The 121,270-nt window shown below is 38.1% G+C and overlaps 1 protein-coding gene across 2 annotated transcripts; it reads left to right on the forward strand.

Annotated features, from left to right (window-relative positions):
* Positions 1 to 240: 240 nt before the first annotated feature.
* Positions 241 to 100,194, forward strand: SMC5 (structural maintenance of chromosomes 5). 2 transcript variants are annotated; one of them, XM_055578288.1, is made up of 25 exons: positions 241 to 2,204; positions 8,014 to 8,155; positions 20,366 to 20,418; positions 49,269 to 49,431; positions 51,014 to 51,148; positions 52,615 to 52,755; positions 56,035 to 56,196; positions 57,005 to 57,076; positions 67,156 to 67,411; positions 69,138 to 69,292; positions 72,269 to 72,382; positions 78,873 to 78,967; positions 79,566 to 79,698; positions 82,178 to 82,351; positions 83,623 to 83,792; positions 86,001 to 86,124; positions 86,398 to 86,520; positions 92,796 to 92,921; positions 94,830 to 94,874; positions 95,323 to 95,418; positions 95,827 to 95,931; positions 96,122 to 96,241; positions 97,413 to 97,592; positions 97,672 to 97,767; positions 98,795 to 100,194. In XM_055578288.1, exons 1-25 carry the CDS (start codon positions 2,014 to 2,016, stop codon positions 98,936 to 98,938), a joined length of 3,315 nt encoding a protein of 1,104 aa, XP_055434263.1. In that variant the 5' UTR covers positions 241 to 2,013; the 3' UTR covers positions 98,939 to 100,194. The 2 variants fall into 2 exon arrangements, with proteins under 2 accessions (XP_055434263.1, XP_055434264.1); XM_055578289.1 differs by lacking the exon at positions 94,830 to 94,874 and having other exon boundaries at positions 243 to 2,204.
* The last annotated feature ends 21,076 nt before the right edge of the window (positions 100,195 to 121,270 follow it).

Genomic DNA, 121,270 nt, shown 5'->3' on the forward strand with positions numbered 1-121,270 from the left:
TATGCATAATATATGGTGTCTTTTCCCAATAGCTCAGTGGTTAGATTCCACCTGCAATGCAGGAGACACAGGAGATATGCGTTAGATTCTTGGGTTGGGAATATCTCCTGGAGGAGGAAATGGGAACCCACTCCAGTACTCTTGCCTGAAAAATCCCAGGGACAGAGGAGCCGGAAGCACAAGCGGCTCCCCACAGTCCATGGGGTCACAAACAGTTGGACATGACTGAGCCTAAACACACACACATTTCCCAACTCAACTTTATAAGCACAGTTTGAGTAGTTCACTGAAGATCTAATGATAGTATAAAATGATTAGATTGGTTTCCTGCTCTCAACCCTCATTACCACTGCATGTATTATTTTACCATTAGGTTTCTCTAAATGTAATGATTTCTTCAAAGAATCTGACTCTTCTAAGGCTCTTGAAGAAGGTTACCAAGTCACTTCTCAAAAAGTTTGTACTAGCAATGTAGCAAATAAGGGTATAGTACCCTCCTAGGCCCTATTTTTAAAAAGATTATTTCCTGCCTTTTGAACAGTTTTAAAGGTATTATTTAATTTGCTGAAAAACTAAAATTTTCTAACAACCAAGACATGTTCACATTAAAAAATTTTTTTTTATTCTTTCTTCAGTTACAAGTTTTAAAGAGTGCAGATTTCAGTTGTGTGAGAAGAAGCAGGGGCTTGGGAAAGGAGCATTTATCCTGGAGTGGGGAATCAGGGTTTTCTGCAATAGCTTTCTAAATGGCCTCCCAACTTCCATGCTTGACTCTGAGGAATCAGCAACCAGAGTGCCTCATTTAAAAACTTTAATCAGATCTTGTCTCTCTCCTGCTTAAAACCATCCAATGGCTTCCCATTGCTTTTAAAATAAAATGCATGATGGGCAAGGCCCCCCTAAGCAAACTAGCTCACTTCAGTACAGCTTAGCCCGCCTTCCCTTTGTTCCTCATTCTGCTGGTTTCCACCTCAGAGCTTCTGCCCTTGCCTGGAATGCTCTTTTCTCATTTCCTCCGCTAGCTCCTTCTTCTCCAGGATTTAGCTCAAGTATCACTTTCTCTGACAGGCCTTCCCTGCTTCTCTCTTACATTCATTCTGTTTTTTCCTTCATGACACCTATCACCACCTGAAATTATCTTGATCCTATGTAGGTTATCTTGTTCTTTTCTTGTCTTCCACACCAAAACATAAGCTCTGAGACCTGCTTGCCTGGCTCCCTCACTGCCTCAGCCTAGCCTATTGTAGATCAGACATGATTATAGTGAGTGAAGACCTGCAGGGGCCTCAGTGAAGCTCATCTTTAATAAGGGAGTTAACTAGATGAACGTGACTAGGTTTAAGTGGAAGCATCCTCTCAACGATGCCAGCGTGCTCGCTGGGCATTTCTAGAAAGCTCGAAGGAGGAATTCTTACTAGGGAATTAGGGAGCGGGGGTGGTGGTGGGGGTAGTGAAGAAAACCTGTGCCGTGCAATCTTTCCACCTGTTGGAGAGCGCAACAGAACCGAGCGCTATGTTTTAAGGGAAGAGCTGGCATAGAGTCATTTGAAAGCTTGCATTGTTGGGGGTTTTGTTTTTGTTTTGACACGGGGACCTGATTAAAAGCAGTCAGAAGATGACGAGGTCCCGCGCTCCCTCCTCTCCTCGTGCACGTTTCCTTGAGCGCTGAAAAGGCTTTCAAAACATTAAATTCAGCTGACATTTTTTTTTTCTGAGTTAAAAAAAATATCGGCAAAATGCAGAAACATACAGAGCAGTCCTGTGGCCGCTTCCCGCGGGGTGGTCCCGTGTGCCACCCCGTCCCATTCCCGCCAGCTCGTGTCTCCCAGGACCCGGGAGGGGTGGAGGGGAGGGGCATGCCCTGTGACGCTACCAGGCAGGGACTGCGCAGGCGCCGGGGCGGGCTCTCGCGCAGTCGCGCGCCGCGCTGTTCGCGCGGGAGTGGGACGCCGGGGCGCTGGGGCTGTAGGAAGGTGGGAACGGAAGCCACAGCCGAGAAGAGAGACCGCCAGGATGGCGACACCGAGCAGGAAAACATCCACTCAAAGCCCCCTGGCCTCCAAGAGAGCTATCCTGAGTGATCCCTCGTCGGAAGTCCTGTGCAAGAAAAAGAGTTCGGTCCCACCGGCGGCGCCACGGCCACTGCCGTCGTCCGGGCCTTTCGTGGAAGGCTCTATCGTCCGCATCGCGATGGAGAACTTCCTGTGAGTGACCGGAGGCCGTGCCGCGGCGTGGGAGGCCGGCACACGAGGGCCGCAAGCTGCGTGCGTGCCGGGGGCGGGTCTGTAGAGGTGTGCCTGGCTTTTGAGGCTTTTGGTAAATTCGTCCGGGGATTGCGGTGAGGATATTTACTTGTGGGCCGTGGAGATTGACGTGTTTGTTGATGTAGGTGTGTGCCTTGTGTATTGCAGTTTTTTAATTCTTAATGCCCAAGTTTGAAGGCGTCAAATGGCGGGCGGTGGACGTAGTAGGAATTACATCTCCCGCGCTGGGAGTCACGGCCTGTAGACATAATCTGTAATTCACAAAACTATGGTCCTGGGAAGTCAAAAAGTAACGGTTAAATCAGCGACAGTGACTCTGTGCTGTGGCACATTTCGTGAAGAGATAGCAGTTGCCAGGTGGACAAAGATGGTGATGGTTGTGATGGATGGAGACGTTTCCTGAAATGTACCAGAAAATTAAGCCCAGATCTCAGTTGTTGCGCTACCCAGCAGAGCCTTGCTTGACTCCTTCAAATCTGACTTTCTTCCTGGTTGCTTGCTCACCCTTCAGACAACTAATCATAGTATTCACTTTAGAATTTAGTAAAGATGTTGAAACACAACTACCGTGTATCCGTCTAGCACCTTGCAGTTCATTTGTCTATTATATTTTAAGCTTTCACAGTCGCCTAAGGAAAACAATTACAGTAACAATAAGGACTTTTTTTTAAAGCATCTATCCTGTGCCAGGTATAGAAATAGGTACTTTATTTACACAGTACCCTCATTCATTCCTCATAACTCTTGGTAGCATCGCCACTGATAAGCTCAGAGAGGTTGATTTGCCTAGGTTTACTCAGCTGATAAGTAGCTGAATTGTTGTTTTAATTAAAATCAGGAAAGATAAATATAATCAAATGAAGTATCTACCATAATTATATATATATATGTGTGTGTATCAGGATGCCCTGGGGGCACAAAGGATGAAATGATTAATTTCCTCCTCAGTTGTGAGAAGGGCCTTGTACTGGAGGATATGAAAGTCTTAAGGGAAGAGCATGGCACTGCCTGAAACAGTTTGCTGTATTTAGTAAGTTTCCAGTATCCTAGTATGATTAGGACATAGGATGTGAGTGAATGTATGGATAGAGTGATACTGATGATATATAGCATTATTGAGGGTATGTGTTTCCTGTGCTGAGAAATTGCAGCTTTATCCTGTAGGCAGCCAGGATGCATTTTCAGTAGGGCATCATACGTGGTTTGGGCTTCTTAGGTGATGCTAGTGGTAAATAACCTGCTTGCCAATGCAGGAGGCTTAGGAGACAGGGGATGGATCTCCTGGAGGGCGGCATGGCAACTCACTCCAGTATTCTTGCCTGGAGAATCCCATGGACAGAGTAGCCTGGCGGGCTACATCCATAGGGTCACAAAGAGTTGGAAACGACTGAAATAGCGCACACGCATGCACCCTCATGTGGTTTATATTACTTTGGAAGCAGTGTGAAGGATGATTTAGAAAGGGTGCAAGATTGGAGGCAAGAAGGCTTTTACAATATGAAGGCAGAGATGATCGGGATTTGAGTCTCGCAGTGGGAAGTAGAAGCAGAAAGAATAGATTTGACAGGATTTTGTCTGCAGATTAATTGCGAGGCATCAGGGTAAAGGAGAAATGGAGCATTTTTCTCAAGTCTCTATCTTGGCTAATTGGTATAGAGCTGTGTCAAAGGAGGAGTAATTCTGGGAGGATAATAATAAATGCCTTTTGTATCTTGTATATTGAAGTTTCCTGTGGGGCATCTAAAAGGTCTTCTAAGGGCAGTATTTATAAGGGTTCAGAGCTTATAGGAAAATGTTAACAGATGAGAGACTTAAGAATCATGCATATAGGTGATTGTTTAAACTGCCTCGAAGGGTATAGAAATAGAAGCCCAAGTACAGAGTTCCAGAGGAATGCCAACATTTAAGGGCAAGCAGAAGAACTCACAGATTGAGAAGGAACTGTTCAGGGAAGTAAGGGGAGAACCGTGGGAGAGTATTATCAGAGAACCCAAGGAAAAAGAGTGCTTCACAAACATCATATGATACAGTGAAGTCAGATAACAGTACAGAAAAGAACCTGCTGCATTTAGCAGTCAGGAAATCTTTGGCGCTTTGAGGTAGGGGAAGTGGAAAACTTTGCAGTCATAGAAGAATGAATGAGTGTGAGGAAGTAAAGCTTGGATGTGAAAAGGAGAAAGAAAAGGTAGCTGGAAAGTGCAGAACTAAGTAAGATTTTGTTTATTTTTATGAGAGGACTTTGAGTTTTAGGAATGCAGTAGGAAGAGTAGGCCTAGAGAACTGAAAGGGCTTGGAAGAGAGTAGTCAAGGGAAAGATTCCTGAGAGTTCACCAAGTCCACTGGGATTGAGAGTGGAGGGAAGAGATTTCTAGGCAGAAGTAATAGCATATGCAAAGGCTTTGAGAAGGAAGGAAGCATAAGATAGTCAAGAAACTGAAAGAAATTCCTTATAGGTAAACTTTAGAGGTCTAATTAGAGAATAGGGGAAGGAGATAGAAAGTAGAAAAAGATGATCTAGACCTAAATTATGAAGGGTCCTATTTATTTCTTTTTTTAAAAGCAAGGTATGTCAGATTTTCTTGTTTACCAACATTATTTGGTGATAAATGGAGTGATGAGTGGGTGGGTAGTGTGAACAGAGGTGGAGGAGATGAAGAGAATCAAAGATGATGCCTAGGTTTCTGCTGTGGGCAGAGGAATGAATAATGATATCCTTCACTAAGAGACTACAAGAGTGGTTTTAGATTTTTTTTTAAGGCTTATGAAAAAGTAATTCCGGTTTCGGACTGTGAATTTTAAATTATTATAGCTAGGCTCAAACACATCTTTATTGATCAAAATAGCAACCATTGCAATCAACACATTTTTGCCAACAAGAAATAAGTTTGTTTATTCTTGTAGCATAAAAATCCATCCTTCAGGATTTGACGAACTCTTTGAAAGCATTTTCTGTCTCATGCTGGTTGTGAAAGTGATTTGCATGCAAACCGTTGTTGAGATGCTTGAAAAAGTGGTAATTGGTTGGTGATAGGTTATATGGCCGTTGAGGCAAAACTTCGTAGCCCAATTCTTTCAACTTTTGAAGAGTTGGTTTTGTGATGTATGGTCAGGCATTATTATGGAGATGAATTGGGCGCATTCTGTTGGCCAGTGCTGGCTGCAGGCATTGCAGTTTCTGTGCATCTCATCGATTTGCTGAGCGTGCTTCTCAGATGTAATGGTTTCTTTTCACCAGGATTCAGAAAGCTGTAGTATATCAGATGGGCAGCAGGCCACCAAAAGAGTGACCATGACCTTTTTTTGGTGCAAGTTTGGCTTTGGAAAGTGCTTTGGAGTTTCTTCGTGGTCCAACCACTGAGGAGGTTATCACCGGTTGTCATATAAAATCCACTTTTCGTCCCATGGTTTGTTGTTGCATACAATAAGAGAAGATGACACTTCAAAACAACGATTTTTTTTTTCTTGGTCGATTCATGAGGTACCCACTTATCGAGCTTTTCCACCTTTCCAATTTGCTTCAAATGCCGAATGACCATAGAAGGACTGACATTGAGTTCTTGGGCAACTTCTGGTGTAGTTGTAGGAGGTTCAGCATTGATGATCCTCTCTGTTGGTTGTTGTCACCGTCCAGTTGCCGGCAGCTGTGCTGCTCATCTTCAAGGCTCTCGTCTCCTTTGCAAAACTCCTTGAGCCAGTGCAGTTTCATTAGCAGTTCCTGGGCCAAATGCGTGGTGGATGTTGTGAGTTATCTCTGCTGCCTTACAACCCATTTTGAACTCGAATAAGAAAACTGCTCGAATTTGCATTTTGTCTAACATCATTTCCCTAGCCTAAAATAAATATAAAATACACAGCGAGTAATAAGTCATTAGCAAAAAAAAAAGCCAAAAATGTACATTAAAATGATGTATAACATAACCACATATATTTGAAAATCTATTCCAATATCAAACAGCGAAGTTCAACAATGCAAAACCACAGTTACTTTCGCACCAGTGCAATAGTTTTGAATATGTTAAGTTTGAAGTGACCGTTGTGGGACATCCAAATAGAGTTCCTGAGGTGGGAATTGCATCTGTAGGTCATCTGAACCGACTTTCAGTATATAGATGTTACCTGAGACCATGGAGAATATATGAGGTACTAGATAAAGGATGTAAACTCAGAAGAGGATGGCCTCTGAAATTAGCTTTTTCAGGGGGAGGTCAGACAAAAGGGAACTCACAAAAGGGAATTTCCAATAAACATATTGTAGAGTCAGAATGGTTTTTTTTTTCTTTTTTAAATGCGGAGGCTTTATTTAGTTTTTGGCAGCTTTTCGTGTTTATAGTATTTGTGTAACAATATAGGTCAGAAGTTTTCATGCTTTTTTCTGCTCTATTTGTTTGCTTAAATACCAGTTGCATCACTATTTTAGACAGTTTACAGCAGGAAATTCAAATATTAAAAGAATGGAGCTGCATGTGTTGATTAAGAAGCTCCAAGTCAGATAATTTTCCAGATGTCTGAAATTCCCAAACTCCCAGGGGCGGGGGAGCCTGGTGGGCTGCTGTCCGTGGGGTCGCACAGAGTCGGACACGACTGAAGCGACTTAGTAGTAGTAGTTTTATTTTAACTGTTGTAAAGGGTTGTTTCAAGACTCTGCTGTTACTAGAATAAAGCTTCTGAAAAGACAGATGGATGCTCTGCAGAGAAGTGGGGTTGGAAACCTGCCAGAAAATACTTTTCTTTACCACCTGTATTTATTTTATTACAACTTGGAATTTCAGAATGATTAATTTCTTGGAGTATTAAAGTTGAAGTGTGCTTGGTAAAATTATTTGAATACCTAGGAAGTTAGTAATAGGCTAAGCTTTTACTCTTGGGGAATTAGTTGGTAGCCAACTGAAACTGTGGGCACGGGACATTACTTATGGGGTCCAGTTCCAGATATTCAAGGACATAGTACAAAGATACTGAGTCAGTTTCCTTCACATCTTGCCATAGCTGTCCCTGAAGACTAATATGGATTAGATGCTCCTGTTGCAGGTAGAGAGCAGGACAGCATGCTGCTTTCTAGTATGAGGGAAATTTACAGACGTGCATGGTGATGATGCACTCTTGTTTCCTCCCATAGGAATAAAATTTAATTTGTACTAGAAATAGATCCTTTTGTGAATGTCTGGCAGTATATTAAAGGAAATTCATGTTATTTTAAAAAGTTAAATTAAACTATTGAGTTGATACATCTTCAGTTTTCTAATTATAATAAAAGTAATTCGGTTGACTATGATAAGTTTCTAGTAAGCATTTTAATTCAAGAGAAATATAAATGTAAAATACACAAATTTAGAATGAGCTGTCACTTCACTTACATGTAATTTGTTTAAAAATCATTTGTACAGTAGCTTTGATGGACTTTCTCATGTATTAGAATTACTAAAGAATAAATTATATCAAACTTCGCTCTATTTAGCAGACTTAATATTTGAGAAAAATTATGTGAAGTTTTATTTTCCCATGAATGTTCTAATTTTAGATATACTTTGTCACTTTTTCATTTCTCTCACTGACAGATTTTTTTTTCCCTCTAAGTTATTAACAACCTATAAAGTAATGTTACATTAATATTTATAAGGTTAATTGGTTTTTAAAGAATTTGAGGAAACCTATAGTTAGTGATAAGGGTAAAGCAAGAAAAAGTGCTTTAGTAGGAAAATATTCTTCACTTCTTATCTCTACTTAATAATCTCACCTCTTTATAATTTAGGACATATGATGTCTGTGAAGTATCTCCTGGGCCCCACTTGAATATGATTATCGGAGCTAATGGAACAGGGAAGTCCAGCATCGTGTGTGCCATTTGCCTTGGATTAGCAGGCAAACCTGCTTTCATGGGACGGGCAGATAAGGTAAGTTAACATAGGTACTTTTAACAAAATTCAAAACCATGAATCGCTGTTGGTAACAAATCAATTTCTACATCTTAATTCTTGGGTATGGCAAATGTGTTGTGCTTGAATATAAATAATGAAATTGGCAGGTAGAGACACTGAGGGAAGATCTCCATTTCCAGAAGTAGTTTGCTATATACCTAGAGAATTCTCCAAGTGTGTAACACCTTCAGCCTTAGAAATAGTGTAAGATACAGCTGTTTAAATGTATTGATGGACTTGTGAAAAGGAGACGTTTCCAAAGGGCACAAATAAAGTAATTTGGATCCGAAGATTTCTGCAAGCTCTGAAGTTGTTTTCCCAGGGTTATTTGCTTACCTTGTGCCCTGAAACCTGGCTTTGAATTCGTTGCATAGGATTGGGGGTCCTGAGGGTGTAGAAGAGTTAGAAGATAAAACTATGAGTACTGTGTGTAGCAGGAAAAACAAAAAATCACGAAGTGGGGCTACTTATCTCATTGTTATCTCTGAATACAGTAGTAGAAGGAAAAAGAAAAAAAATCTTTCAAACAAGCCTCAACACATACATTGTAATTTTAGTTTAAAGTGTCTTCACTTAGTAATATCTCTGGCAGAAGCAAATGAAATCCTCTGAAGGAAAATGTCTTCAATACAGTCCTCAAAAGAAATTTAAAGTTCCAAGAAATTCATGAATCCATACCCCAAAAAATAACAAAGCATAGGAGGAAATGAACCACTAAAAATGAGAGCTAATAAAAACAACAGGCTATACAATCTGACCTATAGAGCTTGTATATATAGAATGTAAACTAGGAAGATTTAGTTTATTTAAGAACTGAAAGAAGGTTGCAAAGAAGTAACAAAAAGATAAGGTAAATTTGAAAAAAGAATCATTGAGAATATAAATAAAAATACATGGGAGAGAAACTTGATGGACAGGTAAAACAAAGCAGACATAATTGAGAATATGTGAACCAAATACTTGACAGTTTTTCTAAACATGAAATACAGAGCTAAAGCGAAAAAATAAAAAGTAATGAAATCAAGATTGAGACCTGATAGTTGAAGGAAAATAATGGACTAAGGAAGAGGCAATATTCAAAGAAAGAATGACTAAGAATTTTCCAGAAATGTTGAAAAACTTGAATCCTCAGATCCATTGCACCTAAATATATTCCAGATGGCGTAAAAGAAAGAAATACACAAATAGACACATTGTAGTAAATTTTAGAATACCAAACATGGTAGTCATATGGTCACAGAATGTGACGGGGTTGAGAGAACAGTCTGAGATCCTCATAAAGGAACTTTGAAAGTGTTTAATTAGGAAGAAGGAAAATTATCTCAGACTTTAATTATCTCAGAAGAAAGTCTGAAAGGTAAAAAGATGTGAGCAATGAAATGGTAAACACATAGTAAGTGTTAGTTGCTCAATTGTGTCCAACTCTTTGCAATCCCATGGACTGTAGCCCACCAGGCTCCTATGTCCATGGAATTCTGCAGTCAAGAATACTGGAGTAGGTTGCCATTCCCTTCTTCGGGGGAACTTCCCAACCCTGGGATCGAACCCAGGCCTCCCACATTGCAGGCAGATTCTTCACCATCTCACCAGTGAAGCCTACTAAATACTAAACATGTAGTAAAGTTATGTGTAAACTGTATAAAATAATACTGATGTCTCGTGTCAATTTTTTAAATCAAAGAAGATACAACTAAATGTTGTCAAAGCTGTGATCAAAGTATTCTCTGTATTGTTGGGAGAAAGTTAAGATAATTGGTTAGCTTAAGAGTTTATTAAGTTAAATATGCATGTTAAAGTTTGTAGAGTAAACCAGTTTAAAAAAAAGAAGTCAAAATATGTAACTTCCAAACAGGAAAGATTAAAGTAGGAGGAGCGAAGTAGAGGAAAAATAACCACTGCCCAAACAATCCAGAAGGAGTCTTGAGAAAGGAGAAAGAGAAAAGAAACAGAAATGTGAAAAAGGACATCATTAGACAACATAAAAAGAGTGGAAATCCATGCACAATACATTTCACTGTAATTATGACTGCCACCAGGTCATTACAAGAATACAGCAGAGGTTTATATATTCATAATGTAAGAATATTATGAGACTCATTCCACTAAAGCGTAAATATTTTAAAAGTTGTATATATTTCCGTCTGAGCCATCGGGGAAGCCCCGTATATATTTCTACAGCTATTTAAATTATCAAAACTAACTCTAAGTAGAGAAGATAAATTAGCTGGTAAGTTTTTTCTCATAGAGAACACCAGACAAAAACAAAATGTGGATTAGTCCTAACAGCAAAAGTTGCTGTTTACACAGGGAAATGTGACTTTAGGTACCCAAATCAAGCAAGGATAGCATGAGAAAATAAAAAGCCCCTTTCACTCATGAATCTGGAGGCAAAAGTCACACACAAAAAAGGAACTTTAGCATGTTGAATTTAATAATATATAATGCATTGTGACCAAATCGAAGTTATTCAAGAAATGAGAGGTTGATTATTAGGAAAAAATTAACATGATACACCATATTTTAAAGAAGTAGAACTCAATAATTTCTCAACAGCTAAAAAGCATTCAGTTAAATTTCACAGTAATTTATGATTAAAAACTCTTAGTAAACTAGGAATAGAATGGACGTTTCTTAATTTCAGGAGATATCTATGAAAATGTACATGTCAAGGTTACCTACTATCATTACTATTGAACATTGTATTGGAAGTTCTAGATAGAAGAGAAAAGATATGTGTTGAAAAGAAAGAAAACTCTGAATCATAGATTGTAGGAATGTCTGCTTAAAAACCATAAAGAAATTCTGGCTAAGCCTCCCAATGGATTAATATGCAAATTTAATAGGGCTAAATCACCTATCAACAGAAAATTGGATTAAAGATTTACTGAGCATGGCCCCAACCCTTCAGAACAAGACCCAGTTTCTCCCTCAGTCAGTCTCTCCGGTCAGGAAGCTTCCATAAGCCTCTTATCCTTCTCCATTATGGGGCAAACAGACAGAAAACCACAATCACAAAAAACTAACCAATCTGCTCACATGGACCACAGCCTTGTCTAACTCAATGAAACTATGAGCCATGCCGTGTATGGCCACCAAAGACAGATGGGTCATAGTGGAGAGTTCTGACAAAACGTGGTCCACTGAAGAAGGGAATGGCAAACCACTTCAGTATTCTTTCCTTGAGAACCCCATGAATAGTATGAAAAGGAAAAAAGATAGGACACTGAAAGATGAACTCCCCAGGTCGGTAGGTGCTATGGGAGATCAGTGGAGAAATAACTCCAGAAAGAATGAAGAGATGGAGCCAAAGCAACAACACTCAGTTGTGGATGTGACTGGTAAGGGAAGTAAAATCCGATGCTGTAAAGAGCAATATTGCATAGGAACCTGGAATGTTAGGTCCATGAATCAAGGCAAATTGGAAGTGACCAAACAGGAGAAGGCAAGAGTGAACATTGACGTTTTAGGAATCAGTGAACTAAAATGGACTGGAATGGGTGAATTTAACTCAGATGACCATTATATCTAGTACTGTGGGCAAGAATCCCATAGAAGACATGGAGTAGCCATCATAGTCAACAAAAGAGTCTGAAATGCATTACTTGGATCTCAGAAACGACAAATAATCTCTGTTTCTTTCCAAGGCAAACCATTCAGTATCACAGTAATCCAAGTCTGTGCCCCGACCAGTAATGCTGAAGAAGCTGAAGTTGAATGGTTCTATGAAGACCTCCAAAACCTTCTAGAACTAACACCCAAAAAAGAATCCTTTACATTTTAGGGGACTGGAAAGCAAAAGTAGGAAGTCAAGAAATAGCTGGAGTAACAGGCAAATTTGGCCTTGGAGTATAGAACATAGCAAGGCAAAGGCTAACAGTTTTGCCAAGAGAACGCACTGGTCATAGCAAATGCTCTCTTCCAACAACACAAGAGAAGACTCTACACATGGACGTCACCAGATGGTCAGTACCGAAATCAGACCGCTTGTATTCTTTGGAACCAAAGATGGAGAAGCTCCATACAGTCAGCAAAAACAAGACCAGGAGCTGACTGTGGCTCAGATCATGAAAATAAATATTGCCAAGTTCATACTTAAATTGAAGTAGGGAAAACCACTAGGCCACTCAGGTTATGACCTAAATCAAATCCCTTATGACTATACAGTGGCAGTGAGAAATAGATTTAAGGGACTAGATCTGATAGACAGAGTGCCTGAAGAACTATGGACTGAGGTTTGTGACATTGTACAGGAGGCAGTGATCAAGACCATCCCAAAGAAAAAGAAATGCAAAAAGGCAAAATGGTTGTTTTGAGGAGGCCTTACAAAGAGCTGAGAAGAGAACTGAAAGGCAAAGGAGAAAAGGAAAGATAATTCCATTTGAATGCAGAGTTCCAAAGAACAGCAAGGAGAGATTAGAAAGCCTTCCTCAATGATCAGTGCAAAGAAATAGAGGAAAACAATAGAATGGGAAAGACTAGAGATCTCTTAAAGAAAATTAGAGATACCAAGGGAACATTTTATGCAAAGATGGGCACAATAAAGGACAGAAATGGTATTGACCTAACAGAAGCAGAAGATATTAGTAAGAGGTGGCAAGAATGCACAGAACAACTGTACAAAACAGATCTTCATGAACCAGATAATCATCATGGTGTGCTCACTCACCTAGAGCCAGACATCTTGGAATGTGAAGTCAGTGGGCCTTAGGGGAAGCATCACTATGACAAAGCTAGTGGAGGTAGTGGAGCTTCAGTTGAGCTATTTCAAATCCTAGAAGATGATGCTATGAAAGTGCTGCACTCATTATGTCAGCAAATTTGGAAAATTCAGCAGTGGCCACAGGACTACAAAAGGTCGGTTTTCATTCCAGTCCCAAAGAAAGGCAATGCCAAAGAATGTTAAAACTACCTCACAATTGCACTCATCTCACATGCTAGCAAAGTAATGCTCAAAATTCTCCAAGCCAGGCTTCAATAGTCCATGAATTGTGAACTTCCATATGTACAAACTGGATTTAGAAAAGGCAGAGGAACCAGAGATCAAATTGACAACATCTGCTGGATCATCGGAAAAGCAAGAGAGTTTCAGAAAAACATCTGTTTCTGCTTTATTGACTATGCCAAAGCCTTTGACTGTGTGGATCACAACAAACTATGGAAAATTCTTCAAGAGATGGGAACACCAGACCACCTTACCTGCCTTCTGAGAAAACTGTGTGCAGGTCGAGAAGCAACAGTGAGAACTGGACACAGAACAACAGACTGGTGCCAAATCAGAAAAGAAGCATATCAAGACTGTATATTGTCACCCTGCTTATTTAACTTACATGCAGAGTTCATCATGTGACATGCTGGGCTGGATGAAGCACAAACTGGAATCAAGGTTGCTGGGAGAAATATCAGTAACCTCATATATGCAGATGATACCACCCTTACAGCAGAAAGTGAAGAAGAACTAAAGAGCCTCCTGATGAAAGTGAAAGAGGAAAGTGAAAAACTTGACTTAAAACTCAAGTTCAGGAAACTAACATCAAGACATCTGGTCCAGTCACATCATGGCAGATAGATGGGGAAACAGTGGAAACAGTGAGAGACTTTATTTTGGGGGGCTCCAAAATCACTGCAGATGGTGAGTCAGTTCAGTTCAGTCACTCAGTTGTGTCTGACTCTTTGCTACCCCATGAACTGCAGCAAGCCAGGCCTCCCTGTCCATCACCAACTGCCGGAGTTTACCCAAACTTATGTCCACTGAGTTGGTGATGCCAACCAACCATCTCATCCTTGTCGTCCCCTTCTCCTCCTGCCCTCGGTCTTTCCCAGCATCAGGGTCTTTTCAAATGAGTTAGCTCTTCACATCAGGTGGCCAAAGTGTTGGAGCTTCAGCTTCAACGTCAGTCCTTCCAATGAACACCCAGGACTGATCTCTTTTAGCATGGACTGCTTGGATCTCTTTGTGATCCTAGAGGCTCTGAAGAGTCTTCTCCAACACCACAGTTCAAAAGCATCAATTCTTTGGCACTCAGCTTTCCTTACAGTCCAACTCTCACATCCATACATGACTACTCGAAAAACCATAGCCTTGACTAGATGGACCTTTGTTGGCAAAGTAATGTCTGTGCTTTTGAATATGCTGTCTAGATTGGTCATAACTTTCCTTCCAAGGAATAAGCGTCTTTTAATTTCATGGCTGCAATCACCTGCAGTGATTTTGGAGCCCCCAAAAAATAAAGTCAGCCACTGTTTCCCCATCTATTTGCCATGAAGTGCTGGGACCGGATGTCATGATCTTAGTTTTCTGAGTGTTGAGTTTTACGCCAGCTTTTTCACTCTCCTCTTTCACTTTCATCAAGAGGCTCTTTAGTTCTTCACTTCCTGCCATAAGGGTGGTGTCATCTGCATATCTGAGGTTATTGATATTTCTCCCAGCAATCTTGATTCCGGCTTGTGCTTCCTCCAGCCCAGCATTTCTCATGATATACTCTGCCCGTAAGTTAAATAATCAGGGTGACAATATACAGCCTTGACGTACTCCTTTTCCTATTTGGAACCAGTCTGTTGTTCCATGTCCAGTTCTAACTGTTGCTTCCTGACCTGCATACAGGTTTCCCAAGAGGCAGGTCAGGTGGTCTGGTATCCCCATCTCCTTCAGAATTTTCCACAGTTTATTGTGCTCCACACAGTCAAAGACTTTGGCATAGTCAATAAAGCAGAAATAGATGTTTTTCTGAAACTCTCTTGCTTTTTCAATCATCCAGCGGATGTTGGCAATTTGGTCTCTGGTTCCTCTGCCTTTTCTAAAACCAGCTTGAATATCTAGAAGTTCACGGTTCACGTATTGTTGAAGCCTGGCTTGGAGAATTTTGAGCATTACTAGCGTGTGAAATGAGTGCAACTGTGCAGTAATTTGAGCATTCTTTGGCATTGCCTTTCTTTGGGATTGGAATGAAAAGTAGCCTTTTCAGTTTTCAAGTTTCAGTTCCAGTCCTGTGGCTGAGTTTTCCAAATTTGCTGGCATATTGAGTGCAGCACTTTCACAGCATCATCTTTCAGGATTTGAAATAGCTCAATTGGAATTCCATCACCTCTGCTAGCTTTGTTCGTAGTGATGCTTCCTAAGGCCCACTTGACTTTATATTCCTGCAGCCATGCAATCGAAAGACACTTGCTCTTTGAAAGAAAAGCTATGACCAACCTAGTCAGCATATTAAAAAGCAGAGATATTACTTTGCTGACAAAGGTTGATCTAGTCATAGTCAAAACTATGGTTTTTCCAGTAGGCAAGTATGTATATGAGAGTTGGAATATAAAGAAAGCTAGGCGCCCCAAAATTGATGCCTTTGAATTGTGGTGTTGGAGAAGAGTCTTGAGAGTCCCTTGGACTTCAAGAAGATCCAACCAGTCCATCCTAAGGGACATCAGTCCTGAATATTCATTGGAAGGACTAATGTTGTAGCTGAAACTTCAGTACTTTGGCCACCTGATGTGAAGAACTGACTCATTTGAAAAGACCCTGATGGTGGGAAAGATTGAAGGCTGGAGGAAAAGGGGATGACAGAGGGTGAGATGGTTGGATGGCATTGCCGACTCAATGTGCATGAGTGTGAGTAAACTTCAGGAGTTGGTGATGGACAGGGAAGCCTGGTGTGCTCTAGTGCATGGTGTCACAGAGTCAGACATGACTGAGCGACTAAACTGAGATGTAAGATAGTGTAACACTGACATTGCATCTGTGAATGCATTGATCTTGCATATCCTAACCTTCAGATATCTCAGAAATGTATGTTTAAGCCACCCACTCTGTGGGACTTTTGTTACAAAATCCTAGACTAAGGCAAGAACCTTTTTCATTCTTAATAATGATTCCAAAACCTTTTCTGTGAGTTATATCTATTGATTAGAATTAATAATAAACTTAGAAATAATTAGCAGTTTAGAAATAAGAACTGAGAACCCCCTAAAAAAGTTGTATAACAGAAATGAGTTGCATTTTCTGTGTTCACTAACAGTGAACAGTAAATGCAATTAAAATGGATATTATAGCAACAAAGGTATAAGTTACATAACTGCAAATAAAAGGTATGTATGCAGAGATTATAGTTTTTATTTTAAAATGTTAACGTTTGATACATGTCATGTCAAGTGTCATTCCAGTCAGAATCCTGCTACCTGCTACAGAATCCTGCTATAAAAATTACAAGCTGTTTCTAAAATTTAGATGAAAATACAGAGGGCCAAAAATAGCTAAGCTCCTTCTAAAGAAATAGGATAAAGTGGAAAAACTTGTCTACTGGATATCAAGATGATACAAAATTTGGTAAATTAAGACATTGTGGTGTTGATGTAGGGTAGACTAGTGTGATGTGACAGAATAAAGAGCTAAGATACAAAGCTTAGTAAAAACTTGATTTATGACAGAACTGACATTGTAGGTGAGTGAGGAAGAGACGGATAAATGGTACTGAGACAACTGGGTATTGGTATAGGAAAAGATGAAATTGAGTCCTTTCCTCATACTTTAACAAAAATTAGTTCCAGGTGGATTAAATATCTAAATGTGATTGACCAGGAAGTTTTTAGAAGAGATCAGTAGTAGAAGAGAATATTTTTGTGACTTCGAGTTAAGAAAATGTCTTAAAGTATAGACCTAAAGGGAAAAGTTGATAATTTCAACTATAATAAAACTAAGGAACTTCTGTTCATCTAAAAGACACCTTGTAGAGAAAAGACTAGTCACAAATTGGGAGCATGTATATATAGCACATATAACAAGATTGATAAACAGGCTATATAATAAGCAAAATAATGACAACTCATAAGACATGTGAGCAAAAGATCTGCTTAAATGTCTCACAGTCAAGAGGCAACCCAGACAACCAGTACATTCCTACAGACATGAAAAGATGCTCAACCTCATTAGTTATTAGAGAAACGCACATTAGCCCTAGCAAGGTGTATCTATCAGACCCACCAGAATTCCATTGGTGCCATGTGCTTATAAGGATATAAAACAGTGGAAACTCTGATGCATTCTTGGTGGGAATATGAATTTGTACAACCCCCTTGGTAAGTGCTATGGTATTACATAGTAAATCTGTAAATGCTTATATCCAGTGCCTCAAAAATTCTGCTTTCTAGGTACCCTAGTCAGCTTTTGTGCATTTATACTAGGTGAAATCATGGAAATACTTATAGAAGTATTGTTTGCAGTGAATTCTGGAATAGTCAAATACAATTGAATATTATATGACAATAAAAACAAACTTTGGCTCACTGGTTAAATATCAAAAACATAATTTTAAGGAAAAATGCCATCTTGGAAAAATACACGTAATGTGAGTTTGTTTCTAGAACAGTCAAAAACATTTGGAGTCTCATACAGTAAAAAACAAAAGTAAAGGAATTATCAGTTTGCTTGCTTGCTTGCTTGCTAAGTCGCTTCAATCGTGTCCGACTCTGTGTAACCCCATAGACGGCATCCCACCAGGCTCCCCTGTCCCTCCAGGCAAGAACACTGGGGTGGGTTGCCGTTTAATTAAATCAGTTTAGAGATTACATTTGTTGTTTCATTTTTTAAACTTTTTATTTTATATTGGAGTATAGCCGATTAACAATGTTGTGATAGTTTCAGCTGGACAGCAAAGATACTCAGCCATGCATATACATGTATCCATTCTCCCCCAAACTCCCCTCCCATCCAGGCTGCCAAATAACATTGAGTAGAGTTCCCTGTGCTATATGGTAGGACCTTATTGGTTATCTATTTAAAATATATAACAGTGTGTACATGTTGATCCCAAACTCCTAACTATTCCTTTACCTCTTTCTTCCCCATTAGTTGAGAGAAAAAGGATGCAATTAGCATGAATTAAGGAATGTCAGATACACCGTTAGTGACCAGTTCCTTAAACTGGTAGATATATGGTGGTTTTATTATTTCTAAACAGTTCATGAAGTTTGTATATACTGTTGGTATATATTTCACATGAAAACATGTTTTAAAAAGAAAGTCTAAAAGTTGAGTTACTTGACTGTAAAATATTTTAAAAACTTGAAATGATTCTTTTATTTTTCTAAAACTACTGTAAATATTATAATATAATCAAAGTGATATTATAGGTTTTTAAGCAAGGCTTAACATTTAATATGCCGGCTTACATGGTGTCTCCATGATAAAGAATCTACCTGCCAACGCAGGGGATGCAGGTTCAATCCCTGGGTCAGAAAAATCTTCTGTAGAAGAAAATGACAACCCAATCCAGTATGCTTGCCTGGAGAATCTCATGAACAGAAGGAGCCGGGCTGGCTACAGTCCATAGTGTTGCAAAAGAGTCAGATACAACTTAGCGAATAAACAACAGCAAAATTTAATGTAGGTTACAAGATTGATTTGTATACCCCTTAACATTATAAATAACCTATTCAAAACAAAATTTTTAATGCCATAAGAGAGGCATTTATTAGATAGAAAAGATACTGATTTATTAATGATTAATTTTGTAACCTGAGCCAGTTAGTTGTCTGGAATTCAGTTTTTATTGCAGAGAACAGGGGTTGGAGTAGATAATTTCCAAGGACATACTCAGATTTTTATTAATATTATCTTGTGTTTGTTTTTTTGGCCACACTGCACAGCTTGTGGGATTTTAGTTCCCCAAGCAGGAATCTAACGCAGGCCTTTGGCAGTGAAAGTGCCAATTCTAACCACTGAACTGCCAGGGAATTCCCTATATGTAGTTTTTTAAATTGTCAGAAACTGTTCATTAAATCATTATCTCTCTGTAATGGTCTGTATTGTATTCCAAGGGCTGCCTTAGTCAGAATGGATTGGGCTGTAACAATTTTCACCAACCTTCTTATTTATTTTTGTCATGAAGATACATCTGTCCTCACCCTTGAGTGGTAGGCTTTTTAAAGGAAGCTGTGAAGTGCAGTTTTCTTAGATGACAGCTTGCAGACGTTTGTGTATCCACAGATGTGTTCAGGGGATGTCCAAATTCTTAGCAAAAAAAATTTTAATGTTGTATTTTTATTTAAATGCAATATAAAAATTTAGTATAAGCATTTCTGCACCACTGGTACAAATACTTTATAATAAGAACTGCCTTCTAATTTTATTTCTTCCATTTGGTACCAAGTATTTTAATTACTGCAACCTAATGAGCAGATGCCCCACTCCTAAAAAAATGCCATTGTTTTCCTTATTTATGAAAAAACTGAAACAGAGACGTTAAGTAACCCAGTCAAGGTGAAACAGCTTGTATATGGCAGAGCTGAGATTTGAATTAGACATGGTCTATGTTGAAGCCTGTACTCTTGATCATTAAACTGTACTTTCTTGTTACAGCAATAGACTTTCTTTTTCATCTTTATGGTTCTCAGTTTCATCATCTGTAAAATGGATATAATACATATCTCATAAATTTGCTCACGAGTATTAAATGAGAAAATTGTATATCAAGTGCTTAGAGCATAAACATAGTAATGCTTAATAAATGTTAACTGTTGTGGTTATAATTGTCATCATCATTGTCATTACCACTATTAAAAAAACAATTATTTGCAAGGTGTATTTCCCACCTTTTTTGAGTATTACTTAATTATAGCCTGATTCAAGATCCAATCTAATTTTTTTAGGTCCAGGGTCTTTTTTCATACTTTACACTCACATACATATAGAAAGCAGCTTAAATACATCTATTTTATGATATAAATTGTGCTCACTTAAATCGTGTTTACTATATTTATTGGACTATTTAAAAAGTGCTTGGTGATAGGTGTATACTAATTAATAGCAGGATGGGTGCTATTAGAGTGATTATTAATAATATTTAATCTGTGCAGCTCCATAGAAGTACTCAGTCTGGAGCTCGATAACTTGGGCTCAGATTTTTGCTCTGCACTACTTACTGTTAATAGCTTTGTCATGAACTTTGTAAGTGGCTCTTAAACGCATAGAAAGATCAATAACTCTTAGAATATTTAAATACTGGTAGCTTATAATATTATCTGTGAGTGGAAACAGTGGAGGAGCCTAAATCTGGAAAGGGTACAATTAGAAAGTGAAGTAAGTGAATGTACAGAATAGTTATTGAAAGAATTCTTGATCTGACAAATAATAATGACTTCTGCTGTGTCTCACCTGGGAATGTCACCACACAGCTCACTTTGTCTTTTTTTATATCTTAGGTTGGCTTTTTTGTGAAGAGAGGATGTTCCAAAGGCATGGTTGAAATTGAATTGTAAGTGTTAAAAGTACTGAAACCACTTTTTTCTGCATAATTTCTTAGTTTATGTTCATGCATTCCTGATGACTTTAGTCAAGAGTAATAATACAGTGTTTATTGTTGCTGTTCAGTCGCTAAGTCATGTCTGACTGTTTGCAACCCCATGGACTGCAGCACTCCAGGCTTCCCTGTCCTTCACTATCTCCTGGAGTTTGCTCAGATTCATGTCTAATTAGTTGATGATGCTATCTAACCATCTCATCCTCTGACACTGCCTTCTCCTTTTGCCTTCAGTTTTTCCTAGCTCAGGGTATTTTTCAATGAGTTGGCTGTTCACATCAGATGCCAAAGTATGGGAGCTTCAGCATCAGTTCTTCCAATGAACATTCAGGGTTGATTTCCTTTAAGATTGACTAGTTTGATCTCCTTGCTGTCCAAGGGAATGTCAAGAGTCATCTCTAGCACCACAGTTCTATGGCGTCGGTTCTTCAGTGCTCAGCCTTCTTTATTTTCCAACTCTCACATTCATACATGACTACTGGAAAAACCGTAGCTTTGACTATATGGACTTTTGTTGGCAAAGTGATATCTTTGCTTCTTAATACGCCATCTAGGTTTGTCATAGCTTTCCTTCTAAGGAGCAAGTGTCTTTTAATTTTGTGGCTGCAGTTACTGTCTGCAGTAATTTTGAAGCCCAAGAAAATAAAGTCTGCTTCCACTTTTCCCCTCTCTATTTGTCATGAAGGGATGCGACTGGATGCCATGATGTTAAGTTTTTTGAATGTTGAGTTTTAAGCCAACTTTTTCACTTTTTCATCCTCATCAAGAGGCTCTTTAGTTTCTCTTCACTTTCTGCCATTAGAGAGATATCATCTGCATGTCTAAGATTGTTGATATTTCTCCTGTCATTCTTGATTCAAGCTTGTGATTCATCCAGCCCAGCATTTTTCATAATGTACTCTGTATCAGTTCAGTTCAGTTGCTCAGTCGTGTCTGACTCTTTGCGACCCCATGAATTGAAGCACGCCAGGCCTCCGTGTCCATCACCAACTCCTGGAATTCACTCAAACTCATGTCCATCGAGTCAGTGATGCTATCCAGCCATCTCATCCTCTGTCGTCCCCTTCTCCTCCTGCCCCCAATCTCTCCCAACATCAGAGTCTTTTCCAATGAGTCAGCTCTTCGCCTGAGGTGGCCAGAGTACTGGAGTTTCAGCTTTAGCATCAGTCCTTCCAAAGAAATCCCAGGGCTGATCTCCTTTAGAATGGATTGGTTGGATCTTCTTGCAGTCCAAGGGACTCTCAAGAGTCTTCTCCAACACCACAGTTCAAAAGCATCAATTCTTCGGCGCCCAGCTTTCTTCACAGTCCAACTCTCACATCCATACATGACCACAGGGAAAACCATAGCCTTGACTAGATGGATCTTTGTTGGCAAAGTAATGTCTCTGCTTTTGAATATGCTATCTAGGTTGGTCATAACTTTCCTTCCAAGGAGTAAGCGTCTTTTAATTTCATGGCTGCAGTCACCATCTGCAGTGATTTTGGAGCCCCCAAAAATAGTCTGCCACTGTTTCCCCATCTATTTCCCATGAAGTGATGGGACCAGATGCCATGATCTTCGTTTTCTGAATGTTGAGCTTTAAGCCAACTTTTTTACTCTCCTCTTTCACGGTCATCAAGAGGCTTTTGAGTTCCTCTTCACTTTCTGCCATAAGGGTGGTGTCATCTGCATATCTGAGGTTATTGATATTTCTCCCAGCAATCTTGATTCCACCTTGTGCTTCTTCCAGCCCAGCGTTTCTCATGATGTACTCTGCATATAAGTTAAATAAGCAGGGTGATAATATACAGCCTTGACGTACTCCTTTTCCTATTTGGAACCAGTCTGTTGTTCCATGTCCAGTTCTAACTGTTGCTTCCTGACCTGCATATAGGCTTCTCAGGAGGCAGGTCAGGTGCTCTGGTATTCCCATCCCTTTCAGAATTTTCCACAGTTTATTGTGCTCCACACAGTCAAAGGCTTTGACATAATCAGTAAAGCAGAAATCGATGTTTTTCTGGAACTCTCCTGCTTTTTTGATGATCCAGCGGATGTTGGCAATTTGATCTCTGACAGTATACAGCCTTGTGGTACTCATTTTACAAGTTTTAACCAGTCCATGAAAGGTTCTTACTGTTTCTAAAGGTTCTAAAGGTTGCTTCTTGACCAGGATACAGGTTTCTTAGGAGGCAGGTAAGGTGGTCTGGTATTCCCATCTCTTTAAGATATTTCCAGTTTGTTGTGATCCACACATTCAAAGGCTTTACCATAGTCAATGAAGCAGAAGTAGATGTTTTTCTGGAATTGCTTTGGTTTCTCTATGATCCAGTGAATGTTGGCGATTTGATCTCTGTTTCTTCTGCCTTCTCTAAACCCATCTGGAAGTTCTTAGTTAATATACTGTTGAAGCCAAGCTTGAAGAATTTTCAGTATAACCTTACTAGCATGCAAAATGTGCATAATTATACAATAGTTTGTAGATTCTTTGACACTGCCCTTCTCTGGAATTGGAATGAAAACTGACCTTTTCCAGTCCTCTGACCACTGCTGAGTTTTCCAATTTTGCTGATGTACTGAGTGCAGCACTTCTACAGCATCATCTTTTAGAATTTTGAATAGCTCAGCTGGAATTCCATCACCTTCACTAACTTTGTTTGTAGTAAAGCTTCCTGAGGCCCACTTGACTTCACTCTAGGATGTCAAGCTCTAGGTCAGTGATCACACCATCTTGGTTATCTGGATCATTAAGACCTTTTTTGTATAGTTCTTCCGTGTATTCTTTCCACCTCTTTTTAATCTTTTCTGCTTCTGTTAGGTCCTTTGTCATGCTCATTCTTGTGTGAAATGTTCCCCTGATATCTCCAGTTTTCTTGAGAAGTTTTCCTGTACTTCTTTGCACTGTTCATTTAAGAAGGTCTTCTTATCTCTTCTATTTTCTGGAACTCTGCATTCAGTTGGGTATGTCTTTCCATTTCGCTTTTTTGCTTTTTTTCTTTTCTCAGCTATGTGTAAAGCCTCCTTACACAATCATTTTTCCTTCTTGCATTTCTTTTCCTTTGGGGTGGTTTTGGTCACTGCCTCCTGTAGAAGGTTATGAACCTATGTCCATAGTTCTTCATAACTCTGGCTACCAGATCTAATCTCTTGAATCTATTCATCACCTCTCCCACTTTCTTCAAGTTAAGCCTGAGTTTTGCAATGAGGAGCTGATTATCTGAGCCACAGCTCCAGGTCTTGGTTTTGCTGACTGTATAGAGTTTCACCATCTTTGACTGCAAAGAATATAATCAGTCGTATTTCAGTATTGACCATTTGGTAATGTGTGTGTGCGTGGGGTCATCTCTTGTGTTGTTGTAAGAGGGTGTTTGCTATGTCCAGTGTGTTCTCTTGAGAAAAGTCTGTTAGCCTTTGCCCTGCTTCATGTTGTACTCCAAGGCCAAACTTGCCTGTTATTCTAGGTATCTCTTGACTTCCTACTCTTGCATTCCAGTACCTATGATGAAAAGGGCATCTTTTTTTGGTTAGTTCTAGAAAGTCTTAGAGGTCTTAATAGAATTGTTCAACTTCAGCTTCTTCAGCATCAGTGCTATAATTCTATATTATGACATTAATATTAGAAATAATATTTAAGGAATACTTTATCCAGAAAAGTAAGTTTTCTTTTTTCTTTAATGCATCTTTTAAAACCTGAATTGTAAGAACTTTTTTTCTGGAAAAATTCATTAGAAATTAGAAATTTATGGGAGATAATGAAATAATGAAATTTATGGGAGTATTATTTCATACCACCATATGGTATATCCATACCACTATTAAATATTCATTATTCATTAAGAAGTTGCAGTATTTTTACAAACTTAAGCACTTTTTTTATCTTTCAGAAATATTTATTTATTTGGCTGCATCTCAGTTGCACCCACAGGATCATTGTTAAGGCATGCAGGCTTCTTTCTAGTTGTAGCATGCAGACTCAGTAACTGTGATACACAGTCTCTCTATTTGTGGCTCCAGCTCCCTAGTTGTGCACTGGCTTAGTTGCTCTGCAACATGTGGGTTCTTAGTCCCCTGACCAGGGATCAAACCTGCATCCCCTGCATTAGAAGGCAGATTTTTAACCACTGGACCAGCAGGGAAGTTTTGTTTTGTTTTGTTTTGTTTTTTTTCTGATTTTTGAAAGCAAAATACTTGATTGTTAGGAAAAAAGAAAAAACTTAATCTAGGGTTGTAAAAAGATGAAAATGAAGGCCCTCTTGACAATTCCACTTCTAGAAACAACCTTTGTTAGTAGTTTGGTCAATTTCATGTATGGCAAAAACTTGGCATTTATATCACCATTTTCTGTTCCCTCCCTTATGACAGAAATCAATAATTCATTATAGTATTCTTTTCCCTTAACCTAGATATTCTAAGTCTACCGCTCTTGGCAGCAATTTCTGATGGATGAGAGTTCCTCTCCAAGATGAAAGCAGTATATCCTTCATGTATATACTTAGTTTGTTTATACATAAAAAACATATGCACAGTATGTGCATTCTTTAGATGATTTTTAGATCATTTTTTGAAATGTTTATAGAAAGTTATTGAATTTTCATAGCTGAAATAGCTCTTAAAAAATACCTAACAGCCCTGTCATTTTATGGGATGTAAAGAAATGTTCTTTTTATTCAAAAATTGTTGGAAATTTTTAAAATTTATGTAGAGATGAGAAAGAGGCCCACATGGAAGGAAACAGTTAAGAGATTATGTTCAACTTACTAAAATATAATGGTATTTTACTGAAGGATATAAAACTAAGGCCTGAATAAATGGGGAAGCTTATTATGTTCTAAAAATATAAAATTACAATCATCATCAGCATGTCAGTCATTTCCACACTAATGCATAAATCTGATAAAACTCCAGTGAGAGTCTCAACAGTTTATAAGTTGATTATAAAGTTCATCTGGAAGAATAAATGTGCCAGAAACCCAAGAAGTTTTGAAAAAGCACAATCATGAATAAGACATTTGTATAACAGATGTTAAAGTGAACAGTAAAGCTTTTTTTTAATTTTTATTTTACATAGGAGTATAGTTGATTTACGATGTGTCAGTTCCATCACTATACAGCTAAGTGATTCAGTTATACATATATCTATTCATTTTCAAATTCTTTTCCTATATAGGTTATTGCAGAATATTGAGTAGTTTCCTGTGCAAATAGGAGATCTCTGTTGATTATCTATTTTATATATAGTAGTGTGTATATGTTAATCCTAAACTCCTAATTTATCCCTTTCCCCCACATGCCCTCACCTGGTGACCACAAATCTGCTTTGGAAATCTGAGTCTGTTTCTGTTTTGCAAATAAGTTCATTTGTATCACTTTTTTCTTTTTTTTTTTTTTAAGATTCCACCCATATGTGTTACCATATGATATTTATTTTTCTCTGAGTTACTTCACTTAGTATGATCATTTCTAGGTCCATTCATGTTGCTGCATATGGCATTATTTAATTCTTTTTAATGGCTGAATAATATTCCATTGTGTATATGTACCACACCTTCTTTATCCATTTCTCTGTTGGACATTTAGGTTGCTTCCATTTCTTGGCTCTTTTAAATAGTGTAAATCATATGGTAATTCTGTGTTTAGTTTCTTAGGGAATCTCCATACTGTTCTTTGTAGTGGCTGTACCAGTTTGCATTCCCACCAACAGTATAGGAGTGTTTCGTTTTCTCCACACCTCTCCAGCATTTATTGTTTGTAGAGTTTTTTGATGATGGCCATTCTGAGTAGTGTGAAATGATACCTCATTATACTTTTGATTTGCATTTCTCTAATAATTAGTGATGTTGAGCATCTTTTCAAATGTGTTTGTTGAGATCATCTATATGCCTTCTTTAGAGAAATGTCTAAGTCTTCTGCCTGTTTGATTGGGTTGTTTGTTTTTTATATTGAGCTTAATGAACGTTTGTATATTTTGGAAGTTAATCCCTTGTCAGCTGCTTCATTTGCAAATAGTTTCTCCCATTCTGAGGATTGTCTTTTCGTCTTGTTTATAGTTTCCTTTGCTGTGCAAAAGCTTTCAAGTTAAGTAGGTCCCATTTGTTTATTTTTGCTTTTATTTTCATTACTGTAGATCAGTTCCAAAAGATAATGCTGTGGTTTATGTCAAAGGGTGTTCTGCCTATGTTTTTCTGGAAAAAGCTCTGATGCTGGGAGGGGTTGGGGGCAGGAGGAGAAGGGGACGACGAGGATGAGATGGCTGGATGGCATCATTGACTCGATGGACGTGAGTCTGAGTGAACTCCGGGAGTTGGTGATGGACAGGGAGGCCTGGCGTGCTGCGATTCATGGGGTCGCAAAGAGTTGGACATGACTGAGCAACTGAACTGAACTGAAGAGTTTTATTTTATAGTATTCAGCCTTACATTTGGGTCTTTAATCCATTTTGAGTCTATTTTTGTGAGTGGTGTTAGAGAATGTTCAGATTTCATTTTTTACATGTAGCTGTCAAGTTAATAAAGCTGTTAATAGTATGGTATTAGTACAGAAAAATTAGAGGAACAGAAGGAAGAAAATAGTAGCAGTTCTAAACACATGTAAGAGTTTAATTTATGAGAGGTGGTATGTAAGGTGGCTATGTAAAGGTATATAAAGGTGGCTATATAAGCATGGGGTATAAATTACTGCAGGCTTCCCAGGTGGCTCAGCTGGTAAAGAATTCGTCTGCAGTGCGGGAGACCTGGGTTCGACCCCTGGGTTGGGAAGATCCCCTGGAGAAGGGAATGGCTCCCCACTCCAGTATCCTGGCCTAGAGAATTCCATAGACTGTATACTCCATGGGGTCACAAAGAGTCAGACACAGCTGAGTGACTTTCACTCTCCCAGGTTTTAGTTAAGTTCAGTTGCTCAATCATGTCTGACTCTTGCAACCCCATGGAATGCAGTACACCAGGCTTCTCTGTCCATCAGCAACTCCTGGAGCTTGCTCAACTCACATTAGTCGAGTTGGTGATGCCATCCAACTATCTCATCCTCTGTTGTCCCCTTTTCTTCCTGCCTTCAGTCTTCCCCAGCATCAGGGTCTTTTCCAGTGAGTCACTTCTTCACATCAGGTGGCCAAAGGATTGGAGTTTCAGCTTCAGCATCGCCCTTCCAATGAATATTCAGGACTGATTCCCTTTAGGATGGACTGGTTGGATCTCCTTGCAGTCCAAGGGGCTCTCAGGAGTCTTCTCCAGCACCACAATTCAAAGGCATCAGTTCTTTGGCACTCAGCCTTTTTTGTTGTCCAGCTCTCACATCCATACATGGCTACTGGAAAAACCAGAGCTTTGACTAGATGGACCTTTGTTGTCAAAGTAATGTCTCTGCTTTTTAATATGCTGTCTAGGTGGTCATAGCTTTTCTTCCAAGGAGTAATCATCTTTTAATTTCATGGCTCCAGTTACCATCTGCAGTGATTTTGGAGCCCAATAAAATAAAGTTTGTCACTGTTTCCATTGTTTCCTCATCTATTTGTCATGAAGTGATGGGACCAGATGCCATGATCTTAGTTTTTTGAATGCTGAGTTTTAAGACAGCTTTTTCACTCTTCTTTTTCACTTTCATCAAGAGGCTCTTTAGTTCTTCACTTTCTGCCATAAGTGTCATCCACGTATTTGAGGTTATTGATCCTTCTACTGGAAATCTTAATTCCAGCTTGTGCTTCATCCAGCCTGGCATTTCACATGCTAAACTCTGCATGTAATTTAAGCAGTGTGACAATATACAGCTGTGACATACTCCTTTCCCAATTTTGAACCAAGTCTGTTGTTTCATGTCTGGTTTTAACTGTTGCTTCTTGACTTGCATACAGATTTCTCAGGAGGCAGGTAAGGTGGTCTAATATTCCCACCTAGTCAAGAATTTTCCACAATTTGTTGTGTTCTACACAGTCAAAGACTTTGGTATAATCAATAAAGCAGAAGTAGAAGTTCTAGAATTCTCTTACTTTTTTGATGATCCAGTAGATGTTGGCAATTTAATCTCTGGTTCCTCTGCCTTTTCTAAATCCAGCTTGAACATTTGCAAGTTCATGGTTCATATATTGTTGAAGCCTGGCTTGGAGAATTTTGAGCATTACTTTGCTAGCATGTGAGATGAGTGCAATTGTGTGGTAGTTTGAACATTCTTCGGCATTGCCTTTCTTTGGGATTGGAATGCAAACTGACCTTTTCCAGTCCTGTGGCCACTGCTGAGTTTTGCAAATTTGCTGGCATATTGAGTGCAGTACTTTTAACAGAACCATCTTTTAGGATTTGAAATAGCTTAACTGGAATTCTATCGCCTCCACTAGCTTTGTTCGTAGTGATGCTTTCTAAGGCCCGCTTGACTTCACATTCCAGGATGTGTGGCTCTAGGTTTGTGATCACACCATCATGTTTTTCTGGGTCATGAAGAATATTTTTGTACAGTTCTTCTGTGTTTTCTTGCCACCTCTTCTTAATATCTTCTGCTTCTGTTAGGTCCATACCATTTCTGTCCTTTATTGAGCCCATCTTTACATGAAATGTTCCCTTGGTATCTCCAGTTTTCTTGAAGAGATCTCTAGTCTTTCCTGTTCTGTTTTTTCCTCTATTTCTTTGCATTGCTCACTGAGGAAGGCTTTCTTATCTCTCCATGCTGTTCTTTGGAACTCTGTATTCAAATGGAATTATCTTTCCTTTTCTCCTTTGCCTTTAGCATCTCTTCTTTTCTCAGCCTCCTCAGACAACCATTTTGCCTTTTTGCATTTCTTTTTCTTTGGGATGGTCTTGATCACTTTCTCCTGTACAATGTCATGAACCTCCATCCATAGTTCTTCGGGCCCTCTATCAGATCTAATCTTGAATTTACTTGTCGCTTCCACTGTATAATTGTAAGGGATTTCATTTAGGTCATAACCTGAATGGTCTAGTGGTTTTCCCTACTTTCTTCAATTTAGGTCTGAATTTGGCATTAAGGAGTTCATGATCTGAGCCACGTCAGCTCCCGGTCTTATTTTTGCTGACTGTACAGTGCTTCTCCATCTTTGGCTGCAAAGAATATAAGCAGTCTGATTTTGGTATTGACCATCTGGTGATGTCCGTGTGTAGAGTCTTCTCTTGTGTTGTTGGAAGAGGGCATTTGCTGTGACCAGTGTGTTCTCTTTGCAAAACGGTTGCCTTTGCCGTGCTACATTTTGGACTCCAAAGGCTGAATTTGCCTGTTATTCCAGGTATCTCTTAACTTCCTACTTTTGCATTCCAGTCCCCTAAAATGGAATCTTTTTTGGGTGTTAGTTCTAGAAGGTCTTGTAGGTCTTCATAGAACCATTCAACTTCAGCTTCTTCAGCATTACTGGTTGGGGCATAGACTTGGATTACTGTGATATTAAATGGTTTGCCTTGGAAATGAACAGAGCTCATTCTGTCGTTTTTGAGATCACATCCAAGTACTGCATTTTGGACTCTTGTTGACTATGATGGCTACTCCATGTATTCTAAGGGATTCTTATCCACAGTACTAGATATAATGGTCATCTCAGTTAAATTCACCCATTCCAGTCCACTTTAGTTCACTGATTCCTAAAATGTTGATGTTCACTCTTGCCATCTCCTGTTTGACCACTTCTAATTTACCTTGATATCTGGACCTGACATTTCAGGTTCCTTTCCCAAGTGGCAGAGTAGTAAAGAATCCACCTGCCAGGGCAGGAGATGAAAGAGATGCGGGTTCAATTCCTCAGTTAGGAAGATCCCCTGAGGAAGGAAATGGCAACCCACTCCAGTATTCTTTCCTGGAAAATTCCATAGACAGGAGCCTGGCAGGCTGCAGTCCGTGGGTTCGCAAAGAGTCTGTTGGACATGGCTTACCACATAAATTACTCAAACTGAGTTGAAATAATTGGCTATTAGTTGTTTAAAACAGATAAATTTAGAACTTTATCAGGTAATCCTGTACATAAGTAAAATCTTGATTTTAAAAGTCTTTAGACTGAAAAAATATGTGGGTTTAAAAAGAATAGAAAAACGGTGTAGAATATTTTTTAAATCTCAGGAAAGGGAAAGACCTTACTCAGTAAAACAGGATAGCCAATAACCATATAAAGGAAGATAGAAGAAACTCGAAGGAAGAAAAGGCTGTTTTGATGCCCGGAACTGCTTGGCCTCTGCCCAACCATGTGGAAAGGTAGGCTAAGGATAGCTGGTCTTCACTTAAGATATGCTGGGACCTGGGACCGTTTCTCAGAATACTTGAACATGGACAAATATCCCCTGAAGCAACAGAATACAGAGAAACTAGAAGATAGGACTGAAAATAATTGCCCACATGGAAGTTGGTACAATTATGAACAGTGGGATACAGAAAAAGCCATAAATCAACAGAAGTACCAGTAGCAAAAGCAGGGCACTGTGTGTGATTCTTGCATACAGCACCACCAAGGTGGTGGGCAGGGTGGCGGGCAGCTTGTCTAAGCTATACCTCCTGCCCAACCCACATACCTGGACCCAAAGCTCCTCTTTTGGAGTGAGCATGGGTACCAGACTCATGTTTTCACTCCCTCATGCTGCAGCGTGAGCCCTGTAAAACCTTGCCTGGAAGAGAAAAAAAGATAGGAAATTTAGGCTCCATAAAAATTCAGCCCAAAATAATGGCGCCATAGTTAAAAATGAGTGACAGATGGGAGGAAACATTTTCAGCACAGATAATATGTACATGTCTTAAAATGACTGAGATTTTAATATCTCATTAAATCAGTAAAAATTATATACAACTTAATAAGGAAATAAGCAAAGAAGTTTAATACAAAGTAATATAAATGACAAGTATATATAAAAAAAAGACTACATCTCACTAGTTACAAAGGAAATCAAGATGAAGATTGTTTTCCTCTCAGCTTAGAAAAATATAAAATAAAGTTCAATCATATGAAGTTACAGAAAAGAGAATTCTGTCATGCACTATTGTGGGAGTATAGGCACTATATCCTATTCTGCAGTATCTGTTAAAGTTTAAATACAAGTATTCTTTGGTCCAGTCACTGTTCTAGAGAATGATTGCTCACTGGCATAATGTAGCTTTTTCCTAATTTTAATGATGAAAATTATAAATAACTCAGATGTCCATTGCCTGAAAAATGGCTAAACAAATTATGATATATCCATACTGTAACACATGATTGAGCCATACAAAGGACTGAAGTACTGATAGATCAGGTAACATAGGTAAACCTTGCAAAGATTATGGCTGGTGAAGAAACTAGACACAAAAGATTGCATATTGCATGATTCCATTTCTATGAAATGTCCAGGATAAGTAAATTGATGGGACAGAAAAGAGATTAGTGGTAGCTGGGGTTTGAGTGGAGGAAAGAATGAGGAGTGACTGGTTAAACAGGTATGGGCTCTTCTTTTGAGTGATAAAAATATTCTGAAATTAGATGATGGTGATGGTTGCATAACTTTGTGAATGTACTTAACCCCTGTTGATACACACCCTTAACTGACACCTAAAAATGGCTAAAATCATAAATTTTATCATCTTTAAAAAAAAAAATTAATTGTACACATTAAAATAGTGGATTCTATGATTTGTGAATTATATCTCCATTTAAAAAACACAAGCATACCTTGTTTCATTGTGCTTTGCAGATGTGTTTATACAAATTAAAGTTTTGAGGCAACCCTGCATTGTCAAATGATGGTTAGCATTTTTTAGAAATATAATATTTTTACTAAGGTAGGTTATTTTTTTAGATGTAATGCTTTTGCACACTTAGTAGACTACAGTATAGTATAAACATAACTTTGATTTGTAAGGGGAAACCAAAAAATTGATGCAGTACACTTTATTGCAATGTTTCCTTTATTGCAGTGTTTTGGAACCAAACCTGCAATGTATCTGAGATATGACTGTAATTGCAAAGATACTTCTAGGTTAGCACTGATCATGATGGTTTCCTAGATACTGAAACTGAAAAGTATACTAAACCAAGTATATTTATAAAACACAGAGGGAGTATTAACATTTAAGTTTCAGAAGTCTATTAAGGATGGCTGTAGGTCTTAAGCACTCCTGACTTTTTACTCTGAGTCATCAAAGCCCTGTTGTCTTCTTATTATCTGAAGAGGTTAACTGTTCTGGTGTTCAGTAGCTACTTGCTCTAATAATCTAACCAGTGACTGTTAACCAGAGTTCTGTTACCAGGTCTAGCACAGGGAAGATTTCCTTTCTACATACTCAACATGATTATGTTGTGCTCTTTTGTTCAGTTAGGGTCCTTGTGGCTTTGAGAATACCAAGCCCAAAATGGCTGATATAAGTCGTCAAAACTGTCATTGCTGTTGAATGGAGGCAATAACTGGTCATATATTCATTGAAGGGAATGGTGGGTAGAATAAATGGTCTCTGAAATGCATTTATGCAGTCATTTTTCAAATATGTTTTAGTACATTGAGGGATAGATACAGCATTCTTTTTTGGGAGGAACAGCATTCTGCCATCATGGAATATATTGTTGTTGTTGTTCAGTCGCTCAGTCATGTCCAACTCTTTGTGATCCTGTGTACTGCAGCACACCAGGCTTCCCTGTCCTTCACCACCTCCTGGAGCTTGCTCAGACTTATGTCCATTGAGTCAGTGATGCCATCCAAACATCTCGTCCTCTGTCATCCCCTTCTCCTCCTGACTTCAGTTTTTCCCAGCATCAGGGTCTTTCGTAATGAGTTGGCTCTTCACATCTGGTGCCCAAAGTATTGGAGCTTCAGCTTCAGGATCAGTCCTTCCAGTGAATATTCAGGACTGATTTCCTTTAGGATGGACTGGTTGGATCTCCTTGCTGTCCAAGGGACTCTCAAGAGTGTTCTCCAACACCACAGACCATAGCATCAATTCTTTAGCAGTCAGCCTTCTTTATGGTCCAACTCTCATATCCATATCCATGACTACCAGAAAAACCATAGCTTTGACTCTGTGTATCTTTGTTGGCAAAGTGATGTCTCTGCTTTTTAATACTGTCTAGGTTGGTCATAGCTTTTCTTCCAAGGAGCAACCATCTTTTAATTTCATGGCTGCAGTCACCACTTGCAGTGATTGTTTTTAGCCCAAGAAAATAAAGTCTGTCACTATTTCCATTGTTTCCCTATCTGTTTCCCATGAAGTAACGGACCAGATGCCGTGATCTTAGTTTTTTGAATGTTGAGTTTTAAGACAGCTTTTTCACTGTCCTCTTTCACTTTCATCAAGGGCTCTTTAGTTTCTCCTTACTTTCTACCGTAAGGGTGGTGTCATCTGCATATCTGAGGTTATTGATATTTCTCCCGGCCTTCTTAATTCCAGCTTGTGCTTCATCCAGCCCAGCATTTTGCTTGATATACTCTGTATGTAAGTTAAATAAGCAAGGTAACAATATATAGCCTTCAGATCAGATCAGATCAAATCAGTCGCTCAGTCGTGTCCGACTCTTTGCAACCCCATGAATCGCAGCACGCCAGGCCTCCCTGTCCATCACCAACTCCTGGAGTTCACTGAGACTCACGTCCATTGAGTCAGCGATGCCATCCAGCCATCTCATCCTCTGTCGTCCCATTCTCCTCCTGCCCCCAATCCCTCCCAGCATCAGAGTCTTTTCCAATGAGTCAACTCTTCGCATGAGGTGGCCAAAGTACTGGAGTTTCAGCTTTAGCATCATTCCTTCCAAAGAAATCCCAGGGCCGATCTCCTTCAGAATGGATCTCCTTGTAGTCCAAGGGACTCTCAAGAGTCTTCTCCAACACCACAGTTCAAAAGCATCAATTCTTTGGCGCTCAGCCTTCTTCACAGTCCAACTCTCATATCCATACATGACTACAGGAAAAACCATAGCCTTGACTAGATGGACCTTTGTTGGCAAAGTAATGTCTCTGCTTTTGAATATGCTATCTAGGTTGGTCATAACTTTCCTTCCAAGGAGTAAGCATCTTTTAATTTCATGGCTGCAGTCACCATCTACGGTGATTTTGGAGCCCAGGAAACTAAAGCCTAACACTGTTTCCACTGTTTCCCCATCTATTTCCCATGAAGTGGTGGGACCGGATGCCATGATCTTCGTTTTCTGAATGTTGAGCTTTAAGCCAACTTTTTCACTCTCCACTTTCACTTTCATCAAGAGGCTTTTGAGTTCCTCTTCACTTTCTGCCATAAGGGTGGTGTCATCTGCATATCTGAGGTGATTGATATTTCTCCCGGCAGTCTTGATTCCAGCTTGTGTTTCTTCCACTCCAGCGTTTCTCATGATGTACTCTGCATATAAGTTAAATAAACAGGGTGACAATATACAGCCTTGATGTACTCCTTTTCCTATTTGGAACCAGTCTGTTGTTCCATGTCCAGTTCTAACCGTTGCTTCCTGATCTGCATACAAATTTCTCAAGAGGCAGATCAGGTGGTCTGGTATTCCCATCTCTTTCAGAATTTTCCACAGTTTATTGTGCTCCACACAGTCAAAGGCTTTGGCATAGTCAATAAAGCAGAAATAGATGCTTTTCTGGAACTCTCTTGCTTTTTCCATGATCCAGCGGATGTTGGCAATTTGGTCTCTGGTTCTTCTGCCTTTTCTAAAACCAGCTTGAACATCAGGAAGTTCACGGTTCACATATTGCTGAAGCCTGGCTTGGAGAATTTTGAGCATTACTTTACTAGCGTGTGAGATGAGTGCAATTGTGCGGTAGTTTGAGCATTCTTTGGAATTGCCTTTCTTTGGGATTGGAATGAAAACTGACCTTTTCCAGTCCCGTGGCCACTGCTGAGTTTTCCAAATTTGCTGGCATATTGAGTGCAGCACTTTGATAGCATCATCTTTCAGGATTTGGAATAGTTCAACTGGAATTCCATGACCTCCACTAGCTTTGTTCGTAGTGATGCTTTCTAAGGCCCACTGGACTTCACATTCCAGGATGTCTGGCTCTAGGTCAGTGATCACACCATTGTGATTATCTGGGCCGTGAAGATCTTTTTTGTACAGTTCTTCCGTGTATTCTTGCCATCTCTTCTTAATATCTTCTGCTTCTGTTAGGTCCATACCATTTCTGTCCTTTATTGAGCTCATCTTTGCATGAAATGTTCCTTTGGTATCTCGGATTTTCTTGAAGAGATCCCTAGTCTTTCCCATTCTGTTGTTTTCCTCTATTTCTTTGCATTGATCGCTGAAGAAGGCTTTCTTATCTCTTCTTGCTATTCTTTGGAACTCTGCATTCAGATGTTTATATCTTTCCTTTTCTCCTTTGCGTTTCGCTTCTCTTCTTTTCACAGCTATTTGTAAGGCCTCCCCAGACAGCCATTTTGCTTTTTTGCATTTCTTTTCCATGGGAATGGTCTTGGTCCCTGTCTCCTGTACAGTGTCATGAACCTCATTCCATAGTTCATCAGGCACTCTATCTATCAGATCTAGGCCCTTAAATCTATTTCTCACTTCCACTGTATAATCATAAAGGATTTGATTTAGGTCATACCTGAATGGTCTAGTGGTTTTCCCTACTTTCTGCAATTTAAGTCTGAATTTGGCAATAAGGAGTTCATGGTCTGAGCCACAGACAGCTCCTGGTCTTGTTTTTGCTGACTGTATAGAGCTTCTCCATCTTTGGCTGCAAAGAATATAATCAATCTGATTTTGGTGTTGACCATCTGGTGATGTCCATGTGTAGAGTCTTCTCTTGTGTTGTTGGAAGAGGGTGTTTGTTATGACCAGTGCATTTTCTTGGCAAAACTCTATTAGTCTTTGCCCTTCTTCATTCCGTATTCCAAGGCCAAATTTGCCTGTTACTCCAGGTGTTTCTTGACTTCCTGCTTTTGCATTCCAGTCCCCTATAATGAAAAGGACATCTTTTTTGGGTGTTAGTTCTAAAAGGTCTTGTAGGTCTTCATAGAACCGTTCAACTTCAGCTTCTTCAGCGTTACTGGTTGGGGCATAGACTTGGATTACTGTGATATTGAATGGTTTGCCTTGGAAACGAACAGAGATCATTCTGTCATTTTTGAGATTGCATCCAAGTACTGCATTTCAGACTCTTTTGTTGACCATGATGGCCACTCCATTTCTTCTGAGGGATTCCTGCCCGCAGTAGTAGATATAATGGTCATCTGAGTTAAATTCACCCATTCCAGTCCATTTCAGTTTGCTGATTCCTAGAATGTCGACATTCACTCTTGCCATCTCTTATTTGACCACTTCCAATTTGCCTTGATTCATGGACCTGACATTCCAGGTTCCTATACAATATTGCTCTTTACAGCATCGGACCTTGCTTCTATCACCAGTCACATCCACAGTTGGGTATTCTTTTTGCTTTGGCTCCATCCCTTCATTTCTGGAGTTATTTCTCCACTGATCTCCAGTAGCATATTGGGCACCTACTGACCTGGGGAGTTTCTCTTTCAGTATCCTATCATTTTGCCTTTTCATACTGTTCATGGTGTTCTCAAGGCGAGAATACTGAAGTGGTTTGCCATTCCCTTCTCCAGTGGACCACATTCTGTCAAATCTCTCCACCATGACCCGCCCGTCTTGGGTTGCCTCACTGGCATGGCTTAGTTTCATTGAGTTAGACAAGGCTGTAGATTGACTAGTTTTCTGTGAGTATGGTTTCAGTGTGTTTGCCCTCTGATGCCCTCTTGCAACACCTACCATCTTACTTGGGTTTCTCTTACCTTGGGCGTGGGGTATCTCTTCATGCCTGCTCCAGCAAAGCGCAGCCATTGCTCCTTACCTTGGACGAGGGGTATCTCCTCACCGCCGCCCTTCCTGACCTTCAATGTGGGATACCTCCTCTAGGCCCTCCTGCGCCCGCGCAGCCACGGCTCCCTGGACGTGGGGTTGGACCTCCCGGCCACCGCCCTGGCCTCGGTTGTGCGGTTGCTCCTCCCCGCCGCCGCTCTTGGCCTCGGGCTTAGGGGCGTGGGGTAGCTCCTCCCGCCCGTCGCCCCTGGCCTCGGGCTTGGGGTGTGGGGTATCGCCTCTCGTCGCGCCCCTGGCCTCGGGCGTGGGTTGCTCCTCCCGGCCGCCATCCCCTGTTCTCGGGCGTGGGGGCGTGGGGTAGCTCCTCTTGTCACCATCCCTGACCTCGGACGCTGGGTATCTCCTCTCGGCCGCCCCCGCTGACCTCGGACGCAGGGTAGCTCCTCTCCGCCATTCCTGCGCTGTCGCAGTCTGGTACTCTCGGCCGCTGCCCCTGACCTCGGACGTGGGGTAACTCCTCTTGGCCGCCACCCTTCGGGCATGGGGTCCTCCCGGATTCTGTCCCTGACCTCGGACGTGGGGTGGCTCCTCTCGGCCGCTCTATGGCGCACCCGTCACAGCTGCCTGCGCATATATAGCCTTAACCTACTCCTCCCAGTTTTGAACAACCAGTCCGTTGTTCCATATCCGGTTCTGACTGTTGCTTCGTGACCTGCATACAGATTTCTCAGGAGGCAGGTAAGGTGGTCTGGTATTCCCATCTCTTTAAGAATTTTCCACAGTTTGTTGTGATCCATACAGTCAAAGGCTGTAGTGTAGTCAGTGAAGCAGAAGTAGATGTTTTTCTGGAATTCCCTTCTTTTTTGTATGATCCAGCAGATATTGGCAATTTGATCTCTGGTTCTTCTGCCTTTTCTAAATCCAGGTTTTACATCTGAAAGTTCTTGGTTCACATACTGTTGAAGCCTAGCTTGAAGGATTTTGAGCATTACCTTACTAGCATATGAAATAAGTGCAGCTGTATGGTAGTTTGAACATTCTTTGGAATTGCCCTTCATTGAGATTGGAATGAAAACTGACCTTTTCCAGTCCTGGGGCCACTGCTGAGTTTTCCAAATTTGCTGGCATATCGAGTGCAGCACTTTAACAGCATCATCTTTTAGAATTTGAAATAGCTCAGCTGGAATTCCATCACTTTACTAGCCTTTTCTTAGTAATGCTTCCAAAGTCCCACTTGACTTCACACTCTAGTATGTCTGGCTCTATCTACATGAATGATCACACTGTCATGGTTATCTGTGTCATTGAGACCTTTAGTTTTTCTGTGTTTTCTTGTCACTTCTTCTTAATATCTTCTGCTTCTGTTAGATCTATACCATTTCTGTCCTTTATTGTACTCATCTTTCCATGAAATGTTCCCTTGGTGTATGTATAATTTTCTTGAAGAGATCTCTGGTCTTTCCCCTTCTGTTGTTATCTTCTGTTTCTTTGCATTGATCACTGAGGAAGGCTTTCTTATCTCTCTGTGCTATTCTTTGGAACTCTGCATTCAGATGGGTGTATCTTTCCTTTTCTCCTTTACTTTTTGCTTCTCTTCTTTTTTCAGCTATTTGTAAGGCCTCCTCAGACAACCATTTTACCTTTTTCTTTTTCTTGGGGATGGTTTTGGTCACTGCCTCCTGTATAATATTACGAATATATGTCTATAGTTCTTAAGGCACTGTCTGTCAGATCTAGTCCCTTGAATCCATTCGTCACCTCCACTGTATAAACATAAGGGATTTGATGTAGGTGTACCTGAATGCGGAGAAGGCAATGGCACCCCACTGCAGTAGTCTTGCCTGGAAAATCCCATGGACAAAGGAGCCTGGTAGGCTGCAGTCCATGGGGTTGCAAAGAGTCAGACACGACTGAGCGACTTCACTTTCACTTTTTACTTTCATTCATTGGAAAAGGAAATGGCAACCCACTCCAAGTGTTCTTGCGTGGGGAATCCCAGGGACGGGGGAGCCTGGTGGGCTGCCGTCTATGGGGTCACACAGAGTCGGACACGACTGAGGCGACTTAGCAGCTTAGCAGCAGTACCTGAATGTCCTAGTCGTTTTCCCTACTTTCTTCAATTTAAGTCTCAATTTTGCAATAAGGAGCTCATGATCTGAGCCACAGTCAAGCTTCCCAGTCTTGTTTTTGCTGACTGTATAGAACTTCTCCATCTTTGGTTGCAAAGTCTGATTTCAGTATTGACCATCCAGTGATGTCCACGTGTAGCATCATCTCTTGTGTTGTTGGAAGGAGGTGTTTGCTATGACCAGTGCATTCTCTTGGCAAAACTCTGTAAGCCTTTGCCCTGCTTCATTTTGTAGTCTTAATGCCAGTCTTGCCTGTTACTCCAGGTATCTCTCTCTTTTTTAAAAAAATTAATTAATTTATTTTAATTGGAGGCTAATTACTTTACAACATTGTGGTGGTTTTTGCCATACATTTACTCCAGTTATCTCTTGACTTCCTACTTTTGCATTCCACACCCCTGTGATGAAAAGGACCTTTGTTTTCTTTTGGTGTTACTACTAGAAGGTCTTGTATGTCTTTGTAGAACCATTCAGCTTTTTTGGCATTAGTGGTTTGGACATTGACTTAGTTACTCTGATGTTGAATGGTTTGCCTTGTAAATGAACAGAGATCATTGTGTCGTTTTTGGGATGGCACCCAAGTACTGCATTTCAGGTAGAGGAATCTGTAAATGCTAAGACCCCGAAGTGGTACGTAGTGTCACTGGATTTTGTTAAATAGGAGGAGTAAAAGATAAGTTCTGAAAATATAAGGGAGCCAGCTCATTAGGCTTTGTAGACTAATGTAAGGAATTGTTTTGAATAAGCTGTGAAGCCATCAGAATATGAGCAGAGAGGTGACATAATTTAATAGCTTAAATTTTAATCAGATCATTTAGGTTGCTCTGTGAAAAATAGACTATAAGAAAACAGGCAAAAGCAAGGAAATCAGTGAAGCTTTAATGTAATAATTCTAAGAGAAAGTAAAATAGTCTAAAATTTGCTCACAAATTGAATACAGAATATGAAAGAGAGAGGGGCATCGAAGAAGAAGTATACCAATATATGTATCTGGCATCCTTAAGAGTGGAGTTTCTCTTAACTGAGGTAACGAAACCTGCATCTGGAGGTTTTAGGGTAAGATCAGAAGGTCATTTTGAAGTAAACCATATTTCGTCGAATTAAGATGCCACCATTGTAAAATGCAACTTCCAGTTAAACTATGAAACAGTTTGAAATATGCAACCTAGTTTCAGAAATGTTAAGATGGAAAAGAACAGCAACAAAAACAGATGCTTTTAAGGGTCAGTAAAATACAGAGAAAGTTTGAGATGCTTATATAGACATTCAGGTAAAAATGTTGCCAAGGCCTGTGATGAGCTAAATCTCATTCAGTTTTGTGTCTTCATTTTATGTAAATTGAAATGTTGAATGGACAGTTAGGGTTTTTTTTTTTTCCCCCTTATTAGAGGAGAAGTCTGGGCCAAAGGTAATACACATAGGGAGTTGTTGGTAGGGTGGTTGAAATCTCCAAGGGAGAAGATGCAGATGGAGGAAAGAAGTCTGTAAGAACTAGATTCTGTTGTACTGCTGCATTTAGAGGCTGAACATGGGGAAAGGAACCTGGGAAGAATGCTAGTGAGAGGAGAATGCGGTACCTGGAAAGCAGTCGAGGAGTCATCCAGTGCTGTTGACCTGTCCAGTGCTTCTGACAGGTGGAGCAAAATAAAGACAAAGAACTTTCCTCAGATTTAGTTCATTGTAGGCCTTGGCAGGGTTTGGGGGAAGTGGTGTTTTATTCCTATTGTATGTTCAGGAAGGGCCTGTTGGGAAGTGAGAACTGAATGAGAACCGTAATAACTGGGAGTAGAGTACTCCAGGCAGATGGAATAGTTTGTGCGAGGATCTCTGGCAAAATTAAATTTGTTGTTGCTGAGGAACAGAAAAATGGTAGTGTGGCTGGAGTGAAATGAGATACTTGTAGGATTTTGAAAGATATGATTTACTTGTTTAGAGGTATTCCTTGTTTCTGATTTCATGTTCTTTTAATTATAACTAGCAAGTGAATTTTATCAGCATGTATTGAATTGATCATATTATTTTAATTGGTAAATTCAGTTAATTTCCTAATGTTCAGTCTATTTTGCATTCTTAGAATAAGTTCAACATAGTCATAGTTTGCATTGATAGACTTGCTTCTCTAACATCTGTATTTTGCTTGTGAAATATTAGTTGATTGGATATTTGATTAAAGTTACTGATAAAATCATCTGGGCCTATTGATTTAATTAATGGTAATGAATTATTTAGTTTTTCTATTCTTGAGTCATCATGGTAATTTATAGTTTTCTAAAAAATATTTTCATCTTAGCTTTTAATTTTATTTGGCTAAATAATGTTATGTAACTTTATTATGTTTGTATTATGACTTCTCATATGTAAAATATATTATTTAAGTATCTCCTGTAGTTGTATTCCCCTCTTTCATTCGTTTTTTTTCATGATTTGGAAAAAAATTGATTTGTCAGTTATATTCATCTTTTTTTAATGAGTTTAACTTTTTGCATTGTTGTTTCTGTCTTACGTCATGGTTTTATATTTCATTCATGTTTACTCTTCCCTTTACTAATTGTTCTTTAAACTTTTGGTTTCTTTTGTTCTTCTCATTTCCTGAAATGGATATTGTACTCATTTTCAGTCTTGTTTTTTCCCTAATGTAAATAGTGAAGGGTAAAAATCTGCCTATCAGTACTGCTTTAGTTCCATCTCCCAAATTTTGGTATAGTATTTTTCTACTTTTCAGTTGTGAATGTTTTCTTTTTGTTTTTGAGCTCAAATTAAAAGCTGTTTCAAATTCTAATGTGATCTTCCTATTATATTTCAGTATTGATCATCACCTTGATAGTAGTGTGGTAAAAAATAGATAAGGTGATCTTTATGTTCCCAATCCTTTGAAATTTGTTGAGGCTTACATACTGAGCCCTTGTAATTGTTACCTGTTTGGTTGAAAGAATGAGTATTCTGCTGTTGTGTGTGCACTGTTTATTTGTCCATTAGTGCAAGATTACTAGTTATTTTTACTATTACTGAGAAAAGCATATTACACTATCCCTTTCTTTATGTAGATTTATTAATTACCTTTGTTCTGTCCATCTTTCCTTTATATATTTATAGGACAATATTGAACTCTATTGTTATATACTGAATTCTACATCTTTTGAGGCTTTCTGCCTTAAAATCTGTTTGTCATTAATGAATATAGTTAGCAGCTTTCTCTTTAAATATTTTCTTGTTTTTTTTTTTTAATTTATTTCATTTTTTTAATATCTTTTGTATCCCATTTAAGCAAGGATAGCTGAGTAGAGTTTTGCATTTTGTTTGTTGGCTAGGACTTCTAATACTGTCAGAGATAAGAGTGGGCATCCTTGTCCTTGTCTTGTTTCAGATGTTAACAAGAAGACTTTCATTTTTTTGCCTTTGAGTGTTATATTGGGGGTGGGTTTGTCATAAATGGCTTTTATTATGTTGAGATATGTTCCCTCTGGGCTTCCCAGGTGATTCAGATGATAAAGAATTTGCCTGCGGTGCAGTAGACCTGGGTCCACCCTGAGGTTGGGAAGGCCCCCTGGAGAAGGCAATGGCAACCCACTCCAGTATTCTTGCTTGGAGAATTCCATGGACAGAGGAGCCTAGTGAACAACAGTCCATGGAGTTGCAGAGTTGGACATGACTGAGCAACTAACACACATGTTCCCTTTGTACCACTTTGGTAAGAGTTTTATCATGAATCGATATTGAATTTTGTCAAATGCTTTTTCTGCATCTATTGAGATGGTAATATGGTTTTTGTGTGGTGTTAATGTGGCATATCACATTAATTGGTTTGCATATGTTGACTCCTTCTTGTGACCCTAGGATGAATCCAGCTTGGTCATGGTGTATGACTTTTTATTTTATGTGTTGTTATATTTGGTTTATTAATACCTTGTTGAGAATTTTTACATCTATATTCATCAAAGATAGAGGCTTGTAATTTTCTTTTCTGGGTGGTGCCTTTGGCTTTGGTATCACAGTGATGGTGGCTCCATAGAATGTATTTGGGGGTGTTCCTTCCTCTTCATTCTTATGGAAGAGTTTGAGAAGGATGGGTTTAAGTTTTTCTTTGTATGTTTGGTAGAATTAACCGGTGAAGCCATCAGGTCCTGCACTTGTGTTTGTAGGGAGTGTTTTTCTTCTATTTATTTACAGATTCTATTTCACTTATAATGATTGTCTGTTCAAATTATCAGTTTCTTGATTGAATTTTGGTGGACTGTATGTTTCTAAAAACTTATCCATTTTTTTTGGGTTGTTGAATTTACTAGCATATAAATGTTCATAGTATTCTCTTACAGTGTTTTGTATTTCTGTGGTATCAGTTGAGACTTCTTTTTTGTTTCTTACTTTATTTACTTGGGTTCTCTATCCTTTCTTGGTGAGTGTGGCCAACGGCTTGTCAGTTTTGTTTAGTCTTTCTATTTCCTTTTTGATTTCCTCATTCCCTCATAGCTCAGTTGGTAAAGAATCTGGCAGCAATGCAGTAGACCCTGGTTCAATTCTTGGGTCAGGAAGATCTGCTGGAGAAGGGATAGGCTACACACTCCAGTATTCTTGGGCTTCCCTTGTGGCTCAGCCGGTAAAGAATCCACCTGCAATATGGAAGACCTGGGTTCGATCCCTGGGTTAGGCAAATTCCCTGGAGAGGGGAAAGGCTACACACTCCAGTATTCTGGGCTGGAGAATTCTATGGACCATATAGTCTGTGGGTTCTATGGACCGTATAGTCTGTGGGGTTGCAAAGAGTCTGATGTGACTTTCACTTTGATCCATTGGTTTTTTTAGTAACATGTTGTTTAGTCTCCATGTAATTGTTTTTTTCTCATTTCTTTTCCTGTGGTTAATTTCTTGTTTCATGCCTTTGTGGTTAGAGAAGATCCTTGAAATAATTTCTATACTCTTAAATTTGTTGGGGTTACTTTTGTGCCCTAGTATTTGGTTAGTCCTAACCAGTCCATCCTAAAGGAAATCAGTCCTGGGTGTTCATTGAAAGGACTGATGTTGAAGCTGAAACTCCAATATTTTGGCCATCTGATGTGAAGAGCTAACTCATTTGAAAAGACCCTGATGTTGGGAAAGATTGAAGGCAGGAGGAGAAGGGGACGACAGAAGATGAGATAGTTAGATGGCATCACTGACTCAATGAACATGCTGCTGCTGCTGCTGTCACTTCAGTCGTGTCTTACACTGTGCGACCCCATAGACGGCAGCCCACCAGGCTCCCCCGTCCTTGGGATTCTCCAGGCAAGAACACTGGAGTGGGTTGCCATTTCCTTCTCCAATGCATGAAAGTGAAAAGTGAAAGGGAAGTCGCTCAGTCGTGTCTGACTCTTAGCAACCCCATGGACTACAGCCTACCAGGCTCCTCCATCCATGGGATTTTCCAGGCAAGAGTGCTGGAGTGGGGTGCCATTGCCTTCTCTGTAAATGGACATAAGTTTGGGTAAACTCTGGGAGTTGGTGATGGACAGGAAGGCCTGGCGTGCTGCGGTTCATGGGGTTGCAAAGAGTTGGACACAACTGAGCGACTGAACTGAACTGAAAGAATGTTTCATGTGCAGTTGAAAAGAATGTGTATCCTGGGTTTTTTTGCATACAGTGTCCTGAAAATATCACTTGAATCTGTTTTATTGCATCATATGAGATCTCTGTTGCCTTATTGGTTTTCTTTCTAGAGGATGTGTCCCCTGATGTGAATGAGGTATTAAAGTCTCTTCCTGTTGTGTCCCTATCAGTTTCTGCCTTTGTGTCGTGTTAGTATGTGTCTTATATATTTGGGTGCTCCTATATTGGGTGTATATATGTTAACGAGTGTAAAATCCTCTTCTTGTATTGGTCCTTTTATCATCATATGGTGTCCTTTTCCATCTTTTTTTATGGCCTTTGTTAAAGTCTATTTTGTTTGATATGAGTATTGTGACTCCTGCCTTCTTGTCATTTCTGTTTGCATGAAATGCCTTTTTCCATCCCCTCACTTTCAGTCTGTGTCCTTTGTCCTAATGTGGGAGGCTTTATTTTTCTTTTATCCTATCTTTTACTCTGTCTTTTGATTGGAGTATTCAGTTCACTGTCATTTAAGGTAATTATTGATACATAAGTATTTACTGCCATTTTAAACCTTGTTTTCCAGTTGACTATATTTCTTCTTTTTTCCTCTGGTTTGATGAAAATCTTATGCTTACATTTTCTTTTTGGTTTTTGTAAATTTTTGTATGTTTTTTAATTTGTAGTTGCTCTCTTTTTTAAGTATGTTAACCCTTTCCTGTATCTGCATGCTTTAATAGTCACATAAGTAAACATTCTTAGAAAAAAAAGTATTACATTCTCTTAGTCTTCTTCCACACATTTTATGATTTTATATTTTTTATATCTTCATGTTTATCCTTTTGCTGTTCATTATGTTTATTGTTGCTTTCACAAATAAGTTTTTTTTTTTTTTAAATCTGTATGTACACTGGCTTAAGTGGTTTCCTTTTCAATTGTGATTTCCTCCTACCTATATCTGTTTGCTTCTTTTCTATATAGAGAAGACCTTTAAATATTTCTTTTAGGATAGGTTTAGTATCGCTGTATTTTAGTTTGTGCTTGTCTGATAAATTTTTTCTCTCCACTCCTATTCTAATTGGTTACCTTACTGGGTAGAGTATTCTAGGTTGCAGTTTTCCTTTTGAGACTTTGAATATGTTTTGCCACTTCCTTCTGGTCTGTAACATTTCTGTATAGAAATCAGCTGATAGTCTTATGGGAGTTCCCTTGTCATTAACTCTTTGTTTTTCTCTTGCTGCCTTAAGAATACTGTCTTTAACTTTTGCCATTTTAAAAATAATATATCTTGGTGTAGGTCTGTTTGGGTTCCTCTTGTTTAGAACCCTGTGTGTTTCCTGTATCTGGATATCTGTTTCCGCCTTTAAGTTTAGGAAGTTTTTAGCCATAGTTTCTTCAAATACGTTTTCAATCCTCTTTTCTCTTGCTTCTCCTTTTGGAATCCCTGTTATGTGTAGATTGGCATTCTTTATATTGTTCCATAGGTCGCATATTGCTTGCTTGCTTTTTTTTTTAGCTGTTGACTGTTTCGACAAGATTATTTCCATTTTCCTTTCTTCTAGATCACTTATTCTCTCTTCAGCATCATTCATTCTGTTATGCATTGCCTTTAGTTCAGCCTTTGTCTCAGCAAATGAATTTTCTAATTTTTCTTGACTCTTCCTTACAGTTTTTAGTTCCTTTTTACAATAGTTTGCATTTCTGTTGGTGCAGTTCAGTTCAGTTCAGTCAGTCAGTCATGTCCAACTCTTTGTGACCCCATGGACTGCAGCACGACAGGCTTCTCTGTCTATCACCAACTCCCGAGTTTACTCAGACTCATGTCCATTGAGTCGATGATGCCATTCAACCATCTCATCCTCTGTCGTCCCCTTCTCTTCTTGTCTTCAATCTTCCCCAGCATCAGGGTCTTTTCTAGTGAGTCAGTTCTTCACATCAGGTGGCCAAAGTATTGAAGTTTCAGCTTCAGCATCAGTCCCTCCAATGAATATTCAGGACTGATTTCCTTTAGGATGGATTGGTTGGATCTCCTTGCATTCCAAGGGATGCTCAAGAATCTTTCCAACACCAGAGTTCAAAAGCATCAATTCTTTGGCACTCAGGTTTCTTTGTAGTCCAGCTTTCACATCCAATACTGGAAAAACTATAGCTTTGACTAGGTGGACCTTTGTTGGCAAAGTAATATCTGCTTTTTAATATGCTGTTTAGGTTGGGCATAGCTTTCCTTCTAAGCAGCAAGCATCTTTTAATTTCATGGCTGCAGTCACCACTTGCAGTGATTTTGGAGCCCCCCAAAATAAAGTTTGTCACTGTTTGCATGTTTCCCCGTCTATTCCATGAAGTGGCGGGACCGGATGCCATGATTTTAGTTTTTTGAATGTTGTGTTTTAAGCCAGCTTTTTTACTCTCCTCTCTTGGAGGGCTATTAATATGTGGGAGCGTCCTGGCATAGCTTGTATGGCTTTAATATTTTTTTGGTGTGAGGGCTGCTTTTGGTTTGGATGCTTGTCATATCTTTGCTCAGTGTATACTGGATATTGGTAGGCAGTGTGCAGGTGCTGCCCATAGATGCTCCCAGGAAGTGGGGGCCACGACCAGCCACCTGTCACAGGAGCCTCAGCAACAGCAGCCCATGCCCATCTCTGGAGTCGAAGATGACAGTGGTAGCTCGTGCCCATCCCTGCGCCCCGTGTAGGCGGTGCTCTGCTGCCTAATAGCGTGAACTCAGAGAAGGAAGTTTTTTGATGGTCTTGCCGCTCGTCTCATGTGCCACCAACAGTGGTGCCTTGCGTCTCTACCAGTCCCAGGCTTCTTCCCATACTCGCTCTGTTGTGGTGCACCACACCCTACCCACCTCAGGCTGCCTCTACACAGCCAACCCTGGTCCTCGCCTGGGGTCTAACCTCCAAAGCCCAAGCCTCACTCCACCTGCCCCAGCAGATGAGTGTCTCAGGCTGGGGTCTGCTAGGTGGCACCTACTGTCTGAAGGTGTCTTTCCACTTTGCCCTCGCAAAGCAGTTGCTGCACTTTCCTTTGAGGCTCCAAAGCTACCCCTTTGTCCCAGTTGATCTCACCACCAGTGAGGGAACTTTGCAATGTGCAGAAACCTTTCCTCTTTCACAGCTTGCTCCCAGGGACTCAGGTTCCATCCCAGTCTCTCTCTCTCTCTTTTTCCTTTCTTCTTTTGTCCTACTTAGTTACATGAAGATTTTCTTGCCCTTTAGAAAGTCTGAAGTCTTCTTCCAATGTTCAGTAGATGTTCTCTGTAAATAATTCTGCATGTAGATGTGTTTTTGATGTATTTGTCTGAGAAGGTGTTTCCCATGTCCTACTCCTCTGCCTTCTTGATCCGATCCTTGGGATGGTTTCCGTAAGACTCTACCTTGGAGAACTCTGGGCTTTGTCCTCAACACCCCTCTCTCAAGGGATCATAAAAATAAATACACCAGATTACCTGGTTGGCCAAATGCCCTCAGAATGAAAGGCAGTTTCTTTTTTCCACTGCTGGTTTCCCATCTGCACTGGTATTTTGTCCAGAATTCCTTACTTTCATGCTAACCTATAAATACATTTATAAAGATACTTTACCAGTTTTTTTTAGTAGTTGTTCAGTAAGAGAATCAGAAAATACTTTGTTAGTTAAGCTCTTGGAAATCAAAGTTTAGAATACCTTGTTTAACATCCTAAAATCTTACGGTTTGGAGTGTTCTGATTACAGTATAATCTAGATATATACCATATTTACATTGTCATTTTGCCATTGGATATCAATAAGTTATCTTTATGCCTCATGCTGCTGACTGCCAGTGAAGAAGATGGATGAATAGGTAGGAGGTGTGGCACAGTAGTGCTTCTAAAAGCAAAAAATAAATACCCATCTTTCAGATGAATTTTCTTTTGTTCAGTGTTCTTTTATAGTCATGCGATACAGTTTCTTTTGAATTCAGAGTGGTGGAGTATAAGATGAGGAAGCCGTGGGCCACCTGTATGCATTTCCACTTGATATCTGGAAATACATACACAGTAGTTGGTTTTCATTTGTACATTTTCCAAGTAGAGAGAGTTTCAAGGTTGGGCTCTTTATGCTGTCATATATCAACCCAGTTTGAATTTCAGTGAGCACATGTGATTAGAGAATAGCATAATGATTAAAGGATGAATAACTCCAGATATGTGAATCCTCAGGCAGTGTTTGGGAGTTAATATCAGTGTGTTTTAATTTTATTTTAACGGTTTAAATTTCAGATGTTGAAAGAAGTAACTTATTTGTGGTCAGTTATGTATTACCACTAATAAAATGCCAGGCTTTCCTTCTTTGGAGGGGCTATAATGTTAAAAGAAATAAAAATTATAATAATAATCCTATGTGGAAACCTTTGGTGCAAGAGAAAATAATGTATGTATTTTGAGTATAAAGATTTTTAATTTTTAAATAGGTTCAGGACTTCTGGAAATCTTGTAATCACTCGCGAGATTGATGTGGCAAAAAATCAGTCCTCTTGGTTCATCAACAAAAAATCTACAAGCCCAAAAGCAGTAGAAGAGCAAGTTGCAGCCTTAAATATTCAAGTGGGCAATCTTTGCCAGTTTCTACCTCAGGTATGAGAGAATTAAATGTAAAAGTGGGAAAATTTTCTATATAATGTTTCCTCTTTATGTCATATAAGAATGTAAATACTTTTTGAGAGCTATTGTTACTATTTAAAAGGAGCATAGTGGTCTTAATAGTTAACAGTTCTTTGTATTGTAAAAGGTAGTATCTCATCTCTTATAGTAAAATCTTACTACATTTTAGTAATTTGGAAATACTCAGTTAATAAATCTATCAATAAATCTATTATAATAGATTTATTATAATATTATAATAGATTGTAATAAATTATATTTATATTTCTATAATAAATATTGATCAATATAATATTTATTATATTATAAATATTATTAAAATTATAAATATAGGAGGGGAGAAGGGGCTCAGAAAAAAAAATAAAAAAAAATAAAATTATAAATATAATATAAATATTTTATTATAATTATTATTTATAATATATTATAATCTATTGTAAAGGAAATAAAGGTATTATCTCCTTTGTTTATTTCCTTATAAATAATAAAGGTATTATTTATTTATAAGTACAGAAAGTAGCTTAAGTAGTTCTGTGCTTCAATTTATAGGCTCTTAAAACTGTGTTAATAAACAACTTCTTAATCAGTGTATTTGTATTTGTATAAAATGCTTTATATACCAAGACTCTTAAATCTATGTGTATGCCTTCTAGAACCGTTTTATATTTTAAGTTTGTTCAAAAAAAAATAAAAACATCCTGATATTCCATGTTAAATATTAAAGTCAAATATCTTTTAGACTGGTCTTTGGATATTATTCTAGTGGCTGAATTAGTTCTTTTCTTCAGAAACAATGATGATTTGATTACTGTGTCCAAGTTAAGTAAAAGTTAAAATTTGAAAGCATTTATCAGCTGGTTTTCAGAGAAGGCAATGGCACCCCACTCCAGTACTCTTGCCTGGAAAATCCCATGGATGGAGAAGTCTGGTGGGCTGCAGTCCATGGGGTCGCTAAGAGTCGGACACGACTGAGCGACTTCCCTTTCACTTTTCACTTTCATGCATTGGAGAAGGAAATGGCAACCCACTCCAGTGTTCTTGCCTGGAGAATTCTAGGGATGGCGGAGCCTGATGGGCTGCCGTCTCTTGGGTCGCACAGAGTCGGACACGACTGAAGCGACTTAGCAGCAGCAGCAGCAGCAGCTGATTTAAAGCTGTCTTCAGAAGTATTAATAGTTGTTTGAAATTGCCATCCTTCTTTTCTTTTTTAAGCTTCTAATAATTTCATTCCAATTGACATGTGGTAATGATCATTGCAATCCAGGGCAGTATTTTTTATTTCCAAACTGTGTTAAATGTATAGAAAAGTTTCAACCTGGAAATATTCTCATTGAAATTTTTTTAAAGTTCTCAAAAAGGTGGTAGTTTATACCCTAAGTTTATTATTTTAAAGAATAATATCAAAGGACAGGGTTTATTTTAAGATTCAAATCGCAAAGGTTTTTTTTTTTTCCTTTTTAATGAGTTTCTTCTTGACAAGTATCATTGAGTGAAAAATGTTTTGAAGATATTTGTAAATGATAATATTAGTTGATATTTAAGTTTTGTGCTCTAGGATAAAGTTGGAGAGTTTGCTAAACTCAGTAAAATTGAACTCCTTGAAGCTACCGAGAAGTCAGTTGGTCCTCCAGAAATGCACAAATACCACTGTGAACTGAAAAACTTCAGGGAGAAAGAAAAACAACTAGAGGTAATTTATAGTCAACTCATTTTATTGTCTTTCATTGGCCAGTGAATAATAGTTCGTTGAGTAAATTCATATATTTGTGATTTTTTTTTTCAGCAAGGATTTTCAGTAATTATGTTACTAAAAAGTAAGAATGGGTTTGATATAAAGTTTTGACTATCATGTCATCAAATATATGTTATTAATTGAATTTCTAAAGTACTTTTTTCTCTCAGGAAGTTTCAGTGTTATTCTTGTATTCATTCAGTATTTTCTAAACACCTGTGATATTTCAGATGCTGTATAGGGTTTTGGGTAATACAGCATATATATAGCATTTAGTTAGTGTCTTTGTTAAGCCATTCTTATATTTTATTCAGTTGTGTGAGGATAGACTTTGTAAAAGAGCTGTACATTTAGTTGAAGTGTTTGATTTTTATCTTCACCTTTAATAAATAAATTTAAATGTCCTTTTATAGTATATCACATTAAAAGATGTTTATTTAATGAATCATTTTTCATAATTCAGCAGCTACAATTCAGTAAATTTTTGTAATGAGAAATCTAGTAAACTAATGCTTTCTTTTAAACTGTGACTGGTACTTCCCAGGTGGCTCAGTAGTAAGGAACCTGCCTGCAGTGCAGGAGGTGCAGGTTTGATCCCTGGGTTGGAAAGATTCGCTGGAGGAGGGCATGACAACCCACCCCAGTATTCTTGCCCGAAAAATCCTGTGGACAGAGGAGACTGGTGGGCTGCAGTCCATGGGATTGCACAGAGTTGTACACAACTGAAGTGACTAAGCACACACAAACTGTAACTATCTGTACTTGATAATGTGATTTGTTCTGATTTAATGCTATTGTTATTGTTGTACTTAATTCAGAGTGAATGACAAAAGAAGTTGTAATTATTTTAATCCTACTTTAGATACCCCTGTCACTTCTTTTATTTTTCCCCACATCAAATCGTCTAATACTCCCCTCTGCAAGACTGTAACTACCTACCAACTTCTGAAAGAAAACAAGCACATATTCTTCTAGGTTCTGAGTACAATTTACTTGTTTGTTAATTCACAAGATAAAGGCTAGATTTTAGCTTTCCTTTATCTCATTTCTAAATCCTTCAGTCATGGGTATTCATAACATACTACTAATAATATCACTTTGCTGTATGTCATGTTACAGCTTTTGAGCTTTCACCTGTAGTTAAGTTGAGTACCTTCTACCAGTGAAGTGAATAGGGCAGATATCTCTCTTCTCTTCAGGCAAGAAGAGTCCAAGCTTAGAGATGTGGCAGGGCTTCCTCATGGTCCCATAATTGATAAATAGTAGAGCCTAGACCAGAACTCAGGTGTGCACTTTAGTTTTACACAGTTCTTAAGAACTCCTATTGTGAAATTTTGCTAGCACTATACATTTTTCATTATAAAAAGATTTGACCTTTTGTCTTTCTTTGATTAAGCTAATTGTTAAATGAATATTTATTTTAGACCTCATGCAAACAGAAAACCGAATATCTAGAGAAAATGATTCAGAGGAATGAAAGATATAAACAAGATGTGGACAGGTTCTATGAACGTAAGCGACATTTAGATTTGATTGAGATGCTTGAAGCAAAAAGGCCGTGGGTGGTAAGTCTGAGTTACTAAAGTAAAATAGTGATTCTTTAAGTATCAGGAAAATTATAAAGGAGACACTAAATACTCAAATTAGGTGCTATTCATTTTTGCTTTGTATATTGTGCATAGTAATATTGATCTGTCTCTGTGTTCTTTTGTAACTGTGTGCTATGTTATTGTTATTGCATAACAGGTAACAGTGGATTTAGTCTGTGTCCTTAATTCTTCCAGAATTGAGTCAACAGATAGTTTTGTTTTATAAAATACTAATGAGCTAAAAATATTTACATATGTAAGAATGAAATGTCCTCGGGTTACTGAAAATTTACTTGGAGTGTGCTACTAATATCAACTTCAGCTACAGACAGAGCTGAAGGATATTAACTGTAATCTTCTACTCATTATGGTTCATAAGTTTACTGAGTTTACTGTTTTAATCACTGTGATGTATATGATTTGGAACCAGAGTTTGGGCCAAAAATTCATTTCCCTCAGTACATTATTTTTCAGTGGGTGGAACAAAATAAGGAAGTTTAATAATATTTTTAATGCCAGGATGGAAATAATTATTAGATTGGAAAAATGTGTGGCTGTATTTGTGACTTTATTCAGCCTGTCCCACCCGTTTCACCGTATCCTTTTCCGTAATTCCATTTTTCTTAAACTTTTTCTTTTTTTTTTCAGCTCAATTTCATAATTTTTTCCTATGTTTTTTATTATTCTGACACCTGCTTTATTTTTGTATTTTGAAGTCTTTTGATTTCTCTATTTAAAGACTGAGTTTAATGATTTTTCAATATTTCCTTCTTTGATTTCCTATGATGTTTATTGTTGTTCAGTCGCTTAGTTATATTCGACTCTTTGTGATCCCATGGACTGCAGCATGCCAGGCTTCCCTGTCTATCACTGTCTCCCAGAGTTTGCTCAAACTCATCTCCATTGAATCGGTAATGCCATTCAATCATCTCATCCTCTGTTGTCCCCTTCTGGTGTCTTTGATCTTTCATAGCATCCAGGTCTTTTCCGGTGAGTTGACTCTGCCTCAGGTGGACAAAGTATTGACGCTTCAGCATTAAGTCCAACTCTTACATCCAGATGCCTAGTGGAAAAATCATAGCTATGACTTTATGAACCTTTGTTAGCAAAGTGGTGTGTCTGCTTTTTAATACTCTTTCCAGGTTTGTTACAGCTTTTCTTCAAAGGAGCAAGCATCTTTTAATTTCATGGCTTCTGTCCCTGTTTCCATTTTTTCCCCATCTATTTGCCGTGAAGACCAGATGCCATGATCTTAGTTTTCTGAACAGTGAGTTTAAAGACAGCTTTATCACTTTCCTCTTTGACCTTCATCAAGGGGCTTTTTTTAGTTCCTCTTCTCTTTGTGCCGTAAGGGTGGTGTCACCTACATATCTGAGGTTATTGATGTTTCTCCTGGCAGTCTTGATTCCAGCTTGTGCTTCATCCAGCCTGACATTTCACATGATGTACTCTGCATATAAGTTAAATAAGCAGGGTGACAATATACAGCTTTGATGTACTCCCAATTTGGAACTAGTCCGTTGTCCATGTCCGTTTCTAACTGTTGCTTTTTGACCTGCATCCTGATTTCTCAGGATACAAGTATGGTGGTCTGGTATTCCCTTCTCTCTCAGAATTTTCCAGTTTGTTGTGATGCATACAGTCAAAGACTTTAGCATGGTCAATGAAGCAGAAATAGATGTCTTTCTGAAATTCCTTGCTTTTTCTGTGATCCAGCAGATGTTGATGATTTGATGTTGGTTCTTTTGCCTTTTCTAACTCCAGCTTGTACATCTGGAAGTTCTCAGTTCACATGTTGTTGAAGCCTAGCTTGAAGGATTTTGATCATTACCTTGCTAGCATGTGAAATGAGTGCAATCGTATGGTAGTTTGAACATTCTTTGGCTTGTCCTTCTTAGGGATTGGAATGAAAACTGAGCTTTTCCAGTCCTGTGGCCACTGCTGAGTTTTCCAAATTTGCTGACATATTGAATATAGCTCTTTAACAGCATCATCTTTTAGGATTTAAATAGCTCAGTGAAATTGCATCACCTCCACTAACTTTGTTCCTAGTAATGCTTCCTAAGGCCCATTTGACTTCACCTTCCAAGATTTCTGACCCTAGGTGAGTGATCACACTGTCTTGGTTGTCTGGGTCATTAAGACCTTTTTTGTATAGTTTTTTTGTATTCTTGCTACCTCTTCTTAGAGCTTCCCTGGTGGCTCAGAGGTTAAAGCATCTGTCTGGAATGCAGGAGAGCCAGGTTCGTTCCCTGGGTCGGGAACATCTCCTGGAGAAGGAAATGGCAACCCACTCCAGTACTCTTGCCTGGAGAATCCCATGGAGGGAGGAGCATGGTAGGCTACAGTCCATGGGGTCACAAAGAGTCGGACACGACTGAGCAACTTCACTTCACTTCACTTCACTTCACTTCACTTACCTCTTCTTAATATTTCTACTTCTGTTAGGTCCATACTTTTTCTGCCCTTTTATCGTGCCATCTTTGCATGAAATGTTCACTTGGTATTTCTAATATTCTTGGTGAAATCTCTAGTTTTTCCCATTTTGTTGTTTTCCTCTATTTCTTTGCATTGTTCACTTAAGAAAGCTTGCTTACCTCTTGTTGCTGTTCTTTGGAACTCCGCATTCAGATGGGTATATCTTTCCTTTTTTCCTTTGCCTCCTACTGCTCTTGTTTTCTCAGTTATTTGTAATGTTTATTTGTATTCTTTTTTTTTTTAAGCTTCATCCCACTCATTCTTACTATATGCTTTCTTAGCACTTTACTTATTTTTTTTTTTTAAGCAAATATTTATTTATTCCTTTGATGTGACAAGCATCATTTCCACCTGGATGATTCATTTTGTTTTTCTGTTGAACCATTTTCTTTTTTTGTTTTTAAAAATTTTTCATGAATGAGTTTCTTTTGGTTCTTTACATGTTTTTGAATCCCTTCATTATTGAGAGATTAGAGGAGATCCTCCCTTTAGTAGGGAGACTCCCTTCTGAGTCTTCTGTCTCAGAAACAGAAAGGAATGGAAGACAGAATCTGGCCTAATGATAAAAGTGTGTAGTATCACTGAGTTCATCATTATTTGATATTTACTATTTCTGAAGTTGTTTCAGAGGGCAAATTTTTTTTATTAATAGACCTCCTAAAGGGATTCAGAATTGTCTTTTTCGTAGATTTGATTTCTGTCTGTAGCTTGATTTTAGTATATGTGTTACTTTAAATGAAGAGTATATTAACTTTTCTTTCTTGAACTCATTGTAAGGAATATGAAAATGTTCGTCAGGAATATGAAGAAGTAAAACTAGCTCGGGACCAAGCCAAGGAAGAGGTCAGAAAACTTAAAGAAAGTCAGATTCCTATAACAGAACGCGTTGAAGAAATGGAAAGGCAGCGTCACAGTTTGGAGGCTCGAATCAGAGAGAAGGTTATATTTCTGGCTCAATTTTTTATTTCTTGTCATTTATTTTAGCAAATACAAAAAATATTTTGTAGGTTTTTAAATTTGTTTTGTGGATTTACTTGTAACTTTAGTTCTTTTAAGTTCTTTTATTAGGAATTGTACTACCACAGATCTTTCAAGATCCTAATCATCACTTGCTACTTTATAGAAACTTGCTACTCTATAGAAATTCCAAGATGTAAAAAGAGAAAAAATGAAATGTAATTGTTCTAATTACAGGAGGATTCAGAGCAATATTCCCAGAAACATTGATCTCCTTTTATGAATTTCTTAGACATGTTATATAATTACATCCCCTTTTGTAGGAATGTAATGTAAAAAACCTCATGTTTTTTAGAATAAATAATATAATGGCATATGGAATATTCTCTATACCTTGAAAACATAACTAAAAAATTTTGCAATCACAGCTTTTAACCTTTAGGGAAGATTTTGGAGTCACATAATAGTTTTGAGACTGTTTTAGACTATGGACCCTGCTGTAATGTATGATTGCTTTTAGGATAAAATAACATGAGGAAATGTGAAGAAATGTAGAAACATATGTATTCATACAGCTGCAACTACTTTTAATATCTGTAGGAATAACCTTTCATAAATTTTCAAGTAATTGTTTGTGTTTTGGGTGATAGTGAATTTACTTTGAAAGAAATCATAGAGGAGCATTGTGGGTAAACTTACAGAGCAATTTTATGTTTGGACGAGCAGGGTCACATAATTGCCTTCCTTTTTTTTTTTAACTAACTTCCCTTCTTCTGATTCAATCTTGCAGGCATTAGCTATTAAGGAGACATCTCAAAAATGCAAACATAAGCAAGATGTTATAGAAAGAAAAGATAAACAAGTAAGATCTTGCATTGAATTTGAAATTTTTATGTTAATTTACCCTAACTTTTGTGTTTAGGTGTGGGTTATGAGAGAGTTTCTTGTTTTTGAATTTCCTGAGATCCTCCTTGTTCTCTCTTTCTTGTCTTAATCTGTGAGGAGAACTAAAATGTGGAAGTTGCACAGAGGATAATTGGGGGGAATGGCTCAAAAGTACTCATAGATATGCATTTAATAGGGTGATAGTAAAATGGGATTTAGTTGTCTTCATAGCAGCAATTAAATTGCAAAGGATTGATTCTGTTGTTTCTTTATATTAAAGAGTTGGATATTTCAGAGCTGATTATAAATTCATTGTGCATGGATGGAGCTTGATAGCAAAATTATTTTAGGATAATTGTGCAAGAAAGTGGGCTTTTTAGATGCTGTAGCTCTGGTGGCTCAGAGAGATCCCCAGATATTTTTTGGGTTCTGTTCTCCAGAACCATTCAGAAAGTAAAGCTTGAATTACCTTTCTTAGAGAGAGATGCACATCTTGAAGCATTTCTGGTGTTTAAAGCTTTATGTTAAATCTGTCCGTTTTCACCCTAACCCTTTTCCTATATCTTTATCTTCAAATTCCAATCCTCTCTCATTTAACTTCTCCAGAGGATAAACCTTACGTTTTCTTGACAGAAGCTTGCTTGATAGCAGTAGTGCTCAAGGTGTGTGCATAGCGGGGTGTGGATGCGTTGTAGTAGAAAGGTAGGGTGGTGTGCATGTGCAGTTGCTCAGTTGTGTCCGACTCTTTGCAACGCCATGGACTGTAGTCTGCCGGGCTCCTCTGTCCATGGAATTTTCCAGGCAAGAAGACTGGATGGGTTGCTATTTCCTTCTCCAGGGGATCTTCCTGACCCAGGGATTGAACCCATGTCTCCTCTGTCTCCTGTACTGGGAAGCAGATTCTTTACCACTGTGCCACCTGGGAAGCCAGGTGGGGTAGGTAGGAATCATTCTCTTCTATGTGATGTCTCCGTTTTTTTTTTTTTACATTTTGGAAGGCTCAGCAATCATTTCCTTTCTCTAAATCTCTCTAAGGCATGCACAGGGCAATCACTATTGTATCCAAATACCTGGTGGAAAAATAGTGGCTCAACAAAATTAAATGACTTAGAGAACTCAGAAGTGGCTCCGAGTGCTGCACTTTATTTTCCACAGTATAAAATAAGAATTTCCACAAAAATATTACTTAATATATGAGGTCTTTATACTTGACATTTCCTAGTTGTAAGACTCTTCTAGGATTTTTTTTTTTTTTAGGAAGAGTCAGTTGTTTTTTTCTCTTTCATTCACTCCTTATACTGTGGTCCCTATAATAGGGTGCTAAATTAATTGTTCTTCTACTACTTTTACTCTTCTGAATATTTATTGAATTCTTCAGTTGTTCCTTTATTCCTTTTGTCCTTGTGGGACCAAGCCCTTTTAGCTCCATTTGTATTATTGATTTAGAGTTTAGAAGGGAAAAGGCGTAAAGATTCATCTTTAAAACCCCAAACAGGAGCTGCTAGGTTGATAGGTTATCTAACATTTAGCTGGATTTTAAAAAGGCAGAGGAACCAGAGATCAAATTGTCAATATTCTTTGGATCATAGCAAAGCAAGAGAATTCCTGAAAAAGATCTACTTCTGCTTCATTGACTGTGCCTAAGGCCTTTGACTGTGTGGATCACAACAAACTGGAAAATTCTGAAAGAGATGGGAATACCAGGCCACCTTACTGCCTCCTGAGAAATCTGTATGCAGGTCAAGAAGCAACACTTAGAACTGGACAAGAACAATGGACTGGTTCCAAATTGAGAAAGGAGTAGGTCAAGGCTGTATATTGTCACCCTGCTTATTTAACTTATATGCAGAGTACATCATGAAAAACGCCTGACTGGATGAAGCACAGGAGTCAAGATTGCTGGGAGAAATATCAGTAACCTCAGATAATGCAGGTTACACCACCCTTATGGCAGAAAGTGAAGAAATAAAAAGCCTCTTGATGAAAGTGAAAGAGGAGAGTGAAAAAGCTGGCTTAAAACTCAACATTCAAAAAGCTAAGATCATGGCATCCAGTCTTATCACTTCATGGCAAATAGATGGGGAAACAATGGAAACAGTGAGACTTTATTATTTGGGGCTCCAAAATCACTGCAGATATTGACTGCAGCCTTGAGATTAAAAGGCACTTGCTCCTTGGAAGAAAAGCTATGACCAACCTAGACAACATATTAAAAAGCAGAGACATTACTTTGCCAATAAAGGTCCGTCTAGTCAAAGCTATGGTTTTTCCAGTAGTCATGTATGGATGCGAGATTTGGACCATAAACAAGGCTGATTGTCAAAGAATTGATGCTTTCTAACTGTGGTGTTGGAGAAGACTCTTGAGCATACCTGGGACATCAAGGAAATCAAACCAGTCAGTCCCAAAGGAAATCAGTCCTGAATGTTCATCAGAAGAACTGATGCTGAAACTCCAATACCTTGGCTACCTGATGGGAAGAGCCAACTCATTGGAAAAGAGATGGGAAAGATTGAAGGCAAAAGCAGAAGGGTTCAGCAGAGGACGAGATGGTTGGATGTCATCACTGACTAATGGACAGGAGTTTGAGCAAGCTCAGGGAGATGGTGAAGGACAGGGAATCCTGGTGTGCTGCAGTCTATGGTGTCTATGGTGTCGCAGATAGTTGGACCCGACTGAGCAACTGAACAGCTTGCATTCTGACATAAATCTCACTTAGTATTTTAATACATTGGTGGATTCAAATAGAAAATCTTGTCTTTACCATTTTTGTACCGTCTAAGATTGACCTAAAATCTTATTTTGTTCCATCCTTAACTGGTTTATTTCAGTGTTAAGCCAACATTTAAGTAGTTCTCCTAGAACCAGTGTTTTCTTTTTTTTTTCCTGTGTCATAATTACCAGTTTATCACTTCTGTAAGTTCTTGAATTTTTAGGTTTTCTTAATTTTTTAATACATTATAGCATATAAATTTTTTCTGATTATCATTTGGTTACATCTTAACATGTGTGGTATGTGCTTGTATTGTTTTGGTTCAAGATTTTATAATTCTCATTCACATGTTTTCATTTAAGTTTATATAGAAGTTCTTACTATTTCAGTTTACTTGGATATGGAATTTTTAATCTTTATAAAAAAAGTTTAGTCCCAGTTATATTGATTTACAGTTAATAGATGTGACCTTTATGACTTTATATTAAAATTTTTGGAAACCTCTTTTGGACTTTTACCGTAATTATATTATACAAAATGTTCTACTCTTTTTTTTTTTCCTGGCCTGATTTATCCACTTTAAAGTGCCAATTCCTTTTTCTTTGAATGTAGACTTTTCTGTTTTTCTTGTAATTGTATTTTTGCTTTCTAGATATTAAGGCTTTATTGTTTGTTCATTTTATCTGCTATAACTAACATATACTGGGTTTTGCTTTGTAATTTTTTAAATTTGGTATGAGACACTTTCTCATACAGTAAAGGAGTTTAACCAGTTCACATTTACCACTGCTTTCTACTTACCCTTAAAAAGTTTAAATAACATTTTTCTTAGTAGAAAAAGTTAATTAGTATTTTTATTCTTCTATTTGAGAAAGATCAGAATCTTGGCAAACTTTTATTTCCTCTTCCTCCACTCCATGCCAGTGTCATTAGAAATTTTACTTGTCTGTTATTTAAGGTATTATTTCCTATTGTCTGTATTTTAGATATTTTAATATATTAATATATTTGATATGTTAATACTTATTAATACTAATATTTACTGTATATTAATGTTTTAATATATTTTATTGGCTTATTTGGTCATGTTACTGCTTACATCACATTTTTTGTGATTCCTTCGTTTGAAGAGATAGAAATTTAGGTTGTTTTTTTCATACTGTCTCTCTTCTGTAGGTGTTTTAGAGAGCTTCTTTGGCTGATAAACTTTCTGAGTCCTTGTATGTTAGGAAATATCTTTTTTGCAGTCACTATGGAATATTAAAATGTCTGGATGTTGAATTCTAAATTACAAATTATTTTTCCTTAGGACTTTGGCAGTCTGTCTCAGTGTCTTCCTGGGTCTAATATACTTGACCTGCCACGTCTGTGGATTCTGTATTTGTGGATTCAACCAAAGATGGAGCAAAAATATTTGGAAGAAAATATTCCAGAAAATTCCAAAAAGCAAAACTTGAATTTGTTGTATACCAGAAACTATTCATAGCGTTTAGTTTGTACTACAGATGATATATATATTTTTTAACATTTAATTTTATCCATGTTTGCTTTGGGATAGGGAATAGATCATTTAGTAAAAGCATAAAGTAAAACCAAGGTGTGTCTTGCGTACAACATGTAAATTACAATAATGATGTACTTTTGCACCCCATAATAATGATGTGTGTAGGTTATATGCAAATACTATGTCATTTTATATAAGGGACTTAAGTATCTATGGATATTGGTAGCTGTGGCAGGTGGGGAGGGATGGTGAGGTGCTGGAACAAATCCCCCAAGGATGCCAGGAGACAAATGTATTGTTCCTGAGAAGTAGCAGATATGAGAGGTAGACAGACCATATTAGGTAAACCCTTGAAGAAAAAGCAAATTGAACTTGATTGTAAATGAACTATACAATCTTTCTTACAGTGAGAAACTATAAGAAAGCTTTGGTTTGAAAGTTTTTAAGCCATAGAGAAGCAGTATATCATACATGTTAAAATACTTTGGACTGCCTTATGGAAGACGAGCTATAGTCCATTTTTGCCCCACACGTGGGAGTTTAAAACCATTTAGGAGGCCACTGCAGTAATCTAGGCAAGAGATAATAGTGGTTTCATCTAAGGTGGTAGCAGTTGATAATTTAGAAAATTGAACCAACAGTATTTGCTCAGGAAGTAGATACAAGAATACATTGTGAAAGAAGCAAGGATCAGATCTAACCTTTTGACCTTACAGTTGATAGTGGTGCCTTTTACTGAAATGAAATTTGCTAGGAGAGGGAAATGGAGAAGGAAATGGCAACCCACTCCAGTATTCTTGCCTGGAGAGTTCCATGGACAGAGGAGCCTGGCAGGCTACATAGTCCATGGGGTTGCAAAGAGTCAGACTTGACTTAGTGACTAAACCACCATCAGGAGAGGAAAAATAAAGAATTCTATTTGACTGTATAGAAGAGTTCCATCTTTTTACTTTATACCTGTTTCTATCCTCAAATCTAAAATGTGTTTCTTAAAAACCATATTTAGTTGGTCATGACAGTTTTTTAATCCATTCTGCCTATATCTGCCTTTTAATTGGAGTGTTTAAACCATTTGCATTTGATGTAATTACTGTTAAGTCATTTTGTGATTTGTTTTCATATGTCTTAGGACTTTGTTGCTCCTCTCTTTCTCCAATATTGCCTTCTTTTGTATTGTTTTTTAATGTATCATTTTAATCCCCACCTCTTTTTTTTTTTCTGTATTTTTGAACTATTTTCTTAGTGGCTGCCTTTAGAAATAGAAATAACATCTTAATTTATAATAGTCTAGTTCATATAAATATGTACTGGAGTAGTATAGAAAACTTTGCTCCTGTGTAGCTCTAGTCCCTTCTCCTTCCTTTGTGCTGTTATTGTCATACCAGTTACATTTTTAAGCATTATAAGCCTGTCAAAATAGTTTTGTAATTATTTCTTTATGAAGTTTCATTTTTGTGGCAGTTGTTGATTCTTTGACACCAGCTCTGTTCTATACAATTCAATTCAGTTCTGATACTATTTAGAATTTAAGTAGATTCTACAAATTCATGGCCTAGTCCCACAAGACAGCCCTGGCTTCATGCCAGTCTCAAGTCCCCAGACCTCAGTTTTCCTACTCTTCTCTCTGACTTGGGTACAAATTCAGAGGTTCCCACAAATACCCCTGCCTTCAGGTTCAGTATGTGCTAGAACGACTCACAGAACTCAGGAAAACATTATACTTGACAATTATGGGTTTACTATAAAGGATACAACTCAGGAACAGCCAAATGAAAGAGGTGCATAGGACAAGGTAGAGTGGTGCAAAGTTCCTATTCCCCTTCTGGGTGCATCACCTTCCCAGCATATGGACACGCTCACTAACCCAGAAGCTCAATAGCCATGTTGTTCAAGAGATTTTATTGAAGTTTCATTAACTGGGTATGATTGATTAAATTATTGGCTATTGGTGATTGAAGTCAATCTCCAGCCTCTTTCACCTCCTGGAGGGCATGAAGTTGGACTGAAAATTGTAATCCAACTTTTAATCATGTGGTTGTTTCTTTGGGCAATCAGTCTCTATCCTGAAGCTGTATAGAGTCCCTGACAACTTATCTTTTCACTGTATGGATCATAATAAACTGGAAAGTTCTTAAAGAGATGGGAGTAATGGACCACCTTACCTGCCTCCTGAGAAACCTGTATGCAGGTCAAGAAGCAATAATTAGAACTGTACATGGAACAACGGACTTGTTTCAGAAGGGAAAGGAGTATGTCAAGGCTGTATTTTGTCACCCTGCTTATTTAACTTACATGCAGAATACATCATGTGAAACTCTAGGGTTGATGAAACAGAAGCTGGAATCAAGATTGCCACAAGAAATATCGATAACCTGAGATACGCAGATGATACCACCCTTATGGCAGAAAGTGAAAGAGGAACTAAAGAGCCTTTTGATGAAGGTGAAAGAGGAGAGTGAAAATGCTGGGTTGAAAATCAATATTCAAAAAACTAAGATCATGTCATCTAGTCCCACCACTTCATGGCAAATAGAAGGGGAAACAATGGAAACAGTGACTTTATTTTTTGTCCAAAATCACTGTGGATGGTAACTGCAGCTGTGAAATTAAAAGATGCTTGCTCCTTGGAGGAAAAGCTGTGACATACCTAGACAGCGTAAAAAAGAGCAGAGACATTACTTTGCTGTCAAAGGTCTGTATAGTTAAAGCTGTGGTTTTTCCAGTAGTCATGTACAGATGTGAGAGTTGGACCATAAAGAAGGCTGATCACCTAAAAGTTGATGCTTTCTAACTGTGGTGTTGGAGAAGACTCTTGAGAGTTCCTTGGACAACAAGGACATCAAACCAGTCAATCCTAAAGGAAATCAATCCTGAGTATTCATTGCAATGACTGATGCTGAAGCTGAAGTTCCAATACTTTGGCCACCTGATGTAAAGAACTGACTCATTGGAAAAGACCCTGATGCTGGGAAAGATTGAAGGCAGGAGGAGAAGGGGACGATAGAGGATGAGATGATTGGTTGGCATCACGGACTCAGTGGACATGAGTTTGAGCAAACTCTGGGATATGGTGAAGGACAAGGAAGCCTGGAGTTCTATCCATGGGGTCACAAAGAGTTAGACATAATTTAGCGTCTGAAGAACAATTGATAAAAGTGACTTGTGGTTGCCAAGAATTTTTTTACTGTTCTTTCACCATGAATAAGTTGAGAAACATTGCTTGGAGTAGCCTTGGAGGGTTAGATTTAGGTAGCTATAAGAACTCTTCTTATATTATATATGATAAAGCAGAGTGATTACACTTGGAGGTAGGATGATGGTTTTAAAAGGAGGAAGTACTCTGATCAGAGTAGTCTGCTTTTAACACTGCTGTTAATGAGATCTGAGACAGAGTCTCATATTAACTGAGTGAGTAGATGGCCTTTAGCAATATTGGATTGAGGAAGGAGGAGAAGATGAGAATTCATCTCAGAATGAGAGCATTTGTCCAAAATCACTGTGGATTGTAAGCGCAGCTGTGAAATTAAAAGATGCTTGCTCCTTGGAGAAAAAGCTGTGACAGACCTAGACAGCGTACAAAAGAGCACAGTCATTACTTTGCTGTCAAATGTAAATGTAAATAATACATTCATTAGACAAACGTAGTAGTTTTTGGGGGGAGTTTGAGTGCCTGTTTAAGTTATGTGGCCATAAATTTGAAGTAAGACCTGTTTTCAAAAATTTCTCCAATTAGTTCAGTTGTTTAGATCCAGATAAATTGAAGGTATATATTTAGGTTTAATAAGGACTGACCTTTTCCCTTGCTAATGTAAATTAGGAATGGTGTGGGGTCAGGACATCTTTGCATGGGAGTGATTCTCATGCTGAGTTGTGGAACCTCAGCGGGTGAAGGAAAGAAATGAGGAGGGGGGTGGTTGATGGTGAAAAGATAGTTGGCTCTGTGGTTTGCAGGACTCTGTAGTCAAACAACAGTTGTAATACCATGGAAGTAAAATGGAAGGGAAGGAAGGGGGTGATCAAAGAGTAGGATTGTGGAAATACAGTTTTCGGAGGTGGTATGGTTTTTTTGGTGAATGGATATCATTAAATATAACCATAAGAGAGGTTGGCCGAGGTGGTGTTGAGGAAAAGATGGTTGAAGTTGAAGAAGTCAAGGAACACAGAGGCCAAAGACTTAAACTGGTTTTCTGTATGTATGTTGAAATACCATGATGGCCGGCATAATGACGGAAAGAAAAGGTAGTCGTAGTCGGGTGCTAAAGTCATGACTGAATGAAGGGTGTGAGGAAAGATTTTGAGGGAGGCAGTTAACATCGCAAAGATAATGGGTGGTAACGTCTGATCGCATGGTCTTCAAAGCATCTGAAGTGGGGCTCAGTTGACGGAGAAAGTAGTACAGTGGAGATTAATGAGGACACCCTCCCCACCTGAGTCCTGAAGTGTCCTAAAGGATTATAGCAGGAAAAGGTCACCATTTGAAAGGGCTCCAGGGAGAAGTGTCTTCCAGCAATCACCAAATTTTACTTAGAACAAGAAGAAAGGGCATTCAGAGAAATTAAATATTCAGAGCAGTATGTGGATAGTATCCTAGCGAACGTGGATTATCTAAGAGGCTTGGACTTACTGTGCCTGACTGAACTTGGGTGTACAGAATTAGTTATTTATGGTAGTTTGTTGGATGAAGGTGTTGAATGAGTTAAAAACAACTCAAAACTTAGCTAGAAGGACAGGGTACCATCAGGTTGCTTTGCAGTTTTTCAGGTCAGTGTCAAGAGACTTCTTGGTGTAAAATTTTTTCAGCAGCTCAGTGATTTTTGGTAGCTTGGTGGTCTCTTTTGCTGGAATTGCAAAAGTTATATTTGTTAAATTTCTTGTCCCTTTTTGATTGACTTGGAATTCCTTATATGTTTGGTGTATTCTTAATTCCATCCTTGTCTCCCATGACCTGCCAGTTTAGTCTCCTAAAACATGGGTTTCCTAGCTGAACACTATGGCTTCTTGTCTGCTTGCTTCTTTCAGGATCGTTGAACATTGTTAATTTTCAGTCACATACACACACACATACATACATCTTATTTTTTCAAATATTTTTTCTTCACTTCTGTGTGTTGTAGGAGAGGGAATTTTGGCATATATTCAGTTCATTGTCTGATACTGTCAAAGCTAAACTTTTAAAAAGGAAAATTAATACCAACCCAAATTTCCAAAGATCCCCTGGAGAAGTTCACAGCAACCCACTCCAGTATTCTTGCCTGGAGAATCCCATGGACAGAGGAGCCTGGCAAGCTGCAATCCATAAGGTTGCAAAGAGTAGGACACAACTGAAGCAGCTTAGCACACATGTACCCTGAACATAAGCATATAGATTGAGGATTGAAATCTTAAAATATTAATTTGAATTGCTAGTAGAAAGTAACTGAAAGAAAATGGTTTATTTTGGTTTAAAATTAGTAGGATATAATCTTCATCATTTCTATTATTACTGCTTTATTGAATGTCTGTTGTACCATATAACTATTTTCAGCTTTATGATGTATGTGAAATCTTCTTGTAATTATTTAGAGATCTGCTGATTGGCTTTATAAATATTTTGCTTATTCAGCAAATATATAATGAATGCTACTATATACTAAGCACTGCTCTGGATACTTGGTATGTATTACTGAACAAGTAAAGAGACAAGCAGTCTGGTAGGAGTAGCAGTCTAATTCTACCTTTTAGTGAGGAAAAAACCCATATTCTTAGAGTATTTGCATTTTTAAAACTATTATCACTATAAAAACCGTATAAACCAGGAGGAAAAACAATCTCTAATACTAATCTGCTTTTGTTTTATTAGATTGAGGAGCTTCAGCAGGCTTTAACAGTAAAACAAAATGAAGAGCATGACCGACAGAGGAGAATAAGTAACACCCGCAAAATGATAGAAGATTTACAAAATGAACTGAAGACCACAGAAAACTGTGAGAATCTTCAACCCCAAATTGATGCCATTACAAATGATCTGAGACGAGTTCAAGATGAAAAGGCATTATGCGAAAGCGAGATAATTGATAAGCGAAAAGAGAGGGAAACTCTAGAGAAGGAGAAGAGGAGTAAGTTTTATTAAACTTAGAGTGAAGACATGTTTATAAAATGGGAGATATGTCTCTGTTGATAGACTTTTCTTCTTTCCCTGATTATGCTTAAATGTTCAGCTCTGCTTGTTGAGGAAGCTCTTTTAATACCTGTATCTGTTGTGTAATGATTTGCCACTAGCAGACCATTGTCTTAGGTCAGATTATGGCAGTTGATTTGATTCCCTAAAAGTACTTTGTTTTCTGTACTGTCACTCAGTTTTCTGTTACTTCTCAGGTCAAATTTAAGCTCTTTATTCTAGCTTTCTTCCTTGATGCCTCTCCAGTTTCATAATTATTTTTTTTTCCTGTAGATCATATGGCTAGATCATTATTCAGAGGAGATCTTACAGTCTGTCTTCTCAGTATATATGACTAAGATCAGTTAAAAAACATTTTAAAATGTATTTAGCAAAATGCTAGGTGTATGGTTTTAAGAGAAGACAAAACTAGATAAGACAACTTCCTGATTCACTGTCAAGAGTAAGCACTCTTTAACTATTTCAGCAATTTTTTTTCTAGTGGTTTTTCATGTATCTTCATCATATTTTTGTTTCTCCATATCTTGGTTAATCAACTTTAGATATCATCTTTTAATAGTTTGTTTCTTTAGATGTGAATTTCAACTCATGACACCTCCCTTACCTATTGTTGTAATTCCTCAAGTGAGATTATTATTTTAATATTAGTAATCATATATTAATGTGACTTACTATAAATATTCTTACTCTTTTTTTGTCATTTAGCATTTGTTGATAATGCTTGAATGCATATTTATAAACTAAAAATATTGGTACTCCTAGCCTTCCTTTTTGCTTTCCTCCTTTTTTATAATCTAAATCTGTAATGTGTACTCTGGTTTTTATAGTTTAAAGGCTGAAATATATTTTATTGAGAACCATAATAAATGTTATATGTTCTGTTTATGGGTTAATTCAAACAGCTAGAAATACTAAGTATTATTTATGTTATTACAACAGTAAAACTTGTTCACAACAGAGCCAAGTAGTATATTATGACCTTATTTCCATTCATTGATAATTTTTTTTAAAGATTTTAATTTAGCATTTTTTAGAAATGCCATTTAGTTTGGCATTTCCTTAATTGGGAAAAAAAGTATCTTCAAGTTCTGAAACCTTCCATCCTCCCCCTCCCATCTAAACTGATTGTTCTCAAGGTCTGTTACATGAATGATACCTAGCACTTGTCTCACACTTTTACTGTGTTGGATAAATAGCTATTGCTGAATTCTGTGTCTTCATTTTTTTTTAATTCCTTATTTTCTAAGAGTATATCTTCAGGTAACCTCCTAGGAAGAGATACTTGAGAATTGAGTCTTTGCATCCCTGAAAAATCTTTACTTTGTTATCTCCCTTTTTTGTTGTATATAAAAATCTGGCTTGAAAACAATTTTTCTCAGAATTTTGAACACCTATTGTGATTGTTTTTTTGATAGGAAGTCTAGTGTTTTCTCATTTTGTACATGGCTTGTTTATTTTTGATAGCTTAAAGATCATCTTGTATCCCAGATGTTTGGAAATTTGGGAATGATTTGTCCACGGTGGGTCTTTTTCACTGTGCTGGATACTTGCTGAGTGGTATTTATAGCTTTTAGATCTAAGATACTCTTTTGTATTATTAATAGGTTATTTTACTAATTAAAGTTTTCAGGGATAATGCTTTGGTTATTTTCCCCCAATTTTAGGTGTAGATGATCATATTGTACGTTTTGACAATCTTATGAATCAAAAAGAAGATAAACTGAGACAGAGATATCGTGATACCTATGATGCTGTTTTATGGCTAAGAAATAACAGAGACAAATTTAAGCAAAGAGTCTGTGAGCCCATAATGCTCACGGTAAGAAATTTGTTTATCTGTTCGTTTTATTATTATAATCATTGTAGATTTTGTTGTTTTAAGAATTCTTAGTCTTATTAACACCGTAGTTTTCTATTAGTAGACTTGTGGCATCTGGTATGCTGCTGAATCTGCACCCTTTTTAAAGGGTCTTTGATAATAAACCTATGAACTGTTTCTTGATAGAAGTATGAAACTGGCAGCTTATTGACCAAGAATCATGTATAAACTTGGTTATCTGGTTCCTTTGGCAATTGCTATTTTTCGGTTATAATAGGCAATGTAGTAAATTCTGCCAAAGAGGTAGAAAACTTCTGTACATGTATGCTACTGACAAGGGGATACCTGACAGGACAAACAAGAAAATCATCTGCTACAAAAATGAAGCATTCTGAGAATTCTGCGAGTCAAAACCAGCAATTTATTGACCTCAAAAACATATGATAGGTCTTATTGGTGACCATGGGTCATCAAGAATAGGGCAAGCTGTATTTGGTAAATTATTTAATCAAATGTGGATGTGGATTTAATAGGAAGATCTCCATCTAAAATATTTAAAATAGTGAGTTGGGCTATGAGAAGGAATGAAAAAATAAAAAAAAACACCATTCTTTGCTAATGATATGTTAGACATTAAAACTTACCCCAAAACGATAAAAGGATCATTTTTACTAGATGACTCTTTCTTAACTTTGGGAAAGAATTCATTGCAGATCCTTGCAAGATCCATGACAAGTTCTATTTTCTGTAACTCCTGTTTATAATACGCTTTATTCAAAATCATTTCATATAGTTCTTTGTCTTTTATTAGAGCGTGCATTGTATTAGCAAAATTAGTAGGCATAGTACTGTGTTCTCTTTTTGCTCAAATATGTATTATTAGAATATTTTTGCCAGATCAGGAAGGGAATACCTCTTTTGGATGCAGACATTATTGTTTTTATTAATCTGGTAAGGATTGAAAGAAAACACAAGAAAAAAATATGTGACTCTTAGTATAATAAATTATAATGCAAGTGTTATTTTCAACAGATTTTTTATTAAAATGCCAACCTCAAAATACTGTCATCTTCTTGTCACTTGATTTCCTGATAGTAGTCAGTCACCAAGTCAGATTATTAGCTGGCATGTATTTACTTTTTAAATTACATTTGAGTCTGAGATAAAGGGAGATACTCTGTTATTTTATCCTTTCCTGGAACAACCTTGTACCTTTCCTACCACCTGCTTCTAGCGGTATCCTGCCCACACTTAACTCTACCTCCAAAGGCCTTAAAGTGTTGCCACAGGTTTCTATTTACTAATATAAGGGGGCATTTATTATACATTCATGAATTTTAAAACAGATTACAGGATAGATATTAGAAAGGTTTCATTTTTTAAAACTAGCGAAACAGGAGTCTGCCATTAACTACCAGAACATCTTGGAGTGCTACACCTCCAATGGGTACCTGTCTGTGTCTTAGTACTTTGTGAAGACGTTGCTTTGAAGAACTTTGCCAAATATTTTCTTCACCAATCTTATAAGGAATAAGAGCTCACTAAAAAGCTGATCAAGGTGTGAAACCAACAGGGTGGCCAAATCTTCCTTCAGGATATCAGCAATGGAGTGTGTATACACTTGGAAAAAATTGTCAATTACTACAGGAAATGCAGGAACTGACCAGTGACAAAAATGACCCCTACTTATGTGGCTTCTTTGAGATTCATTACCTAAACAAGCAGGTGAAATTCATCCAAGAGTTGGATGTCCATATAACCAACTTACAGAATGTGTGGGCCCCAGAGTCTAATATGGCAGAAAATCTCTGATAAGTGTGTCCTGGGGGAGAATGAGAGCTAAGTCCTAGGTTAGCATATCTATTAAAAAAAAATTTCCTTTGGTGATATTGGGGTTACTTTATCCACTTTGTTTTTTTTCATTTGTTCCATTCCTTCCAACAAAGTAGTTTGATACCAAAAAATTTGTGGAACAATAGACATCTAATGTCTATAGCATTTATGTCTGTGTAACAATATTTTATATGGCTGTGATTTTTTTTTCTGTTTGCTTGTGTATCAGTTTTCCCATGTTTCTATACTGATTGATATTCTGTCATTTCAAGTAATACTGACCGACAATTTATGTGACAAACACGGTACTAATTTTTTAATATTATTTCTTTTAACCCACTTTTAGTCCCATGAAATATAAACTGTTTTACTCTACCCATTTTACAGATGAAGTAACTAAAGCCTTCAGAGATTTAGGTGGTACTTGATCAAGATCAGGATAGGAATGGAAGTGACATCTGTTGGATCCTAGAGCCCTGGCTCTTGAGCTATTGATATCTTAGTATTTTCCATAGCACTGAGCCTCACATGCAGAAATGTCTATTAGTCAGTATTTTTAAAATAAGTGATTAAGTTTATGCTCTTGTAGTATAAACGTAAGGTTTCTCTTGAAAGCACTAATAAGTGAGTGAGTGAAGTTGCTCAGTCATATCCGACTCTTTGTGACCCCATGGACTATAGCCTACCAGGCTCCTCTGTCCATGAGATTTTCCAGGCAAGAATACTGGAGTGGGTTGCCATTTCCTTCTCCAGAAGATCTTCCCAACCCAGGGATTGAATCCAGGTCTCCTACATTGTAGGCAGAGTCACAATTAAACCATTGCAAGTTTTTTTCATTAGTCTCAAAATTTTATTTAGGCCTTTGTGTTTATACTAATTAGTTTTTGCCATGGATAGTATGAATTTCTCTTAAAGACAATATGCATTAGGTGCTGTTAAAGTCTTAGCTTTTGCTTTACTATGTATGGACAGTAAATTAAATAGCTGTTTTAAGATGTTGACTCTTCAATACCAAACTTCTTTAATCTTTTTTCTCAAGGATTGACTTTTAACCTAATTAAATAAATCTAAGTTAGATACAGTTACATTCTAGTAATCAGTTTGGGTTTCATGAAAATCAGCTTTTCTTTTTGTTTTGTTTAGATAAATATGAAAGATAATAAAAATGCCAAATACATTGAAAATCATATTCCATCAAATGACCTGAGAGCTTTTGTGTTTGAAAATCAAGAAGATATGGAGGTTTTCCTCAAAGAGGCAAGTACTAACCAGCATAATATTTTAACTCACTTCACACTTATTTTCCAGTGCTTGAGTTTTTAACTTCAATCTGGAGCAAAAAATGATAATGACCTATTTTACCAGCAATAACTCTTATGTAAAATCATTCAAATTCACTAATTTCTTTTTTGTGCCATTACTGAGGATTGAATTTGTTTTACAAAAGGACAAACAGCCCATAATTCCATCTGTAACATATTTTGAAATTATGATTTGGAATTAATATGAAGTAATTCTGTCACATTAAGAAAAAGAAGCATCTTAATGATAAGCCTTTGGTCTTGGACATCCTTTTTGGAAATGTATTGGAATGAACTCAGTTTTTCTTTGGAGAGGGAAATAATATAGTATTGCTTCTTATTATAAATAAAACATTTGCACTTGCCTGATGGTTCAGTGGGTAAGACTGCACTTCCAGTGCGGGGAGTACAGGTTCAGTCCCTGGTTGGCGAATTGAGGTCCCATGGGCTGCATGGTGCACCCAAATAAATAAAACTTTAAAAAGAGTGAGAATCCTATGTCTGACTAGAAAAACACCACTGACCAAGAATCTAAGCCACTAGAAACCAGCGTGGCTTTGTTAAGAGCGTAGACTCAACAGACAGGCTGCCAAACTTTGAATTCTGGCTTTGCTGCTGTTTTCAAAAACTCAGTGCTTTGTATCTTAATTTCTTCACTGTAAAATGGAGATAATATCTACTTCAAAATATGGTCATGATGATTAAATAAATTATTAAATGAAAAAGTTAAGAGCAGTGTTAGGTACTGTAGTTTTCACTGTATAATATTAATATATATTGTGAGCTATGTATGTACTATCTTGTCAGTAAGATTTCTTTTTCGTTTTGCAATATGCCTTCTATTTTTTAAAAAACCATGGAAAGATGAACTTTTTCTAGTAAGTCTAAGTAAGGACAGCACCCTGAATCAGCTTAAGTGGTCCTCTGTTTCTCTGGTACTCAAGTTACTGGAAAAAATCTTTACTTTCTTTGACTTTCACTATATTGACCTCCTTCTGGTTTGGGAGTTGGCAAGGAATATGAATATATGATGACCAGATAAAAAGGCTGAATCTACAGAAGTATGAAATGGACTCCAAAAAGTTAAGCATTTGTGTAGTTAGAGCTATTTAAGTCTAAACAGTTGGGTTCTTGACCTGATGTCACTGAAAAAGTAGTTTACTTGGATTACAAGTCTGTGAGACATGGCACAGTGTGAAGGGCCTGGAGTCAGGTGTAATTAGATGATTTCTGTTTTGTAAATGACCAGCTTAGCCTACACTGAGTAACTGGATTTGCCTCAAAAACTCATGCTTCCTCTGTGCTAAGAATTTGAATCATATAATAAGACATTTGTGTCCACCTCTTTTGTGACCCCATGACTGTAGCCACCAGGCTCCTCTGTTCATGGGATTTCCCAGGCAAGAATACTGGAGTGGGTTGCCATTCCCTTCTCTAGGAGATCTTCCCAACCAAGGGATCAAACCTGTATCTCCTGCATTGGCAGGTGCATTCTTTTACCACTGAACCACCAGGGAAGCCCCAATAATATGACATAGGTTCCAGCAAATTTGACCTTTTATTTTTCTTGTATTATGAGAACTATCCATTGTATCTCATTATTAGGACTAGAACTGCTTGCATGTGTGATTTTTTGTGTGTGTATATTTTAAATTATGAAGTTTATTGTATGTAATCTCCTCCTGTAATTATGTCTTCCAAAATACCATTTCCCATCCTTTGGTAACTTACAAACCAGTTGCTCAACTGTGTTGTTGTTCAGTCACTCAATTGTGTCAGACTCTTTGTGAACCCATGAACTGCAGCACACCAGGCTTCCCTGTCCTTCACTGTTTGCCAGAGTTTGCTTAAACCCATTTCCATTGAGTCAGTGATGCCATCCAGCCATCTCATCCTCTGTGGTCCCTTTCTCCTACAGCATTCAATCTTTCCCAGCATCAGGGTTTTTCCTGTGAGTCAGCTCTTCCTATCAGGTGGCCAGAGTATTGGAGTTTCAGCTTCAGCATCAGTCCCTCCAGTGAATGTTCAGGACTGATTTCCTTTAGGATTGTGTGGTTTGATCTTGCAGTCTAAGGGACTCTCAAGAGTCTTCTCCAACACCACAGTTCAAAGGCATCAGTTCTTTGGCACTCAGCCCTTTTTTATTGTCCAGCTCTCACATCCGTACATGGCTACTGGAAAAACCAGAGCTTTGACTATATGGACCTTTGTCATCAAAGTAATGTCTTTGCTTTTCATTACACTGTCTAGCTTTGTCATAGCTTTTCTACCAGGGAGCAAGCGTCTTTTAATTTCATGGCTGCAGTCACCATTTTCAGTGATTTTGGAGCCCAAGAAAATAAAATCTGTCTCTGTTTTTGTTGTTTCCCATCTATTTGCCATGAAATGATGGTATTAGATGCCATGATCTTAGTTTTTTGAATGTTGAATTTTAAGCCAGCTTTTTCATTCTCCTCTTTCACCTTCATCAAGAGGCTCTTTAATTCCTCTTCGCTTTCTGCCATTAAGGTGGTGTCATCTTCATATCTTTATTGATATTTCTCCCAGCAATCTTGATTTCAGGTTATGCCTTATGCAGCCTGACATTTTGCATCAGGTACTCTGCATAGGGGTTAGATAAGTGGGGTGACAGCATTACAGCCTTGATGTACTCCTTTCCCAATTTTGAACCATTCTGTTGTTCCATATCTGGTTCTCACTATTGCTTGACCTGCATACAGGTTTCACAGGAGTCAGGCAAGGCAGTCTGGTATTCCCATCTCTTGAAAAATTTTCCACAGTTTGTTGTGATCCACACAGTCAGAGGCTTCAGCATAGTTGGTGAAGCAGTAGATATTTTTCTGGAACTCTCTTGCTTTTTCTATGATCCAGTGGATGTTGGCAGTTTGATCTCTGGTTTCTTTGCTTTTTCTAAATCCAGCTTGTTGTACATCTGGAAGTTCTTGGTTCATATACTGTTGAAGCCTACCTTGAAGGATTTTGAGCATTACCTTGCAAGCATGTGAAATGAGTGCAATTGTGCAGTAGTTTGAACATTATTTGGACTTGCCTTTTTTGGGGATTGGAATGAAAACTGACCTTTTCGAGTCCTGTGGCCACTGCTGAGTTTTCCAGATTTGCTGCCATATTGAGTGCAGCACTTTAACAGCGTCATCCTTTTGGCTTTGAAATAGCTTAGCTGGAATTCCATCACCTCCACTAGCTTTGTTCGTAATGATGCTTCCTAAAGCACATTTGACTTCGCACTCCAGGATGGCTAGCTCTAGGTGAGTGATCACACCATCGTGGTTATCTGGGTCATGAAGATCTTTTTTGTACAGTTCTTCTTTGTACTCTTGTCTGTGTGTCTGACTCTGCAACCTCATGGACTGTACAGTCCATGGAATTCTCCAGGGCAGAATACTGGAGTGGGTAGCCGTTCCCTTCTCCAAGGGATCTTCCCAGGTCATCCACATTGCAAGTAGATTATTTACCAGCTGAACCACACGGGAAGCCCATGTTCTTGCCACCTCTTCTTAATATCTTCTGCTTCTGTTAGGTCTATACTGTTTCTGTCCTTTATTGTGCCCATCTTTGCATGAAATGTTCCCTTGCTATCTCCAGTTTTCTTGAAGAGATCTCTAATCTTTCCCATTCTATTGTTTTCCTCTGTTTCTTTGCATTGTTCACTTAAAAGGCTTTCTTATCTCTCCTTACTGTTCTTTGGAACTCTGCATTCAGATGGGTTTATCTTTGCCTTTCTCCTTTGCCTTTCACTTCTCTTCTTTACTCAGCTATTTGTAAGGCCTCCTCAGACAACCATTTGTCTTCTTGCATTTCTTTTTCTTTGGGATGGTTTTGGTCACCACCTCTATACAGTGTGACGAACCTCCGTCTATAGTTCTTCAGGCAGGAGACTGCCTGCCTGAAGATCTAATCCCTTCCATCTGTTTGTCACTTCTACTGTATAATCATAAGGAATTTGATTTAGGAAGTACTTGAGTGGCCTAGTGGTTTCCCTATGTTTTTCAGTTTAAGTCTGAATTTTGCAATAAGGAGTTCATGATGTGAGCCACAGTTAGCTCCTTGTTTTGTTTTTGCTGACTGTATAGAGCTTCTCCATCTTCGGCTACAAAGAATATAAACAGTCTGATTTCTATATTGACCATCTGGTGATGTCCATGTGTAGAGTCTTCTCTTGTGTTGTTGGAAGAAGGCGTTTGCTATGACCAGTGTGTTCTCTTGGTAAAACTGTTAGCTTTTGCCCTGCTTCATTTTGTATTCCAGGACCAAACTTGCCTGTTACTCTAGTTATCTCTCGACTTCCTACTTTTGCATTCTAGTCCCCTATGATGAAAAGGACATCTTTTTTTTTTTTTTTTTTTTTGGTGTTCTAGAAGGTCTTGTAGATCTTCAGCTTAGGCTTCTTCGGCATTAGTGGTTGGGGCATAGACTTGGATTACTGTGGTATTGAATGGTTTGCCTTGCAGACAAACAGATCATTTTGTCATTTTTGAGATTGCACCCAAGTACTGCATTTCAGTCTCTTTTTTTGACTGTGAGGGCCACTCCGTTCTTTCTAAGGGATTCTTGCTCACAGTAGTAGATATAATGTTCATCTGAATTAAATTTGCTCATTCCTGTCCATTTTAGTTCAGATTTCTAAAATGTCGATGTTCATTCTTGCCATCTTCTGTTTGACCACTTCCAATTTACCTTGATTCATGGAGCTAACATTCCAGGTTTCTATGTAATACTGTTCTTTAGAGCAGCGGACTTTACTTTCACCACCAGACACATCCACAACTGGGCATAGTTTCCACTTTGGCTCAGCTTCTTCATTCCTTCTGAAGCTATTTCTCTCCTCTTCTCCAAACTGGAGAACAACTATTCCAAAGAAGTTCTGAGTCACTGCTGCAAAAGTTCTAGGCCCCACAACAGACTTCCCAACCTGGGGATCCAGCAAAGGGATTGAGAACCCCCAGGGAATTTGACTTTGAAGGACAGTGAGATTTGATTACAGACTTCCATAGAACTGGGAAACAGAGACACTTGGAGGACACAAGCAAAATCTTGTGCACACCAGGACCCAGGAAAAAGGAGTGGTGATGCCACAAGAGGCTGAGGCAGACTTAACCTATGTGTGTTTGGGAGCCTGGCAGAGGCGTAGGTCAATGGTGGCCTACCGCTGGGTTGGGGGCTCTGACTGCAACATTCCTGGGAGGCAGGGCATGCTGGCATAAGTCCTTTTGAAGGAGGTTGTCATTACTGCCATTATTCCTACCATAGTTTGCCCTCAGGCCACAATACAGGGAGGGAACACAGCCCCACCAGTCATGACTTATATAGTGTCAGTTGCTCAGTTGTGTCTGACTCTTTGCAACTGCATGGTCTGTCCACGGAATTCTCCAGGCAAGGATACCGGAGTGGGTTGCCATTCCCTTCTCCAGGGGATCTTCCTGACCCAGAGATCGAACCTGGGTCTCCTGAATTGTGGGCAGATTCTTTACCATATGAACTACCAGTGAAGTCCAAATAAATGAAGAAGAAAAAGCACTTCCTCATATAGTAGAATACCAACTAATAAATACAGAAAGAACAATTAGAATCATTAATGGTTCTTAAACCTATTAGGTAGTTCCATGAACAACAGAGTATTTTTAAAGTCTCTCCACATACATAATTACAAACAGAAAAGTAGTTGACAGATCTTTTTGTTCTTTTTCAATCATTTACCTCTTTATTGTGCTTCACTACATTGTCTAGCTCTTCTAGGACAATGCTGAAAAAAAAGTGGTAAGATTTGATATCTCTACTTGTTCCCAAGCGTAGGGGGAAGCACTTAATAATCCACAATTAAGTACTGTGTCTGCCATATGCTTATCATAGATGCCCTTTATCACATTGAGGAAGTTTCCTTCTGTTCCTAGTTAGCTGAAAATTCTGAGATAATCTTATGGCTTTTGTACTGTATTCTGACAATACAGTAAGTTAGACTGATGTAGCATTCAAAGTCAACCAATTTCCTGGGATAAACTTGACTGGGTCGGGTATAGTGTTTATATATTGCTAGATTCTGTTTACTAATATTTTGTTAAGGATTTTTGTATATGTGTTCAGGAGGGATATTGTAGTGTTTTTGTCAGGATTATACTGGAATCATAAAATGACTTGGGAAGTATCCCGTCCTTCTGTGTTCTGAAAAGGAGTCTTGGTGTTACTGCTTCTTTATCTGTTTGATAGACTTTATCAGTGAAAATAATAAAAGAAATGTACTTTCTGTGAAAACACATAGCTCTTAATATCACCACACTAAAAAGGTTTTTTTTGAGTACCATTAAATATCCAGTGAGTGTTCAATTTTTTGATCATCCCATGAATGCCAGTAAGAATAATATCATAACTTTAAAAATCTTCATTGAAAGTATATGGTAATTAAAGTAGTATTTTATTTTCCTTATATTAAGGTTCGTGACAATAAAAAATTAAGAGTAAATGCTGTTATTGCCCCTAAGAATTCATACGCAGACAAAGCGCCTTCAAGATCTTTGAATGACCTGAAGTAAGTCTTAAAATAGTATTAGAACTAAGCTGTTTTTTTGAATATTGAATCATCATTTATCTCTTATTAAATATATTTAAATTATCTCTTTGTCACACAAATATATTTGTTATAGGCTGTATTATTCCCTTTTAGGATCTCTTCTTAAGTCTAAAAAGGCAAAATCTAGGCCCAGGAACAGATTGTGGCATTCTTAGTATATGATGGTGATTTTTCAAATCATTGGAATAATATTGGACTATTTAGTGAGCTCTTAAAATAGTTGGTTAGTTATTGGGGAAATAGAAGGATAAATCACTTCATAATGTAAAAGTAATTTCCAGAAGGATCAAATGGAAATACTACAGTTATAAAACCTACTACAAGTAAATAAACTCTTAACTCTGTATAAAAGCAATGGTAGAAACCACAAAAGAAGAGATTAATAGTTTGTAATTATAAATATTAAACTTATCAGGAAATAAAATCACTTAAGTGACTAACTTCCTGTACCATCATTCATTTATATTTTATTTATTGTTTATTCACTTGTCAACTATGAGATTTTTTTTTAATGCTGTTTTAAGAAGGAAATCCTAAAAGTTGCTTTTCCTTTCAGACAGTATGGATTTTTCTCTTACTTGCGAGAGTTGTTTGATGCCCCTGACCCTGTCATGAGTTACCTTTGCTGCCAGTATCACATTCATGAAGTTCCTGTAGGAACTGAAAGAACCAGAGAAAAAATTGAACGGGTAAGAAAATACTGCATCAGTCAGTACCAAAAATGTAGTTTCGTTAAAACTTCTTAAAGGCAAGGAAACTTGTGAGAAATTTAAAGAAACGTGTCATTGTTTTTAACTAAACAGGAATTACCTGGATATTTTACATTTCTAATATTACATAGGACAATGAATGTTGACTAATACTTTATGACAGTAAGGATGTGGAGTTACCTAAATAAATACTTAATACCTATAGGGTAACTAAATTAAAGCCTGAAAAGAGACACCTGACTCTCTTATTGAATTCTGCTTTGCTTGACAGACATTTGTTCAAACATTAATGGTTTATTCATTTAATTCTTGTATTCTAGATTATTTTTCAGACAGATTATACTTGAGGATGGTAGGCTAGGATATAGAACTGTTCTGGTAAGCCCTCCCCTTAAAGTTCCATTTAAGATTATCTCATAAGTGAATGACCACTCTTAAGAGGATCTCCTTCTATTATCTGACTGAGCCACCTAAACTCTTAGCTTCCTGTGTTCTGCCGATGCTGCTTCGAGTTTTCTTCTCCTTACCAATAGTCTCCAAGACTCCAAACCACCTTCAGTGCTTTAATCATAGGCAGAAACAGTGAAGAAGTCTTTCTAGAACAGGTTTTTCCATAATACTAAGTTACCATGTTAATACTGCTTGTATGCATTTACAGACCTAACTGCTATTTATAATACTGAATTTATTAGAGAATGTGTTTTAAGTTTTTAACAGCCAGTCTACAAGTATCCCTAGAATATTCATTTGTAGTCTGGCGCTTTTGTATACCTCATTAACAAAAGATAGAAATGGGGCCCTATTACTAACCCATTTTGCGAAGACAAGCAAATTATTAAGTTGCATATCATATTATGGTGATCATTTGGGGAAACCAAAAAAATAGAACTCTCCATGTGTGTGTACCCCTCTTTAATACGCATTGATGGGGTTTAAAAAAAGACAATATACACAGACCTTCCAATTTCTGTCATAACTTCAGGGGTAGGTAGGGTGCTACCTCTTAAGGTTAGGATAGTAGGCATTCTTTACTATTGCAGAAAGACTAGAAAATTTGCTAAGGGCTTTCATAGCTTTACTCTGGTGCAAAAAGGGATAGTACTGCACTTGGAAAATCCTTTCACTTTTTGAACAGTTCTTCAAGTTGAAATATTTTTACATGCTTTACTTTTTAACATTCTGTTTAGGTCACCTAGAGAGCTTTAACTCTACTGTCTCTACTAGAAAAAAGAACATGGTACATAGAAAAGCAAAGTCAGACACCTAGTAAAGCCCTTAACATTGTCTTGGCCATCTTTCAGAAAATACAAACCTGCACTGAGGAAATTTACTATCTAAACATTTCATGTCTACCTCCTAACAACAATGGTCATATTTTCTCCCTTAGAAAAAAATAACATTCTTTAGTGTAAGTTTTGCTTTATTATCAAATTCTGACATTTTAGACTCTGTAAATGATTATTTTCATGACACGTGGTGGGTAGGCTAGCGTCATGTGGGCTCTCCTTTCATTTCAAATTACTGAACATTTGTGGATGCCAGTTTATACCCTGTTAAGCTAAGTATGCTTAAATATGTCATATCTCGTCACTTAGACTGTAAACTTCTGCAGAGAAACAAGCCACAAGAATACTGGTAGTAAACCTTTAGAGACTGAAAAAAACTACATTAAAGCCTATTCTTTATAAATATACAGAATGTTACGATGTTTAGAATGTGCGTAGTTTATGAAACTCCTTAATAAATTCTTGAGAGAAAAACTCTCCCCCAAAATGCAAAAAGAAGTCTTTGAAATCCTTGAAAAGTATGTGCATTAACTATTCCCCAAATATATAGGAATTAAATATAAGAGTATGTATCTTTGAACAATATAACTAAGGGGAAGGGAGAGTAAATGTATTAGTTGAGATAAGCGACTTCATTCTGCTGGGCAACTGACTCCCCAAAAGTACACCTACTTGGGAGAGATTGTATAGTGAAGTAGAAGTGTAGCCAACTTTGGTAGTTGTTTCAGTTTTCTCCCAGTTCTCTTCCTTAGTGTTATTTTCAGATAATAACCTGAAATTTATCACTCACCTTTTTAGAGATGTTGGATTACATTTCTTTTAAACAATGAAAATAAATCTAATATATTTTGATCTAAAATTCACTTGATCTGTACTTTTAATTCTTTAGTCCTTTTTTTTTTTTAATGTTGTAATTATTCTTGTGCTTAGTTGCTCAGTCATGTCTGACTCTTTGTGACTCCATGTACTGTAACTCACTTAGGCTTCTCATGGGGATTCTCCAGGCAAGAATACTAGAGTGGGTTGCCACACCCTCCTCCAGGAGATCTTCCCAACCCAGGGATCAAACCCAGCTCTCCTGCATTGCAAGCAGATTCTTTACGGCTGAGCCACCTGGGAAGCCCCATCTGATGATTCTTAGATGTCTACTAAATGTTTATTTTACATTATAGGTAATACAGGAAACCCGATTAAAACAAATTTATACAGCAGAAGAAAAGTATGTGGTGAAAACTTCTTTTTATTCAAACAAAGTCATTTCAAGTAACACATCCCTAAAAGTAGCTCAGTTTCTCACAGTCACCGTGGATCTAGAGCAAAGACGACACTTAGAAGAACAGCTAAAGGTTGGTCATTTTTTATTTTACAGTTGATTTACAGTGTTGTGTTAGTTTCTGGTATGCAGCAACCTGAGTCAGTTATATTCTTTTTCATTGTGGTTTGATACAGGATATTGAATATAATTCCCTGTGCTATACAGTAGGACCTTCTTGTTTATCCATTCTGTATATAATAGTTTGCATCTGTTAATCCCAAACCCTAATCCATCTGACCCTACCTCACCCTTTAGCTTGGCAACTAGAAATCTGTTCTCTGCATCCAAGTCTGGTTAAGAAATTTGTGTCACATTTTAGATTGTGCATATAAGTGATATGGTATTTGTTTTTCTGACTTACTTAACCTAGTATATTGTTGTAGATAGCATTACTTCATTCTTTTATGGCTAAGTAGTATTTCATTGAATATACCATTCATTGAATATGCCAAAGGTACACTGAATGTACCGTTCTTTATCCATTCACCTGTTGATGGACATTTAGATTGTATCCATGTCTTGGCTGTTGTAAATAGTGCTGCTGTGAACATTGGGGTGCATGTTTCTTTTCAAATTATAGTTTTGTCTGGATATATGCCCAGGAGTGGAATTGCTGGACTGTATGGTAACTATGTTTAGTTTTTTGAGGAACCTCCATACTATTTTCCATGATGGCTGAACCAGTTTACATTCTCACCAACAGTGTAGGAGGGTTCCCCTTTCTGTGCACCCTCTCCAGCATTTATTATTTGTTTACTTTTTAAAATGATGGCCACTCTGGGTGGTATGAGGCAGTACTCTGTTGTGGTTTTGATTTGCATTTCTCTAATATTATTAGGAATGTGGAGCATTTTTTCATGTGCCTATTGGCCATTTGTTTCTCTTCTTTGGATAAATATCTATTTAAGTCTTCTGCTTATTTAGTGTTTGGATTGTTTGTGTTTATGTTACTGAGCTGTTTAGTATATTTTGGAAATTAATTAAGTCCTTCTCAGTCACATCCTTTGCAAATATTTTTTCCCAGTCCATAGGTTGTCTTTTTGTTTATGGTTTCCTTTACTGTGTAAAACTTGTAAGTTTGATTAAGTCCATTTGTGTGTTTTTTTTTTTTTGCTTTTATTTGTGTTGTCTTGGGAGATTGACTTAAGAAAACATTGGTATGATTTATGTCAGAGAATTATGGTGTTAACGTCTTCTATTGAAGTTAAAGATTGGTTATTTTGATTTGAGTATTTAAAAAGAATATTAACTCAGTTTATAATACTTTAGTCTGTTTTACTAACAATGTTGCGTATTCCATAGGAAATTAATAGAAAATTGCAAGCAGTAGACTCAGGATTGATTGCCTTACATGAGACAAACAAGCATCTGGAACACAAAGATAATGAACTTAGACAAAAGAAGAAGGAGCTTCTTGAAAGGAAAACCAAGAAAAGACAACTGGAACAAAAAATTAGTTCCAAACTAGGAAGGTATCTTTCAGCCCATTCTGGGCTAGGGGGTTGGGAGGGTGATACAGATGCACTATAAGGATATTATTAATTATATATACCTTGTAATAACAACACAGTTCCCACCAGCATGCTGTATAGAGTTTCTCAAACTCAAACCCTTCTACCCAAAACACAGGACAAAGCAGGGGGGATCTTAAGTGTTGTGTATTTTTCTGTTTCTTGATCAGCTGTTTTCATCCCTGGAACCCATTCTATTCTTCAAAATTATTGAGGACCTTGAAGTTTTGTTTATATGGATTATATCTATTGATATTTACCAAATTAGAAATTAAATTCATTATATGTTAACAAAAAATATTTATGAGAAACAATTTTCCAAACAAAATACATTTAGTAAGAAGAGGGACATTATTTTTACATTTGTAAATCTCTTTAGATGAAGTTAGTTGTTTTTTCATAAGTGCTTCTGCATTCACTTGGTTGTGAGATGTTTTGGTTGAAGTATATGAAGAAAATCTGGCCCCACATATATATGCAAATGGAGAAGGGAGGACTTGTCAGCATACGTATTCTCTAATGTTACATCAAAACTTGGCAGAGTATGGTTTGTTAACGTTTAACTGCAACATGGAATCTAAAATCATTAGTGAAGGAATGTACTCTTACATTACCATAAATGCATCTTTTACCCATGAATGACTTTGTTACATTATGCTAGGTTACTGTGAGATCCCAGGCAGTTGTTCTCAGAGCTGATTGTAAGTTTTGTTTTGAACTTAGATGTTTTGTAGAAACTTGGAATATATAAGATCAGATAAAAGCTGTTATAGGGTGTTCAGTCTAGGGGAGAGGAAAGTGATTTCCAGTTTCAAAGTTTTTCCATGCCCATTTCAGGACACAATGCAGACCTTTTTTGGTGATTGTTCTTTTGTGCTTCTTTCCTATAGAATAAAGATACAGGTATTAAAGACATAATAAATGACAGCTTGAGTACTGTATAAATTTACCTTGATTTAATAGTGTTTCTAAACACATACATTGAATATTTAAAATGCTTTTTAAAAATTTTTGGTTTTTTTTTTTTTTTCCCAAGCAAATTGCCTGTTAACTTTTAAAAGTCAGTAGTGTATGTACCTTGGTTGCTTAAAAGAAGATGAGTCTTAACTGCCTAGAATGCTTTTCTACATAAATCTTTTATCTTCAGTCATCCACAAGTCAACCTTTTACTGTTGTTGGACTGCTGTATTGAACTCATTGTCTGAAACTAAACTTTCTCCTGGTAATGTTGAATTTTGTAGTGAAATAACCTTTCATATCCATTGTCCTCCTGGCTGTCTCATATCTACAGTTACTCTGGAATACTGCAGTGGTGACCTGTTAGTGGTCTCCCCATGACTCATCTCCTCCATCCGGTGCATACAGAATACTGTCATCAAGTTTATCATCTTTTCATGTTCCTGCCCCCTTCAAAATATCTGTGGTGGCTTCCTACCTTTACTGTATGAAATTTAAATATTGCTTTCCTTTAGATTGTCCTTCACGTTTTTCAAAATCGTCTTGCACTCCATGCGTTCTAATTTTCTCCCTCTCTGCCCCAACACACTCTTCACTCACCATTCAGTCCACTCTCTACAGCATCCACTGAACTTGTTTATTCTTGTTTTTATTGCTTCCATCTTTGATTTTTCTCTGTAGTGGAAAGAACTTGGTCTTTGATGTCAAACACATCTTACAACTTAATATCTGTAATGTTAGGTAACTTAAGTAAACTTCTCAGCCTTAGTGTCTCCATATTAAAAAGCAGAGTATTAACTTTTAGAATTGTACTGTCTTTTCATCATTATTATTTTACCTATTAGATTGCCACAGTTAAGCTCCTTAAGGGAAGGGACTGTTTTTATAAACAATGCTTATCACTTATGGACCAGACACTATACTAAGTGTGTTGCATAATTTGCCTTTTTTTAATCTTCACCAAAGCCCTGCAGAAGTGCTATTATTATTTACAGTTTATAGATGAGGAAACCAAAGCTTAGAAGAGTAGCTTGTTCAGTTATACTGCTCATTGGTGGCAAAGAGGAATTTTAAACCCAACTTTCTGACTCTAGATCCTATACCATTAGCACTAGCATTGCTACATAGACCACAAAGCAGCAGGAAACCTGAGAATGTGGGCTCAATCCTTGTGTTTTCTCTGATTTCTACATCATTATGCATTTCATACAGTTTAAAGCTGATGGAACAGGATACTTGCAATCTTGAAGAGGAAGAACGAAAAGCAAGTACCAAAATCAAAGAAATAAATGTTCAAAAAGCAAAACTTGTTACTGAATTAACAAACCTGATAAAGGTAATAAGACATTTTCATTTTAGTCATTTTTTTGTTGTTGGAAGTCAATAGTAAAATCTTAGCAAGAGGTTTTTATAGGTAATTTCAGCTTTCTCTGTTTGACATTTCTCTTTATAGATCAGTAAATTGATTAAAAGTACTCATTAAGCTAAATTGTTTTATTCCAAATGACTCAAAGGAGAACTATTTAAGATTGAAGTATCAATCACATTAGAAAAATGTTAAGAAACTATATTGTTGTAAAATAAAACTCATAGAGGTTTTTATTCCTAGAATTGTACTGCTTTACATATACAAAAAGTAGATTTAATTCTTCAAAATACTACAGTGATCTCTGAGAAGAACAAATTAGAATCAGATTATATGGCAACCTCAGCACAGCTACGTATCACAGAGGTAACATTTTTGCTTTTATTTTGGGACTTCAGTTTGAAAACTGTATATACATGTGTGTGTATATATATATATATATATCATGCCTTGCAGTGTGCAGTTTTGGGTATGCTGTTTAATTTACAGATTTCATGCACTTTGCTGATTAGGAAGTAATATTTGAAACCCTTTGTGTACATTTTTTATTATTACCACCCTCCCCCATTTAAATAACAAATAGAGTACCTGATTTAGTCATTTGAAAACCAAAATCTTACCATGTCTGCTTTCTTAGCCGATACAAATTATAGTTAGTACTATTGCCAAGAAGCAACTAGTAGCTTTTATTGCAGTTTGTGTCCCCTAAACTACAGATGAGTTCCAGTCAACACTCAGAATGGCCTTAGTGTGTGATCCTGGTGATTTCTCTTCTGATAAATACTGAAATTGTTAATGATAAATATTGAAAAGGGGAAGGACAGGGGGTGATGTACTAAGTTAACAAATTCCAAAGAAGAACAAGCAACAAAATGAGGTCGTAAGAGTGACATAGTTTTTGAGTCTTTCAAATCCTTTCCCAAAAATAGAAGAGCAACTGAGGTACTATGACGACGTAACAGCAAGCCCACGGACAATGTATACAACAGACTCAAAGATGTCCCTGTAGGTGTACTGCAGTATATTCTCAGACTCATCGTCCAGGATTAGCATGAGGTTAGGTTAAGGGCTTAGTCCTTAATAAAACTGCCCTTCAGATGCCACCTGCACTTCTGACCAACTGGTGACTGATTCAAGGGTTCTCATGGCTCCCCCAAGTTCAATAATTGAGTGGCTCACAGAACTGAAGAAAAGGCTGTTCTCAACAATTACAGTTTTATTATATAAACAATACAAATCCCTACTAGTCAAGAGGCATATAGGGCGGGGAGGGTCCTGCACGCAGTTTCTGTGCCCTTTTCTGGTGAAATAATTTGTTGCTCTCCTAGCACATCAGTGTTTAGAATTTTTACCAGGTTCCATTACCTAGGCATGACTGATTTGATCATTGGCCATATGGTTAAACTCGGTCTCTAGCCCTTCTCTCTGCAGTTTAAAAGACTGGGTGGGGATAATAAGAAGACTCAAAGCCCCAACCCTTTAGTCACATGATTTGTCTTTCTGGCATTGACTTCCCCCATCCTGAGTCACTCCTTAGCATAAACTCAGACACTCCTATCACTCAGAAAATTCCTAGGATTTTAGGTCTTCCTCCTAAGAACCAGGGACAAACATCAGTCAAGTTCTGTGTTTTACAACACCCAGTCAGCAGCAGCATCAAAACTGGTATGGTATTAGAAAGTATGTGGTAAGAAACAGAGGGAAAGCTCAAAGAATCCAAAAATTAAGTCACCAGCAGGTTCTCATCTTTTAAGAAAAGAGGCCCCATTTGGTGTGGAAAGCTGAGCAGACCAATTTCAGAGCAGCTGAAACTGGGAGGTGACTTTTAGATTCCAGAAAGGTCAGGTGGTGCTGGGGTGATTCAGGTCCTGTGAACTAGCAACTCACGTGAAACTGCCTTGCAGAACAAAGTTGCTTACTGAGGAGAACTAGAACTACTGGGCAGGCTAAGGAGACAGCAAGCATGTGTTATGTGGGCAGAAGGCTGACACGGTAGCTAAAGGCACAACACTCTTAAACACAGAAGAAGGGAGACAATGTAAGTAAAACAATATGTTTGCTGACTGTCCTATAGGTACTATTAGGAAATAAAAGGATACTACCTCAGATTAGATGCTTTGGGAGAGGGAAATGAGGGAGAATTTCAATATTGTTTATAGTAGAACTGAACTGAGTATGTCAAAGATACTCAGGCCACAAGGATATAAGATACTTGAGCGTAAATACTTTTTCAAATAAAAAATGGAAGGATGTTTAGCATACTTCTACATACATAATCAGAATAAAGACTTCTACACCTGCTGCCTTCCCTAACCTGACTAGTAGCAGCAGAAACAGTAATATTTTTGAGTTGAGCTGATTACTCTGGAGAGTAGAAAGGTTCTTAATTATACTGTCCAGGGAAATAATCTCATTAGCTACTTGTCACACTAGGTTTTCTTACCTGGACATACACACAAACTCCCTCTCTGAAAGGTGTTTCCATACTAATCTTCTTGACTGTATTTTCTATTTCCTCCGCAATATTTTATATCATTGTTTCTCTTTTTTTATATGTTAATCTGAAAGTTAGTAAATGCTTTTTATTTATAATTGTCTTATCAACCCTTTTGTAGGGTTCTCTCCTTTCTTGCACTGTGTTTTGGTAAGTGCTTGTTACTGACTGATCATAGTCACAACTATGCATTTTAAATTGTCAAGAATGATGAGTGAAAGATACAGAGAAGAGTAAGTCTATATAGTAGTTCATTTTGTCTTTCATTTGCTCTTTTTTCTTCTCATGTTTTCTGTCACTTACCCACACTTGCTCTTATCTATTCCTCTTGCTGGTCTTCATTTGAAACAAAGGGAAATGATTTCCTTCCTTCTTTTCTTCCCCTCACCCCACTTTGGGGTTTGTCTTTTACCCTGATCATGAAAAACAAATTCATACACAAAAAAGATTGACACAGAATTTCAGTAGGGGTTGTGTTCATGAAGGAACCTAACGGATAACTAAACACCATTGAGTTTAATTAATAACTTCCTCAAATTATTGGAGGGCAAATAGCGGAAGAGGGATCCAAACCCATTAAACATTTCCAGAGGTATGTCATTACCATCTGGAATATTTTTACAAGTTAATAAGCTGACTGCACATAAATCCAGATATGGAGGTAGACAGATGGATGAACATGTTACTTAGTTTTTTACTTTGGGCAGGTTTCCTGACCACTATAAGCGTTTTGTCTTCAGCCACAGATATTACAATACCTACCTCACTTGCAGGGCTATTGTGATAGTCAGTTTAATAATACATGAAGATGCTTAGTGCACTCCCTAGCATGAAACATGTATGGATTTACATCAAGATTCATATTATAAGAATTGGAAGTTGTTAAATTTATTTTTTATCCTACGATCAAATTTAGAAATTGTGCTTTCATCTAATGTTCTTTACCTACCTGCTTGCTACTCTCCCACAAAAACTGAACTTCAGGAAAGACTTTTTTTTTTCTATTTAGAGCAGGGCAAAGACTAATAGAGTTTTGCCAAGAAAATGCACTGGTCATAACAAACACCCTCTTCCAGCAACACGAGAGAAGACTCTATACATGGACATCACCAGATGGTCAACACCGAAATCAGATTGATTATATTCTTTGCAGCCAAAGATGGTGAAGCTCTATACAGTCAGCAAAAACAAGACCAGGAGCTGACTGTGGCTCAGATCATGAACTCCTTATTGCCAAATTCAGACTTAAATTGCAGAAAGTAGGGAAAACCACTATATCATTCAGGTATGACCTAAATCAAATCCTTTATGATTATACAGTGGAAGTGAGAAATAGATTTAAGGGCCTAGATCTGATAGATAGAGTGCCTGATGAACTATGGATTGAGGTTCGTGACATTGTACAGGAGACAGGGACCAAGACCATTCCCATAGAAAAGAAATGCAAAAAAGCAAAATGGCTGTCTGGGGAGGCCTTACAAATAGCTGTGAAAAGAAGAGAAGCGAAACGCAAAGGAGAAAAGGAAAGATATAAGCATCTGAATGCAGAGTTCCAAAGAATAGCAAGAAGAGATAAGAAAGCCTTCTTCAGCGATCAATGCAAAGAAATAGAGGAAAACAACAGAATGGGAAAGACTAGAGATCTCTTCAAGAAAATCAGAGATACCAAAGGAACATTTCATGCAAAAATGGGCTCGATAAAGGACAGAAATGGTATGGACCTAACAGAAGCAGAAGATATTAAGAAGAGATGGCAAGAATACACAGAACTGTACAAAAAAGATCTTCACAGCCCAGATAATCACAATGGTGTGATCACTGACCTAGAGCCAGACATCCTGGAATGTAAAGTCCAGTGGGCCTTAGAAAGCATCACTACAAACAAAGCTAGTGGAGGTGATGGAATTCCAGTTAAACTATTCCAAATCCTGAAAGATGATGCTATGAAAGTGCTGCACTCAATATGCCAGCAAATTTGGAAAACTCAGCAGTGGCCACAGGACTGGAAAAGGTCAGTTTTCATTCCAATCCCAAAGAAAGGCAATTCCAAAGAATGCTCAAACTACCACACAATTGCACCCATCTCACATGCTAGTAAAGTAATGCTCAAAATTCTCCAAGCCAGGCTTCAGCAATATGTGAACCGTGAACTTCCTGATGTTCAAGCTGGTTTTAGAAAAGGCAGAAGAACCAGAGACCAAATTGCCAACATCCGCTGGATCATGGAAAAAGCAAGAGAGTTCCAGAAAAACATCTATTTCTGCTTTATTGACTATGCCAAAGCCTTTGACTGTGTGGAGCACAATAAACTGTGGAAAATTCTGAAAGAGATGGGAATACCAGACCACCTGACCTGCCTCTTGAGAAATCTGTATGCAGGTCAGGAAGCAACAGTTAGAACTGGACATGAAACAACAGACTGGTTCCAAATAGGAAAAGGAGTACATCAAGGCTGTATATTGTCACCCTGCTTATTTAACTTCTATGCAGAGTACATCATGAGAAACGCTGGACTGGAAGAAACACAAGCTGGAATCAGGATTGCCGGGAGAAATATCAATCACCTCAGATATGCAGATGACACCACCCTTATGGCAGAAAGTGAAGAGGGACTCAAAAGCCTCTTGATGAAAGTGAAAGTGGAGAGTAAAAAAGTTGGCTTAAAGCTCAACATTCAGAAAATGAAGATCATGGCATCCGGTCCTACCACTTTATGGGAAATAGATGGGGAAACAGTGGAAACAGTGTCAGACTTTATTTTTCTGGGCTCCAAAATCACTGCGGATGGTGACTGCAGCCATGAAATTAAAAGACACTTACTCCTTGGAAGGAAAGTTATGACCAACCTAGATAACATTTTCAAAAGCAGAGACATTACTTTGCCAACAAAGGTTCGTCTAGTCAAGGCTATGGTTTTTTCTGTGGTCATGTATGGATGTGAGGGTTGGGCTGTGAAGAAGGCTGAGCGCCGAAGAATGCTTTTGAACTGTGGTGTTGGAGAAGACTTGAGAGTCCCTTGGACAGCAAGGAGATCCAACCAGTCCATTCTGAAGGAGATCAGCCCTGGGATTTCTTTGGAAGGAATGATGCTAAAGCTGAAACTCCAGTACTTTGGCCACCTCATGCGAAGAGTTGACTCATTGGAAAAGACTCTGATGCTGGGAGGGATTGGGGGCAGGAGGAGAAGGGGACGACAGAGGATGAGATGGCTGGATGGCATCACTGACTCGATGGACGTGAGTCTAAGTGAACTCCAAGAGTTGGTGATGGACAGGGAGGCCTGGCGTGCTGCGATTCATGGGGTCGCAAAGAGTTGGACACGACTGAGCGACTGATCTGATCTGATCTGATATGTATTTCGCGGGGGTGGTGGGGGGGAACCTTTACCAAGTAAACAGTATTATTGCCACTACCATTGTTTACTATTTGATTGATTGAAATAGAATTTGCAAGCTTGTATATTAAACTTTGTGAAGACCACTGATGTCTGAACTCCAAATCTGACAAGGAAGCAAGGGAGGAAGGACCAGACACACACTGCATGATGGATGTGAATAAGATTACACAAGTTTAGTTCCTTTTTTATTTAATCTCCAAAAATACAAAGGATAATGTTTCGGTACTGTGTCTTTATGAAAATGACTGTGCATCTTATTCACCTTTCTATGCTCAATACATGGTAAAATACTGATGTTTAATAGGTTCTCAGTAATTATTTGGTGAAGGAATGAATGGGTCCATGAATAAATGATAACTACATGAAAGGCACTTGGAAAACAAACATCATTTAAAGGTTCTGCTGAGCTCTCTGATATGAAGCCTATGTATTATATATATTGTTTTACTAAAGTGTAATTATACATAGGTTAAACTTTCATAAAAAGGCAATTAAGTTTAAATTTCAAAGCTTTTAGGGATTCAGGAATGCCATATTATTAATGTCCTAATATATTTTGAAGTTTAAGTTCAAACTTTATCTTAGCAATAAAATCAGTCATAATTTGAGATATGGTTTTTGGATGATTTGCTTATTACTATTATCAAAATACAGTAATATATGTGATATAGTGTGGTGATATTTATTAATAAAAGAGCTCTCTGATTTAACAGTAACATACAAATTTTCAAAATTTTTCTCTTAAAATAGCAACATTTCATTGAATTGGATGAAAATAGACAGAGATTATTGCAGAAATGCAAGGAACTTATGAAGAGAGCCAGGCAAGTATGTAACCTGGGTGCAGAGCAGACTGTTCCTCAAGAATATCAGACAGTAAGTATAAAAATATATAATGCTACAAGTTAACATAGTTAACACAGGATTTTTAAGCTTAAAATGTGTTAGGCATTGTACAGGAGCATGTAAAACATGATCTGCCATAAAAAATGAGATCCCCCTGCCACCATTTTTAAACTGAGTATGCATGTAATTTTGCTCAATGAATTTTTTCTTCATGATACTCTAATGTACACCATGTAGTCTTATTGCTTAGTACCAAAGTTATTCAGATATGGGTATCATTTTGCAAAATTATTCCTACCAAAACATTCATCCAGTAAAAAGCTTTTTTCTCCAAGCACCTTTTTAGGAGAGGTTTGGGAGATGGGATATGGTTTTTCCTGGAAATGTAGTACTAGTAATTGATATATAAGAAACAGTACATAGAGGTGATAGGTTCGAAGAACAAAGACAAAATGAAAATGTTTTCCTGGAAATCAGGGTGTTTGTTTAGGGTTCTTTGGGAGTGGATTCTTTATGACTAACATCTGTTGGTAAAGAAAAGAGCCTTTCCTTCTTCTCATTTGTGTACTTTGTATTCTGACATATCATTCAGTTAGTAAATGAGAAGATACTGCCCTTTCCTGCCAGTTGTACATTGAGTAGGTAGCCCCTTGACCTGAAGCTTTATCTGACAGGTAGGGGTAATGCCTTGATTATCTTCTATCACACATTGAACAAAACACATACTTTCTTCTCTCTTGAAATCTATATTCTAGTCTGGAGGGTGGGGAAAACAAAAAGCAAATAGATGATGTTGGGAATAGCAGGACCTACTAAGAAGAAGAATAATACAAGGTAAGAGGCTAGTGTCAGAGAAGGCTCCTTTGAGAAGATACTATTTTAGATGAGTGCTGAATGAACAGAAGAAATCAGTCAAGTGAAGGTTTGAGGGAAAAGCATTCCCAGCAAAGAAAACAGCTTATTCAAAGCTCTTGAGGTAGAAGTATATTTGGCTTGTTTCAGAATAGAAAGAATCTTAGTGAGGCTAAAATTTATTATCCAAGGAGGGCAGAAGTCAGATCCTATAGGGCCTTATAGGCCATTGAAGGAATTTGGGCTTTACTTTGAGATGAAGTCCACTGGAGAGTTTTAAACAGAAGATTGAAAGAGGTAGGACAACCATTTGTAGAACACTCCAGCTGCAATCTGGAGAATAAAGTCGGGATACAAGAATGGAAGATGACCATTTAGGAGATTGTTGCTTTGGACCAGGCAAGAGACTATTGTGGTGTGGATTAGGGTGGAAGCACAAATAACAGAGCAGTTTACAGACGTGCGGTATCTTTTAATGACAGAACCAGCAGGACTTACTAATGCATTTGAATTGAAGGGTAGAGAGAAAATCCCTAAATTTTGCCAATTACTCAGATGGAAAATACCGAAGGACAAATAGGTTTGCTCAAATTGGTGGGGAAGGTGGGTAAGTTGCAGAGTTGTTTCACCATCTTAAATTTGTCTGTTAGAATCAAATGAAGATACGAAATAAGTGTGTGGTACGTGAGTTCAAAGGACAAGTCAGATTCAACAAACAATAAATACCTGAAAGCTTATAGAAGCTGAACTGCTTTCCAGAAGGTTAGAGGGAAAAAAGGTTAAGATATTAGATTAATGTGGCATGTTAGGATCTTTTTCAGAGTTTTAAGATTCATTTTGCACATTGTAGCACATAAACTTTTGCAAGTTGTGCCGACAAAACGTTGTACGGCTTGCCTGCCCCCGCGCTGTTCTAATTTGTCACTATGGTATGGTCTCAGAAGATAGTACTGTGGTGAAATTCTATTGTCAAAGTAATTGGATTCTTAGGATGCTTGTGTAGTTCTTCACAAGTACAGTATAAAGTTCTAACTTCTTGCTCTCTTTCAATGCCCCACATATTCTGGACCCATTCTACCAATTCAGCAAGTACCCACCATTCCAAATGGACACAACTCCTCACCCCCCATGGTATGCAGTGCTCTTTCTTTTTCTCCAAGCTCCTGTCTCTCCTCTGCCTTACTTTGCCCTAGCTGTTTGCTTTAAGGCCCAGAGATGAATTCTAGGCCTCTGAATTCTCTTACTATTTCTTGTAGCTCCTGTAGCATGAACTGATAATTCCTTTCTCTCAATTCTATAACCTGTATGATGTGTACCGCTTATTTTAATACTCAACATCAATACATTGCCTTAAGGTGTTAGCTCGTGTTATTAAGTATAAATGTTTTCTTCTAAAGTATAGACCCCTTTTTGAAAGCAAAAAGCCATGTTTGTAATTCCTTTGATTCCTTACTGTGTTGTGCTAGCATGCTGTTCAACATATAGCAGACACTCAACAGAATATTTTCATTTTAACTATTTGAATTGAACTGTTTTCACTGTACTACCTATAATAATGGACAGTTTTTTCATTCTTTAGGCTTTCCAAGATCTTCCAAACACCTTGGATGAAATTGATGCTTTATTAACTGAGGAAAGATCAAGAGCGTCTTGCTTCACAGGACTCAATCCTACGGTATGCTGCTCTCCCTAATGCCTACTGCAGTCGCCACACCAGCACACCCTGCCCCCGCCCCCACACAGTTCCCTCCAGTACTTGCCTCCCACTCTGTTCCTGCTGTCTAGCTTATTATTACCAAGAACTCTAGTACAATGTACTTTTAAATGCCAGATTCTGAATCTATTAGAATTTTAAATAGATTCTTCCTAAGGAACACAGTGTTCTGTGCCTTTTCTTTATAAAAAGAATACTCGGGCTAACCTGAAATACTGAGATGTCTTTTTTTTTTTAATGACATTTTTTTAGTATGTTACAAGAACATAAATTAACTGCATACAAACAGTGGCATTTTCAATGTGATGCAAAATTTTTTGTACCTTTATCCTTTGGTAGATTATTCTTAAAGATTTTTTTTTCTGCCAGGTTGTTGAGGAATACACAAAAAGAGAAGAAGAAATAGAGCAATTAACTGCGGAACTAAAGATAAAGAAAGTTGAACTGGATAAATATAGAGAAAACATTTCACAGGTAATTATTCAACTTTTTCTCATGTGCATTAATAATATGGGAATGTAGAATAATGCAAAATGAAATAACGTTTCTAAGAAAAAATGTATGTTCTCAGGACTAGATTGATATTGATTTTTTCTATGTAAAGTTTGTATCAATGTAATAACACTTCTTTTACATTGTATTTTTATATTGCTTTTACTTACAGGTGAAAGAAAGGTGGCTTAATCCTTTAAAAGAGCTGGTAGAAAAAATTAACGAAAAATTTAGCTATTTTTTTAGTTCTATGCAGTGTGCTGGTGAAGTTGACCTCCATACAGAAAATGAGGTAAAATTGCATTCGATATGTTTCGTGACAAGAATTTTAATTATATGCTAAAAGTATATGTAAATCGTTTATATACTCTAAAGTTATATCTGAAAAATTTTCTTATTAAAAAAAAAATGTCCAAAGGAAAGAAGAGACCATATATAGGATTCCATCAGGGTCACTTGTTGTTTTGAAGATGTTCTTCTTGGTGACGTCTGAGATTAACGACTAATAGCTTACAGACTCTTTTCATATCCAGCCTAAGTAATAATGGTTATTCAGTTGTGATGCACAAGTGCATTGCTTTTTGAAATCACTCCTCAAGTTTGAAGAGTGTCATATACAAATTGGCAAACATAACTGAAATATAGAATAGTATCAATGATTTCCTTTTGATCAAGAATATGAGTTCACAAGAACAAAAATACTTAAAAATTTTGGTACTGATTTCTTGAACTATATACGTTTCATGCATTGCAATTGTGGGTAAAATAAGATTTCCATTAAGAAATATATGAAGAGATGAACTAGGATGTCCTTCAAAATGAGTGGGTGGAGCTATAGATGAAGCAAGATAGGTCATGTATGGATCACAGTTGAGACTAGTTGATTGAGCTTATTTGGGAGTTCTAATTTTGTAAATGTTGAAATTTTTCCCTAATAAAGCATCTCCTTTAAGGAGGAAGAAATGTAAGGCAAGGTAGTGCCTTTATTTCTCCTTAGGAATTTTGTCCCATTACTCCTGTATCTGTTTATTATGAAACATAAGGTAGCAAACATCATGTAACTGTAAGTTTTAGTAAGCTATTAGACCTGCCAAGAGAATTGTCATCTACATAGTCTGGGCTTGCTAGAAGGAAGAAATGTATTGTAATAACATGTAATTTATAATATATTTCCTTTGTGCCAGAAACTGTGCCAAGCATTTCTAGGTTTACCTTCTTTAATCTTCAGAACCATTCTATAAAGCAGGTGCTTTTTATTGACTATTTTATAAATAAACTGAAACAATATTAGAACCACTTGCTCTCTACAAGCTCTAGAGGTCTCCAAAGATCTATTTAGATAAAACTGATATCATGAATAAGTCAATTACAAGAGTAAAGAACTTAAATTTATTTTCAAAAAACAGTATAAAATTGCCAGAGAAAACTCTTCACCTTTCATCAACTTTTTAAATGTTTTGTAGGAAGATTATGATAAATATGGAATTCGAATTAGAGTTAAATTTCGCAGTAGTACTGAACTGCATGAATTAACTCCTCATCATCAAAGTGGAGGTGAAAGAAGTGTTTCTACTATGTTATACTTGATGGCACTTCAGGAGCTTAACAGATGTCCGTTCCGAGTAGTTGATGAAATCAATCAGGTATTGCTTATTCTTTTATTGGGTTTCACTCTATCTTGTAATAGATTTAAATCTAATCATTATTATTGTCTTTCTTTAGGGAATGGACCCAATCAATGAACGAAGAGTGTTTGAAATGGTTGTAAATACTGCTTGTAAAGAAAACACATCTCAGTACTTCTTTATTACACCAAAGGTAGGTAATAAGTAATCTAAAAATATTCACATACTTGGAAGTCCCTTATGGCTAAAACATGTAGATTTTGGCCCAGTATGTGTAAATATGAGCAGAAACAGTCCCAAAATAGATTATAGTAAAGGGGGACAAGTTCCAATAACATACTTAATCAGAAACCTTATCATTAGAGGAAGAAAGTAGTAGGCATAGCATTATGTTCTAGAGCTGAGAGTTCCTCTGCTTTTTTGGCATTTATTCTTCCTCTAGGGAACTTCCTCTCTTAGCACTGAAAAATGACAGAAGGCACTGCTCCACCTCATTTCCTCAGAAAGGCCTGTTTTGCTCTGTCCTGGCCCAGAGGAAATCCTAAGTATCCTCAAAATCTTCTCTTCACATAAAAAACAGACTTACCTTTACAGAACCATTACAATGGGAAATTTTCTTTTGTTACCTCTTGTGCTATGGGTCAATTATGAAACTGCTGTATAGCAATCAAAGATGTTTTTATTAGATTTTTTAAAAGAAATTTCATTGGAGATCCTATCTTAAATTCAGTTTTTATCAAATAGTATAATCTCTTCTTTTTCTAGCAGATACTCTGTGGAATAGCTAGATCTGTTAATACCCTATTGTTGTTGGCTTATAAATCCAACCACCCTGTTAATACACTTTTCAGGCTATCAATCTATTACAGTACCTGACTATAGAAGTTGCTTGAAAGGTGTTTTGTGGATAAAAGAGTGAAATTATCCTAGGAAAGTTCTGGAGGATATACTTTTCCACGGTCAACCCAGGAAGCAGTGTGATCCCATTGGCCTGTGAATATAGAGGGCTCCCAAGATATGTTGACGAGTCCTTAGGCCAGGTTTCAGATGTGGTAATTCAAGTAAAAATCGCTATCTGGCAGAGTGTATGTTGAGTTGAGAACTTCATTAAGAGTTTCATTAATTTTACAAATAAAATGTATTTGACTCTACACGTGCAAGTTCAGAAAGTTGTGCTTAATATATAGCATTCTATGACAGTTTGTTTTAACACTTCACAGCTCCTTCAAAATCTCCCTTATTCTGAAAAGATGACAGTATTGTTTGTCTACAATGGTCCTCATATGCTGGAACCAAACAGATGGAATTTAAAGGCTTTCCAAAGGCGGCGGCGCCGTATTACATTCACTCAGCCTTCTCAATGAAAGTGAAGGGCAAGAACTTGGAGACTTTTCTGTTAAATCCTATATGTAAGTGTGGCTCAACTGAATAAAAGTTAGATTCATTAAGACTAAAGGATCAGTTATTTTTGAAACCTGCTATTAGATACAAATAGGTTGATGAAGAGAGACCATAATAACTTCTTTCTGTGGAACATCATCTGGTAGTAAAATTTAAATCTTGTGTCCTTAGCACTCTGACCATAAGTGACTGGGTCCCCACTTTTACAGTATTGGCTACTCAAATGAGAACTACAGTGGAAGGGATTATTGGTTACAAGAAGTTTCGTTGACATGGGAACCCTGAGCTTTACTTGCAAAGTAATTTTAACTACTCTTAGAGTCTAAAGATGACTCTACAGCTAAAGTCTGAGTTTCTCCCAGTGTTATATTTAATTTTTAAAATTTGATATGGAAATGTCTAATGTAGTAATTTATGACAAATCTATTCATTTCTTCCGATTAAAAAGCTTACCTTATCTCCACTAGGAAATGGGATTTTAGGAACCTTTTAAAAAAAGTTTCATGAAACTTGATACTGTAGTTGTATTGGTATCTCAAAGGAGGGGAAAGTACTGGGAGCAGGACTTCTTTGAAATGCCACAAGATGGCCACTAGATGATGCAAAATGCAACCAAAAGATTGACAGAGAAGAAAGTGGCAAGAATTTTTAAAGAATAACCCTATAAAATGTGGGTGGGTCTTTTCGGGCTTAATCGTTTCTGTTTTCTTTTTTTAATTTAAAGTCAATTTTTACATCTTAAATTTCTAAAACATTTTTATAATTATTTTTAGTAAAATTTTTCTTAACATTTCTTATACTGGTTTCTACAGTTTATATTTGAAATTTCTCAGTGTTATGTAGAGTGAGCAAAAGCATTGATTTGTTTAAAACCATAATATTTTTAGACCTTAAGCTTGTGTAGGTCCTTTTAATTTACAGTGTTGATCCTACCCCAGTATCTTAGAAAATCTAAACTGTTCTTGCAGCATGGAAGAATCAGATTAGAAAATCATTTGTTTATCTCTGAGTTATACTAATTAACAGTGCCAAAACATTCTATTCTTTAAAATCTTGTAAAAATAAAGAACTGGATCAAGGACGTATCTTTGAACAGTGTATTGGATCTGTAGAGGTAATGACAATTATTTTTTTGACTTGGTAGCTTGACTAAATTGAAGAATTGCATTCATTTTGGGTTTTGTATGTTCTTAAATAGCTACTGAAATCTTAAGTCAAAGTCTACATCCTCTTATTTGGACATTTTCTCTCTAAAAAGCTATTTTTTTCTTTATAAAAATTTTAAAAGAACCTTCCCCTCTTAAACTAAGTCTAATGCATGTACTATGAAACTATTTTGAAATAACATTTTTACTAGTGCAAACAACTCATGTAAATATTGAAAATGTTGGTAACATGTTAGTAAATGAATGTTTTACCAAATGTTTTGTTGTTAAATACTTTGTTTTCCATCAAAGTATCTTTACTAACATGTGCTTGGTGTAGTTCATTTATTGTCTAAGTGCCAGTCATCTTATTTCTAAAAACTGATCATCATTGTGAAAAAAGTTTGAAGATTATTTCAGTTTGCATATGCCAAGAATTATTCCAAACCTTGTTTATAAGCATTTGTATCTCTGGTGGACAAATACTTGGTTTTACACTGAAAGTTGAGCTGCGAATAAATTATGTATTTTAACATTAAGTCCTGCACAATAACTCAGCCACCTGAAACGTCACATATTTTCTGAAAAAGTTGATTTTAATTACAAATTGTAAAAACTTCATATAATAGTCTTATTTGATGAATAAAATATTTAAAACCCTAAAAGGTGACAAGCAATTATTTGTAATGACAAAATCTTAATTGATTTGCCTAAGGTTTTTAGCATTAAAAGGAAAGATTTCTTGCTGCTTTGTAATTGTCTTTTGGAAATGTGTTTATTTTCTTTGGTGTATGAATCTTTAGTATCTAAAAAAATGTAATTTGGGGGAATTCCTGGTGGTCCAGTGGTTAGGACTTCGTGCTTTCACTGCCAAGGGCCCAGGTTCAGTCCCTGGTCTGGGAACTAAGATCCTGCAAGCTGTGCAGCACCACCGAAAAAAAAAAGTGTAATTTTGTCCTGCTACTATGTATCTGCAGGTGTAACTGGAAAAAAACTCTTTGTGGGTGGGAAATGCTCCTTTGTTGGTAATAAATGCATATTTTCATGTTCTTTTAGTGTATGTCTTTTTAAATGAGCACTGTTTTTTATATACTTTGAATCTTTGTAAGAGTCATTTTGGTTTTCAGATTTGCTAAAAAGTCTATTGAATGCCTACCATTTACAGAATACTGTTTGTCAGTCTATGTTCAAAAAGATAGAAAATTTAGTCCCTTGTCTTGCTGCAAGGCGATCTTAGTCTAAATAAAGCCATAAACACCAGAAAAAAAAGGTATTTAAATCATCTAAAGAAACCAGTTACAAGGTAAGTATAAATATTTTTAGGTTGAAACCTTAGATGGCCTGCAAGAGAGCCTTGAATATGGTATGTTTACCTATATGGTTGTGTACTTAGTTAAATTTCAGCCACTGTGTTACTCAAGAGGGAGAGGGTGACTAGTGGAGACAAGGAGGCGTCTCTGCCATGATCCAGAGAGTCACCCTGTGGTTTGCTGACAGTGTTTTCAGAGGAAAGACTTGGTAGGCTTTCATCACACTCATAAAAATCCAGTTGTCACAGCCTTCAAGACTTCTGTGTATCTCCCCCCACGCTGCCCTCATCTAAAGTATCATCCCTAAGCCACTAATACATATCACTGGCAAAACACAATGTATATTTTGAAGAATAAAAAATACAGCCTGCATATGATTCCACTGTCAAGAATCTTAGTTCAGGGTGGTGATTCCAGTTCAAGATGTCAAACGCCATCCTGAAGATCCTGAACTTACCTTTTGCCCCAGACATATTGTGTCTACAGTTACATAATAGAAAATTCCTCATCACTGGCTGAGTGACAGCCACACATCAAGCAAGCAGGTAGGAGAGGCTGGAACAAACTCACCATAACCCCCACCCCCAGTGGGTCCCAAATTGGAAGAGAACTGAAAGCCCAGAGCTTCTTGATGAGAAGTGAGGAGTTTGAACCCCACATCAGGCACTCCAACTTTTAAGACCTGCACCTGGAAGAGAAGCCCCCATCTGATTTGGATAACTAGTGAGGCTTGTGTCCTAAGACCCAAACTGTAGTGATCTGAGAAGTGATTCTTCAGAGGCTAGTCTGCTCAGACTCACCTACCCAGGCCCCAGCTCAGAAACAACAGATCACACCCAGACATAAATTGAAGGAGGCTCACCGGCTTAAACTGAAGCATCAGTCTGCCTGAGAAAAGGCATCTACTCTGACATACACATGTAGGAGTTAGTTGGCGGGGACAGAGACGGGCAAGTGGTTTTCATGCCCGTGTCCTAGAGCACGAGTATCTCCTGGACAAGAGGGTTCACATCTGATGCCCTGGTTTTGCTGGCTACTGCCCTGAGGACACCTCTGGACTACCTAGCTCTGGAGGCCAGGGGAGCTTGTGTTCTGGGCCCTTGGGACTAGAACAGTCAGTGTCACCAGAAGAATCTGTGTTCTGATTTTTGTGGCTGCTGCCAGTGGGCACCTCTATACTCCCTGGTTCTGGTAAACATGGGGCTTATGCCAACGGGTCCCATGGAACAGTAGTGAATGGAGAAAAAGTTCTTAAATAGCTACCATCTCCAGGGCACAGCAAGAGGCAGTGGACCCAGGAGCTCAGTCTTTGTGAAGAGTGTGGGCCTATTAAAAATCATGTCTGCAGCCTGAGGGACAGGCTTCCAATTAATCACTCATCTGGGGCTGTCTGAATACTTTGCAGAAGTCTGGGAGAGGAGTACTATCTTCAGGCTCTCCCTTTGCCATGCTGCAGAGTGCCAGTGCCTCCCAGAGGGGAGCTTTACACATGTTTGGTATCCTGGTTTTCCCATCCAGTCCTTACTCTGCAGCTTCTGCCTAGCAGGGGATGCCCCTTGATTGCCTGGATGGCCAGGGGGTCTTACATTCCTGGGTCCCACAGGACTGTGATTATCATAGAGATGGTTCTTGGCAGAGCATGGCCACAGAGAGCAGATTGAAGTAACCCCTCACCCTAGTCTTTCTGTGATGTAGCTTCTATCTGTCCTGGAGTTTTGACCTGAGAAGCAGGCTTCAAGAGTGGCATACACTTTGTGGCCTCCAAAGTTATTCTCAGGGCATATAGGCTACAGATGGCATCCTGGCACTCCTGCCTTGCTCCAGAATGCTGGTATTTCCCAGAAAAGAGCTTATACATGTGTCTGGAGGCACAACTTTTTTGACTGCCACCCAGGCACACCTTCAAATTTCCTGACTCCGGTGGCCAACAAGGTTTATGCTTGCAGTCCCACAGGACTACATACATGTCCATACTTTTAAAAGCTGCTGCTTAAGGATCTGACTTCTAATCAGCCTGAATCTAGGTAATGAGAACCTCCCTAGGCACACCCTCAACTACTAGGAGCTGTTTAACAATATGATAGGCTGTTTTGGACAATCACAAAAGTTTGAGAGACAACAAGAGGCTAGGGCAGGGTTGAACAAGTTTCATCCACAAAAAGCCATTCTTTTTAGACTGAGAGAGGTTGTTGTTTTATCTACTGCAAGAAATCAACACGGAGTCAAGAAATGGAGAGATAGAGGAATAAACAAAATAATAAGATAAAAGCTCCAGGGCTCAGGGCAGAGGCAAACTTAATTAAATGGAGATAAGTAATTTATGTTCAAAGAAATGATTATGAAGATGCTCACCAAACGGAAGTAGAATAAATGAATACAGTGAGAATTTCAATGAAGAGTTGGAAAAAGTACCAAACATAAGGCACAGAGCTGAAGAATAATTGAACTGAATATGAAAAGTACACTATGAAAATGAAAAGTTCAGCAGGAGACTAAATTAGAATTAATCATCAAGTTGAAGACAAGGCAGTGAAATTCACCCAATCAGAGCAGCAAAAGGGAAAAAAAAAATGAAAAAGAAGATAGGGTAAGGGTTTTATGGGAAACTATCAAATAGAGCTAACATTCACATTTTAGGGCTCCCAGAAGTAAGACAGAAATGGGCAAAGAAATTATTTGAAGATAAATGGCTCAAAACTTCCCTAAACTGGGTAAGGAAACAGCATCCTGAGGCAAGAAAAAAAAGGGAGGACTCAAATAAAATCAGAAATGAAAGAAGATTTTTATAATTGGTACCACAGAAATACAAAGGATCATAAAAGACCAATATGAATAATCATATGCCAACAGATTAGACAATCTAGAAGAAATGGAAAAATTCCTAGAGACATACAGCCTATCAAGTCAGTTGTGAAAAACAGATAATCTGAACAGACTGATAACTGGTAATGAGACTGTATTTGGTAATTAGAAACTCCCCAACAGACAAAGTTCAGAATTAAGTGGCTTCATTGGTGAACTCAACCAAACATTCTAAGGAGAATTAACACCAAACCTTTTCAAACTCTTCCAAAATTTAAAAAAAAAAAAAAAGAAGAGGAGGAGGAAACTCTTCCAAACTCAATCTACAGGGCCAGCATGTATCCTGATACCAGAACCAGACAAAGACGCCACAAGAAATCTTCAGGCCAGTATCCCTAGTGAACACAAATATAAAAATCCTCACCTAAATATTAGCAATCCAAATTCAACAATATATTAATAAGCAGGTCATACATACACCAAGATCAAGTGGGATTTATTCCAGGGATGCAAGAATTAACAAAATGAAGACTATAAATCATATGACCATCTCATTAGATGCAAGAAGATATCTGACATCTAGACTTCAACATCAATTCATAATAAAACTCAGAAGTGGGGACAGAAGTAACATACCTCAACATAACAAAGGCCATATATATGACAATCCCAGAACTAACATCATATTTAACAAGTATAATGCTGAAAGCTTTTCCTCTGAACAGCAGGAACAAGACAAGGATGCCCACTTTCACCACTTATATTCAACAGAGTACTGAAAGCCCTAACAAGGAATTAACCAAGAGAAATGAATAAAAGGCATCCAAATTGGCAAGAAAAAACTAAAACTGTCACTAGTTATAGATGACATGATATGATACAGAAAGCCCTTGAGACTCTACAAAAAAACTTACAATAAATGAATTCAATAATGTTTCAGGATACAGGATCAATGCAAAAAATGTCTTGCATTTTTATACGCTAATAACTATCAAAAAAAGAACAAAACAATCTTTTTGCAGTTATATAAAAAAGAATAAAATACTTAGAAATTAATTAACCAAGGAGGTGAAAGGCCTGTATATTGAAAAGTATAAGACATTAATGAAAGAAATTGAATAAAAACATAACTCTATGCTAATGGGACGATTTCATTAAAATGTCCGAACTACCCAAACAATCTTCTAATTCAGTGCAATTCCTAACAAAATTCCAGTGGCATTTTTCACAGGAATAGAACCAACAATTCTAAAATTCATATAGAACCTAAAGAGACACTGAATAGCCAAAGCAATCTTAAGAAAGCTGGAGACCTCACATGCCCTGATTTCAAACTACAGGTGGCCCTTCAACAATGGAGGGGTTAAGGGGACCAGCCTTCCACACAGTCATCTATGTGTGTAACTTAACAGCCAGCCCTCCATATTTGCAGTACCGTAGCCAAGGATTCAACGAACCAGTGATTGTGTAGTACTGTAGTATGCATTTAGTGCAAGTTCCAGGTATAAGTGAATCCATGCAGATCAAACCGATGTTGTAAGGGTCCACTTAACATTACAAAATTTTAGTGTGTGTGTGTAGTATATAACTGTATCAGCATAGAAACAATTACACAGGTCAATGGAACAGAAATGAGAGCCCAGAAATAAACCTACACATATGCGATCAATTAATTTATGACAAAGGAGTTAAGAATATACAGCGGGGAAGGGGCAATCTCTTTAAGAAATGACATTGGAAAAGTGGACTGCTGCTGCTAAGTCGCTTCAGTTGTGCCCGACTCTGTACGACCCCATAGACGGCAGCCCACCAGGCTCCCCTGTCCCTGGGATTCTCAAGGCAAGAACACTGGAGTGGGTTGCCATTTCCTTCTCCAATGCATAAGAGTGAAAAGTGAAAGTGAAGTTGCTCAGTCCTGTCCGACTCTCAGCAACCCCATGGACTGTAGCCCACCAGGCTCCTCCATCCATGGGATTTTCCAGGCAAGAGTTCTGGAGTGGAGTGCCATTGCCTTCTCCAGAAAAGTGGACAGTCACATGCAAAAGAATGAAACTGGTCCACTAACTTACACTGCACACAAAAATTAAGCGAATTAAAGACTTAAACACAAGACATGAAGCCACTAGAAGAAAGATAGGTTGTATGTAAGCTGCCTGACATAAGTTTTAGTTATGCAGTTTTTAATTTGACACCAAAAGTAAAAACAACAGAAGCAAAAGTAAACAGATTGGACAACAAACTAAAAAGCTTCTGCACAGGAAAGGAAACCAGTAACAAAATGAAAAGGCAACCTACTGAATGGGAGAAATTATCTGTAAATAATATATCTGATAAAGGATTAATATCCAAAGTATATAAAGAACTCATAAGTCTGCCTGTTTAAAAGTGGATGAAGGATCTAAATAGACATTTTTCCAAAGAAGATACAGTTTTAGCCAGACTTATCCAGAATAAACAGAAAGGGTCCAAATCATTAAAATTCTGAAATTAAAAAAGGTTATTACCAACATCACAGAAATACAAAAGACATTAAGAGACTACTAAAAGCAACTATCTAAATAGAACCCCTCCCCCCCCCCAAAAAAAGATGTCCTTTTCATCATAGGGGACAGGAGTGCAAAAGTGGTAAGTCAAGAGATACCTGGATTAACAGGCAAGTTTGGCCATGGAGTACAAAGTAAAGCAGGGCAAAGGGTAACAGTTTTGCTAAGAGAACACACCGGTCATAGATAACACCCTCTTCCAACAACGCAAGAGATGACTCTACACATGGACATCACCAGATGGTCAATACCAAAATCAGGCTGTTTATATTCTTTGCACCCAAAGATGGAGTAGCTCTATACAGTCAGCAAAAAACAAGACCTGGAGCTGACTATGGGTGGCTCAGATCATCAGCTCCTTATTGAAAATTTCAGGCTTAAATTGAAGAAAGTAGGGAAAACCACTAGGCCATTCAGGTATGACCTAAGTCAAATCCTTTATGATTATACAGTGGAAGTGACAAAGATTCAAGGGATTAGATCTGGTAGACAGAGCGCCTGAAGAACTATAGATGGAGGTTCATAATATTCAGGAAGTGCTGACCAAGAAAAGAAATACAAGGCAAAGTGGTTGTCTGAGGAGGCCTTACAAATACCCGAGAAAAGAAGAGTAGTGAAAGGCAAAGGAGAAAGGGAAAGATATACCCATTTGAATGCAGAGTTCCAAAGAATAGCAAGGAGAGATAAGAAAGCCTCCTTAAGTGAACAATGTAAAGAAATAGAGGAAAACAACAGAATGGGAAAAACTAGAGATCACTTCAAAAACACTAGAGATACCCAGGGAACATTTCATGAAAAGATGGACACAATAAAGGAAAAAACAGCAAGGACCTAACAGAAGCAGAAGAGATCAGCAGGAGGTGGCAAGAATACAACAGAAGAACTGTACAAAGAAGTTCTTAATAACCTGGATAACCACAGGCTGCCTGCCCTCTGCTCCTGGGCAAGCAGATTGGCCCCAGGGTGACCAACGGCAGTGGAAAAGCTGGGGCACACTCTGCTCCTGAGCATCATCCGCCATCAGCTCCAGCCTTACCTGAACCCTCTTCCCAATGACCCCTGCAGGGCTTCTGCCTCAGCACCGGACAGCACAATGACCAACATCCAATGAATGGCTGGTGAAGGTGTACACACTTAATGAGGACCAGCAGTGGGACAACTAGGGCACCAGGCATGTCATCCAGCTGAAGCGGATATCCCTGCTAGTCAGGGCTTGACAAGATGTGGTCCACTGGAGAAGAGAATGGCAAACCAGTATTGCCTTGAGAACCCCATGAACAATATGAAAAGGCAAAAAGACACTGACAGATGAGCTCCCTAGGTCGGTAGGTGTCCAATATGCTACTGGGGAAGAGCGGAGAAACAGCTCTAGAAAGAATGAAGAGGTTGCACCAAAGCAGAAACGATGCCCAGTTGTGGATGTGTCTGGTGGTGAAAGTAAACTCCGATGCTGTAAAAAACAGTATTGCATAGGAACCTGGAATGTTAGGTCCATCAATCAAGGGAAATTGGATGTGATCAAGCAAGAGATAGCAAGACTGAACATCAGTGTTTTAGGAATCAGTGAACTAAAATGGATGGGAATGAGCAAATTTAATTTAGATGACCATTATATCTACTACTGTGGCAAGAATCCCTTAGAAGGAATGGAGTAGCCCTCACAGTCAACAAGAGAGTCCAAAATGCAGTACTTAGGTGCAGTTTCAAAAATGACAGAATGATCTTGGTTTGTTTCTAAGGCAAACCATTCAACACTATGGTTATCCAAATCTATGCCCCAACAACTAATGCTGAAGAAGCTGGAGTTGAATGATTCTCTGAAGACGTAAAAGACCTCCTAGAACTAACACGAAAAAAAGATGTCCTTTTCAACATAGGGGACTGGAATGCAAAAGTAGGAAGTCAAGAGATACCTGGAGTAACAGGCAAGTTTGGCTGTGGAGTGCAAGATGACCCAGGGAAGAGACTAACACAGTTTTGCCAAGAGAATGCACTGGTGATAGCAAACACTCTTTTCCAACAACACAAGAGATAACTCTTCATGTGAACATCACCAGATGGTCGATACCGAAATCAGATGGATTATGATGGAGAAGCTCTATAATCAGCAAAAACAAGACCTGGAGCTGACTGGCTCAGATCATCTGCTCCTTACTGCAAACTTCGGGCTTAAATTGAAGAAAGTAGGGAAAAACCACTAGGCCATTCAGATATGACCTAAATCAAATCCCTTATGATTATATAGTGGAGGTGACGAATAGATTTAAGGGACTATATCTGGTAGACAGTGCCTGAAGAACTGGTAGACAGAGTGCCTGAAGAACTATGGACGGAGATTCATATCATTCTACAGGAGGTGGTGATGGAAACCGTCCCCAAGAAAAAGAAATGAAAAAAGGAAAATGTTTGTCTGAGGAAGCCTTACAAATACCTGAGAAAAGAGAAGCAAGAGGCAAAGGAGAAAGAAAAAGATATACCCAACTGAATGCAGAGTTCCAAAGAACAGCAAGGAGAGATAAGAAAGCCTTAAGTGGACAATCCAAAGAAATAGAGGAAAACAATACAATGGGGAAAACCAGAGATCTCTTCGAGAAAATTAGATACCAAGGGAACAGTTCATGCAAAGATGAGCACAATAAAGGACACAAATGGTAAGGAACTAACAGACACAGAAGACATTAAGAAGTGGCAAGAATAGAAGAATTACACAAAAAAGATCTTAATGACCAGGATGATGATGATGGTGTGGTTACTCACCAAGAGCCAGATATCCTGGAATGTGAAGTTGAGTGGGCCTTAGGAAGCATTAGTACAAACAAAGCTAGCGGAGGTGATGGAATTCCAGCTGAGCTATTTCTAATCCTAAAAGATGATGCTGTGAAAGTGCTGCACTCATTATGCAAGCAAATTTGGAAAACCCAGCAGTGGCCACTGGACTGGAAAAGGTCAGTTTTCATTCTAATCCCAAAGAAAAGTAATGCCAAAGAATGCTCAAACTACCAAACAATTGCACTTATTTCACATGCTAGCAAGGTTTTGCTCAAAATCCTTTAAAAGCTAGGCTTTAGCAGTACATGAATCAAGAATTTCCAGATTACAAATAGCATTTAGAAAAAGCAGAGAAACCAGAGATCAAATTGCCAACATCTGCTGGATCATAGAAAAAGGGAATTCCAGAAAAACATCTACTCTGCCTCATTGACTACGCTAAAACGTTTGACTGTGTGCATCACAACAAACTGTGGAAAATTCTGAAAGAGATGGGAATACTAGACCACCTTGCCTGCCCACTGAGAAACCTGTATGTAGGTCAAGAAGCAACAGTTAGAACCAGACATGAAATAAGAGACTGGTTCAAAACTGGGGAAAGAGTACATCAAGGCTGTATAGTGTCACCCTGTTTATTTCACTTATATGTAGAAGACATCATGCAAAATGCCAGGCTAGAGGAAGCACAAGCTGGAATCAAGATTGCTGGGAGAAATATTAATAATCTCAGATATCCAGATGATACCACTCTAATGACAGAAAACAAAGAGGAATTAAAGAGTCTCTTGATGAAGGAGAAAGAGGAGAGTGAAAAAGCTGGCTTAAAATTCAACCTTCAGAGATGCAGAGTAAAAGGAACGTGGGCTAATTTTCTCCTGCAAGAGCACCAAATCACAACTAGCTGTTGAATAACCATCGACAGGATGACACTGGAACCGACGAAAAAAAGACACCTCATGTCCAAAGACAAAGTAGAAGCCACAGCAAGACAGTAGGAGGGGTACAATCATGATAAAATCAAATCCAATACCCACCAGATGTAGAATAAATAATACCAAAATGGAGAACAGTAATACCAAAGAAGTTCTCCCACTGTTGTGAAGGTTCAGAACCCCACATCAGGCTTCTCAGCCTGGGAACACAACAAAGGGACAGTGAATCTGACCTTGAAGGCCAGTGGGATTTGATTACAAGACTTCCACAGGACTGGGAGAAACAGAGACTCCAGGCTTAGGGGGCACAAACAAAACCTTGTGTACACCAAGGCTCAGAGGAAAGGAGCAGTGACTCCACAAGGGACTGAACCAAAGTTTACTAGTGTTGGAGGGTCCCTGTGGAGGCTTGGGTCAGCAGGGGCTCACCATAGGGATGAGGGGACTGGCAACAGCAGTCTGGGAAAGTCCCCTTTGGTGTAAACCCTCTTGGAAGTCTCCACTAACCCAACCATAGCCCTCGAAGACCAGAGGGCTGGGTCACCTCAGGCCAAAAAACTACCAGGGGGAAAGCACAACCCCACTCATCTGCAGATAACTGGATTAAAGCTTTATTGAGCAAGGCCCTGCCCACCAGAGCAAGACCCTGTGTTTCCCATCACCATTCCCTTCCATCAGGAAGCTTACACAAGCCTCTTACATTATATTTTAAGTCACTCAGTTGTGTCCAACTCTTTGCTACCCCATGGACTATGCAGGCCATGGAATTCTCCAGGCCAGAATACTGGAGTGGGTAACCTTTCCCTTCTTAAGAGGATTTTCCCAACGGGATCAAACCCAAGTCTCCCACATTGCAGGTGGATTCTTTACTGTCTCAGCCACCAGGGAAGCCCAAGAATACTGGGGTGGGTAGCCTGTCCCTTCTCCAGGGGATCTTCCTGACCCAGGAATAGAACCGGGGTCTTGTGCATTGCAGGTGGATTCTTTACCAGCTGAGCCACCAGGGAAGCCCAAGAATACTGGAGTGGGTAGCCTATCCCTTCTCCGGGGGATCTTCCTGACCTGGGAATCGAATCAGGGTCTCCCGCGTTGCAGGTGGATTCTTTACCAGCTTAGCTACCAGGGAAACCCACACAAGCCTCTAAGCCTCCTCCATCAGATGTCAGAAGAAGCAAGAAGAACCGCAACCTCACAGTGACTAAAACAAAATCACATTACAGAAAGTTAATCAGCATGAAAAGTAGAAAGTTATGTCCCAGTTGAAGGGACAAGATAAAACCCCAGAGAAATAATTAGAGATAGGCAACCTTTCAGAAAAAGAATTCAGAATGACAGTGAAGATGATTCAGGATCTCAGAAAAAGAATGGAGACAAAGATTGAGAAGATGCAAGAGATGTTTACCAAAGACCTAGAAGAACCAAAGAACAAACAGAGATGAATCACTAGAAGGAATCAATAGCAGAATAACTGAGGCAGAACAATGGATAAATGACCTGGAGGACAGAATGGTAGAAATCACTGCCACAGAACAGAACATAGGAAAAAGAATGAAAAGAAATGAAAACAGCCTAAAAGACCCCTGGGACAACAATAAATGCACAAACTTTCATATTACAGGGGTCCCAGCATGAGACGAGAGAGAGAAAGGGGACCTGAGAAAATATTTGAAGACATACTAGCTGAAAACTTCCCTAACATGGAAAAGGAAGTAATCAACCAAGTCCAGGAAGCAGAGTCCCAGGCAGGATAAACCCAAGGAGGAACACACCAAGACACATAGTAATCAAACCGACAAAAATTAAAGAAAAAATTAAACTGACAAGAATTAAAGAGATAAAATATTAAAAGCAACAAGGGAAAAATGACAAATAACATAAAAGGGAACTCCCATCAGGCTATCAGCTAATTTCTCAACAGAAACTTGACAGGCCACAAGGGAATGGCTGCTGCTGCTGCTGCTAAGTTGCTTCAGTCGTGTCCTACTCTGTGCGACCCCATAGACAGCAGCCCATGAGGCTGCCCCGTCCCTGGGATTCTCCAGGCAAGAACACTGGAGTGGGTTGCCATTTCCTTCTCCAATGCATGAAAGTGAAAGTGAAGTCGCTCAGTCGTGTCCGACTCTGTGCAACCCCATGGACTGCAGCCTACCAGGCTCCTCTGTCCATGGGATTCTCCAGGCAAGAGTACTGGAGTGGGGTGCCATTGCATTCTCCAAGGGAATGGCATGGTATATTTAAAGTAATGAAAGGGAAGAACCTACAACTGAGAATACTCTACCCAGAAAAATTCTCCTTCAGATTTAATGGAGAAATAAAGCTTTCAAGACAAGCAAAAATTAAGAGAATTCAGCACCACCAAACCAATTTTACAACAAATCCTAAAGGAACATCTCTAGGCAAGAAACAAGAGAAAGAAAAGACCTTTGACTGTGTGGATCACAATAAACTGTGGAAAATTCTGAAAGAGATGGGAATACCAGACCACCTGACCTGCCTCTTGAGAAACCTGTATGCAGGTCGGGAAGCAGCAGTTAGAACTGGACATGGAACAACAGACTGGTTCCAAATAGGAAAAGGAGTACATCAAGGCTGTATATTGCCACTGTGCTTATTTACCTTATATGCAGAGTACATCATGAGAAACGCTGGGCTGGAAGAAGCACAAGCTGGAATCAAGATTGCCAGGAGAAATATCAGTAACCTCAGATATGCAGATGACACCACCCTTATGGCAGAAAGTGAAGAGGAACTCAAAAGCCTCTTGATGAAAGTGAAAGTGGAGAGTGAAAAAGTTGGCTTAAAACTCAACATTCAGAAAAAACTAAGATCATAGCATCCAGTTCCATCACTTCATGGCAAATAGATGGGGAAACAATGGAATCCATGACAGAGTTTATTTTGGGGGGCTCCAAAATCACTGCAGATGGTGACTGCAGCCATGAATTTAAAAGATGCTTTCTCCTTGGAAGGAAAGTTATGACCAACCTAGACAGCATATTAAAAAGCAGAGACATTACTTTGCCAACAAAGGTCTGTCTAGTCAAAGCTGTGGTTTTTCCAGTAGTCATGTATGGATGTGAGAGTTGGACTATAAAGAAAACTGAGCGCTGAAGAATTTTGAACTGTAGTGTTGGAGAAGACTCTTGAGAGTCCCTTGGACTGCAAGGAGAGCCAACCAGTCCATCCTAAAGGATATCAGTCCTGGGTGTTCATTGGAAGGACTGATGTTGAAGCTGAAACTCCAATACTTTGGCCACCTGATGTGAAGAGCTGACTCATTGGAAAAGACCCTGATGCTGGGAGGGATTGGGGACAGGAGGAGAAGGGGAGGACAGGGGACAAGATGGCTGGATGGCATCACCGACTTGATGGACATGAGTCTGAGTGAACTCGGGGAGTTTGTGATGGACAGGGAGGCCTGGCATGTTGTGATTCATGGGGTCACAAAGAGTGAGACACGACTGAGCAACTGAACTGAACTGACAGAAAATAAACCCCAAACAATTAAGATGGTAATAGGATCACACATTGATAATTACCTTAAATGTAAATGGGTTAAATGCACCAACCAAAAGCCAGACTGGCTGAGCAATGAGAACATGTGCATGTATGACTTTCACTTACCACATCACTCTGCTTGACCCCCCAGATTGTATGTAATTATTTTATATTGTTAGGTTACTCATGCTCCCATTATGGGTTGCAATGGTTAATTATCTTTAATTTTTTGTCTGGCTATAAATTATGAAAATTTATAAACATCTTTTCCTATTGTGATTATGTAACTATTATTCAATACCATTGTATCATGATTGGTCAACAGAAAAATAATAGAATTCTATGTCACCAAAACTACCATTTAATAGAAAAACCTGTAATCACTTTTTAAAATCCAGATAGCAGGATTATCTTGGAATTTTCTGAATTATACAAATGCCCAGATACTGCTTTTTTATTTTTTGCCACAATGCCAGATATGTTTCTAATCAGCAGCCATGTTTAAAAACAATTGGACTATATGAGGATCTTTTGCTTTTATCTACTTTCACTTTTTCTATTTCATATTCAATGCTCCCATTTCATTTAGTTTGTTTTCCAATCTCTCCATCTCTTTTTTTATGTTCTTTCTCAAGCCTTTATTAAGCGTACTAGAGAAGATTTTCTATACATATATATAAATAATATGTGTAATATATATTGAAAAAACATGAATTTTTGCCTAACTAAAAAATTTATGACATTTTGATTCTACTTTTTGACTTGGTATGAATAGAATGCTAGATTTCTAATTTAAGAAAAATAGATATGCAACAAACAACAAAAGTCTACTGTCTAAAACAGGGAACTATAGTCAATATCTTGTAATAATCTATTATGGAAAATAATTTCAAAAGTATTATATGTATATAGATATAACTGAATCACACACAAAGAATTCTACTTTTTGAAATTTAGTATTACTTATCTTTTTGCCAGTTTTTCTAAATATCCTCTGGACATCTAATAACAACATATGAGAAAAATTTTAAATATGTTTGTGTGAGATTTAAGATTAATATAAATTAATTAAATATAAATATTTAAATTATTAATGGCATCATTCAAGATACTCCTGTTATTTTTTTCTGTACTCAGAGAAATATATTCTCAGAGAAATGTTAATATGTCTCAATATGATTATGTATTTTTTTCTTTTCTATTTCTTCTGACTTTTGCTTTCTGTATCTTTGTTTCTTTGTTGTTAGGTGTCTAATGGTTTATGATGTCTATCTTCTTTGTGAATTTTATCTTTTATCATTAAAAATATTCATGTTTGTTTCAAAATAAAAAACACTCAACATTCCAAAAACAAAGATCATGGCATCCAATCCCATCACTTCATGACAAATAGATGGGGGGAAAGTGGAAACAGTGACAGATTTTATTTTCTTGGGCTCCAAAATCACTGCAGACTTCTGCTCCTTGGAAGAAAAGTTGTGACACACCTAGACAGTGTATTAAAAAGTCGAGATATCACTTAGCCAACAAAGGTTTGTATAGTCAAAACTATGATTTTTCAGGTAGTCACATACGGATGTGAGAGGTGGACCATAAAGAAAGCTGAGCGCTTTAGAATTAATGCTTTCCAACTGTGGTGCTGGAGAAGACTCTTGAGAGTCCTCTGGACTACCAAGTTCAAACCAGTCACCCCTAAAGGAAATCAACCCTGACTATTCATTGGAAAGACTGATGCTAAAGCTGAAGCTCCAAATCCTTGGCCACCTTATACAAAGAGCCAACGTACTGTAAAAGACTGATGCTGGGGAGGATTGAGGGCAAGAAGAGAAGGGGACAACAGAGGATGAGATGGTTGGATGGCATGACTGACTCAATGGACATGAGCTTCAACAAACTCAGGGAGATAGTGAAAGACAGGGAACACTAGTGTTCTGCAGTTCATGGGGTCACAAAGAGTCAGACATGACTTAGCAACTGAACAACAATAAAAGCAACTATATGCCAATAAAAAGACAACCTAGCAGAAACGGAAAAATTCTTAGAAAGGTACAATCTCCCAAGACTGAACCAGTAATAAATAGAAAATATGAACAGACCAATCACAAGTACTTAAATTGAAACTGTGATTAAAAACCCCCAACAATGTCCAAGAGCAGAAGCCTTCACAGGTGAATTACATCAAAAATATAGAGAAGATGTAACACCTATCCTCTGAAACTATTGCCCAAAATTACAGAGGAAGGAATACTCCAAAACTCATTCAATGAGGCCACCAAAACTGGACAAAGATACAACAAAAAGAAAATTACAGGCCAATACCACTTCTGAATATAGACACAAAAATTCTCAACAAAGGACGAGCAAACCATATTCAACAATACATTAGAAGGACACAGCCTTCACAGGGTAAAGGGGCTTGCATACCTCAATGAAGCTATGAGTCATGCAGTGCAAGACCACCCAAAGACAGATGAGTCACAGTGAAGAGTTCTGACAAAATGTGGTCCACTGGAGGAGGGAATGGCAAACTACTCCAGTATTCTTGACTGAAGAACCCCTTGGACAGTATGAAAAGGCAAAAAGACATGACACCAGAAGATGAGCCCCCGAGGTCAGAAGGTGTCCAATATGCTATTGGAGAAGTGTGGAGGACAATTACTAATAGTGCCAGAAAAAATGAAGGAACTGGGCCAAAGTGGAAATGAGGCTCCATTGTGGATGGGTCTGTTGGTGAAAGTAAAGTCCAGTGCTTTAAAGAACAATATTAGGACCTGGAATGTTAGGTCCATCAATCAAGAGAAATTGGATGTGGTCAAGCAAGAGATGGCATTGAAAATATCATCACTTTGAAATCAGTGAACTAAAGTGGACAGGAATGGAAAATTTTAATTCAGATGACTATTACATCTACTACTGTAGGCAAGAATCCTTTAGAAGGAATGGAGTAGCCCTCACAGTCAACGAAAGAGTACAAAATGCAGTAATTGGGTGCAATCTCAAAAATGACAGAATGATCTCAGTTCATTTCCAAGGCAAACCATTCAATATCATGGTAATCCAACCCCAATCCAGTGCCCTAACCACTGATCCTGAAGAAGCTGAAGTTGACCAGTTCTATGAAGACCTACAGCACTTTCTAGAACACCTTCTAGAACTAACACCCCTCCAAAAATGTCCTTTTCATCATAGGGGATTTGAAAGCAAAAGTAGGATGTCAAGAGATACACAGAGTAACAGGAAAATTTGGCCTTGGAGTACAAAATGAAGCAGGGCAAACCTAAGAAGAGTTTTGCCAAGAGAACACACTGGTCATAGCAAACACTCTTTCCCAAAAACACAAGCAACAACTCAACACATGGACATCACCAGACAGTCAATACCGAAATCAGATTGAATATTATTTTTGCAGCCAAAGATGGAGAAGCTCTACATAGTTAGCAAAAACAAGACCTGGAGCTGACTGTGGCTCAGATCATGAGCTTCTTATTGTAAAACTCAGGCTTAAATCAAAGCAAGCAGGGAAAACCACTAGGCCATTCAGGTATGACCTAAATCAAATACCTTATGATTATACAGTGGAGGTGATGAACAGATTTAAGGGATTAGATCTGATAGATTGCCTGAAGAACTATGGACAGAGGTTCGGAACATTGTACAGAAGTCAGTGACCAAAACCATTCCAGAGAGAAAGAAATGCAAGAAGGCAAAGTGGTTGTCTTGAAGAGGCTTTAAAAATAGCAGAGGAAAGAAGTAAAAGGCAAGAGAGAAAGGGAAAAATATAACTAACCTGAATGAAGTGTTTCAGAGAATAGCAAGGAGAGATAAAAAGGTCTTCTTAAATAAACAATGCAAAGAAATTCAGGAAAACAATAGAATGGGAAAGACTAGAGATCGCTTCAAAGATTGGAAATATCAAAGAAATATTTCATGCAAGAAAGGGCATGATAAAGGACAAAAAAAGGTAAGGACATAACAGAAGCAGAAAAGATTAAGACATGGCAAGGATACACAGAACTATACAAGAAAGGTCTTAATGATCCAGATAACCATGATGGTGTGGTCACTCACCTAGAGCCAGACATCCTGGAATCTGAAGTCAAGTGGGCCTAAGAAAGCTTTACTACAAACAAGGCTAATGAAGGTGATGAAATTCCAGTTGAGCAATTTAAAATCCTAAAAGATGATGCTGTTAAAGTGCTGCACTCAGTTTGTCAGCAAATTTAGAAAATACAGCAGTGGCCACAGAACCGGAAAAGGTCCGTTTTCATTCTAATCTCAAAGAAGGGCAATGGCAAACAATGTTCAAACTACCACACAATTGCAGTCATTTCACATGCTAGGTTAGGCTCAAAATCCTTCCAGCTAGGCTTCAGTGGTATGTGAACTGAGAACTTCCAAATGTATAATCTGGGTTTAAAAAAGGTAGAGGAACCAGAGATCAAATTGCCAACATTAAGTGGATCATAGAAAAAGCAAGGGAATTCCAGAAAAACATCTACTTCTGCTTCATTGACTGTGTGAAAGCCTTTGACCGTGTGGTTACAACAAACTGTGGGAAATTCTGAAAGAGATGGGAATACCAGACCACCTTACCTGTCTTCTGGGAAACCTGTATGCAGGTCAAGAAGCAACAGCTAGAACCTTACATGAAACAATGGACTGATTCAGAACTGGGAAAGGAGTAAGATAAGGCTGTATATTGTCACCCTGCCTATGTAACTTAAATGTAGCGTACAACATGCAAATGCTGGACTGGATGAATCACAGGCTGGAATCAAGATGGCTGAGAGATATATCAACCTCAGATATGCACATGATACCATACTAATGGCAAAAAGTGAAGAGGAACTAAAGAGCCTCTTGATGACAGTGAAAAAGAAGAGTGAAAAAGCTGGCTTAAAACTCAACATTCAAAAGACTAAGATCATGGTATCTGCTCCCTCACTTCATGGCAAAGAGAAGAGCAAAACATGGAAGCAGTGACAGATTTTCTTGGGCTCCAGAATCACTGTGGACAGTGACTGGAGCCATTAAATTAAAAGACACCGGCTCCTTGGAAGGAAAGCTGTGACAAAACTAGACAGCGTATTTAAAAGCAGAGATATCACTCTACTGACAAAGGTCTGTATAGTCAAAGCTATGATTTTCCTGGTAGTCATGTATGGATGTGAGAGTCGGACCACCAAAAAGGCTGAGCGTACAAGAACTGATGCTTTCCAATTGTGGTGCTGAAGAATCCTCTTGAGAGTCCCTTGGACTGCAAGGATACCAAACCAATAAATCCTAAAGGCACTCAATCCTGAATATTCATCTCATTGGAAGCACTGATACTGAAGTTTAAGCAGTAATACTTTGGCCACCTGAAGTGAAAAGTCAACTCACTGGAAAAGACCCTGGTACTTGAAGATTGCAGGCAAAAGGAGAAGGGGGCAGCAAAGGATACAATGGTTAGATAGCATCACTGACTCAATGGATATGAGTTTGAGCAAACTCTGGGAGCTACTGGATGACAGAGGAGCCTGGCATGCTGTAGTCATGGGATCATAAAAAGTCAGACACTACTTAGTGACTAAACCATGATCAAGTGGGATTTATCCCAGGGATGCAAGGATTCCTCAGTGTCAAAAAATCAATCACCATACTAACTAAAGAATAAAAACTATATGATCATCTCAAGAAATGCAGAAAAAATTTCTGATAAAATTCAACATCCATTTCAGTTCAGTTGCTCAGTCGTGTCGGACTCTTTGTGACCCCATGGACTGCAGCATGCCAGGCCTCCCTGTCCATCACCAACTCCTGGAGTTTACTCAAACTCATGTCTATTGAGTCAGTGATGCCATCCAACCATCTCATCCTCTGTCATCCCCTTCTCCTCCTGCCCTCAATCTTTCCCAGCATCAGGGTCTTTTTAAATGAGTCAGCTCTGTGCATCAGGTGGCCAAAATATTGGAGTTTCAGGTTCAACATCAGTTCTTCCAGTGAACACCAGGACTGATCTCCTTTAGGATGGACTGGTTGAATCTCCTTGCATCCATTTATGATTAAAAGAAAAACAAACTCTACAAAGTGGGAATACAGGGAACCTACCTCAATATAATAAAGGTCATCAGTACGAAGAAATGGAGGAAAACAATAGAGTGGAAAAGACTAGAGATCTCTTCAAGAAAATTGGAGATGCCAAGGGAACACTTCATGCAAAGATGGGCTCAATAAAGGACAGAAATAGTATGGACGTAACAGAAGCAGAAGATATTAAGAAGAGGTGGCAAGAATACAAAGAAGAACTATACAAAAAAGATCTTCATGACCCAGATAATCACGATGGTGTGATCACTCACCTAGAGCCAGACATCCTGGAATGTGAAGTCAAGTGGGTCTTAGGAAGCATCACTATGAACAAAGCTAGTAGAAGTGATAGAATGGAATTCCAGTTGAGCTATTTCAAATCCTAAAAGATGATGCTGTGAAAGTGCTGCACTCAATATGTCAGCAAATTTGGGACACTCAGCAGTGGCCACAGGACTGGAAAAGGTCCATTTTCATTCCAATCCCAAAGAAAAGCAATGCCAAAGAATGTTCAAACTTTTGATGTGAGTTTGCACTCATCTCACATCTAGTAAAGTAATGCTCAAGATTCTCTAAGCCAGGCTTCAGCAATATGTGAACCATGAACTTCCAGATGTTCAAGCTGGTTTTAGAAAAGGCAGAGGAACCAGAGATCAAATTGCCAACATCTACTGGATCATAGAAAAAGCAAGAGAGTTCCAGAAAAACATCTATTTCTGCTTTATTGACTATGCCAAAGCCTTTGATTGTATGGATCACAATAAACTATGGAAAATTCTGAAAGAAATGGGAATACCAGACCACCTGACCTGCCTTTTGAGAAACCTGTATGCAGATCAGGAAGCAACAGCTAGAACTGAACATGGAACAACAGACTGGTTCCAAATAGGAAAAGGAGTATGTCAAGTTTGTATATTGTCACCCTGCTTATTTTACATGCAGAGTACATCATGAGAAATGCTGGGCTGGAAGAAGCACAAGCTAGAATGAGAATTGCCAGGAGAAATATCAGTAACCTCGGATATGCATATGATACCACCCTAATGGCAGAAAGTGAAGAACTAAAGAGCCTCTTGATGAAAGTGAAAGAAGAGAGTGAAAAAGTTGGCTTAGAGCTCAAGATTCAGAAAACAAAGATCATGGCATCTGGTCCCATCACTTCATGGCAAATAGATGGGGAAACAGTGGAAACAGTGGCTGACTTTATTTTTCTGGGCTCCAAAATCA

Source organism: Bubalus kerabau, chromosome 4, assembly GCF_029407905.1.
Source record: "Bubalus kerabau isolate K-KA32 ecotype Philippines breed swamp buffalo chromosome 4, PCC_UOA_SB_1v2, whole genome shotgun sequence".
Classification (NCBI taxonomy): Eukaryota; Metazoa; Chordata; class Mammalia; order Artiodactyla; family Bovidae; genus Bubalus; species Bubalus kerabau.

Coding starts and splice junctions, on each gene's coding strand:
- SMC5 (XM_055578288.1), top strand. CDS start 2,014: ATGGCGACACCGAGCAGGAAAACATCCACTCAAAGCCCCCTGGCCTCC. Junction 82,352..83,622: donor ACTTAGAAGAACAGCTAAAG/GTTGGTCATTTT, acceptor CGTATTCCATAG/GAAATTAATAGAAAATTGCA. Junction 97,768..98,794: donor ACTTCTTTATTACACCAAAG/GTAGGTAATAAG, acceptor AACACTTCACAG/CTCCTTCAAAATCTCCCTTA.